This window comes from Armigeres subalbatus, chromosome 3 (assembly GCF_024139115.2).
Source record: "Armigeres subalbatus isolate Guangzhou_Male chromosome 3, GZ_Asu_2, whole genome shotgun sequence".
Lineage (NCBI taxonomy): Eukaryota > Metazoa > Arthropoda > Insecta > Diptera > Culicidae > Armigeres > Armigeres subalbatus.
In genome coordinates this window covers 413,323,351-413,467,529 of record NC_085141.1, presented here as the reverse complement: position 1 = coordinate 413,467,529, position 144,179 = coordinate 413,323,351, and the positions used below count along the sequence as shown (strand labels likewise).

The 144,179-nt window shown below is 40.8% G+C and overlaps 1 protein-coding gene across 1 annotated transcript; it reads right to left on the bottom strand.

The window, feature by feature from the left end:
- Positions 1-139,756: 139,756 nt before the first annotated feature.
- Positions 139,757-141,100, bottom strand: LOC134223083 (uncharacterized). The gene has a single exon (XM_062702218.1). The coding sequence runs from the start codon at positions 141,098-141,100 to the stop codon at positions 139,757-139,759; it is 1,344 nt and encodes a 447-aa protein (XP_062558202.1).
- Positions 141,101-144,179: the final 3,079 nt, after the last annotated feature.

Sequence of the window (144,179 nt, the reverse complement as noted above, 5' to 3'; positions counted from 1 at the left end):
TTTTGTGTTTCCCTTCGCTGTCGCTGGCGTGGGTTTTCTTCCTTCGGTTGGGTCAGATTGGGTTGACTCCATCCGTTCGCTTATCTTGCTTTGATTGTGCGACTCTTTTTGTACCATTGCCAGCATCAGATCGTCACCGTTAAGTACGGCACGGTGTTGAGCTAATAGAAGTAGCAAAGATTCCTGGTTTTGCTTTGCAGAATGAAGCTGTAGTTCCGAAGCCATACGTCTTAGGAATTAAGTGGGTAGAGTGCCCTCACAGAGGTGAAGTCGATAGAACAAGAGCGAAAGAAAAAGTTTTCTCCCCTGATCAGGAACTTCTGGTATGAAACTGAGTCTTGCAATTAAAGAAAATTAAATTTATTTGTAGTTTTATAGGTTATTTCGATTGTGGTGTGTTTCGTCGAAAGAGCAGTTCCTTCCTCATAGTGAGAAAATGATTTATTTCGTTTGGTTCGTATAAGATTTATTTGTTCTCGTAGAACTGAGCAAATGATCATTTTTTTTTCTATATTAACGATGGAACGTTATCGTTTCTTAGAATATTATCAATACTATAAGATAGAGTTGAACTAATTATGTATGCTGCAAAACACACATTTCACACAAATAAGGAATAAATCAATAAATAAATCATGTTCGAAGAATTCGATACGATTGTCATGTGGAAAACTATTTAGAGTGGAAGATTAAGTAAATTACAATTTCTATTTATTATTATCTATAATCAAGCGAAAAAAAGCCAATCAAATAAAACTTAATAGGCCTGCGAAACGCTAGATTTTTGTTTGCTTTATTTTCAAACAAAACATTTGAGTAACTATACTTCACAATAGGGAACCATATTGAAATTACGTAACAAAAGAATGTGATCTCATCATAAGGCAATGACGTACACTTTCGTATCACAAAAACACTCATCTCAGTGCAAGAAGCAAAACACATTTCGCCAATTCGTCGTACAATGAGATTCATCTCGCTCATTTCCGGTTCCTTGTTTCGCATTCCGGCGGAGCAGAAAGAATATCACCGCAAGCGGAAAGATTTAATATTATCTGACAGCCCTAGTTTTTATTGCCGGGGAGTGCGAACAAATCAACAACACTGCCAGCCGGAAAAGCCACAAAGTGAAAATCCAACTCGAAGCAGTCGTCAGTCACGCGGCGCACAGAAGTAAAAACCTTTTTCCCAAGGAAAACTGCCGCTCGCTTCAACGAACAAAGCACAATGGATGTCCATTTGAAACTGAGATAGAATTTTATATCTTTCGCTCAAACGCGCATTTTCTTTTGTTTGTGGCGGCGATGACGATGCTGATGAAATGAGCGTCGTTCCGTGGGTGGCATCGCACAGTGCTGCTGCAGGCTCGCGGAAATCAGAAGACTAATTTCCGCTGTTTTTATGCTGGAATGAACTCGTGCGATTATTACAATGGAGGAAATAGTACAATAGATGGTGAGTTGCACCACGGAAACGTATAGCAGGTTTTAATCGTCATCAAATGGTCCTTTCTCTAACTTTTTCGAATGTGAAGAATCTACATCAGACATTATTAAACCAAGCGTGATTCTACTCATAATTTTAGGTATAATGAGTTCTAACGTGTTAATTATAACTCTTTTTGCATCGAAAATTCACATTTTTAGTTAAACTAGATAAAGAAATATATGTACTGAAGTAAAAAAGTGATAAAATGAAGCTGCCAGCCGAAAAATTACTTTCATGACATGGAGAACCTGCATACTTGAATATCTCCATAGTTATGTGGAGAACTGGGCTGAAAAATGGTGGGTTGACATCATGGAACGAGCGTCCAATGTTGCAGTGGTCCCCACAAGTTTCTATCGAACGCTTCCAAGATTCCACCGATGACAAAAGACCGTCAGTTAAGGGTTTCGTACTGGTAGTGCAGCCGGGGTACTATTGTCCTTCGGACATTAGCTACAGTGACAGGGTACGTCTTGGGAATCTGTCCACCTGGAGGTGCGGCTCGAATAGCGTCTGCCTGGTAGCCAGCGGCTGATTAACGGAACGCTGTATCGCATCAGCTATTCCTAAGGTGACAACTTCCCCAGCGCGGTATAGGTAACGCAACCCTAGGAAGGTAGTATACTGAAGCCTTCCAAATACTACGAAAAAACGAAGAAATAACAAGTATAGAACTTTATTTTTGGCAACCGACTCAGCAACGAAATAAGGACTATGCTTGGAAACTTGGTACCAAGAATGCCTGGACCTTAAATGAACCTTGACGAGTGAGCTTTATGGATCGTGAACAGCAGAAAGTTGGAGTGTTCGTGATCGCTAGAATTTCGGTAGCCGAGATCCAGAGAATGTAAATTCAGATCTGTGAAAGCCACGACTAACACTGCATTCAAATATAACATCTATGACGCGCTGCCTGGATTTGCAATCTCCGTGTGATGTGATTCTCTTTTTTCTCTGTTGGGTATTTTAATCACTGCGACCATTTGTTGGATCTATTGTGATTATATGCCTCATTTCATATAGCTTTGTCAAGTTGACACATCATTGCTATGTAGAGCAATTGCATCACCTTGACTACCAGCTAAAGGGTCTTGTTTCCGGACTATAAAAAATCCTGGATCCGGGATTAAATTTTCGTTATCCTGGATATCCCGGGATCCCGGGATAAAAGTAAAAATACTTGCAAATTTCAATTTCATATATTTATTACATTTTTAAGAATGGTAAAATAAGTATCAGGTCAATTTACTAACGATTCGCCACTTGTCTACTCGCTTGCAATACGGTTTAATAAATGTTGAAGCGTTGATGCTTGAATCCGACAATAAAGAATTCTTATTAGTTATTTTAGAATTAGAATCAGAGAACACCCGCTCGCTCAACCGGGGATTGGTAGATTTTCTAACAATTTTGTATAAGAACCTACCAAAACCTGTATGAGAACTGGGCATATGCAAAACCGCTGGATTCTTTTACAAATATTATATGAACCTTACAATTTCGCAAGCTTTTCTTACAATTTTTGTTTGTGATCTTATATTGTATAAGAATCTAACAATGTTGCATATGCCCAGTTCTTATACAGGTTTTGGTAGGTCCTTATACAGAAGTTCTTAATTGATTCGACTAAGATGCCGACGTTTGAGGTTTTGGATTGTAGTCTTTTGGGATCAAAACGGGGTTTTATGTTTTCATTCAACGTTTCGGACACATGTATTGCCCCTTTTTCAAGAAGACTGTGGACAATGAATGTGTTTATGTTGTGTTTATGTTTTTATGCTTAGTGTACTTACTAACTATGATCCGTTTTATTGTCACATTAGCCCTCAGCATAGGACCTATTTGTCACCACAATTCGTTTGCCCTGTCTTGTGTGAGGTAGGGCGGAAAATTTGAATTGACCCGGCTCGCAGAAACTTTTTGGTGCACTTTTCTGTTTGGCGCCACTTTTACTCTGGTTGTGTCGGATTGTGTTGTGATGGCTGTCCTATCTGTTGATCGGCTCTACTACATCTATTGTTTTTCAATGTATGTAGTATGCCGGCGTACGTACTGCTCAAATTGTCTGTGTCTGTACGTTTATTGACTGTGTGTTGTGTGTTTACAATGTGACAAGTTTCGAGAATGTGTAAATTTTGTTTCTTAAAACTAGAGTCTAATATTTGTGTGCGGTCGAATGCAAAGACGTGTTGGTTGACGATGGAGTGATCGAGTAGCGCTGTTCGTTCCCGAAGCATAGCTATCTCTTGGTCTTCCGCAGTTTTGCCTTGATCCCACAAGCTTTGCAGTCTGTTGGAACAGGAGCGGTGGCTGGAAATCCTCGTTTTCAGTTTTTTTCAGTTTTCAGTCATACCTACGTAGCACGCTGGGCAACTTTCGCATGGGATCCTGTAAATCACATTCGACCGGTCGCCTTGGTCTACTACATCTTTTACCGCAGCATCTTTCCGACGGTTTTTGCATTCTTTGTGCTGATGGTGACGTTCGGACAGTCTTTTTTCAAACTTTTTTGAATTTTGTTTGATATCTGTCCGACGTGTACCGTGCAGGACCAAAATCCATACAGAACCGAAATCCGTCCACCTCTTGAGATATTAATAAATTAAAGGCGGTTAAAGGTAAATAATGTATGTAGAAATAATTTATCTTGGCCTGTTCAGATACTTGATAGTAAGCTTTTAGGGCATATAAATGGAAAGAAGGCTTTGAAATTAAAACAACAAAAATCGAAAACAAATCGCCACCCACCAAACGCGGAGTTTTTGCCGCCATTTTGTTTTCGGGTAGAGCATTATTGCACCAAAAGTAACTGTGTTTCATTACTAATTACGAATCATTACATATGATAAGTGGAATACAAATCGAAGGGATCGCTTCTCAAGGTGCGTATCGAACTATTTACAGTGGTAGTTTAGTCACTTCAGTTTAAATATTTTGTTAAAAACTCAAAGGTTCAGCCCAATCGGGTTGTACGCAAAGGTGACGTTGAACTACGTAGCTGTATGTAATGTACAGGTTTTTGACTATTCTGTGCGATGAGACCAAAGCAAGCGTTTTTCAAGCCCCGCCTGAATCTGCTCTCGATGTTTATCCTATGCTCCTAAGATTGAGTGAGCATTGTGGGATCGGTCATTTGCTTTGCTGCCGTATCAAAGTGACGGCGAATTACTTACTCAAACGTGTGCTTCCGTTGACGGTTACGATAGAGATGCTGGTGAGCGTGTTTCGCGCCTCGCCTACTTCGTTGTCAACCATCGTCATATGAGAGTGTCCTTTATGGGCGCTCGTCTCGAATGAAGCCAACACGTGGTGGGATGCTATAAGCGATATGTATCATATCTATTTAAGGTGAATGCATACCAAACAAGCATAACCAACATTTGAAAACGAGGATGAAAATAAAATTTTCAACAATCGAGGATGAACAACACTCTCAAGCGTTCACATATCCAAATTACCAATTGATAAAACTCGCTAGAGAGTAAGAATCATTCGATAATTGTATCTCGATTCGAAGCATTGGTTGGTCACAATGCCAAACGTCCGATTGAACTTCATTGTTGACATTAAATTGGTATTAGGTTTACATTATTTTAAATGATAATCGATTACACAATTTGGAAAGCACAAGCCTGGCTGATAGTGTACAGCTACAACCATTACCGACGCAAACTGCTACAGAGACTTACCACCCCTCGCTAAGTCAGTCTAAACCCCTGGTGGCTCATTACAGAAAAACCCATTGCGAAAGATGGGCTGTCAACGGCGTTATTGATAATAATAATTATTCCTTTACGTGAATTGCGTCGGACTTAGCGTTTACTCCGGCAGACACATACGAATCAGCAAAAACGAGCCAAAGAAAGTTTACCAGCACGCATTCACTGCAACAGCGAAGAAGATTCCGAGTCCCACTACTGACATCAACAGACGTAAGCAAGAAGCTACCGTCAAACGCCCCTAAACTTTCCAAGGAAAACGCACGTTTAAGTTAGCATAAACGAACTGCACCAGCTAAAAGCCATGCAATGGCGGACATAAAAAAAAACTTTTAATGAATAACTAAAGAAATGCTAATAAATTACTAAGTTGAAAAGCAGGCCTAGTTCTAGTTGGAATGTAGTACTATGGAAGAAGAAGCTTGCGATGCACTTACGAGATTGACTGATTCACCGAAACCAAGTGCTAAACTGTTAGCAAGTTTTTAATAGTAAATATTATTATACATAGATATTGTAACACACTAGAGTCGGTTTTTACGCGGAAGATATGGGCCGCGTAAATTAAAACAACGTAAAAAACGCGTAAATCCCGTAAGTATGTCTAAAGGAACCGCGGAAATCCAGAAACTCGCGTGAAAAAAAATCGCATAAAAAACGATTCCTGTAAAAATTATCGCGTAACAAACGACTTCAGTGTACATCAGGTATGAAGCGTTGACTCTTCCTTGATCGAATGGTCCAAGAAAATTGAAAATCCATCGAGAAACGGCTGAGATATTAACGATCGAAGTCTATCATATTTTCGTGACGATTTTCAATTTTTTGCAATCGTAAAGTGTACCCCAATTTAGAAAACACAGACGTAGTCCTACGTCAAGAATAGCTGTACGGATTTTGATCCTTTGATTCGAAATTCGCCACGGTGGGCGGATTTCGAGTCAGGAGTAGTTGATTTTATTCATTATTTTATTAGGTTTTTCGTAATATGTAATGAATAAATATGAAACACTTCAAAGGTAGAAGCCTTCATGATCCTGTGTCAATGACGAACGTTTCATTTACATTCAATTCCTATTTTCTAATGACTTTTTCATATACTACCCAAGCAACACCTCTTGTTTCTCAGTGAGTAACAACAACTGTAGTGTGACTTACTAAAGGTCTGACTTATGCATAACGCGTCGTATTTGGAACCTCCGCAAGAGGTGAAGCCTATTTGTAACATCTTGCGGCTACAATAAAAATAAAAACACAAAAACCAACCGGGAATCGAACCATGGACCTTGAGATTTGCGACCTTCTACTATAACCATCACACCAACAATTCTGTTTGGAGATTCCGCTACAAGTGCACTACATAAACAACAAAGTCATTTGTAACTTCATTGTACCTTATACGGAACATGCAGCCCAAGCAGCACGCGCAACATCTTTCAAATAGGTGTTTGTTCCTAATAAATTGCATTGAAGACACTGGCAATACATCGAGTCACATTAAAGCCACTTCCCAGTTTCAGAAAACCATAATGTTTCATTTCCGTTTAAGTGGCGTCGCAATATTCTACCCATCTGACTTCTTGGGTGGTTTAAAATTCGATGTGTTTCATATCAGAAACAAAACAGATAAGTTGCAGAATTAATAACACTTCGGTTCATTGCTGTTACGGCAATGTTTCTGATATGTTGCAAAACACTTTGAGCTCAGCTGAGCAGTATTTTATTTTTGACAGTCGCCTGCATGTTCCGTATAAGGTGCAATGAAGTTACAAATGACTTTGTTGTTTATGTAGTGCACTTGTAGCAGAATCTCCAAGTAGAATTGTTGGTGTGATGGTTATAATAGAAGGTTGCAAATCTCAAGGTCCATGGTTCGATTCCCGGATGGTTTTTGTGTTTTTATTTTCATTGTAGCCGCAAGATGTTGCAAATAAGCTCCACCTCTTGCGCTTTTTGTGTCACAAAGGAGTTCCAAATACGACGCGTTGTGCATAAGTCAGACCTTTAGTAAGTCACACCACAGTTGTTGTTACTCACTGAGAAACAAGAGGTGTTGCTTGGGAAAATACTGCTCAGCTGAGCTCAAAGTGTTTTGCAACATATCAGAAACATTGTCGTAACAGCAATAAACCGAAGTGTTATTAATTCTGCAACTTATCTGTTTTGTTTCTCATATGAAACATATCGAATTTTAAACCACCCAAGAAGTCAGGTGGGTAGAATATTGCGACGCCACTATAACGGAAATGAATCATTGTGTTTTTCTAAAACTGGGAAGTGGCTTTAATGTGACTCGATGTTTTGCCAGTGTCTTCAATGCAATTTATTAGGTACAAACACCTATTTGAAAGATGTTGCACGTGCTGCTTGGGTAATGTGCTTAAGTGTACGGATTTCGATGCCCCACGGTACCATCGACCGATACACTATGTGTCTTCGTTTGACCTGACGTCATCATTGGTGGTGACTTGTCGTTCTCTCGATCGATCAATCAGGCGGTTTATTATACGTGTGGGGTAATCGTTCAGCTTAAGTTGGGAGAATATTATGTTTTTGGTGTTCTTGTGTCTAGGTTGATGGAGAAATCCATCACTCGATGAATGAAGTTTGTGGCGACGTTTACTTTGAGCCTTAACTGTGTTCCGAGTGGTAGTTAATGAAACGACCGGAGGCTATTGGTTTCATGTACCACTCGGGTTTAACTGTCTGGTCGTTTTGACGTACCAGCAGCAAGTCTAAAAACGGGATTCGACCATCTTTCTCCACCTCCACGGTGAACTGTATTTTCGGGTGATATTGGTTGAAAATTTCAATTACCTCATCAATTTTCTTTTGGGGTACCGACAGTATCAAGTCATCCACATACTTCTTCAGTACTGGTATTGGAAAGCTGATTCGTTTTGTGACGGTATCCATTAATGTTTCCATTACCAGATCCGCGATTATGGGTGACAGCGGATTACCCATCGCTGTCCCAAACACTTGTTGGAAGAATTGTCCTTTAAACTGGAAGTAACTGCAGTGTATACAGAATTCAGTGATCTCAAGGAACAAATCCAAGTTGGTGTCGGTGTTTTGTTTTATGTTGACCCAGTTGTTGATGACGTCACGAAGAACTAAATCTTTTGGGATGCAGGTGAATAGTGACACTATATCTAGGGAGATGAGAACATATCCGGGGAAGCTGTATGTTGTTTATATATTGGCAGAACGAGAACGAACTCGTTACGTTGTATCTGCCAGCAATGGACTTCTGGATTATTTTCCCCACGAACTGTGACAGTGTGTACTACGGTGACGTCATGCACGGTACCACTGGGCGCAGCGGTAGTCCTCTTTATGTGCCTTCGGCGTACCATATATACGGAGGAAACACAACAATAATAACCTCTCTGCTCTCTCTCTGCCTCTCTCTCTCTCTCTCTCTCTCTCTCTCTCTCTCTCTCTCTCTCTCTGCCTCTCTCTCTCTCTCTTTTCTCTCTCTCTCCCACACACACACACACACACACACACACACACACACTCATCATTAAGTTTCAAACTATTCCCATACGCGATGCCCGTCCGTGCCAATTTCTAGCGATAAACTATGGAACCGCATTCCACGTCGAATGCCATTTGCGCATGTCCACTAAAATTGTACTCATATCTACATGTACATACTTGTACATAGACACACACCTTCAGGCATCCTCAGTTCGTCGAGTTGAGTTCGGCACACTATGGGTATTCGTACCTTCTATCTAAAGTTCTTTTGACACATTCATAGCCTCTCGGTTCAACTTTGTTTTAAAATGGTGAAAATGTTCTGATCACGGAATTTTTTCAATTTTGTCCAGGGCTCGTTATGGTAGCAGTGAATTCCAATATGTTCCTTCTTTGTTATCATTGTGATTTAATTGGTGATTGCACTAACATACATAAGAAAACGCCTGATTAATCCACCTTTCCGTTTTAGTGCCTTTCACATGTTTTACATATGAAAAAATGTATACTCTGTGTAATAAAATAAAAAATAATAAAAAATAATCTATATATGTAAAACTCAATGTTTGTATGTTTGTATGTATGTTTGCATGTATGTTCCAGCATAACTTCTGATCCCATTGACCGATTTCAACCAAATTTGGAACACTCATTCTTTATCTTAAGGAGACGACGATAGGGAGGTTATGGATGTTGTTTGGAAAAGGGGGAGGGTGTGGTGGGAGGTGTATTGCTTAGTTATTGGTCAACTCAGTGTACCTTTTGAACCCCATTGGCCGATTTCAACCAAATATGGAACACTCATTCTTTATCTTAAAGAGACGACGATAGGGGAGTTAGGGATGCTGTTTGGAAAAGGGGGAGAGTGTGGAGGGAGGGGTATTGCTTAGGGCCATCCAGAAACCACGTGGTCATATTTTGAAGATTTTCAACCCCCCTCCCCCCATGAGGCTTATCGTGGTCATTTGGCAGACCCCCCCCCAGTGACCACATGGTTTTTTCAATTACAAAATATTAAAAAAACCTTATGTAACTAAAACATATGGTTAATCCTATCAATTTAGAAGATGGACAATTTCAATTGATTCAAAATTAAACTAAACCCAGCATGGATATTATAAATTTTCATGAAGTCGAAAATTTTGATTATGTTATCATGTTGTAATGTGTATCAGGTATTAGGATATCTAGAACTCGCACACCTTCAATGCTTCAGAGGGATACAAAAAATGTGGGCTCATGAATATCTTATAAAAATTTCGAGAAAAATTTATAATGGTTTAGAAATTTTCCAAAATATCCATACATATACTTTTTAATTTCTTCGAAATTTTTTATTAGTGTTTTTTTTTAATAACTAGAAAGTTCATTACTGAATATCCCTATAGATTCCATAGAGTATTCGGGACCTTCCATAGCTCTGGAGCTACTGGAAATTCTTAAGATATTAACCTCAGCGAAGCATCTGAACTGAACTTATACAATGAAAGGTTTATCAGAGAATCACAAAGTTAATATGTAATATTAGAGATGCAAATGAAACCTCCTACTGTTGTTTCTTTTGAGTAGCATTCCTGTAGAAATTTCAGTATTGTTTTCAGAATCATCAATATTAGAAATAAATAATTATAAATTTTTTTTTTATTGTTCATTGCTAATATTGATTTATTCATGAAAATTTTGTATTTTTCCGTTGAACATTTTGATTTCTTTATGGAAAATTCTTGTTTTATAATTGCAATTTTTGCTATTACAAGTGCTAATTTATTATTGTTGTGTGTATTATTGTTCTTTATTGGCAATTTCCTATTTTATTATGGAAAATTTCTATACTAAAGAGATTTTAAATCCAGATCTGGCTCATCTCTCAAAATTTCTAATTCTTCATTGAAATTTTATTTTGATATCGACTCGTGGAAGCAAATGATGCCATACTAAAAATATTTTCTCGGTCACTCTGATGGTTCTTTGGAATAATTCTCCAAGGAACTTCTATTCCATATCTCGAATATGCTTCAGTCAATGGTCCTTTCATAAGCGACTCATAGAGAAATGGATGTATTATAGACCAATTATTATTTTGGAGTTCGGATCATTCGATTCATCCAATTAACCAACTTATGAATGATGTATGATATAATATCCCAGTAGGTCCATTGGGTTAATATGACTTCAATTATTATTTACACAAGCTACTACAGACTTTTTAGTTTATACAAAGCGTCCTGGAACTACTTGATCATTCAAGTCCGTGAACCCAGTGCTTCTAAGGCCCTACAAAACAGTTTGCGAACATACCTCATAGTCATTGCGCAACTTGCTGTTGACTCAAGATAATTTTGGGTACCTTGTCTCTTGAATCTCATGTTAATGGAAATTAGGGTCATATGCTTATTTCATCGGATTGGGTATATACCGATGATGAGAACATTGCAAATGTCTTGATTGATCTGGTAGATTCGTGGGTTGAACTTGAGAGCATTTTGAAGTACCTTGAGCATCTCGTGTTCCTGAATATTAATCACTGGCTTAACCTTCAGGATGACCCATCTTATCTGACAACCCATCTGTTTAGAATGATTCAAACATTTAAACTTTATTTACACGCTCTTAGAATCGAAATCTTCCCAAGGTTTTGGATATCTGAGTTTTCATGGTCAGTCAAATTTGAGCTCCCATATTTTTTCTGTAAAGCCAATATCTAGATGAACAATTTTACTGAAGAAAATGGTGGCCTAGCTTTCTTTTGTGATTTTATAGACAATCTAAAACGCTGGGCATATATGACCCTTCATTCCTTAAAGGGTTGAGATTTGTTTGAGAGGTTGAGAATTTTGATTTGGTTGGTTGAGGGTTGAGAATTCAATTTCAATCGTTATTATAACACTATTTTTTAGCCTAGATTATTTTAGGAATTGGAGAGTTTTTTTCTGGAACACTGCCACTTTTTTTCATATCGCAGGAATCTCCTTAGTTCTAAGACCCTTTTATGAATTTTAAAGCATTTTATTTAGAATTTCATGTTGATTTTTTAAATGCAAGCTTCTCTATGTCATAACCTTTTTCATGCGCACTACTTGAATTTTGTGCATTTAGAACATTTAGGTGCATTATTAATTTTTTCGATCAATTATGATAATTATTCAATATCATAAAAATTAGGCTTCTTAAGCCTAAATTATTGTCTACATTTATTGCTTGGATTAATTTTAAACTCCAAGATCTTCTTAATTTTTAAGAATAATTATTCTGGAGTTGCAAGGGAAACCCTTCGGAATATTGATAAGAAATTTTTCGGAGTCTCCCCGGAAAATCTTTAGAATTTCAACGACATTTTTTCCGAAATTCTGTGGAAGAGTTCCGAAAAATGGTCGGTAGAAATTTTTAAGAACTAGAAGAATCCGTAGAATGATCCGAAATGCATATTTACGATGAAAATTCCAATAAACATCAAATTCCGAAGAATTTCAAGTATAAAAAATCCAGCTTACTTTTTTACAAAATCTCTAAAGATTTTTTCCAAAATCCTGGGCAACTTTAATGAATCTTCAAAGGAAATTCTCCTAAATTTCCAATGGAATTTTTTTTTCGTTTCCCAAAAGAAATTTTTAGAAATTTTCAGCAGTTTTTTTTTAGTTTCCAAAAGAAATTATTCGGAATATGCCAAAATATTTCCGATGGCAATTCCTAAGATTTTCCAGTAGAAAATCGAAAAAAGTTCATCTGAATCACAAATAATGAATTTACCGAGGAAATTCCGATGTTTTTACAAGTGGAAATAACGAAAAAATTGTACTTTTGTAGTACTTGTGAAGGTTGTATTTTTGAAGCATTTCCAGTAGGAATTCCTTAAAAAGTTAAATCAAAATTTTAAAGATTTTCTGATGTTAAAATTCTTTAAACTTTCTAAATCATGTGCATCTTTGCATGGTAAAGATTTAAAGCAATGTTTAGCTGAACCTACAAAGAAATCAAAATGACATCCCGAAGAAGAATGAATTCCCGATGAAATTTTGAAATGATTTCTGGTTCAAATTAAAAAAACATGACCCTTGAGAATTCTAAAGATTTATTGTTTGAAAATCCAAAGAATTTTGTGAAGGTAATCCATAAACTCTTCCGTGGAAATTCTAAATAATGCCTCGAATAAAAAAATACTTGGAAAATTAAAAAAAATGTGATAGAACTCACAAAGAGCGTAAAATGTATTCCGAAAATTTTCATTTCAAAATTCCATAATTGAAAAAAAATCAACGGAAATATCAAAGTGTTTTATGTGACATTGGCTCCACATTCGAACTGGAAGTTGGTCTGCTTTTCAACTTAGTATATTCTATAAGCATTTCCTCCGTTATAAATTGAAAGCTTTTATATGCCAGCGATGGGTACACTATACCTAGGGCGTCGAGAATGTTTCCCAACCGAAAATATCCTAGACAGGAACGAGAATCGAACTCGTCATCTCCAGATTGGCAATCCTACGCCTTTGCTCGCAAGGCTAACTGGAGACTGAACATTTTGAAGTGCACTCCATAAAATGTTCGAAAATCTTTTTTTTTGGAAATGAAGAAGAATTTCTGGTGAAGATTCGGAAGAACTTGTCGAAGACATTCATTAGAATGTTTTTCCACCGAAAATTATATGTATTTCCCACAGGACTGTTTTGAAAATTAAAAAGACAGAATTTACATGGAGTTTTTTTCGGAGTTTTAAGGAAAATTTTTCGGAATTAACACTGGAGATATTTTGTTTTTTGTTTAATTGCTAATTTGTAGCAAAATTTTTCAGAGAGAATTGATCAAAAAAAAAATCTGAATGCCAGTACTTTATCAGGATTAATGTCAAAGTTTTTACAGGAAATTTCTTTACTTGATTTTTCCTGAATATCCACAAAAAAGTTCTTTTGAATTTTTCTTCTTAAGATTTTTTGAATTATTGTAAAAACATTTTTCAAAATTGTAGCTGCAGTCCGCTGATGAAAAAGTGTCGGCGGCGTGATGCCAAAAACCATCTGCGGCGGATTTTTTTAAAAATATTTTTCCATTTTTCCTATCCAATTTTTTTTTTTGTGGAAATTGAGACTGAATCGCAACCTGTTTTTTCGTTTATTTATGTATGGATATAGGATCTTAGGCTAAGATGGTCAAATAATGCAAATATGCATCGGCGTTGCGACCGACGCTGCGTTATCGATTTTTCTCGATGTGCAACTACGTCTTTTTAACGCTGAGTTGAAAAGACGCTACGTGGGCATCGGCCCTTAGATGCGCTTTGCGTTTAATATTTAATCATTAAATTTTATTGATTTGTATTCTTTACAACGCTATGGTTATTCACCAAAAGTTTTTCGTGAAAAAAAAACCACGTGGTTCGAGAGCAACACCCCCCCTCCCCCCATGTGGCTTATCGTGGTCATTTGCCACCCCCCCCCCATATATGACCACGTGGTTTCTGGACGGCCCCTTAGTTATTGGTCAACTCAGTGTATCTTTTGAACCCCTTGGCCGATTTCAACCAAATTTGGAGCACACATTCTTTATCTTAAGGAGGGGGCGATAGGGGTGTAGATCATGCTCTTTGGAAAAGGGGGAGGGTGTGGGGGGAAGGGTACTGCTTAGTTATCGATCAACTCAGTGTAAATTCTGTACCCCTTGGCCGATTTCAACTAATTTTTGAACACAAATTCTTTATCCTACAGAGGAGACGGTAGGGGGGTTAAGCATGCTCTTTGGAAAAGGGGGAGGGTGTGGGGGAAGGTGTATTGCTTATTTATCGATCAAGTCAGTGTAAATTCTGATCCCCTTGGCCGATTTCAACCGAATTTGGAACACAAATTCTTTATTTTTAGGAGACGACGATAGGAGGTTAGGGATGCTCTTTACAAAAGAGGGAGGGTATGAGGGGAGGGTTATTGTTTAGCAATCGATCAACTCAATGTAAATCTTGAGCCTCATGACCGATTTGAACCAAATTTGTATCAAATATTGTCTGTCCTAAGGAAGCGATTTTAGTTGATATGAGTAAGTCATTTTAAAAAGGGGAGGGTGTGGGAGAGGGGTATTGTTTAGTTATCGATGAATTCAGCATGACTTCTGAACCCATTTATCGATGTCCACCAAATTTGGAACTCATATCATCTGTCTAAGGAAGAATATATCAGACTGGGTAGAAGTGTCATAGCTGAATGAGAAGGATTGTATATTTATTGAACGAACAGTTTAGCATACCTTTTTATCGCATGGGTCAATTCAAACCAAACAGGTTAACACGTAATCTCTACCCAAAAGAAACTATTATATAGAGACTGGAAGGAACTTTTGGAATGGGAGGGGGGGGTTATTGGAGTTTGGGTATTGTTTAGAAAACGACTTAATTTGAAATCCCTCTTATTTAGTACATCTAAGGTTCTTTGACATTGTACAATGCTCCGAAAACAAATTGCCCGAATTCCTTAAAAATATCAAATAACATAACATTTTCCCGGTAATAACATTTTCCCAAAAATGACTCTAACGAAAATGATATTTCCCAAAAATGATACTTCCCGATACCCTTCCCTGAAAATGACATATCCCTGAATGTAGCAGGATATTAACATAACACTATTTGGTTTAAGTTCATTCGACATGAAGGACATTTGGGATAATTAAGAACAGCATTAGAAAAATCTTGCTTAGGAAGCAAGCATTTGCTGGGTATAAAACAACCACAATTATTACCCTTCGTCGGACTAATGGTATGCCCAGTGAAAGGCAATGATTAATGTATTTCCTTCTGAATGGTGGATGTGTTGCTTCTTTAAAAGTAGGCATTTGCCCGGAATAAGGCAATGGTGGGTGTTCCCCTATGTAAGTTCCATTTTTTTATCAAAAGTTCATCTTTGGGGCGAACATATAGATTTACGAACACCGCCCTCCACTAACTATTATGAGAATTCCTTGGGGCCTATTCTGTTAATCCAACGAAAAAAATTGTGGAAAATTTTGTAATTGTTTTGTCTATTGTCTATTTTTTGAAAAATTGTATTTTTTCCGTGGAACATTTTGATTTCAATAGGGAAAAATCTTCTTTTATAATTCCAATTTTTGTCTTCAAAAGTTCCAAATTATTTTTGTTTGTAGTTAATTCTCAATAGTTTATAAACAAATTGCATTAATTGTGAAAATTTTATATTTATTTACTGCGTATACCATGATTTCTTATTGGCAAATTTTCTAATTTTTTCATGGAAAACTTTTATTTCTTCATGTAAATTTTATTTTGCTGCCTTCGAAGAACTCCTCATAGAGTTGTGAGCTAAATCCCGTCGTAGTAGGTAGTGCTTGGTTGTCAAATCTAGTTTATACGCTAACACAGCTACTGACTCTAACTAAGTTGTATGTAACTTGTATTTTAGAGTTTCTAGTTTCATTGAGTAGTATTAGCAGTATTGGTTTATTGAGAATCGGCAATCAAAAATACCCTTCAATTTTTTTAAATTTGTCTTACGAAAATCTGTTTACGTCCATGAGAATTTTCATTCGTCCATTCCAATATTCTATGAATTGTTGTCAAATAAATCTGTTGGTATTGGTTTGCTATTCCAAAAAGTACACCTAATTAGTTTTTTATGCGGTATGTATGTTAAATTTATTTAATATTGACCTGTTCTGAACATATTGTGTGTACATTGTGGAACATAGAATAGAATATGTGTAAGGATAATTTCGTTCAAATCAAAAGTGGCGTTTTTTCGCAAATCGACTTTTCATTTTTTAAACTGATTTTTTCCAGCTTGTGGCTAAATTTGGATTGTTTCCAATATTTTCACTAGAATGTTTGACTGATTTCGCGATAGTAACCCATACAACACTTTTTTGTAGGAACCATCGTTTGTCGATTATATTCATTTGAAAAAATCAGTAAAAAAAAGTTTGGCCCTTTTCACAAGATAGTCTAGATCAAATTTGAAAATTTTTAACTATTGAATTGTCAATTGAAATAAGACGTCATTCCAATCAAACGACAACAAAATCAATCAACAACGGTGCTCATTGCGCTTTTGACAGCTGACCGACCAGATGCTCTTTATGGCTCTCAGCTCCTGGTTGTGGGTGTCTGGGTGTCACGCTTACCTAGGAGCACATGTACCCTATTAGACTTACGCAAAATGATCTTTAGTTACGCGTGTAGATCGAGAGGCCTTACTCCAGAGATTTCTTGGATGACCAATAATATATGCTGTCTACCACGAGGTCTACCATATCTTTTCTCTGTACCAAAAGAAGCATGTACCATACTTAAAACAGGACTGCAAATCTTTGTTCCTGACTGTGGAACTTAAGCCATTTCTTGGATAACTGGACGACCTATCTGTGACCTTATGCAGAATAACTATCATGTCGGTCAATTTCGAAAATCAAATTTGAAAGTTTATTTTCGGTTCTAGTAAACAAAAATTTCCTAGTGCAATCTCATTTCGACCGCATAAAAATGGTTTTGATTGTACTGCCATTCAGTTAAGTGCCTCAGTCTGTCAAACAACTAACACATAAGCTTAACATGTACGTTGATAGTGCTGCCAATTAATTTCAAATTTTTGGAATAGTGGAAAATTTTAGTATGAATGGCGAGTTCATACACATATATATATTTGGAAGACTTTACTTTTATTACGCTAGCGGAAAATAATTTAAAAATTCCACTTTTATTGATTGCATGATGTATTATCAGATGTATTACCTAAAATTATTTCAGTTGAAACCGTCAGTTTGGCAACGCGTTTTTCGACTATAAACAAAGCGACGAAGAAAATAAATTCCTAACGCTACAAAGTTGTAAAAACAGATCAAATTACGTTGATTTGGTAATGATGTGGCGCGTCTTCTACAGCAGTGAACGAACTAGATTTTCCTTCGTCGCACGAATAACGTAGGAAATTGTGCAAAGGTCTCAGTCTCTAAGATAAATTTAACTGTGTTTTAAGTAAGTAACACCGGAATGAATTATGGCAAATTATGCTTGAACATGGTTTTCCGGCGAATCTGATACGACTGATTCGTATAACGTTGGACGAATCGAAATCAAGTGTAAGGGTTGCGGATGAAATATCGACGTCATTTGTTACCTTAGATGGATTAAAGCAGGGTGATGCACTCTCAAATCTACTGTTCAATATAGCGCTCGAGGGAGCGATTAGGAGAGCTGGTGTGCAAAGAAGCGGTATCATTATCACAAAATCGCATATGCTCCTGGGATCTGCGGACGATATCGATATTATCGGAATTGATCGCCGTGCCGTGGAAGAGGCTTTTGTGCCTGAGGGAGACAGCGAGGATTGGACTCACGATCAATACCAGCAAAACGAAGTACATGGTCGCTGGCAATCAACGTGGGTTCATTAGTGGTGGTGGTAGCGAAATGGTGCTGGATGGTGAAAAATTTGAAGTGGTAGAAGAATTTGTGTATCTTGGAACATTAGTGACATGCGATAATGATGTTACCCGCGAGGTGAAAAGGCGTATTGCAGCTGCAAATAGGGCTTATTACGGACTTCGTAACCAGCTTAAGTCCCGTAGTCTGCAAACGAAAACAAAACTCGCGCTGTATACTACTCTGATTTTTCCAGTGGCTTTATACGGCCATGAGACATGGACGTTAAAGGAGGCTGATCGGAGAGCTCTCGGAGTGTTTGAGCGTAAGGTGCTGCGGACAATACTCGGCGGTAAACAGGAGAACGGTATCTGGCGGCGTCGCATGAATCACGAATTGTATCAGGTGTATAAAGGGCTGGATATTATTATGCTCATACAGCACAGCAGACTACGGTGGGCTGGTGACGTTGTTCGTATGCCGGAAGAACGTCAAACGAAGATAATATTTAGTAGAGAACCCGGAAGAGGCCGCAGGCTTCGTGGAAGGCCGCGTACACGATGGCTTTTTGCAGTTGAAGAGGACCTGAGGGCGCTCAATGTTTAGGGCGACTGAAAGTGATTGGCCCAGGAGCGAGTCCAGTGGAGAATGATACTCCATTCGGCGTAGGTTCATCGAAGAGCTGCAGCCCATCAAGTCAGTGGCGTAGCCAGGGGGGTGGTTTTGGGCATAAAACCCCCCCCCAAAGACAAAATTTTTAGAAGAAATTTTTTTTTTCGAAAAAAAATATGTTCAGAAACCCCCCCCCCCCTCCCCAGACCAATTTTCTGGCTACGCCACTGCATCAAGTATAAAGTAAGTAACACCGGAATGTAATTTAAATGAATGCAGATCGTAGTGTACACTTTTTCTGAACGGTGAACGATGGATGGTTCTCCCAACAGCTGATGCAACTCGTGGTTCATTCGCCTCCTCCACGTACCGTCCGCCATCTGCACCCCACCATAGATGGTACGCAGCACTTTCCTTTCGAAAAGTCCAAGTGCGCGTTGGTCCTCCACGAGCATCGTCCAGATCTCGTGTCCGTAGAGGACTACCGGTCCAATGAGCGTTTTGTAGATTGTCAATTTGGTACGGCGGCGAACTCTATTCGATCAGAGCGTCTTGCGGAGTCCAAAGTATGTACGATTTCCAGCCACTATGCGTCTATTTCTCTGCTGGTATCATTTTCGGCAGTCACCAGTGAGCCCAAGTACACGCATACTTTTCTTACATTATATGTATAAGCCCTAACATTTGTATTAGAATCTACCCATTTTGCGTATGCCCAGTTCTTATATAGAATTATGAAAAAACCTAACATCCATTGACTGAGTTTAGAATTTTCAATCGATAAGAGTTATTTGTTTTATTCGCTTATGGTTATTTTAGTTGGCATTAAATATTGCGCCACGCCTGTTGAGTCTCATATGAACGTATACCTTGAACTCTACGATAAAATTCATCAAAAAAGCTCCAAATGTTGGGATGCTGATGATGCATTCCGACTGGCTTTTCACAGCTATGAGAAAAATTGCCCACAGTGGTAAAAATGTGCTAACAAATTTGCTCAGCGGTGGAGGCTGCTTCTCTGAATGTGTTTTGATCGCATTCGTATAAGGTTGCGATAATTAAAATATTATGTTCATAGCTTGTTGCATTTGTAAGTGATTTAAAATTAGCGTGGTTTGTTCAGGGGAGCACCACCTCGTTTTAATACGGGGGTCTGTTTCAATTATGAGCCATTTTTATCTCTCTTCCACCATCGTATATTATTATCAAATGAGAGTGAATTTTGCAGATCCTAGGTAAATACACCACTGAAAATAAATGATCTATTAAGTGTCAAATGATCTGTTTATACATGTTATACATTAATGTACTAAACTGCAATTCCAACAAGTTCTAGTAAGCTGCACTTTTGACCCATCGTATCCCAAAAATTAGAAATTGAAATCCAAACACGTTTCCATAAATCACTTTACTTCGTTTTCCTTATGTTCCTGCTGTCCATGTTTTGCCGCTTCCGAAATTTGAATGCTCCATAAATTCAAGCGATATAAATTCATTTGCAACAACCGAAAACATGGCAATGAATGTTCACTACAAGGCTTTTTCCCCCCAGAGGCTGCCCCCTCATCCAGCCATACTCCACTCTCCGAAAGAATTATGATACCATCCATAAATTACGGGTTCTCATTTCAACGCGCTTGTGGCCTATCGCTCTACACACACTCCCGGAGTCCCAGCGAAGCGTAGCGAATCCTTCAACCCCTTTCTTTCGCGTTTGTCTGCGCGCTGCATATAAATAGACAAGAGTCTCGCCGGGGCCGTCTTTTTATGAAGTTTTATGAGGCTCATCTGCGCGTATATTACGGTGGAAGACAGTTCTTCTGTAATCGACCTCACCTTCACGCTGAAAATTTCGACACAAACAGGCAGCAAACGGTTGCGTTGCTCTGGCGGCACATATCCACCCGGCCATACATAGACAGCCTGGTGGGGCGATCCTGGCGTAGCTTCCAGGAGCGAGAATGGAAACCTCGACAGACAGGCTGCTTGTGTACAAGGTGGGTACAAGGTTAACGTCTAAGGGCATGATTATTAATAGTTATGAAGGTGCACGCAGGCACACGCCCCCTTGTCGTCATCCATGAACCGCTGCGGGCCGTGGTGGGGGGAATAAAGCATAAAGGAACAAATTGTGGTTGTTCGTAAATTTTTGGGCGCAAACTGCCCGAGTGTGACTTGATTATTTTATGACTTTTCTTCAAGTGGTTGAACAGCGTTCTTAAATAAATAGCTGGCAGGATTGCTTTGGGGATTGTAAACATTTATGGAATACCTAAGACGCTCGCGAATGGAAAGGTTTATTGATGCAATAAGTCGGGAACATCGAAAAATTAATTGGTTATCTACTTTTCTTACAAACAGTCGACTGTTCTACACGAACGCAAACAACAAATCAAAACAGGTCAATCATTTAGTTCAGGTCGGATATTCGAAGTAGATTCGAAACATGTTTCCAAAACCGGCCAGGTGCCTAACTATGGCAGGCTTCAGTCAAGTAACAAATCCAAATATTGCATTGTCTAATGAATGTCATGGATGATGAAGCTTTTCTGTGTCAGAACGAATCACTATATGATTAACAAGGTTAAGAGCGCCAACCCCAAGTATGGATTCTCCAAATTACTAAATTATGTGTTAAATTCCTTCATTCTTTGTGATGCCTGCATCCGAATTGTGGAACCGCACTACCAGTCCAGCCCCTTTTTGGGTTTGTTTTTCTCGATCGCTCCGCCATCCTTACTCTTTTGCTAATGAGGCAATATATTCCAACCATAAGAATACCCTCCTAATTCCGGCGGTTGCTAGTCGGGTCCTTCTCAGTGTTTTCGTCGCATCCTCCCGAACTTCGATTTTCTTCCAATTAACAAGGCTGTGGCCTTCCTATGGTCACACAAGAAACCCTGCGGCAGACTACTTTCACATGGGCTGTACATAATAGGCTGATTCTTATTTGTTTGTTTTTAAATTCAGTACTTCAAAACATTAACTTTTTGCAAGAACTATAAGAAGTCTCACATTGTGCTTTGGTAAATTGAACTGATATATTTTTCTTCAAAATAGAAATTTTGGTTTTAAATGTATACGAAAATAGGTAATATCCCAAGTAACAATTTCCCTGCTTCTTGGATTTATTTAATTCTTATAGCGGATTTATCATAGCATTCGCCACAGCCTGTTGCTCAGGTTTATTGTCAATCTTATTGCTATCAATAAATCTCTTATAAGTATGCTGAAAAAGCTTCAAACGTCAAACGCCTATTAATCTTATGAGCAGCTCTACGGTAGTGATAAAGAGCGTGATAAACCATATTTTCAAAGCTCGATAAAAGCTACAATTTTTGGTCGTAATGTGGTTAAATGGATTACCCCAATAAGGATATTTGCATTGCAAAGAGCTTATGACGGTATTTAATAAGAGCAACATTTTCCTGATAGAAATTTGAGATGGCCACGTTGGAAATGGAGAAGTATTTTAAGTCACAGCAATTTATCCCTGAAATTCATGATTGAACAATGTTTCCACCGCGTAAAACCCTTTTTTGGAATTTACATGCATAACAAATATATTAGGGTGAAAAATCAATTGATTCAATTGAGATCTACGATATTGTTGTTATAATTATTTAAAATTAAATGTCCAGAACTACATTATTTTGAGGGCGCGTGGTGTTCAATCTTATTTTTCCACTAGCTTTCACCATGAAATTTAATGCGCACCTGATTTTGATAGAAGTGAATTAAAAAACAATCCTGAAAGAAAATTATTTTATAGTCATCCTCATCATGATCGTCATCAACAATTTATTTTGATATCTTTTTCCAGCAAAGTTTTGTTTCCCTTTTTATAAGCAACATTTTTGACAGCGGCCGCAGCCAAATTCCCTTTTTTGCGAGTGGATAAAAAAGGATTTCTAAATACTCTTATAATAGGTTTATAGTGGTTATCTAGAGAGGGCCACTTGGACATATCTTACTCTTATAGTGGTCATCATAAGGTTGTCATGTAATAGCGGGTTTTATTGTTCGATCTTATTATTTTATCTTGAAAACCATTCCTAGAGCGGAATAAAACTTGAAATGTTACTTGGGATATAACCTGTAATAGAATATTTGTGTTACAAACTTCAATAGTTGCAATCATATTTTACTAAGATTCATATGAGTATGTCACATGAATTCAATTGTAGTGTTTAATAGCTACATTTATAGATTCTTCGTGTCATATTTAATAGCTACATTAATAGATTCATTGCAATCATATTAATATTTTCTTCCAATTAATTCTGAGTCAGTCTGCTACAGAACTTACCGAAGAATAACCGAAATTAATGAGTGCTTTTCGGGCAGAATGAGGCGGTGCCAAAACGAAAATTAAAAAGCCACAAATGTGACTGAAACATACCAACCCAGAAGCAGTGAAATATCCATGCGGAAACTATCATCTCCAGAGGAACAATTGCAGATGGTTCGTTTTTCATGCATTTTTTTTGCATACATCATTCCGAATAATTGACAAACGACCGACGACGCCAATGGATGGATGGCACACGTGTTGGATTGACACTTTCGTTCTCTCTGGAGGCCAATCGCTGGCTATTAGAGGGCGGAGTGCAAAGTGTGCTAAATGGAGGCCGATCAATTCACGCCGCTAAGGGCTAAGGGCTGTTTCGCAAATGACGCCTCGACCATGGCAGGATAGAAAGGAGACGTAGTAATTAAAGTAGATTAGCTGTCAGGTTCCATTGTGTTTGAACGTACTGGCTGGTACGCGTCAAAATGTGATATCGAAACAAACCGAAAGCTGGGGGTAATTAAAAATGGGAAACTTTCCATAATACGTAGGTCTAGGTACGCAACATCAGCTGCTCGTTGACGCAAGAGACGGAAAAATCCGGATCAATTCCCTGCACAACAACAGACCGGCAAAAGTTTGATTGACATGTGGACTAACAAGGATCATCGAATGGTGCGAGAAATCATTAAAGCGGTTGTGGTTAGGCAACTTTTTTTTTCTCCCTGGAAAATGCGGTTAATTTTGACGCATATTTCAAGCCGTCAACAAACTTAATCGGTTAAAATAAAATTGTGGCAGTAAATACCGTTTTGCTCCATGATTGACAGGTTTGTTGAAACAGGTCCTGGTGGCTGACAAACAATGGTACTGAAATCATGGGTCAAATTGATCATCTTCAGATAATTTTGTTATGGATAAGCCGTTTTTTTACATTTATCGGTTTATAAGCAATATTCAGATTCATTATAATCAATTAGAATAGCCGAAACTTTACAGACACGTACTTGACAAGTCAAGTCAGGTGCAAGACTGGAATTGAAAGGGTACTAACTAACTAGCTCGTCTTATGTTTAACGTCAAGATTTTGTACACAAAATCCCTAAACTGATTTTCTTGATATGGCATGAGGGATTGAATTCAAATCAGAATGAAAAAGTCTATCACCCATCCTCTCTGAATACATATACGAAATGTCACGGTATGCGTGAGAGACTTTTTTTCGCAACCTGTCATGATGAAGCACTGATACGGAGGCCTATACCCCATGATAAATTTCTTTTAAAAGGCTTCAAACGCGGGGAACACTAATTCTGATGATGAATGTAAACTTGTACTACACAGCTGTGCGGTTTCTAACACAAAATGAGCGAAAACAAAGCGAAAATCATCACTTCTCTGTGGGGGCTGCCTATCCGATTCTGTTTTTCCCACTTGCATACAAGTTTGATATTTTTTTATCATGGCCTGTTATGATTCGGAACACTTTTTGCCTTTCTTTTATCGTTGTTTGTTATCTATCGAGAGCGATTTCTGCAAACCCTGTATGGCATCTACTTAACGAGAGGCCACTGATGCCCCCATAAATGTCAAGGAGTTTCATGGTTGGATGTTGTACTTGCCCAAATCGAGTCAAGTACGACTACACTACACTGAAGACGACATTATAGTTGAGGTCGAAATAGTATATGTGAAAATTATCATAATTATAAACTCGTCTTATGACAGATAAAGATATCCAACAATAAGAGCCTACAATTTAAAAAAAAATAACTACTTCCATTTTCTAGCCCACGTTGATTGCGAGCGACCATGTACATACTTCGTTTTGCTGGTATTGATCGTGAGTCCAATCCTCGCTGTCTCCCTCTTAAAAGGCACGGCACGGCGATCAATCCCGATAATATCGATATCGTCCGCAAATCCCAGGAGCATATGCGATTTTGTGATAATGGTACCGCTTCTTTGCACACCAGTTCTCCTAATCGCTCCCTCGAGCGCTTTATTGAACAGTAGATTCGAGAGTGCACCACCCTGATTTAATCGATCTAAGGTAACAAATGACGTCGATATTTCATCCGCAACCCTTACACTTGATTTCGATCCGTCCAACGTTATACGAATCATCCGTATCAGTTTCGCCGGAAAACCATGTTCAAGCATAATTTGCCATAATTCATTCCGTTTCACTGAATCGTACGCCGCCTTGAAATCAATAAACAGATGATGCGTCTGCAAGTTGTACTCCCGGAATTTATCAAATATATGTCGCAGGGTAAACATTTGATCCGTCGTTGATCGGCCCTCACGAAAACCTGCTTGGTAGTCGCCGACGAAGGACTCTTCTCAAGCGGTCTCAATCTGTTGAAAGATTACGGGACATAATTTTGTACGCCTAATTAAGGAGGGTTATTCCTCGGTAATTGGCGCACTCCAGTCTGCGCCCTTTCTTAAAGAGAGGGCAAATGAGGCCGTCCAAGCAGCTAGCCATCACAGTACTCATTATGGTTATAATAAGCCGCTAGACTCCTACATTCGATCATTCAAAATTTGTTTCGGTTATTTATAATTTTAAAACTTTATTTATAATTTCCAAAACTGTTTCTGAAAGCCGGACGAACAGAATTGTTTATTTATCAGATAATGCCAAACAGTTTATGTAAGGTTCTTTTAAAGGACTGTATTAAAATTTGGCATCCGCTGGTAGCGTGTACTTCAATAAATTTCATATGATTTCCAATAGTAAATCCAAACACTGCACTAAGGTCCAGGATACAGATTTACGCGGAAAAATGAATTTTACTCCAAAACTATATTTTTTAGAAAAAACTGTTGTTCAACAAAATTGTTCGAAATAGTAAGGCCATCATTATGGTTCTACCAAAAAATAGGGTGGCCCATCATATAAAAAAAATTAGACATTATTTTTATTTCTCAGAATATTGATATGTTATGTTCTACAAAGTTGTAGCGCAGCTTATTCCAATCAATTTTGCTAAAAAAAATTTTCTGTAGCTCTTAAGTTGGCTGATTTAGAGCAATTTTACCTAATTGGATTAGGGTGTACCTCAAAAACAGTATTTTTGATCTACTTTTTTTGTTTTAGATTTTTCGAAAAAGTCGTCTTCAGGTGACTTTTAGAGCTAAAAAAAAATGCAACTTTTGATGGCTAAATATGCTCAATATCTTTTCCAATCAAAAGTTATAATCGTTTTCTGTCAAAATTACATTTTTTCCATAAGTTGATATCTCCGGTTAGGGCAGACCAAAAAATATATTCATACGGCATCTGAAAGAGAAATTCATATTCTTTATTATTTCAAAAAATAGGATTTGTTATTTTTTTTATCTCAAGTTTCACCAATTTTACTAAAATCATGTTTTTCAAATAAATTGATATAACTCGACAAAAGAAGAAGATACAGACAATATTCTTATAGCAAAACACGCGTTGTGAAAAGCCCCAAAAGTATTCAGAAGGTGGTATCCGCGAAAAATTAAAAAAATAAATGAGCAGATCATAAATATTATTTTTTGAGGGACACCCTAATCGTGGTAAGTAAAATTACTCTAAACAAGTGAGTTTAAGAGCTACATAAAAAGTTTATATAACAAAGATGATTGGAAAAGCGCGCCTCAATTTTGTAGAACATTTTATGCCAATATTCCGCAAAATAAATAAAAAAAAATTCACATTTTTATAAAATGGCCCACCCTATTTTCGGTAACTCTATAATAAGGGCCAAGTATCCAGAACAACTTTGTAGAGCAAATTTTGTTTCTTAAAAGTATGCTTCAGACCGAAAATGCATCTTTTCTTGTAAATCTTGCAATACAATACTAATGATAAAATTTATAAAAAGTGTTTAAGCTGTAGATTTTTATTTTTCATTTCTCATGAATGTCATATTCTGAAGACTTTTGGGCTTTTCAAAACGCGTGTTTTGCTATAAGAATATCGGCTGTGTCTTCTTCCGTTGTCGAGTTATATTAATTTATTCGAAAAAACATGATTTTAGTAAAATTGATTAAACTTGAGATAAAAAATAACATATCCCTAATTTTTGACATAATAAAGAATATTAATTTCTCTTTCAAATGCCTTGTAAATATATTTTTCAGGCTGCCCTAACCGAAGATATCAACTTTTGAAAAAAACGTTATTTTGACAGAAAACGATTATAACTTTTGATCGACAAGAGATATTGAGCATATTTACCCATCAAAAGTTGCATTTTTGAGCTCTGAAAGTTACTTGAACACGACTTTTTGAGAAATCTAAAACAAAAAGTAGATCAAAAATATTGTTTTTGAGGTACACCTAATCCAATTAGGTAAAATTGCTCTAAATCAGCCAACTTTAGAGCTACAGAAAAAGTTTTAGCAAAATTGATTGGAATAAGCTACGCCACAACTTTGTAGAACATAACATGTCAAGAATTCGAGAAATAAAAAAAAAATTCAATTTTTTTATATGATGAGCCACCCTATTTTTGGTAGAACCATAATGATGGCCTTACAATTTCGAACAATTTTGTAGAACAACAGTTTTTTCTAAAAAATATAGTTTTGGAGTAAAATGCATCTTTCCGCGTAAATCTGTATCCTGGACCATAGTGCACTGTTTTCACCCGCTACTGTTTTCGATTTTTTTTTAATTTTTCCCTGCCGTATCTTCTACGCCGATCATCAGGGTTTGCAGAAGTTGCTCTCAATAGATAACGAACAACGATAAAAGAGAGGCAAAAACTGTTCCGACTCATAACATGATAACAAATGTATCAAAATTGTATACAAGTGCGGAAACCAAAATCGGATTGGAAAAATGGCGATTCTCGCTTTGTTTTCGCTCATTTCGTATTGGTTACTGCACAGCTGTGTAGAACAAGTTGAAACGCATCATCAGAGCTAGTGCACCCGCATTTGGAGCTTTCTAAAAGAAATTTATCATTTATTCAGAATCAGTTCTCTATCATGACATCTTGCGAAAAAGTCTCACGCGGTATACTACATATCGTATATGAGGCATTCCACGGAGGCATGCCAGTCGATCCTGAGCGACCATTTCGAAAATATCTGAAATTTTGCACAGTTTTTCAATTTCATCTAAATCGTCATTTTTCGATATCAAATCTTCATATTGAGTCACGGCTAACTTTTCAAAAGGGTGTATGTGAAAATGGTTCAAAAATATTTAAAAAGCTGCACAGCAAAAACGGAATGTTCGATTGTTATGATTTTTTCAGCAAAGTTAGACAACTAAATGATAGTTCTTAAGAAAATGTGCACAGTGAAAACTAAGTTTATCTATAAGAAACTTAGACACGATCCAGTGTTGTGATCAAAAGTATTGATAATGTCATAATTTTCATTGTACGTGACTGGCGAAAAATTTCTTTTAATAGTTTTGAAACCTGTTGATAATAAGGAACATATCAGAAATGTTATTTTTTAGACAAAAGCTGCACAATCAAAGATTTATATACACGTATACGTCTATAGTTTACTTGCAAAAAATATACCTCTTAGAGAATAGACTTTATGATCGGGAGGAAACAGGTATTTTCAACAACAACAAATGCATGATAGGTACATACCATGACAATGCACACGAAAAAGCAAACAAATTACTACCACTAAGGTTGTTAAAGATCTCATAGTAATTTTTTTTTGTTTAGTCAAGCAAATGACACCAAACTAGTCAGTAAAAACTTAAAAGTGATTTGGTTTATTGGAATATAACGAACAACATGAGTAGCCGCTTTCTCAACTGTTGTAGGCCGTTTGATGGAAAAAAAGTGTTCAAAAGAGTTACGAAATCTCACCGAAAGCACCATAGCGACTGGTTATGCTCAATGTCCACATTGAATACATATTTACGCATTTGCACGTCCTGTCGTCTAAACGTTGACAAAAGAGCAATCTGTATATCATCGGTTGAGCAGAGCGCAGGAAGTTCGAAAACGACAACAACTGAGGAATTGCCAGATGTATCAATGGGTGAGAGCCTTGCCACCGTACCATCACCGAAATCTGTTTCAACAAATTAATCGGAAGATGAGTGTATCCAAAAGGTCAACATCGAACGCTTTAACGAGGGCATAGCTGGGATAAAGTGACTCCGATTAAATGGAGTAAGATGGACTACGTTTGTTACCCGGGAAAACATACCGTGAAATAAATTAAGCTGTACGAAGAAACCTCTTCAAATTAGGACCTGATGATGTGGAAAATACAGACTACGATGAGGTAATTATAAATATGAAGGGAAGGTTCTCGAATGCAGCCACGACAAGGAAAGAAAAATTATTGATTTTGTCGATGCTGCCAAGTTCGTGGTCTATTCAGGATGCCATTGATGAGTTCAAAACCAATAGAAATACAGTAAAAGAGGCAAAACAATTGAAGAATAACTGTCTTTCAACCAAAAATACTAGGTCTAGTACTGCATTAACAGATGAGACAAAAGAAATAGTAGTTCAATATTTTGAAGATGATGAAGTAAGTGGAGCTATGCCTGGTCAAAAAGATTATGTATCAGTAAAAAAAGATGGAAAGCGTCAAGTAATTCAAAAACGATTAATGATGACGACTTTGAAAGAAGCGTACACATGTTTCAAGGAAATTCACGATAATATTAAAGTAGGTTTTTCCTCATTTTTTTTTTTTTTTTTTTTTTTTTTTTATTTGCTAATTATTTAATTCATGCATTCATCTCTTAGACTAGGTGTTCCGTGTTTTCTTAACACTATCATCCTTATTTGCTATGTTACGCTTTTAGTTATTATTAATACATTTTAATTGCCTGTGGCGGTTATGATTTTTCCTCTGGTTTAATTGAACCGTGTAGGAATTACAATGTTTTCAACTTAAATTAAACTTAACTTATTTTATACTAAGGGTACAAGGAGCTAATCGTTGCAATAGAAGATTGCAACGATTTTTATCTAAAATTGGAAATTATTTTGTTGGACATTTGTTGCAATGTCTCAATATTAGAAATTCTATGAAGTTCATTGGTACTATACCACGGAGGCAACTTCAGAATCATTTTCAGAATTTTATTTTGAATCCTCTGAAGTGCCTTCTTTCTGGTATTGCAGCAACTAGTCCATATTGGCACAGCATACAACATGACAGGTCTAAAAAGTTTGTTCTTAAGACAAAGTTTTGATTTTCTGTTTATAAGTGGATATAGACACTTAATATATTTGTTACATTTGGCTTGAAGGCCTTCAATGTGATTTTTAAAAGTTATTTTTGATCTAGCAGAAGTCCTAAATATTTAGCTTCGTTAGACCAATTAATTGGAACCCCATTCATAGTGACAATATGTCTGCTAGAAGGTTTCAAATAAGAAGCTCTCGGCTTATGTGGGAAAATTATAAGCTGAGTTTTGGAAGCATTCGGGAAATTTTCCATTTTTGCAAGTAAGTGGAGAAAATATCCAAACTTTTTGCAATCTACTACAAATGACACGAAGGCTTCGCCCTTTGGCTGAAAGGCCCGTGTCATCTGCAAACAAAGATTTTTGACACCCTGGTGGTAAATCAGGTAAGTCAGAAGTAAAAATGTTATACAATATGGGCCCCAGTATGCTGCCTTGGGAACACTAGTTTACAGGTAATCTATCAGATTTAGTATTCTGATAGTTTACCTGCAGCGAGCGATCTGATAAATAATTTTGGATCAGTTTAATGATGTACAGAGGAAAATTAAAATTCATCAATTTTACAATCAAACCTTCATGCCAAACACTGTCAAATGCTTTCTCTATATCAAGAAGAGCAACTCCAGTCGAATATCCTTCAGATTTGTTGAGCCGAATTATGTTCGTAACTCTTAATAACTGATGAGTGGTTGAATGCCCATGGCGAAAACCAAATTGCTCATCAGCAAAAATAGAATTGTCATTAATATGAACCATCATTCTATTTAAAATAATCTTTTCAAACAGTTTGCTTATTGAAGAAAGCAAACTGATTGGGCGATAACTAGAAGCCTCAGCTGGATTTTTGTCCGGCTTCAAAATTGGAACAACTTTGGCGTTTTTCCATTTATCTGGAAAGTATGCCAATTGAAAACATTTGTTAAATAAAAATAATCAAATAGATAAAGAGCTCTCAGGAAGTTTTTTGATAAGTATGTAGAAAATACCATCATCACCCGGGGCTTTCATATTTTTAAATTTTCTAGTAATAGATCTCACTTCATCCAAATTAGTGCCCAACGAAGGGGCAAAAACATTATCTTGGTTGAGAATGTCTTCGAAGTTCCGTGTAACCTGATCCTCAATTGGACTAATGAGACCTAGACTAAAATGATTGGCACTCTCGACCTGCTGAGCAAGTTTTTGAGCCTTTTTCGCCATTTGTTAATAAACTTTATTTCCCTCTTTCAGCGCTGGAATTGGCTTTTGAGGTTTTTTAAGAATTTTTGTTAATTTCCAAAAGGGTTTCGAACTGGGATCCAACTTCGAGACATTATTCTCAAAGTTGGTATTTCTCAGAATAGCGAAACGTTTTTTAATTTCAGTTTGCAAATCTCGCCAAATAACTTTCAACGCGGGATCGCGAGTTCTTTGGTATTGCCTTCTTCTCACATTTTTAAGACGGATCAGTAGCTGAAGATCGTCGTCAATAATAATGGAGTTGAATTTAACTTCACATTTCGGAATTGCAATGCCTCTGGCTTCGACAATTAAATTTGTCAAAGATACGAGAGCATTATCAATATCACTTTTGGTATCGAGAGGAATATCAACATCAAAATTCCTATCGATATACGTTTGAGAGAATCCCAATCAGCTCTATGATAATTAAAAGTAGAGCTGATTGGGTTATAAATGGCTTCTGGTGAGACCTCCAATGTCACAGGAAGGTGATCAGAGGCGAAGCCAGCATGAGCTACCAATTGGCCACACAGCTGACTTGCACCCGATGAAACTAAATCAATTGCAGAAGGATTTCGACTGGAAGAAAAACAAGTTGGTCCATTGGGATATTGAATAGTATAATATCCCGCAGAACAATCTTCAAATAAAATTTTACCATTGGAATTGCTTTGAGCATTATTCCATGAACGGTGTTTGGCATTGAAGTCACCAATTACGAAGAATTTTGATTTGTTGCGAGTCAGAATTTGAAGATCAGCTTTCAACAAATTCTTTTTCTGCCCATTGCATTGAAAAGGCAAGTAGGCTGCAATGAAGGAAAATTGTCCAAAATTTGTTTCAACAGAAACTCCCAAGGTTTCAAAAACTTTGGTTTCAAACGAAGAAAATAATTTATGTTTGATACGTCTATTAATGACAATGGCGACCCCACCACAGGCGCTGTCAAGACGATCATTTCTGTAGATAAAATAGTTTGGTTTTTCCTCATTTGCAAGCCTTTGGCCAAGGCAATGCAGGCTTCTTTCCAATTCAGGAACACATAATGTGTGTGTGCACAACCCATGAGAATATTAATCTTATTTTACATAGTTTGAAAAGAATCAATTTAACAAAGGATATTAAAATGTTAACTGGTAGTCTTTTGTGTGAAAATACAACATCAAATTGCTATCTACGATCTTGTTCGGATTGTCCAGATTCTTCATCATTGGAAAATACTTTATTCGCTGAGTTTGAAGAAAAATATATTGATCAGTTATCATTTGAGCAATGGGTGACCACGGATAGGTGTGACATAGAAACTATTGTAAAACCTGTAGATGAGTTTGTGTCATATTTTTGCTTGAAATTAGAAAGTTTAATCCCTCACGATTTCATTAAAACAGAACAATCCAGCTTTTTAAAAAATACGAAAAATACATTACAAAATGGTGAATTTTTAGTCATTTGTGATTTTTCTGAAAATTACAGCTTTGTATTGAAAGATGAAGTGCAGTCCCATCACTGGAACGTACAACAAGCTACAATTCATCCATTCGTTATTTATTTTAATGGAAGTGCGCAAATTGAACACTTAAGTTTTATTATAATTTACGAAGATTTAAGACACGATTCAGTATCCGTAAACTAGTTCATTGAAAAAATGATTAACTTTTTACGCGTTGATAAGAATAAAGTAGTCAAAAAGATATATTTCATGTCTGATGGAGCAGCGTCGCAGTACAAAAATCGTAAGAATTTTTCGAGCCTATGTCAATTTAAATCAATGTACGGAATTGATGCAAAATGGCATTTTTTTGCTACGTCACATGGCAAAGGTCCTTGTGATGCTATTGGAGGAACAATAAAGCGCATGGCCACAAGAGCAAATTTAGCCAAAGAACGTGAGCATCCAATTAAAACTGCGAAAGAACTTTTTGATTGGGCGAATCGTAGAAAAGAAAAAGATTTAACCAAATTATCATTTTGTTTTACTACTACTGAAGAGTACGAAATAAAGGCTTCAGAGCTCAGCGAGCAATATAATAATGCAAAAACGATCCAAGGAACCCAAAAATTTCACTGTTTCATTCCATTGTCGGAAAATAAAATTAAAGCAAAACTATACTCAAACTGTGCTGATAATAATTCAAAAGTGTTCGATATTGTAAAAAACTTGATTAAAAAAAATAAAAAATAAGTATGTTTTCATGATACCATAACCGATATTGAAATTCAAACCCAAAACTCTTAGAGTTTCTATAACAACATTGTGTAACTGCCACATTTAATTTAATAATTAGGATAATATGATAGATCGAGTAGAGAGACTCGTCGATCATTCCTGCAAAAAATATTCTGGTGCTGATATTAAATGTCAAATCTAAGATTGTTTTTGTGATCTGTTAATTCATTTTATTTATTTATACTTATAATATTTATACATATAATATACACAATATCGATGAATACATAAATATGGAATATCATAAAACAACTTGTTTAACTCACGCAAGGCGCTTAACAATAAAATCAGCATCAAACTGCGATTCTTGAAAAAAAAAAATAAAATAAACGGAAATTTTTTTTGTTAAAATTGTGAAATGTTTGAAATGTCATAACTTTTTTGTTTATTAGTTTACCATCACCAAATTTGTATGGTAGATAGCTAATATAATGGACCGTTTTCCCTAAAAAAAATACGTTCGTAAAAAGATAGGGTTTTGAGATATTTGAGTTTTTGTGACAAAAATGATATTTTCTAAAGCAAAAAAAAAAATTTTTTTACGGTGTACATTTTTTAAGAATCACCATTTAGTTGTCTAACTTTGCTGAAAAAATCATAACAATCGAACATTCCGTTTTTGCTGTGCAGCTCTTTGAATATTTTTGAACCATTTTCACATACACCCTTTTGAAAAGTTAGTCGTGACTCAATAAAAAGATTTGATATCGAAAAATGACGATTTAGATGAAATTGAAAAACTGTGCAAAGTTTCAAGTCAATAGAAAATCATGAATTAAAAATTTTGTTAAATTTTGATGCAGTTGCTTGGAATCGCTCATATGTATACCAGGGCCGGATTTATGGGGGCGGGGATCTGTGACCCAGGCCCTGGCCCCCACAAATTTTATGTACCAAAACCAACTTTTTTGTACATGTTGGGACCCCTACAAGCTGTCGGCCTTGGGGTCCAGCTAAATCCGACCCTTATGTATACAGAGATGATGAGCGAGAGACTTGTTTATTCTCTTCAGGATTCAATCCTTGCCGATCATACAAAAATCTTCAAAATTGTGAAAACTCTGTCAGACTGTTGGAATCTTCAGAGTTTGGTGAACAGTTTTGCTGACTGGTGTACTAAGAACATGATGAGTTAAGCATCGAAAAATTTAATCACCCTTATTCTTGTTTACGGGCAAACGATACTTTCGAACGAATGGCATTCGTTCGAACCGTTTCTCCGTATGATTTTGCTGTCGTCAACGAGATGCGCTTTAACTTTCGATCGAAAGCGCGTTCGTACTTAACCAAGAAAATCGGTGAAAATAATTGAAGACACTGAAGACGGCCTTACTGTTGAGGTCGAAATACGTATATGTTAAAGTAACAATCAAGAGGTGGAATTAAATGGGAATAGTACTAACTCGTTTTATTACAAGTGATCAAAATTCGGTTAACCGACAGTCACGAGAAATAGAGAGAATAAGATATATAAGAAGACTATATAAGAAGACAAACGTACTTACATTTGAAGATCTTCTGAAACGGCGAATATCAGTCATTGTGGCACAAATAGATTCGAACAAACAGGTTACTTCCTTCCATAGTAATGGAGAAGATGATCGTGGCCAGCATTGGTAGCTTTCATTCTTTATCATTTTGGACGTCCAATTGGGTTGCTATTAATCCTCAAATAATAACCCATAAGCAATTGGGGCAAATAAACATGACAGCTATCAGAACCTATAAAATCTACGAAATACTCCATCACGCCGCACCGTTTTGATTCGAAATCCGAACATCAATCTGAACACTGGCGTTCTAGGTTCTATAGGTTTTCCGTATGGAGGACCAAGATTGCAAACATACTAAAAACTTATGGAAAAAAACTACACACATAACGTGTAACAAATAATGGCCGTTTCAATGCCAATGTTCGGAATATATGTATTTGATACGAATTTTCGCAAATCGCCCCATGCTAAAGGCATAGAAAAAAATCGTGAGAAAATATGGAAAACACAACAAAATCAAAATCCAAATGGAACATACAATGATGAAAATTGTAAATTCCAATCATGAAATAAAATATTCATAATTTATTATCAATTTTGGCCCATTAGAGTCACCTTTATCAAAATCACACCTTCTATTTACCAAACAGCCTTCAAATGCGTAAAGCATCATTCTTGCGTGACACGTCAAGCGGCTCCTTAATTGGTCGAATAATAAATTCAAACCTAATCGAAAACGAGTTCAACCGCCTCGCAGTATGATGTGAAACGGTGCAGTTAAGGGAAAAAAATCTGGACCACTAGCTGTGAATCGAGCATCAATAAAAACCAAACTATCCCAAGCCCTTTGGTGCCCTCCGAACAAGGTTTGATTTTGTAATCTTGTAGCCAACATAATTCGATTAGTTCGATAATTTATGATATTTCTTTTCGATTGACCAGTTTGGAAAAAAAATCAACAAATTTGCATCACAATGCAATCGGGTGTGAATGATTCGAAAGTGACTTAATAATGCATTCGTTGCGGTTCAGCTAGTTATAGAGTCAACGCGTTCTCTAATGGGCTTGTTTGAGTTTCAAAATCATAACGACTCTAATCGAAAGTTAAATATGGCCTGGTGAGGAAGCGCGGCGGTTTGCAATCAATATCCTAAGAGCCTGCCATAGTTTCAATCCCATTAGCACGAAATCACTTTCAGGGAAATTTTCTCCGCTCCGCGTTCGCAACCCTGATCAAATGTGCGCTGCCTCGTGCCGTGGAGCACTTTTCCAAAAACCACAATTTTCCATTAACGTCCGTCAAGTAGCTGACGGTTGGTTCCAGCGTTTCATCGTTTGGGTTGATCCTTATTTCAGCCACGTCCGCTGCCAGTAATAACCTCTTATATCCTTCTAATACACAACAACCGTCCCTTTCGTCTTATAGTTGTATAAAAAGTGGCAGTGGATCAAACTGTGCGATGTGGCAGTGGAACGATTCGGGAAGAGTCATTCGATACAGTTGGAAACTGCTCGGGCGGATCCTTGAACCGTTTATACTTCTGACATGACAGTAGGCAACAGCAGCTGTCAGTACATCAATGGAGGGGCCTAACAAGAACACGCATTCGACATAATTGATGGCACATCAGTGGAAACTATGAGAGCGTATGAAAGTGTGTCTGTTACTAGTTGAAGTGAGGGAATAAAAGTGATTGGGTAAGCAGCCTAACTATTATCTGCATTTTTATAGCTTTGGAAATAACTACTCGATCTATCAAACGTCACGATATTATTTATAGGATTCTTCCTAAATTTGAGACAGTTACAATTACAATCAATTAATGAAACTGTTTGGATGAAACTGTTCTGAATTAGCGCATTTTTTTGCCAAAAAATAATATTTTGAGGGCGCAACAAATTAAATTTGTATAATTTTGAGAATTTCCAAAATCAAATCCTAGGAGTGCTTTGATTTTTTTCTTCTCAATATTTATTTTTGGTCACCCCTCCCCTGGACCTATCGGAGACCAGTAGGACAAAATGTTAATTAAATATTTGTAACGGCCTTATTTGTGTAAAATAAACCTAAAGTTAGAATTTAACAACATTATATTATGCTAGAATGTTCATCATCGATTTTCACTTCTATTAATACGCATTCACCTACATATCCAATTAATCAATATGAATCCAAGCCGAAGCGAAACAAGACGAGATGAATGAGCTCACGTCACATCAAAGGTCGTCTCGGGGTGGCTTCCCAGGATATCGAAATGCAAATTGAAAACCGTAGAACACAGAAAACTTTCGACCGCAGAGAAAGGGCGGCTGGACGACGACGGCAGTGGCGATGATGCTGATGTTGGTGATGACTCTGACCTACCGCACTGATTAGCATATTATGTAAAACGGTGCCGAAAGTTGGCCTTTGTCGAACATGTGTTCCAGCACTACAGTGGGTCAGCCGAAGCGAGAGCCCTGCCCTGGGCTTACTTCCCTTGAATGGCGGTTCGGTTGAAATTTGAGAACCGAGCCGAGTAGGTCCCAATTCGCCAAAAGACCGAAACTTTTGCCGCATGCATTTCCCCGACGTCGGCGACAACGGATCTGACGACGGTACAGGATCCTTCCATGTATAGCTTGGAACGCAACACAGAAACTGCCATCCACTATACTCGTGTCGGCTGCAGGGGAAGCAAATTATAAATATTCAAATTATAAACGGGAACGGCAAGGACGAACAATAGACATGGCCATTCAGTGTTACGGTTACCACACACTACTGCTGCTGCTGCTGCTGCTGACTGGCTGCGGCTGCCTCCAGAGAACTAATTTCGCATCGCCTGTGGCTGATGGGGCATTGTGTAGTTAGTCATCGTAAAAATCAATACCCTGTAACCAACACCGGGGAACGCAGGAGCTCAGTGACAGGACTTCGAGCAAAAGGTGGTTCAATTTAGAGGAAAAAGTCGTTTTTTGGCATCCTGGGGTTCAGTTTATTTCGATTACTGATGTGCACAGACGGGGGATTGTGTAAGACACGACAGCGCGACGTAAACTAAGTAAAACTTCTTAGTGCAATGAGAATCGTAATATCATGTAAATATTAGGTTGTATACATAATAAAATCGCAAATTTTCACCAAAAATTATGTGAAGTTCAAAAAGCTTAACCCTTAAAGGCGCAAGGCGATTTTTTTGGAAATCATCGGAAATATTTTGAAATTATTAACAATCAACGTATTTTCGGTTTGTTGTTTTAGAACAACATTGCGCATTTAAGGGTTAAATCGGTTCTTCTCAAAACCCCCATTTGAAACGGAAAATAATTGAATTAGGACGAAATTTCTTCAAAGCCTATTTCGGACGAAAGAGAGTTGATTTGAGACGAATTTTCTTCAAATTGAAAGTGGAAATTATGGCGTCGGTAGCGGTAGGTCCCATGAGCGTTGTTTGCTGCAAAAAAAAAGATTAGCCGTGCTATCGTCTGAAGCCATTCAGCAGTATAAAGTGAAATTGGTAACAAATTCAAGCATTGAATTCAAATGCGGTAAATCAAACCCTTTTCTTTGTATAGTAATGGTCCTGACAAAAGACCGATTTTTGAAATTGTGCGTCTTTGCAATTACAAACAGCATTCGAGCAAATTACAATCGATTTCACGTGAGTGCTGTTCGTACTGATGATGAGTTTCTGCAGAAACCACCGCCGAGTTTTCACTTTCACTTTGTTGTACATTTGATTATTAATTTTAATTTTAGCACTCGACCGCCATCTGACGATTGCTTGCTATGGAAGCCAACTGGTACATAATCTGTACATAATTGACCGTAAATGATGCGCTGCTGCTACCACGACCGCCATAGAAACCATCGAAGCGAAAATATTCTTCCGCAAACGCCACCGGCTCATCCGCGGTCCGCTTGTCGTGAAATCTTGAACGAAATTGATGCGCGCTCGCAAGACACGGCTTCTTTTATGCACAGAGAAAATTAAACGGTGGTGGGGCAAAAGGTGCGTTCCTTACATCAATAGGATATCCGCGTTGGGTATGCATGAACGGGATTGGTTGGTTCTGATATTTTCACCGGGCGTGCATTAAAATGTAGACAGCAGCGCGTGCGGACGTGCTTTTTGCTCGCATATTTTTTCTTGCTCGTTCGCTGTGTTTACGTTTTCGCTTCGTCGCGTTGGAGTTATTTTCTCCCGGACCCATCATGGGAGATACCGCGGCCAAATCGGTCGCGAATAGACGGACGCTGCTTTCAAGATGCCTGGAAGTCTCGTTTTAAGAGGCCCGGAAGCCAACTTTCAAGAGGCTCGAAAGCCTTTTTTTAAGAGGCCCGGAAGCCAACTTTCAAGAGGCTCGAAAGCCTCATTTTAAGAGGGCAGAAAGCCTTGAAAGGAGGCTTCCGAGCCTCTTGAAAGGAGGCTTCCGAGCCTCTTGAAAGGAGGCTTCCGAGCCTCTTGAAAGGAGGCTTCCGAGCCTCTTGAAAGGAGGCTTCCGAGCCTCTTGAAAGGAGGCTTCGAGCCTCTTGAAGGAGGCCTGAGCCTCTTGAAAGGAGGCTTCTGAGCCTCTTGAAAGGAGGCTTCTGAGCCTCTTGAAAGGAGGAGGCTTCTGAGCCTCTCTTGAAAGGAGGCTTCCTGAGCCTCTTGAAAGGAGGCTTCCTGAGCCTCTTGAAAGGAGGCTTCCTGAGGCCTCTTGAAAGGGAGGCCTGAGCCTCTTGAAAGGAGGCTTCTGAGGCCTCTGAAAGGAGGCTTGAGCTCTTGAAAGGGAGGCTTCTGAGCCTCTTGAAAGGGAGGCTTCTGAGCCTCTGAAAGGTGGCTTCTGAGCCTCTTGAAAGGTGGCCTGAGCCTCTTGAAAGGTGGCTTCTGAGCCTCTTGAAAGGTGGCTTCTGAGCTCTTGAAAGGTGGCCTGAGCCTCTTGAAAGGGAGGCTCTGAGCCTCTTGAAAGGAGGCTTGAGCCTCTTGAAAGGAGGCTTCCTGGAGCCTCTTGAAAGGAGGCCTGAGCCTCTTGAAAGGAGGCTTCCAGGCCTCTTGAAAGGAGGCCTGAGCCTCTTGAAAGGAGGCTCTGAGCCTCTTGAAAGGAGGCTTCTGAGCTCTCTTGAAAGGAGGCTTCTGAGCCTCTTGAAAGGAGGCTTCTGAGGCCTCTTGAAAGGAGGCTGGAGTTTCTTGAAAGGAGGCTTTGAGCTCTTGAAAGGAGGCTTCTGAGCCTCTTGAAAGGAGGCCTGAGCTCTTGAAAGGAGGCTTCTGAGCCTCTTGAAAGGGAGGCTTCTGAGCCTCTTGAAAGGAGGCTTGAGCCTCTTTGAAAGGAGGCTTCCTGAGCTCTTGAAAGGAGGCTCTTGAGCCTCTTGAAAGGAGGCTTGAGAGCCTTCTTGAAAGGAGGCTGAGGCCCAGAGCCTCTTGGAAAGGAGGCTTCTGAGCCTCTTGAAAGGAGGCTCTGAGCCTCTTGAAAGGAGGCTTCTGAGCCTCTTGAAAGGAGGCTTCCTGAGCCTCTTGAAAGGAGGCCTGGAGCCTCTTGAAAGGAGACTTCTGAGCCTCTTGAAAGGAGGCTCTGAGCCTCTTGAAAGGAGGCTTCTGAGCCTCTTGAAAGGAGGCTTCTGAGCCTTCTTGAAAGGAGGCTTCTGAGCTCTTGAAAGGAGGCCTGAGCCTCTTGAAAGGAGGCTCTGAGCCTCTGAAAGGAGGCTTCTGAGCCTCTTGAAAGGAGGCTTCCGAGCCTCTTGAAAGGAGGCCTGAGCCTCTTGAAAGGAGGCTTCCTGAGCCTCTGAAAGGAGGCTTCCTGAGCCTCTTGAAAGGAGGCTTCTGAGCCTCTTGAAAGGAGGCTTCCTGAGCCTCTTGAAAGGAGGCTTCTGAGCCTCTTGAAAGGAGGCTCTGGAGCCTCTTGAAAGGAGGCCTGAGGCTTCCTGGCCTCTTGAAAGGAGGCTTCCGGGCCTCTTGGAAAGGAGGCTTCTGGGCCTCTTGAAAGGAGGCCTGAGTCTCTTGAAAGGAGGCCTGAGCCTCTTGAAAGGAGGCTTCTGAGCCTTGAAAGGGAGGCTTCTGAGCTCTTGAAAGGAGGCTTGGAGCCTCTTGAAAGGAGGCTTCCTGAGCCTCTTGAAAGGAGGCTTCTGAGCCTCTTGAAAGGAGGCTTCTGAGCCTCTTTGAAAGGAGGCTTCTGAGCCTCTTGAAAGGAGGCTTTGAGGCCTCTTGAAAGGAGGCCTGAGCCTCTTGAAAGGGAGGCTTCCGAGCTGAGCCTCTTGAAAGGAGGAGGCTTCCGAGCCTCTTGAAAGGAGGCCTGAGCCTCTTGAAAGGAGGCTTCTGAGCCTTCTTGAAAGGAGGCTTTGAGCCTCTTGAAAGGAGGCTTCTGAGCTCTTGAAAGGAGGCCTCTGAGGCCTCTTGAAAGGAGGCCTGAGCCTCTTGAAAGGGAGGCTTCCTGAGCCTCTTGAAAGGAGGCTTTGAGCCTCTTGAAAGGAGGCTTCCGAGCTCTTGAAAGGAGGCTTCTGAGCCTCTTGAAAGGGAGGCCTGAGCCTCTTGAAAGGAGGCTCTGAGCCTCTTGAAAGGAGGCTTCCTGAGGCCTCTTGAAAGGAGGCTTCCTGAGCCTCTGAAAGGAGGCCTGAGGCCTCTTGAAAGGTGGCTTCTGAGCCTCTTGAAAGGTGGCTACCTGAGCCTCTTGAAAGGTGGCTGGAGCCTCTGAAAGGTGGCTTGAGCCTCTTGAAAGGTGGCTGAGCCTCTTGAAAGGTGGCTTCCTGAGCCTCTTGAAAGGTGGCTTCGAGCCTCTTGAAAGGAGGCTTCTGAGCCTCTTGAAAGGAGGCTTCTGAGCCTCTGAAAGGAGGCTTCCTGAGCCTCTTGAAAGGGAGGCTTCTGAGCCTCTTGAAAGGGAGCCTGAGCCTCTTGAAAGGAGGCTTCCTGAGCCTCTTGAAAGGAGGCTCTGGAGCCTCTTGAAAGGAGGCCTGAGCCTTCTTGGAAAGGAGGCTCTGAGCCTCTTGAAAGGAGGCTCTGAGCCTCTTGGAAAGGAGGCTTGAGCCTCTTGAAAGGAGGCTCTGAGCTCTTGAAAGGAGGCTTCTGAGCTCTCTGAAAGGAGGCTTCCGAGCCTCTTGAAAGGAGGCTCTGAGCTCTTTGAAAGGAGGCTTCCTGAGCCTTTCTTGAAAGGAGGCTTCTGAGCCTCTTGAAAGGAGGCTTCCAGGCCTCTTGAAAGGGAGGCTCTGAGCCTCTTGAAAGGAGGCTCTGAGCTTCTTGAAAGGAGGCTCTGAGCTCTTGAAAGGAGGCCTGAGCCTCTTGAAAGGAGGCGCTGAGCCTTCTGAAAGGAGGCTCTGAGCCTCTTGAAAGGAGGCCTGAGCTCTTGAAAGGAGGCCTGAGGCCTCTTGAAAGGAGGCTTCTGAGCTCTCTTGAAAGGAGGCTCTGAGCTCTTGAAAGGAGGCTTCTGAGCTCTTGAAAGGAGGCTTGAGCCTCTTGAAAGGAGGCCTGAGCCTCTTGAAAGGAGGCTCTGAACCCTCTTGAAAGGAGGCTCTGAGCCTCTTGAAAGGAGGCCTGAGGCCTCTTGAAAGGAGGCTTCTGAGCCTCTTGAAAGGAGGCCTGAGCCTCTTGAAAGGAGGCTTCTGAGCCTCTTTGAAAGGAGGCTTTGAGCTTCTCTTGAAAGGAGGCTTCTGAGCCTCTTGAAAGGAGGCTTCTGAGCTCTTGAAAGGAGGCTCTGAGCCTCTTGAAAGGGAGGCTTCTGAGCCTCTTGAAAGGAGGCTCTGAGCTCTTGAAAGGAGGCTCTGAGCCTCTTGAAAGGAGGCCTGAGCCTCTTGAAAGGAGGCTTGGAGCCTCTTGAAAGGAGGCTTCCTGAGGCCTCTTGAAAGGAGGCTTCCTGAGCCTCTTGAAAGGAGGCCTGAGCCTCTTGAAAGGAGGCTTCTGAGCCTCTTGGAAAGGAGGCTTCTGAGCCTCTTGAAAGGAGGCCTGAGCTCTCTTGAAGGAGGCTTGAGCTCTTCTGAAAGGAGGCCTGAGCCTCTTGAAAGGGAGGCTCTGAGCCTCTTGAAAGAAGGCTTCCTGAGCCTCTTGAAAGGAGGCTCTGAGCCTCTTGAAAGGAGGCTTCTGAGCCTCTTGAAAGGAGGCCTGAGCCTCTTGAAAGGAGGCTCTGAGCCTCTTGAAAGGAGGCTCTGAGCCTCTTGAAAGGAGGCCTGAGGCTCTGGGGCCCTCTTGAAAGGAGGCTTCCGGGCCTCTTGAAGGAGGCCTGGGCCTCTTGAAAGGGAGGCTCTGGGCCTCTTGAAAGGAGGCCTGAGCCTCTTGAAAGGGAGGCTTCCGAGCCTCTTGAAAGGAGGCTTCTGAGCCTCTTGAAAGGAGGCTTCTGAGCCTCTTGAAAGGAGGCCTGAGCCTCTTGAAAGGAGGCTCTGAGCCTCTTGAAAGGAGGCTCTGAGCTCTTGAAAGGAGGCTTCTGAGCCTCTTGAAAGGAGGCCTGAGCCTCTTGAAAGGAGGCTTCTGAGCCTCTTGAAAGGAGGCTTCTGGAGCTCTCTTGAAAGGAGGCTCTGAGCCTCTTGAAAGGAGGCTTCTGAGCCTCTTGAAAGGGAGGCTCTGAGCCTCTTGAAAGGAGGCTTGAGCCTCTTGAAAGGAGGCTTCTGAGCCTCTTGAAAGGAGGCTCTGAGCTCTCTTGAAAGGAGGCCTGAGCCTCTTGAAAGGAGGCCTGAGCCTCTTGAAAGGAGGCTTCTGAGCCTCTTGAAAGGAGGCCTGAGCCTCTTGAAAGGGAGGCTTCCTGAGCCTCTTGAAAGGAGGCTTCCTGAGCCTCTTGAAAGGAGGCCTGAGCCTCTTGAAAGGAGGCCTGAGCCCTCTTGAAAGGAGGCTTCTGAGCCTCTTGAAAGGAGGCCTGGCCTCTTGAAAGGAGGCCTGGCCTCTTGAAAGGAGGCCTGGGCCTCTTGAAAGGAGGCTCTGGCCTCCTGAAAGGAGGCTTCTGGGCCTCTTGAAAGGAGGCCTGGGCCTCTTGAAAGGAGGCTCTGGCCTCTTGAAAGGAGGCTTCTGGCCTCTTGAAAGGAGGCTTCCTGGCCTCTGAAAGGAGGCTCTGGCCTCTTGAAAGGAGGCTTCTGGCCTCTTGAAAGGAGGCTTCCTGGGCCTCTTGAAAGGAGGCTTCTGGCCTCTTGAAAGGAGGCTTCCTGGGCCTCTTGAAAGGAGGCCTGGGCCTCTTGAAAGGAGGCCTGGCCTCTTGAAAGGAGGCTCTGGCCTCTTGAAAGGAGGCTTCCGGGCCTCTTGAAAGGAGGCCTGGCCTCTTGAAAGGAGGCCTGGCCTCTTGAAAGGAGGCTTCAGGCCTCTTGAAAGGAGGCTCCGGGCCTCTTGAGGCCTCTTGAAAGGAGGCTTCCGGGCCTCTTGAAAGGAGGCTTCCTGGCCTCTTGAAAGGAGGCTTCCGAGCCTCTTGAAAGGAGGCTCTGAGCCTCTTGAAAGGAGGCTCTGGCCTCTTGAAAGGAGGCTTGAGCCTCTTGAAAGGAGGCTCTGAGCCTCTTGAAAGGAGGCTTCTGAGCCTTCTTGAAAGGGAGGCTTCTGAGCTCTCTTGAAAGGAGGCTTCTGAGCTCTCTTGAAAGGGAGGCTCTGAGCTCTTGAAAGGGAGGCTCTGAGCTCTTGAAAGGAGGCTTCCTGAGCCTCTTGAAAGGAGGCCTGAGCCTCTTGAAAGGAGGCTTGAGCTCTTGAAAGGAGGCTCTGAGCCTTTCTTGAAAGGAGGCTTGAGCTCTTGAAAGGAGGCTTCTGAGCCTCTTGGAAAGGAGGCTTCTGAGCTCTCTTGAAAGGAGGCTTCTGAGCTCTTGAAAGGAGGCTTCTGAGCTCTCTTGAAAGGAGGCTCTGAGCCTCTTGAAAGGAGGCTCTGGAGCTCTCTGAAAGGAGGCTCTGAGCCTCTTGAAAGGGAGGCTCTGAGCCTCTTGAAAGGGAGGCTTGAGCCTTCTTGAAAGGAGGCTTCCTGAGCCTTCTTGAAAGGAGGCTTCTGAGCTCCTTGAAAGGAGGCTCTGAGCCCTCTTGAAAGGAGGCTTCTGAGCCTCTTGAAAGGAGGCCTGGAGCCTCTTGAAAGGAGGCTTCTGAGCTTCCTCTTGAAAGGAGGCTTCTGAGCCTCCTTGAAAGGAGGCTTCTGAGCTCTTTGGAAAGGAGGCTTCTGAGCCTCTTGAAAGGAGGCTTCCTGAGCTCTTTGAAAGGAGGCTTCTGAGCCTCTTGAAAGGAGGCTTCCTGAGCCTCTTGAAAGGAGGCTCTGAGCCTCTTTGAAAGGAGGCTCTGAGCCTCTTTGAAAGGAGGCTTCTGAGCCTCTTGAAAGGAGGCTTGAGCCTCTGAAAGGAGGGCTTCTGAGCCTTGAAAGGAGGCTTCTGAGCCTCTTGAAAGGAGGCTCTGGAGCCTCTTGAAAGGAGGCCTGAGCCTCTTGAAAGGAGGCCTGAGCCTCTTGAAAGGAGGCCTGGAGCCTCTTGAAAGGAGGCTCTGAGCCTCTTGAAAGGAGGCCTGAGCCCTCTTGAAAGGAGGCCTGGCCTCTTGAAAGGAGGCTTCCGGGCCTCTTGAAAGGAGGCTTCTGGGCCTCTTGAAAGGAGGCTTCTGGCCTCTTGAAAGGAGGCTTCCTGAGCCTCTTGAAAGGAGGCCTGAGCCTCTTGAAAGGAGGCTTCTGAGCCTCTTGAAAGGAGGCCTGAGCCTCTTGAAAGGAGGCTTCTGAGCCTCTTGAAAGGAGGCTTCTGAGCCTCTGAAAGGAGGCTTCTGAGCCTCTTGAAAGGAGGCTTCCTGAGCCTCTTGAAAGGAGGCCTGAGCTCTTGAAAGGAGGCTCTGGAGCCTCTTGAAAGGAGGCTTCTGAGCCTCTTGAAAGGAGGCTTCTGAGCCTCTTGAAAGGAGGCTTCTGAGCCTCTTGAAAGGAGGCTTCCTGAGCCTCTTGAAAGGAGGCTTCTGAGCCTCTTGAAAGGGAGGCTCTGAGCTCTTGAAAGGAGGCTCTGAGCCTCTTGAAAGGAGGCTCTGAGCCTCTTGAAAGGAGGCTCTGAGCTCTCTTGAAAGGAGGCTTCTGAGCTCTCTTGAAAGGAGGCTTCTGAGCCTCTTGAAAGGGAGGCCTGAGCCTCTTGAAAGGGAGGCTTCTGAGCTCTCTTGAAAGGAGGCTTCTGAGCCTCTTGAAAGGAGGCTCTGAGCCTCTTGAAAGGAGGCTCTGAGCCTCTTGAAAGGAGGCTACTGAGCCTCTTGAAAGGAGGCTTCTGAGCCTCTTGAAAGGTGGCTTCTGAGCCTCTTGAAAGGTGGCTCTGAGCCTCTTGAAAGGTGGCCTGAGCCTCTTGAAAGGTGGCTTCCTGAGCTCTCTTGAAAGGAGGCTTCTGAGCCCTCTTGAAAGGAGGCCTGAGCTCTTGAAAGGAGGCTTCTGAGCCTCTTGAAAGGAGGCTTGAGCCTCTTGAAAGGAGGCTTCCTGAGCCTCTTGAAAGGAGGCCTGAGCTCTTGAAAGGAGGCTTCCTGAGCCTCTTGAAAGGAGGCTCTGGAGCCTCTTGAAAGGGAGGCTTCTGAGCCTCTTGAAAGGAGGCTCTGAGCCTCTTGAAAGGAGGCTCTGAGCCTTGAAAGGAGGCTCTGAGCTCTTGAAAGGAGGCTCTGAGCCTCTTGAAAGGAGGCTTCCTGAGCCTCTTGAAAGGAGGCTTCTGGAGCTCTTGAAAGGAGGCTTCTGAGCCTCTTGAAAGGAGGCTTGAGCCTTTTGAAAGGAGGCTCTGAGCCTCTTGAAAGGAGGCCTGAGCCTCTTGAAAGGAGGCTTCCTGAGCCTCTTGAAAGGGAGGCCTGAGCCTCTTGAAAGGAGGCTTCTGAGCCTCTTGAAAGGAGGCTTCTGAGCCTTCTTGAAAGGAGGCTTCTGAGCCTCTGAAAGGAGGCCTGAGCCTCTTGGAAAGGAGGCTTCTGAGCTCTTGAAAGGAGGCTCTGGAGCCTCTTGAAAGGAGGCTTCTGAGCTCTTGAAAGGAGGCTTCCGAGCCTCTTGAAAGGAGGCTTCTGAGCCTCTTGAAAGGAGGCTTCTGAGCCTCTTGAAAGGAGGCTTGGAGCTCTTGAAAGGAGGCTCTGAGCCTCTTGAAAGGAGGCCTGAGCCTCTTGAAAGGGGAGGCTTCCTGAGCCTCTTGAAAGGAGGCTTCCGAGCCTCTTGAAAGGAGGCTTCCTGAGCCTCTTGAAAGGAGGCTCTGAGCCTCTTGAAAGGAGGCTCTGAGCCTCTTGAAAGGGAGGCTCTGAGCCTCTTGAAAGGAGGCCTGGAGCCTCTTGAAAGGAGGCTTCCTGAGCCTCTTGAAAGGGAGGCTCTGAGCCTCTTGGAAAGGAGGCTTCCTGAGCCTCTTGAAAGGAGGCTTCCGAGGCTCGGCCTCTTGAAAGGAGGCTTCCTGGCCTCTTGAAAGGAGGCTTCCTGGGCCTCTTGAAAGGAGGCCTGGGCCTCTTGAAAGGAGGCTTCCTGAGCCTCTTGAAAGGAGGCCTGAGCCTCTTGAAAGGAGGCTTCTGAGCCTCTTGAAAGGAGGCTCTGAGCCTTGAAAGGAGGCTTCCTGAGCCTCTTGGAAAGGAGGCTCTGAGCCTCTTGGAAAGGAGGCTTCTGAGCCTCTTGAAAGGAGGCTCTGAGCCTCTTGGAAAGGAGGCTCTGAGCCTCTTGAAAGGAGGCCTGAGCCTCTTGAAAGGAGGCTCTGAGCCTCTTGAAAGGAGGCTCTGAGCCTCTTGAAAGGAGGCTTCTGAGCCTCTTGAAAGGAGGCTTCCTGAGCCTCTTGAAAGGAGGCCTGAGCCTCTTGAAAGGAGGCTTCCTGAGCCTCTTGAAAGGAGGCTCTGAGCCTCTTGAAAGGAGGCCTGAGCCTCTTGAAAGGAGGCTTCTGAGCCTCTTGAAAGGAGGCTCTGAGGCCTGGCCTCTTGAAAGGAGGCTTCCTGGCCTCTGAAAGGAGGCTTCCTGGGCCTCCTGAAAGGAGGCTTCTGGCCTTGAAAGGAGGCCTGGCCTCTTGAAAGGAGGCTCTGGGCCCTCTTGAAAGGAGGCTTCCGGGCCTCTTGAAAGGAGGCCTGGGCCCTCTTGAAAGGAGGCTTCCGGGCCTCTTGAAAGGAGGCTTCTGGCCTCTTGAAAGGAGGCTTCCGGGCCTCTTGAAAGGAGGCCTGGCCCTTGAAAGGAGGCCTGGGCCTCTTGAAAGGAGGCTCTGGCCTCTTGAAAGGAGGCTTCTGGCCTCTTGAAAGGAGGCTTCTGAGCCTCTTGAAAGGAGGCTTCCTGGGCCTCTTGAAAGGAGGCTTCCGGGCCTCTTGAAAGGAGGCTTCCTGGCCTCTTGAAAGGAGGCTCTGGCCTCTTGAAAGGAGGCCTGGCCTCTTGAAAGGAGGCCTGGCCTCTGAAAGGAGGCCTGGGCCTCTTGAAAGGAGGCCTGGGCCTCTTGAAAGGAGGCCTGGGCCTCTTGAAAGGAGGCCTGGCCTCTTGAAAGGAGGCTTCTGGCCTCTTGAAAGGAGGCCTGGCCTCTTGAAAGGAGGCTCTGGGCCTCTTGAAAGGAGGCTTCCGGCCTCTTGAAAGGAGGCTTCTGGCCTCTTGAAAGGAGGCCTGGCCTCTTGAAAGGAGGCTTCCGGGCCTCTTGAAAGGAGGCTTCCGGGCCTCTTGAAAGGAGGCCTGGCCTCTGAAAGGAGGCTTCCTGGCCCCTTGAAAGGAGGCCTGGCCTCTTGAAAGGAGGCTTCTGGGCCTCTTGAAAGGAGGCTTCCTGGCCTCTTGAAAGGAGGCTTCAGGGCCTCTTGAAAGGAGGCCTGGGCCTCTTGAAAGGAGGCCTGGGCCTCTGAAAGGAGGCCTGGCCTCTTGAAAGGAGGCTTCCGGGCCTCTTGAAAGGAGGCCTGGGCCTCTTGGAAAGGAGGCCTGGCCTCTTGAAAGGAGGCTTCTGGCCTCTTGAAAGGAGGCTCTGGCCTCTTGAAAGGAGGCCTGGCCTCTTGAAAGGAGGCTTCCGGGCCTCTTGAAAGGAGGCTTCTGGCCCTTGAAAGGAGGCCTGGCCTCTTGAAAGGAGGCTCTGGCCTCTTGAAAGGAGGCTTCCTGGCCTCCTGAAAGGAGGCTTCTGGGCCTCTTGAAAGGAGGCCTGGGCCCTCTTGAAAGGAGGCTTCTGGGCCTCTTGAAAGGAGGCTTCTGGCCTCTTGAAAGGAGGCTTCCGGGCCTCTTGAAAGGAGGCTTCAGGCCTCTTGAAAGGAGGCCTGGGCCTCTTGAAAGGAGGCTTCTGGCCTCTTGAAAGGAGGCTTCCGGCCTCTTGAAAGGAGGCTTCTGGCCTCTTGAAAGGAGGCTTCTGGGGCTCTTGAAAGGAGGCTTCTGGGCCTCTTGAAAGGAGGCTTCCGGCCTCCTTGAAAGGAGGCTCTGGGCCTCTTGAAAGGAGGCTTCTGGGCCTCTTGAAAGGAGGCTTCTGGGCCTCTTGAAAGGAGGCTTCTGGGCCCTTGAAAGGAGCCTGGCCTCTTGAAAGGAGGCTTCTGGCCTCTTGAAAGGAGGCCTGGCCTCTTGAAAGGAGGCTTCTGGCCTCTTGAAAGGAGGCTTCCGGGCCTCTTGAAAGGAGGCTCTGGGCCCTTGAAAGGAGGCTTCCGGCCTCTTGAAAGGAGGCTTCTGGCCTCTTGAAAGGAGGCCTGGGCCTCTTGAAAGGAGGCCTGGGCCTCTTGAAAGGAGGCTTCTGGGCCTCTTGAAAGGAGGCCTGGCCTCTTGAAAGGAGGCTTCCGGGCCTCTTGAAAGGAGGCTCTGGGCCTCTTGAAAGGAGGCTTCCGGGCCTCTTGAAAGGAGGCTTCCTGGCCTCTTGAAAGGAGGCTCTGGCCTCTTGAAAGGAGGCTTCCGGGCCTCTTGAAAGGAGGCTTCCGGGCCTCTTGAAAGGAGGCTTCCTGGGCCTCTTGAAAGGAGGCTTCCGGCCTCTTGAAAGGAGACTTCCGGCCTCTTGAAAGGAGGCTTCCGGGCCTCTGAAAGGAGGCCTGGGCCTCTTGAAAGGAGGCTTCCGGGCCTCTGAAAGGAGGCCTGGCCTCTTGAAAGGAGGCTCTGGCCTCTTGAAAGGAGGCTTCGGGCCTCTTGAAAGGAGGCTTCCGGGCCTCTTGAAAGGAGGCTTCCGGGCCTCTTGAAAGGAGGCTTCCGGCCTCTTGAAAGGAGGCTTCTGGGCCTCTTGAAAGGAGGCTCTGGGCCTCTTGAAAGGAGGCTTCCGGCCTCTTGAAAGGAGGCTCTGGCCTCTTGAAAGGAGGCCTGGCCTCTTGAAAGGAGGCTTCCGGGCCTCTTGAAAGGAGGCTTCCGGCCTCTTGAAAGGAGGCTTCTGGGCCTCTTGAAAGGAGGCTTCCGGGCCTCTTTAAAAGGCTTCCAAGGCGTCTTGAAAGGAGGCTTCCGAACCTCTTGAAAGGAGGCTTCCGAGCCTCTTGAAAGGAGGCTTGCAAGATTGTAAATAGTTTGATTCTGCTTCTGTCACTTCTTCCTCTTTTGTTGTTGTCATTATATTGTCGATAAAGTAGTTTCACGGCATTTTTGAATGTAAAATCAACCATGAATATTGTTGTTTTCTGATGTATTTGTTGACAGTAACAGCTGGAAATCATGGTTGAAATAAATATGTTTGAGAGTTGAATCAACAATCGCGTATATCCTGTGGTTGTATCAACAATAAATATTGTTATTCATAAATCAATGCAATTTTTTGAAACCAGGAGACTAAACCGCTTGTCATATGCGGTACATTTGCAGTCTAGCCTACATCGTTTTTGGCACTGATATACCTTAATTCAGTGCTTATTTTAGGCGAAAGGCTCGTGCGTAGTTAGTGCTAATTATCGGTAATTCACTTTTCTCAACAAAAACTTGCAATAAGTGGACTTTAGACCAATTATGCAAGATACCTTACATATCGATCATTCCTAGGGCAAACCTACTAAACGTTGGCCTTTCGAGCATAGGCGTTAGATTGTGGGTCCGGAGATAGCGAGTTCGATCTGGAATGTTTTTAAATGGGTATGGAAAACCTAAAAAAAAAAATAAGAATGAGAAGCTATACGTAGGTTAATCCGGCGTATGTCATCCCACATGCTACTCCATTCATAGGAAATCGTTGACCATCCTTAAATCATTTAGCGACAACATTCATTGGTCGAACCGACAATAAACGCCATCCAGTTGACAATCACAAGAAACATGCCATCTGTCATCGAAAATGCAGGATTCACAGCTAGTGGGCCGTTTTAGAGTTTTGCATATTACGCCAGTCTGTCCGTTTAAGATACCGCCGGAAAAGCGCCCAGACAAAAGCTTATTCAAACATCAAGACATCCAGGAAGACGTAAAAATCGTAGTTTTGACCGTGTTTTGGCCACTGTGCACCATCCCTGCACGATTGGCTCAGTCGTCAGTACCGCCGGTTGGCTGTTGGTCCATCTAACAACTGCCCTACCTACTGGGCCACTGGTTTGCTCGGTGGCTCATTCGTCTGCCCGTCAACAAGGGGAAAGTGTGACGAATTTAATGTATTTACATTTTCCCTGTGCGAAAAGCCGGAAGTAACGAGCATAAAGTTTCACAACTCATATTTCTGTCCAGCACTAGCCAGCGACTAGTGCAATGTATTTGGCAGGTTTTAGAATAGGGAGGAAACGGATTTTTGTGTTTGTTTGAGCTCAGCCGGGACTGTGCTTGATAGGAAGTAGATGATGAAGGTTTGCAAGTGACTATAGTGAGAATAGAGTTGTCCCAGTAGACTTTGTACACACATTTTAATTCTTTCATAACTGTAGGGTCCATTGATTCGAAGCATCTTTTACATGATAAACTAGACGAGATTGGGTAACAGGAAACTATATGTGCTAAAAAAATAAAACATGGACATTTCTTCCAAACAGAGCAGATGAATGATGTCATACAGAAGAAGCCCCTATTATTAACTGTTGCTTCACTGTCCATTAGCCAACGCCGGGCCGCAACGCTCAAAGCGCTCACTTCCACAAATAAATATTTCGGATTAGGTAGCCGGAGTTGGTTTCAGTTGCTTAGGTCTTTTGGCAAACAGCGCCGACGAGCGTGCTGCAATTGTTGCCATCCGAGTGTTTGACCAATCTCTATCTAGCGGAAATTCCGAGCAATTGCAAAAACGGCCGAGGCTCTCGAATTTCGCATGCCGAGGAAGCATAAAGTTCATTGTTGTATATTTTACTTTTGAAATATTAGAACGGGTCGGCTGCTTGGCTGACGGGTGGCTATCAGGACCTGGAGGGCAAATAGAACGTTGACTTTGTTACGGAAGTGAAATGTAATAATCACTTCATTCCCACCAAACATGCGACCATATTTCTCATTCTTAGTCGTCACAGTCATTGGACATCTAAGCTTTCTAGTGAGTATGCAAAACAAAAAGCGAAGGAAATTTGAAAAAGTGCCTTTCGAATTTCAGAAGTTTATTCACTGAACATTGCTCACGCGAATTGAGTACAAGACTTATTCAGATTGGAATGCTTAAGCTTTCCGTTCAATTAGTTTCCATCTAATAATGGTTAGGTGACGAGTGTATTTTTGGAATCTGGATAGCAGGAGTAAGGAGTTAAATGTTATGCTAATATAAGGCACTTAACTTTTTTAAACCAGTAGTTTAATTGCTCAATCGCTCAATGTAGCTATAGGCCGCTGCATGCAACTTTGAAATTGTTTTACAATTGTTTGTTCTGTGAAAGTTTCATACAAGATATCATAAGGTTTTGGAATATCTTTAGCTGTACTCTACGCAGGCGTGGTACTATCGTTTAGTCCGAAATTGTTTGAAATTGTAAATGACTTATATAGGAAGCTAAATTCCAAAATGTGATGTAAGGTGTACTTGTAGCTCTATAATTTTTTACAACTTCTTCAGAAGTACACGATATGGTTTCTATGTAGCACGTAAAACTTCTTTTCTCTGTAGCCTTCGTAGTTCTAACAGATTGTCCTAAAATCGGTTAAGCCCAAAGTACATAGAAGCAGCGTTGTACAGTGTGAACAACTAGACAGCCATCCATTACTCTTCTCAGCACCAAAAGCAACAAAAAGTAAATCAAATTCCACTTGAGACTTTTTTCACCTGATTAAAGATGTGCCAACAGCCGCGCCATATTACAACAAGCTGAACTAATTTTGCCTTCGGCGTAGGCAAAATAAGTAGGTACGCCAACCGCACAAAAAGAGCCTGGACCTTCCGATTTTAATATGCGGCGGCGCGGCGTGCACGCGAAAACCGATCTAGAGGAACAGCGTCGCGTCTCGTCGCCCGCTTGCTAGAGGAAACGAAAAGCAGCGAAGGAAGGTAACGAACGGCCGGCCATATAAATAATGCAAGCAACAAAAGTAATAATTGCGGTGTGGAAAGCTCGTGTCCGGCCCTGTAAAAATAAGTGACCAACAAGACGTGCGGCTCGCTGCTGTTGTTTTGAATGACGCCGGGCGGACGGCAGGAAGGCGAGGCAAAGGCCGGAAAGCAACTGACATCCAGGCAAGGATAAGCTAAGGGGCAGATTTTGATATATGCGTGTCTTATTTTCACTTTTATTTCGGCGCTTGTTCGGTGCCAACGGGACCACAAGACCAAAGTCGGTGAAGGCAACTGAAACTGGGCGATAGTGGGTTAGAGACGAAGGGTCAGTTTGGGCGTTGCTGGTTCTGCAGGGTGATCAAAGGGCGCCCTCGGCTTGGCGGTACGAAATCCTGGCCAAAGGAAGCATGCCAAAAAAAAGGATGCCCTGGTTGAAATGGTCAGAGGAAACAAAGGAAGCGAAAATCATTAGGTGATGAAGAAAATATATTAGATTAGAAGGTTGTTATAAATTTTTGAGAGGATCTTGTGGAGGTGTATAATTTGCACCGTTAGGGTAGAAATAGTCGACGTCGTCTTTGCTACGTTTGTGCTTTTTTTTTGGCTTTGCGGTATAATGGGGTGTTGCTTTTTCGATACTTATTTATTAATGATCCTTTCTTGGCTTCTTAGGAAAATATATCAAGATGGAAGCGTGGAAGCAAAATTGACAAAAAATGCGATAATGATATTGGTTAACACGAGTTTCCATTCAAACTGCCTGAAACACCATATGTTACTAATGATGTATTCATTAGATTTAATTGAATATTTTTTATAGCAGGGGAGATTGGAGAGACTTGATCACATCCAAAAATAAATAATCTAACTCGGTTTTCGCACAAACTTTCTAAGAAATATATAATTTAACTTTACTGAATCAATTTTTTTGGAGAGATGTCAAAAAGTAAAATTGAAAATATTCGTGGGAAGTCATCCCTTTCTTAGAACTTGCTTTGATAAAAATAGAAAGGCGTTCTCTGATAATGAAATACTGCGCCATATTATGTCGAAAATATGGGAAGACGAAGAATTGCCTGCTAGGTGTTTAGACCTCATTTGACCTCTCTCTAAAAAAAGGCACAGACTGGAGTGCGCCAATTACCGAGGAATAATGCTCCTTAATCCGGCGTACAAAATTATGTCTCGTATTCTGTTCAACAGATTGAGACTGCTTGAAGAGTCCTTCGTTGGCGAATACCAAGCAGGTTTTCGTGAGAGCCGATCGACGACGGATCAAATGTTTACCCTGAGACAAATCCTTAATGAATTCCGGGAGTACAACTTGCAGACCCATCATCTGTTTATTGATTTCAAGGCGGGCGGCGAACGATTCAGTGAAACGGAATGAATTATGGCAAATTATGCTAGAACATGGTTTTTCGGCGAAACTGATACGGCTGATTCGTATTACTTTGGACGGATTGAAATCAAGGGTAAGGGTTTCGGATGAAATATCGACATCATTTGTTACCTTAGATGGATTGAAGCAGGGTGATGCACTCTCGAATCTACTGTCCAATATGGGAAGATCTATTAATTACGTAACGCGAAAATTGGGCATTTTCAACCCCCCTCCCCCCTATGTCACAATTTTTGTATGAAACATCTGAATGTTTTGTATGGACCGTCACACTTCGCTCAACCCCCTCCCCCCTCTAAGCGTTACGTAATTTGTGGACGCTCCCTATAGCGCTCGAGAGAGCGATTAGATCAAGAACAAGAGGCTTTTGTGCCTTTTAAGATGGAGACAGCGAGGATTGGACTCACGATCAATACCAGCAAAACGAAGTACATGGTCGCTGGCAATTAACGTGGCTTCATTAGTGGTGGTGGTAGGGAAATGGTGCTGAATGGTTAAAAATTTGAAGCGGTGGAAGAATTTGTGTATTTTGGAACATTAGTGACATGCGATAATGATGTGGAAAGGTGAGGTGAAACGGCCCTTCCCCAGAGAAAAGATATGAGGTTTTCACGTCAATTGCAGCATCAAAAGATAAAAAAAAGTCATTAAGGCTTTAAGCCTGGTGGAAATGCGCCAATAATAAATAAATAATTTGTGTACATTCGCTTTGTGTCATTTTCTTATAAATAATGCACCAACGATGGATGTGGCTACAATGCACTAGCACTCTATAAATGGTAACGAGTTGGGGGATCACGGTAACCGTATCAACTTATTTCGTCTGATATATTTAAATAATTGGTGATAAACTCAACCCTCTTTTTACGGCAGTTTTTTATACGTCACTTCGTTTTACGGCCTCCTTTTTACGGCACGTTACGTAAAAAGAATTTGAAACATTATTGACATCCAAAAGTAAGCCTATAAGAAGGCACTCTTAGAAACCCAAAGAACGAGGTAGATGATTTGTATATTCATCATTTGCCTTCAACAATTGCTCCATGGCAGGTCATCCGAAAATTTCCTGGAGTCTACACGCGTAACCAAGGACCTAAGGTCTACCCGCGTAAACGAAGGATTGTTATCTCTTTTCAAAAATGGTTCATGCCCTACATATATGATCTATTAAACTAAACTCAATATGCCTTAAGCAGCCGTTCCTTTTCAGGTCATCCAAGGATTTTCTAGACTACTCAGCCGCGGTTTCATCCCAATTATGTCCTCCGAGTATTTTTCTTCCACTTGCGACTCAAATCCAGGTATATGAGATGTTGTAAGATTTCCAAATTGTTCTTGAGTTTGAATCAAATGGTCTGCCGAATTAACTGAGGCTTGCGTGATGTCCTGCCCTCCAAGTATTTATTTTTCACTTGGGTCTCAAATCCAGGCATATGAGATGTTGTAAGATCTCCAAATTGTAATGAAGTTTGAATCAAATGGTCTACCGAATCAACTGAGGCTTGCGTGATGTCCCCAGCCACGGTATCAATCAAATTATGTCCTCCGAGTATTTGTCTTCCACTTGCGTCTCAAATCCAGGCATATGCAAGATCTCCACATTGTCCTGGAGTTTGAATCAAATGTTCTGTCGAATCAACCAAGGCTTCCATTATGTCCCATGCCGTGCTATCAGCTGAATTATGTTCTCAGAGTATTTGTCTTTAAATTGCGTTTCAAATCCAGGCATATGAGTTGTTTTAAGATCTCCAAATGTTCCTGGATTTTGAATCAAATGGTCTGCCGAATCAACCAAGGCCTTTATGATGTTCCCAGTACGTGGGACCGGCTTCAATATTCCTGCCACATTAGAACACGTAAGGACTGCAGCAGTTCAGCGTTAGACGAATTCAGGTGTAGATTTAGGAAAAGTGTACGTGTGGTTGTTGTAGACAACGGTTCGGTGATCGCACCGCTGTAGATCCTCGCATTTGCTTGGGGACTGAAAGGAAGATCAGGTAGATTTAACGACTTGACTGGAAAGGGATAGAACTGCAATTATTTGTGCAGATGGGCTTTTAGCAAGTTCTACCTTGCGGGTGGGGCTACCTAGAACGACGGCTTCAGATGCTTGGATCTGGTGACAGTACAGTGATATTGGTTATGGCACGAACGATATCCTTCCCCGGAGCAGTATGTAGAGCTACAGAGCTACAATTCAAAAGGCCTCATCCTTACCAGAAGGCAGCTTTACGATTCACCCGAGCGACCGGTTGGGAGGAGATACGTTGTTTTACTTCAAGATGACTATACTACACGGCCCACTTCAACGATGACTGGGAGATCGCAGCCTTTGGTTGCCCATGACTGCAGTTATTGAATGTACTCCGGGGATCAGCTGGCCTAGATATTCTGGAGCTTCATCAAGACCACGTTATAAGTTTTCGGGCAGTTGTCTAGAATCCCTCGCAAATCGACTACGGGTACCGCTTGTAGATTTACTGCGACGAGAAAATATCTCGGAGTTTTTTTTTTTTTTTAAAGATGTTTAATTTTGATACACATGGTAAGGGTATGCGTTAAGGCACTTTTTCCTGACGATACGAAACGAAATTTGAAATGTCTATATTGATTCGAAACGAAACGAAACGAAATATACATTCACTTTCGAGACTTCGGAACGATACGAAATCAACGTCCATTCAATTCGAGATTTTTCGAGGCGAAACAAAATCTTAATCGCAGCCAAACCAAGTGATTCCTGTCCATGCTCCCTATGATGGTCCGACGCAACGACAACTAGCAGCAAGGCAGTTCCTGGTTTCAGCACGTTGACCTGAAGACTTTCGGCTACATGGAAAAGGTGGAACGTGACGCGACCAGCGTAGTTACCTTCAAATCGGAGGTAAAGCGATCGAACCCTCGCGATCGCCCTAACGGCAAAGTATTTGTTAACTCCCATGCCTATTTGTTAACTCTCAACACCAAGGTCTGGGGAGTCAACTCGTGAACCACAAGACCCGTCTAAACAGTTTTATTGCGCCCACTGTAATAAAAGTGGACACCGATTGAGGGATTGTGCTGCATTCAAACAGTTGCATGTGGACGATCGTTGGCGACGGATTCGGTCGCTGGGTCTGTGTCAGAATTGTTTATTCAATCATGCATGTTGAGCTTGTCGAGGTCGGAATCCTTGCAACATTGAAGACTGCCAGTTTCGTCATCATCCGCTTCTACATTCCACTAGAACAACATCGAAGTCGCTGACAAGTGCAGGAAGGAGAAGGGATGGCTCCCGTGGCGGTGAAAACCAGACTAGGTTGGTGTGTATACGGCTCTCGAGGACGCAACAATTTAGGCTATAGCTTTCACATTTGTGAATGTTCCTGTGATGAAACCCTTCATGGCTTAGTGAGAGACTTCTTCGCAATCGAATCAGTTGGAGCAGAATCGGTGGTTATCCCACGAACAAAAGAGGATAAGTGAGCACTCACGACTATGGAAGCCACTACTCGGTACAAGAATGGACGCTTTGAAACCGGACTTCTGTGGAAAGAGGACTACTTCGAACTACCAAGTAGCTACACAATGGCCCTACGAAGACTCGAACGCCGGATGGATCGGGATCCAAGCTTAAAGAAGAATTAACACAAACAAATCCCGGAGTACGAGGCGAGGGATACGTGCACAAAGCAACCAAGGATGAGTTGGATACGGCCGATCCCAGGATAATCTGGTATTTGCCATTAGGAACGGTGACGAACCCAAAAAGCCAGGAAAAGTACGGATTATTTGGGACGCCGCAGCGAAGGTAGGCGGTGTATCACTGAATACTGCCCTTCTTAAAGGACCCGATCTTCTATCATCTCTTCCGGATATTCTATTTCGCTTCCGTCTGTCTCGCATAGCAGTGAGCTCAGACATCAAAGAAATGTTTCACCAACTCGAAGTGCTGGCTCAAGACAAGCATTCCCAACTTCCTTTGGAGATCTAGTCCGTCTAAGCCACCGATCATCTACCTTATGGAATCGAAATGCCGAATTGCACGCCGAACTTTATCTCGAAGCGGCAAACGAGATTATCCACGACCACTATGTGGACGATTATCTGGCCAGTTTTAGTTCCATAAAAAAAAACCGTGAAAGTCGCAAAGGATGTCGCAAGAACATGATGCTGATGAGACTGGGCGAAGATCAACGTGATGCGGATAAACAACTGAACTTGACAGAAGGTGTGAAAACCGAGAGGCTACTTTGAATGCCCTGGATCCCGTCAACCGACGAGCTAAGCTTTTCCACCCAAATAGGTACAATCACTGATTAGCACCAACACGCGCCCGACGAAGAGGTAGGTATTGCGATGTGTGATGACATTGTTCGATCCATTGGGATTGCTTTCGCCATTTATCATCCACGGTAAGGTACTGATCCAGGACCTATGGCGAGAAGGTAAAGGATGAGATGATCCGATTGGAGACACAGTTTACGTCAAATGGCAGAGATGGATAAGAATGATTGAATTCATCACCGATATACGACTCCCGAGGTGCTTCTTTCACAAGGCTAATAGAGACACTTATGCAAATTGAGAAGTTCATGTGTTCGTCGACGCTAGCGAAGTGGCTGTATTACTGTGCAGTCTATCTACGTACGTCAGACAAGGATGATAACTTGCACTGCTGCCTCATTGCAGCCAAATCGAAGGTTGCTCCGCTGAAACCGTGGTCGATTCCCAGACTTGAGCTACAGGGATGTGTACTAGGCGTACGCTGGACAAAGTTTGTGATGGAAAATCTTGGAATATCTATTTCCAGGAAAGTATTTTTGACAGACTCCCGTACAGCACTAGCGTGGATCAATGCTGATCCTCGAAGTTACATATTTGGAGCATGCGAATAAACGTAAAACTCAATCGATCTCACTATTCTTTTAAATCGAAATGAATGTAAACGGTACTTGCTTGTAAAATTCAATCAAATTTAATAGTATATCGAATGCTAATTCGTTTGAAGGGATAAGCTACAATTTTACTTGTCGTTGAATTTTCAAAATTATTTGCTGTGTACTAAATGGGGTAGTGGTCCATACTTTGACCAGAACAGTAAGTGGTTTCAGGGGCCCGAATTCTTGCGCCTGCCAGAAAGCGTTTGGCCTAAATCTAAACAACCAGTTAGTGCCACTACGGAAGAGATGCGTGCTTCAGTTTTGTACCATTGTTCTCGGGAACCTACAGTCGACTTCGACAGGTTTTCTTCCTGGAATCGATTACAACGAGTCGTCGCATACGTCCTACGGTTCTTACACAACTCGGCCAAGAAGGCGCCGAAGTACTATGGAGCGTTTCAGCAAACCGAGCTACGAAAAGCTGAGACAACCATCTTGAAGTTGGCGCAACACGATGCTTATTCGGATGAGATCGCTGCACTGGTGAATAGACCGCCAAACGTTATTGGACAAGAGAGTATCGGGAAAACTAGTACCAACTATCAAATAATGCCAATATTGGACGACAATGGTCTACTCCGCGAACGCGTGTAGCGACCCTAAACGCCATGCAATAATCAGCATTTTTCTTCTATTTTTAAAGTATGTCATATAAACGAACAAAAGGAAAGATTGGACAGGTTGGAACCTGTCCATTTATGTTTATCAAATAGCAACCGCTGTTGAAAATAAACAACGGATATTTAAGTATAAGCAAAACTTGGCGAATAAGCTGGTCTAGAAATAGTAGCTGACTCAATTATTAAATAATTGTTTATTAAGAGAGTACGAATACTCTCGGTGCAGAATGTCACATGAGAGTAAATGTAGGTAGCATGCAACATTCTGCAACATTATTAAAAATGAGAGAAAAATTGTAAACAATAGCCAGTAGTTATAAATAACGTTTTTGTAAATAAAGAAGAGAGTCAGATTTTGGACTTGGAGTTAGCAAGTCACATCAGAATTGTTCAAGTGTTTTATTTTTCAAATTGTGATGACTGTTTTCCAGAAAACTAACCGCTCGAGCTCGCGCACGCGGTCGCATTGGCGCTGTGAAGAAGGTCTGCTACAATATGCGTCATCCCGTCATCCTACCGAATAAACATAGAGTTACACAAGGATGTTATCGAATTTAGTAATTCGCATTTGATCATTTAGCAGTTTGTCAAATAAAACATTTCAGAAGCTGAATTTCAAAATGTGTTGTATGGTGCACTTCTAATGCGAAGGTTTTTCTACAACTCTGTCTAACAGTTCGCCATTAGAATTCAGCTAATATCGGAGTTATAATGCTAGTTGCAGTAACCTAAACTAAATGATTGGAATTGTGTTACCATTTAGTCTAAGTTACTGAAACTATAGCTATAGCTCTGTTACTAGTAGAATTCAAACAACCAATCATTAGCCAGAGTTGTAGAAAAACCTTCACACTAGAAGTCCACCATACAACACATTTTGAAATTCAGCTTTTGGAATGAGTTATTGATAAACTACAAACTACCACAAACTGATCGAACACAAATTACTAAATGATCGATAACAACCTTGGAGTTACAGAGCTCTTACTACATCGTTACCATCAACAATACAGCCACGGCAATGCAGAAACGGTGGTGAACGAGGTCCGTCAACTTTACTCTATCCCGAGGCTTCGTTCAGCTATCAAGAAAGTGGGTCGTGATTGCTGCTCCTGTAAAATCCGCCGTGCCAAACCAGCGATCCCTCTGATGGCACCGCTCCCGCCGGCCCGATTAGCTCACCATGAACGAGCTTTTACCTATACAGGCGTGGACTATTTTGGGCCGTTATTAGTAAAACTGGGAAGATCTAACGTCAAACGGTGGATAGCGCTGTTCACCTGCCTGACAGTATGCGCGATTCACCTAGAAGTCGCATACACACTGTCTACGGAGTCCTGCATCTCTTGTGTGCGCCGTTTCGTGGGTCGCCGTGGATCACCAGCCGAATTCTTTAGTGATAACGGCACAAATTTCCAAGGAGCCGATCGAGTACTACAGTATCAAATAAGCCAGGGGTTATACAACACTTTTACCAGTGCCAACACAAAGTGGAATTTCATACCTCCGGGAGCGCCACACATGGGCGGAGCATGGGAACGCTTAGTACAATCAGTCAAGAAAGCCATGAACGAAGCATACTCCGAAGGAAAGCTGGACGACGAGGGGCTGCAGACAATGGTCGTGGAGGCTGAAAACATCGTTAACTCTAGGCCTCTGACGTACTGACGCTTGAGGCAGAGGAAACAGAGGCTCTTACCCTGAACCATTTTTTGCTATTGAGCTCTAACGGGGTGAAGTCACGATCACCTGAAGATATATCTATCTAGAACAGCAAACTAGCTCGCCGACAAATCCTGGGAAGGTCTTACGAATAGATCCAGCGTCAACTTCAGACATTCTGGAATCGATGGTTGACGGAATACTTGCCAGTGATACGCCGGCAATCGAAATGGTTTGACGAAACACGGTCGCTCAAAGCAAGGGATCTGGTAATGGTCGCAGAACCAGCTAAACGTAACGGATGGAAGAGAGGACGAATAATTTGCACTATACAAAACCCTGATGGTCAACATCGGCAAGCAGTGGTGAAGATTGGGGGAAAGCTCTGGTGAGACCGGTAGCAAGGCTGGCGCTTCTTGACATGATAGAGAGATGAGAGACTCTGGAGGATTCCGGAGCACACCCGGGGGAGACCGTCAATAGAGAAATCGTCAAGCTGGCCACCTTACCCACAGCGGTCGGTAAAGAGTACGGCGAGGCGTCAAGTCGTCGCCGCAGTACACGCCAATCAACTAAAGCGTCGCAAGGAAAGGAATGACAGCAGGACAACGTCCGATCAACCAGCAAAACGACATTTTCTTTTGGTGTCAACTTCTTAACAGGCCGCGCGTATAAAGGTATACATACTTAAATTTCTATAAATTTCTAGTGTAAAAACTAGTGAAACTAGTGTTAAATGAAAACAGTGAAATTTGTTGTTTATTGGAAATTGTGAAACAGCGCTGGGCGGAAGTTTCGTAGTGTTCACCCGACTGACCGGGACAGTTGAAAGATTCGAGGTAATTAATTAATTAAGGTTAGATTAAACTAGGCTCATTGTACAAATCCGTGATTCCGTAGGGTTCCAATACACACTCCGTCCAGTCCGTCTGTTGGTCCGCGAGATTCCTGAAATAAAGAAAAGTAAGAGAAAATAATCAAAATCATAAAACAGTTTAATAGCTAGATAATACTTAGGCCTTCCACGTAGAGGGTAAAGTCGTTCGACAGGGTGCCACATGGAAAGGTCCACCGTATTGTAAGCTTGAAGAACTTTATTGTATTATGTTGTACTTATCCCAATTAATTAATTACAGTTGAAGCACATTCTGCTATCGAAACGATGAACTCTATCACATCCTTATTTCTCCGACGACAAATATCAAATGTCATCGTTTAAGCATAAGTCACGAAAAGTCAAAATTCAAATCACTATTGTGGTCATCCAGATTGAAAAATCGTTCCGCTAGTTTAGGTTAGTCGCAGCTGTGTTCAATAGCTTCACAGGCTGACATATAGTGAGAACTCGCTCGTTATCAAAACGATTAAGACCATGCCTTGTACGTACTAATCTTAACTGCACATGTGCCTCGCGAGCCTGTATGTTGGTCTGTTTTCAGCTTCGTTTTCTTTAAGCATGTATAAATGTTTTTAATGCAGAGTATATTCCTCTATTTTGTTCTTAAAAATATTCGAAAAAACTATCCTAAGTTAAAACCTTAAATTTTCCACCCAAGTCATACCTACTCAAAACACCAGCTAAAGTAAATCGTACTTCCAACCCGCAATCATTGATTTATGAACCTCAATAAATGTGGTTGTCTATTGAATATAAATGTATCCTGTGCGGGCAATGCTCCCTCGCTCGGTTGCACATAAAATATAGAACTCGATAGCTTGCTGCACCAACGACGGCAGCACAAGGCAGGGTAACCGACCCTCCAGTTTTACAACACCCAAAGCCAGTGAGCCTGAAGCGCTCGGCACCGCACTGGCACTAGTTTTCGTCGGCGACCGACCACCGTGAGCATGACTCCTTCTACGCTTCTTAGTTAGTTCCACTCCAGCCGGGGATGGATCCTTTGGGAAGTTGACAAAAAGTGGTATAAATTGTATTTATTCCCGTACAAGAATCTTGCGCTTCCAGGTCTAGCCTTGAATAATTTATTGGCTTTCGTGCCACATATAACCAGTCGGTGACTGTCGCACTGACTCCTCCTCGGGCAAGCAATCTCAACCTCAAATGATGCCACTCAACGTTTCGCTTCTGGGGAAAATAGTGTAAAAAATGTAAACAGCATAAAAGGACATTACCTCCACCAGCATGGCGATGATCACGATGATGACGGTGGTGGTAATGCTTCTTCTCACAGCATGCATTCCTCGGAATAGGAGTAGTTATGCCTTCCCCAGAATGGCTCTGACAACGAGCTGAATGGAACTAATTTAAATGATAATCGTAAATAGTTGTGATAAATGACAACAGGCGATGCCACCAAACTGCTGCGCTTGTGAGGTTGGAAACATAGATTCTATTTTTTCAGCGACACACGAAAGGACACCAATCGCCGTACCCCTGCTCGAGCACCGACTTCGAAACCCGTAGTTCAACTGCGATGGCGAGATTGCGCCCAGGCATGGGGTGAAAAGGATATTGCTCGAATCGGTAGCTAGCAATAATGCTATTTATGTATCTACGCCTCGAAATTGGAAATATAAGTGGAAGTAGGTGAATGCGCTCTTTGTTCGGTTAATCGAACGATTTGCATTTCAATGGAGGAGAAGCTGCGAGCACATGATAGAAGCTGAGCCCACGAAACAGGGACATTGCGGCTGAATGGATGTGGTTCATTGTTAGGAGTTTAGATTCCTTTTTTCGGTTGGGATTCACCTCCGCCGGGGGAACGACACTGTGACACTGATATCAATTGTTACCAAGAAAGGGTTCAATAGGTTATTGGATGCTAGGCATGACAGCTGGATACGTTCTCACGAGATTGGTAAGATCATCGCTCTTACGTCGTACAGATGGTTGCCGGAGAATAGGATCTCAATTTTATGTACAAAATATTTCTCGGAATATATTTACGGTAACTACTTCAAATGGTATTGGATTAAATTAAATTAAAACTCAACCAGCGTCAGGGTTTTTTTTAATTCTATGTAAGAATCTTACATAATTCATTTGAAAACTTGACATACAAAAATCGGTTAAGGAATATTGCATGAAAAGACTCATGCAAAACTTCCTTTATACGGGTTTTCAACTATTGCTACTTACGCCGAAAACTGAGGGATGTATTAATTGGGACCATTCGAAGAAAAACCACACTCCCGGTCGATGGTGCGGGCTGGCAACTGTTGATTGAATTTCCAGGTAGATGCGGTTTTAGCGAATCAACAACCGACATATTTCGCTACTAATGAGCCCCGTAAACGGGGCCTTAATCAGAGCTCCAGCTAAGCTGCCGATGGTGTTGTGATTCGGCGCAACATGCCACGGACGATGGGACGGCAGGCAGCAATGGCCCGAAACCAATGGACCCCCGCACGTTCGTCAGTCGTGCAGAATTTTAAGCTCGGATAAAATCTCGAAAGGGGGATCTCATGGGGACCTAAATGGGACTACTTTACGTATTGATTAATTATTTCCACCTGTGAGTCATTAATCATCGACAGTGGCTCAGAAAAGTTGGCAAATCGATTTCACGATCAGCCACGGTTGTTGGCAGCATGGAGGGAATTGCGAAACTGAGTAGAGGTAGCCGAAAGGAGGTATGGCTGAAAAATCATACCAATATTTCAACGATGAGATTTGAAGCGATCGCTGATTGGCGTGTGGTTGTATGTTTTGCCAGAATCGCTAAATTGCGAAGCGGTTGCAATGTTCCCAAATAGAACGACGTACTTCGATTGAAACAAGCAAACTTGCTTGGAAAACGTATTGAATTGCACAAAATTACTCGACAAAATCGCATGACTTAAGGGTTTTTCAACGGTATTACGTGAACGGTATGGTTAAATGCAAGAATGGCTTTCAATAAAAGCTCATGCTAGCAAAGCAACTTTAAGATTCTTCAATGTGTACTTCAAAAAGAATTTATATCCATCAATTTCCCAAGAAGTCAGAATAATGGTTAAAAACATGAGTAATTAGTGGAATGAAGCGTTCTGCTGCCGTAAATAATGTAACCAGTAGTAGTCACTTGTAATGCTGAACTGCCATTCTGTTAACAAATCAGCAGTACCAGTGGGTTTTGTCTAAAAAGTGATTAAAAGTGCAACAAACCTTTAAGCCAGAACAATCATCCTTGTTAAATTACACTTCCTTTTGTGTTACTTCCTTCAGATTTAAGAAAGAAATTGATGAAGTTTCGATGTAACTTTGCCAACAAATCTAATTTCAGAAAAATATATAAAGCTTTTTTAGTGGAATGTATTCAACCGTCTAAGACGAATTAAGTACTGTCCATTTAATTCCACCAGTTAATTTTCGTTATCTTTGCAGATACGTATTTCGACCACAACTGTGTGGTCGTCTTCAGTGTCTCGTACTTGACTCGACTTGAAGAAAACAATCGCAAATAGTGTAATTTATACTACGCTGGGTACCTAATCTAATCTTATTTGCCTACTTTATTTACCTATACAGTAAATTACTTTATTGCTTAGGTAGAAACTTGAAGAGCCAAGAGCTGCCATTTCCCTGATCCTTATTCAACAGCGCTGTTTGTACTCTCAGCTACATCGAGTTTCCATGGGGAAGAGACATTTCTTAAAATTTTAATATTTGATGCCGTAATTGGGTGATTTTCCTTATACACATGCTCTGCTACCTTAGAACTAAATTCGTAATGTAATCCCTTATCGTTTTCTCTTGTAGTGTAGTATAAATAGTGTAAGTTGCGATTGTTTTCTTCAAGTCGAGTCAAGTACAGTTGACACACAGTTGTGGTTGAAATACGTATCTGCAAAGATAACGAAAATTAACTGGTGAAATTAAATGGACAGTACTTAATTCGTCTTAGACGGCTAATTTCAGAAATAGTTCGCAGTAAAGGGTGTACCGTTAAACATCCGCACACACGTAAATTCATCTAACTTTTGATCCATTGGGCAAAATTCATTTAAATTTTATTTAGACAGACTTTTACGTGTATTTTTTACCCTCTGTGAGTTGATTTCACCAAGTGGCGACAAATTATGTGACGAAAAAGTTGCATGTTGACAAGACTGTCATGCAGAATATCACAACTCGAGCTGTTCAAGTATGTATGTTCAAGGTTTAGAAGTTCCCAAACCAGAATTCATGTATTTTATTTAGCTTGCATCCAAACCGATAACACTGAATCAGCTATTTGACGCCACAATACACGGTTCCATCCTCGATTGCGCCCCATACTCGCCAAGTCGTTCTGTACCTGTTAAAGCCACGTCGCTCGTTGCGCTCCACGACTTTTTGTACCTGCAGGTTATATACATACACAAATCAACATTTGTAAAACGAAATAAGAAAAGAGATGTTCGAAGCGAGAAGTGAATAGTAAAAGGTGAGAAGTGAGTAAGGAAGTTTGAAGAAAGAGATAAAAGTGAAAAGTCAGATGGGATGGATGAGAAGTGGGACAGATAAGCGGAAAGGGAAAAATGAGTATTGCGAGAAATAAGAAACGAGAGTTGCAAATTGAAAGATATTTGTAAGCTGAATAGTAAGACAGAAAAAAGAAGGAATTATGAAGATAGGAGGAAATAAGAAAAAAATGAATTAGGAAAAAAGAACACAGAAAAAGCCAGGAGAAAGAGAAAGAGAGACGGAATAATGATTACTTTCTCTCTTTCCATTGCTTATTTCTAACTTCTCGCTTCCTGCTCCTTGTATTCCACTTTCGATTATTCACACTTTCCTCCTACTTCCTCACTTATTACTTCCCTTTTATCACTTCTCACTTCCCATTTCTCACTTCTCACTTCTCAATCCTCTTTTTTCATTTCTCATTTCTCATTACTTACCTTTCACTTCACGACGACCCGTTCCACCAAATGGCATTCAACTAAATTGCAGTTAGCCGCATGATTATAATTTAGTTGCCATCATATATTGTAGCAAGGCACCTGCGTGCCTATACTGGTCATATCTGACCAATAATTTGATCCTTGGGATGATAAGAGAATTTCCTTCCATAAGAAAGTTCGTATAAACATCAATAAAATCAAGCCCTTGTTCCCCAGATTAAACCAATAGACAGGGAGAAAAGCCCGCCCTTTATCCACGAGATGCTAACAACAGAAAGTTGTCGATTCCATTTAATACTCAAATAGATTTAATTAATGTATAGTAAATAATGAAATATGGTGTAATTGTAGATAATAGAATTTTCTCACCAAATTTTCTTATGTGAAAATTGCAATTCTGTTGTTATTGTTACGTTAAAGGAATGATCACGCGGACGCTCAATCCAGAATTTAAGATTCCAGAATCCAGATTATTTATTCCCGCGAAGGATGAACAATTGAACAAATTAAGAGAATTGTAATACTTTTGGGTAGAAGTTGCATAGGTCACATCACTTTGCATGGTGAATCCCGATCTATGTTACTAACACAACTAAACACAACTTCCTTTCCGTGGTTATTGTGGAGATGCAGAAGTATTCTCGGTATCTAGTAGCAACGATAAACACACACTAACATTTCCTCCCTTTCCCAACTGACTGTTATTGATCAACATTTGCGAGCTGCTGAAATGTGCACTTCGAGAATACATGGTAAATCCCTACCACTGTTCACTTAGATCGTAGTACAATTTGCACCAGTTCTGATCAGTCACGGAGTACCTAGCAACCATTGATATAAACAGTCAGTCTAAGCTAATTTTGCCCTATACATATTTTGAAATGCACAGAAATTAGAAAATGTTTGATACAACATATTTTTTAAATTTTAGAAACATGAGATAAAAAAACATGGCAAATTTTTAGCCAAGGGGTTTAATTTTAAAACCAACGTGTACTCGGGTTTCATTTATTTATTTATTAACAGACTAAGGCCGGAGTGGCCTGTGCTGCACATAAAAGTCTTCTCCATCCCGCTCGGTCCATGGCTGCACTTCACCAACCACGCAGTCTGCAGATTGTCCACAACTCAGGTTTCATAAAATCATTTAATTTACGTTTACGTTTACCGTAATCGTGATCATTTTTTAAACTGTTTTGTAAATATTTCCCCCGTAAGTGAGATCATAGCTTTTTTCATATTTTTAAAACGACTACTGCTACATGTAGAACGTATAAGGCTGTCGCTCTTGACTATTCGAAAATTTTAAACTTGTTAAACTTGCATTTGGCACGGCAAATGCTGGGTAAAGCGTACCATTGGTACTTCGCGTACCTGAAGGAATAAAATAAACCCCATCTCGCGGTCCTTAGCCTCTTACCCAGCAACTCCTATCCCTACCTTCCCGTGGTGCTGGCCGGGATACGAGCAACCTTAGGGAAGATCGGGTAACCAACCCCGGTGGGAACTACGGCCGTATGCTGAAAGGGAAGAGGGGGTTTGCTCCTCTCCGGAGGTGCAAATCTAATTGAGCGTCTGTTCTCCATGTCAGGATCGGCTCACAACAGCGTCTGTTTTCCATGTTAGGGGCGGCTGATCATCGTTCGAGTGCCAGCGAGGGACTCTAAGTGAAACTGTGCACCATAGTCCACCGGAAATAAGGGGGAATGGTCCTCCGGAAATTTAGCGGGTTTGGTGTCAGGCCCTGCAAGCCAGCCAAAAAAAAAACTCACGCAACGAACAATCAACAAGACAGTACGGACCGGAACCATCGGCGAAGACCACTGCGACGAAAAGGACTAGCGATTGGAAACTCGGTTCGTGGAACTGCAAATCTCTGAACTTCATCGGAAGCACACGCATACTCGCCGATGTGCTCAAGGACCGTGGATTCGGCATCGTAGCGCTGCAGGAGGTTTGTTGGAAGGGATCAATGGTGCGAACGTTTAGAGGTAATCATACCATCTACCAGAGCTGCGGCAACACACACGAGCTGGGAACAGCTTTCATAGTGATGGGCGATATGCAAAGGCGCGAGATCGGGTGGTGGCCGATCAATGAATGAATGTGCAGGTTGAGGATCAAAGGTCGGTTCGTCAACTTCAGCATAACCAACGTTCATAGCCCACACTTCGGAAGCACTGATGATGATAAGGACGTATTCTTCGTGCAGCTGGAACGTGTGTACGACAGCTGCTCAAGCCACGATGTCAAAATCATCATAGGAGATTTGAACGCTCAGGTTTGCCAAGAGGAGGAGTTTAGACCAACTATTGGAAAGTTCAGCGCACACCGGCTGACGAACGAAAACGGCCTACGACTAATTGATTTCGCTGCCTCCAAAAATATGGCCATTTGCAGCACCTACTTCCAACACAGCCTCCCGTATCGGTACACTTGGAGATCACCACTGCTGACAGAATCACAATTCGACCATGTTCTGATTGATGGATGGCAATGTTCGGTACCGACGACCGGCGCGGTACGACCTAGAGCAACTGAAGCAACCCGATTTCGCCACTGCATACGCGCAGCATCTCGAGGCAGCGTTGCCGGAAGAGGACGAGCTCGATAGGGCCCCTCTTGAGGACTGCTGGAATACAGTCAAAGCAGCCATTAACGACGCAGCGGAGAACAACGTCGGGTATATGGGACGAAATCGACGGAACGATTGGTTCGACAGATTCTGGAGGTGAGGGACGCAGCGCGGGCGCGCTGCAGCAAGGCACCCGGAAGAACGTGGAACGTTATAGACGGAAGCCGCCTGGAAGAAGCGGAGTGCGAGGAGATGGAACAGCTGTGCCGTTCTCAAGAAACACGCAAGTTCTATCAGAAGCTCAACGCATCTCACATAGGCTTTGTGACGCGAGCCTTAATGTGCAGGGATAAGGATGGGAGCATCTTGACGGACGAACGTGTGGTGATCGAAAGGTGGAAGCAGCACTACGAGGAACATCTGAATGGCGCTGAGAGTACAGGCAGTGAAAGTCAAGGCAGCGGAGGAGATGACTACGTCAGTTCAGCAGATGATGGAAATCAACCATCCCCCAACTTGAGGGAGGTTAAGGATGCCATCCAACAGCTAAAGACCAATAAAGCAGCTGGTGGATGGTATCGGACCTGAGCTCATCAAGATGGGCCCGGAAAAGCTGGCCACTTGCCTGCACAAACTGATAGTCAGAATCTGGGAAACTGAACAACTACCGGAGGAGTGGAAGGAAGGGGTTATATGCCCCATCTACAAGAAAGGCGACAAGCTGGAGTGTGAGAACTTTCGAGCGATCACCATCCTTAATGCCGCCTACAAAGTGATATCCCAGATCATCTTCCGTCGTCTGTCACCATTAGTGAACGAGTTCGTGGGAAGTTATCAAGCCGGCTTCGTTGACGGCCGCTCGACAACGGACCAGATCTTTACTGTACGGCAAATTCTTCAAAAATGCCGTGAATACCAGGTCCCAACGCACCATCTGTTCGTTGATTTCAAGGCGGCATACGACAGTATAGACCGCGTAAAGCTATAGAAAATTATGGACGAGAACAGCTTTCCTGGGAAGCTTACCAGACTGATCGAAGCAACAGTGCGTGTGGCAGTGAAATAGTGCTGGTATGAAATATGCAAAAAATACGATTGGTTTTTCAATAGACGAAAACAGATATTTTCTTGTAACTAACATCAGGCTTGGAAATTAACTAACGAAAAAAATAGATCTTACAATAATCTTTGTGCAAAAGATTGTGACTATTTTAGTGAAATATTTTTTTATATAATTTTTGGGTGTCGCATCGTCTCTTTTTTCTTACGCATAAACACAATTTTGGAATAAAATTGTTTTCATGTAATATTGAAGCCTTTTATGAAAATTTTGGAATCGTATAATAATTGTTATGTAAGACTATTGGTATACACTTCGAAAAGACACTTTTAATTCACCCTTAAATTCAAACTTAACGCCTATTCGACATAGTTGTTTCCATAAGGGCCAAAGTCGCAAATGTAAACAAATCGAGTTTCTGTCATAGATCGAACTTCCTGAAAATGTACTATATGTAACATATTAAAAATAGTACAAAATGTTGATTTTTGCTGTAAAAACGAAAAATACAGAAGGGCGATATTACATTTCCGTTGGCATTTTTCTTAGTGCGATTGCGCCCCGTTTTCTCCATGGCAGCAAAAGGGCTAAACTGTCTTTAATTTACGCATTATGACACTTCGTTCTTGCATCAAAAACACATGTGAGCAAAAGGGCTAAACGGTACTTTGAAAACACAACGGGGCGATGCAAACAGGCGATAATGACAAATAGGTTGACAGCCGGGCGTGGAATTTGGGCGAAAAGGATGTTGTGAAAAACATTATGGCGCATTTCTGAAGGGCGCAAGTGTACACTGTTATAAAAAAAGGACAACTAGTTCTTTAATCACATTTTCAAATCGAAATAAATCCGAAGTAAATTTTATTTACATGTGGCTTCTATGATTAGATATGGATGTATTTCATGCAAACTATTAGCATTTGAAATACCATCTACTTTTCGAAGTATAATTGAAAACATGTCATGGAACATTCGAACCCATTTTTCTCCATTCGAGCTCATTGTAACATTGGCCCTTATGAAACAACTGTGTCGTATTTTCAACATCACGCATAATAAGACAGATTTTAGTGAAACGTATTCAAAAGTTAATTGATATGCTGGAATTGGAAAGCCATGCATACCATGAGCAAAGGTCCCGCATATTGGTGAAGTGCTACCTTCAAATCGCATTTCCCCGGCCCCTAAGTTCGGGTTCCACATAAAATGGGATAACTAGATGCGCAAGGTGAGCTTACAACTTAATTAGTTGTAGGCTTTTTTTTGTTTTACTTCACCTTAATTATGTGATAATTTGCACTGTACCACAAATAACATTGTTTCTTCCACCATCACTTCACTTTCACTCGCGTGACAATCAGCAATGAAAACCAAACGATTCAATCATGGACACTCCCGCTTGCAGATTCTTTAAAAAGTAATTTTAAATATGCGAAAAAATCCGGCAGGATCGCCAAATGTGGAGTTTATTATTGTGATAGGCAAGGGGGAGTCTTCTGATTCTGATCACTCACTTCGTATGACTGGACACCGGCTTGTCTCGATTGCTTCGATTGCTGTTGACGTGGCTTTCAGTTGACGTCCATGCAAGGCCTACTGCGATAAGACAAAAGCAATTGCATATATGTATTTGCATAGCTCATACCAGCTGACTGGCTATTTCACTGCCACACACAGTGGATGGTGTGCAAAACTGTGTGAAGATTTCGGGCGAACACTCCAGTTCGTTCGAATCGCTCTGGGGACTAAGACAAGGTGATGGACTTTCGTGCCTGTTGTTCAACATTGCGCTAGAAGGTGTCATGCGGAGAGCCGGGTGTAACAGCCAGGACACGATTTTCAACACATCCAGTCAATTTATTTGTTCCATGGATGATATGGATATTGTCAGCCGAACATTTGCAAAGGTGGCAGAACTGTACACCCGCCTGAAACGCGAAGCAACAAAAGTTGGATTGGTGGTGAATGCGTCAAAGACAAAGTACATGTTTGTGGGCGGAACCGAGCGCGACAGGGCCCGCCTGGTAAGCAGTGTTACGATAGACGGGGATACCTTCGAGGTGGTCGGGGAATTCGTCTACCTCAGATCCTTGCTAACGGCTGATAACAATGTTAGTCGTGAAATACGAAGGCGCATCATCTGTGGAAGTCGGACCTACTATGGGCTCCAGAAGAAAAAAGATCGCCACCTGCGGTCAAAAAAGATTCGCCACCGCACCAAATGTGTCATCTACAAGACGTTAATAAGACCGGTTGTCCTCTACGGACATGAAACATGGACAATGCTCGAGGAGGACTTGCAAGCACTCTTAGTATTAGAGAGACGGGTGCTTAGGACCATCTGTGGCGGAGTGCAAGAAGACGGTGTGTGACGGTGAAGAATGAACCACGAGCTTGTCCAGCTCTATGGCGAACCCAGTATCCAGAAAGTAGCTAATGCCGGAAGGGTGCGATGGGCAGGACATGTTGCAGGAATGCCGGACAGCAACCCTTCAAAGATGATGTTCGCTTCCGATGCGGCAGGTATGAGATGGCGTGGACCGCAGCGAGCGAGATGGGCAGACCAGGTGCAAAACGACTTGGCGAGCGTGGGGCGTATTCGAGGATGGAGAGATGCGGCCTCGAACCGTGTATTGTGGCGTCAAATTGTTGATTCAGTGTTATCTGTTTAGATGTAGACTAAATAAATGAATGAAATTGTTATATTCTTATGACTTTCCTGAGAAATCCTGCTTTTTTCCATGAATATCCTCAAGGGTTTTGGCAAACTTCGTCTGGAATTCTTATGCTTTTTCTATAAATGTTCATCGAGAGGTTCTTATTGATTAATTTGGACATTTTTTATATACTTCCTCTGAAAATTCTTTTCAATTTCTGAGGGTTCAACGAAATTTTCTGACTTTCTTATGAATTGCTCATACATTTCATTGAGAAAAAATATTTATTTTCCCCAGAAACTTCTCAAAATGTTTCACAGAAATGTTAATGAATTTACGTCTTATGCATTTCCATGTGAAGTTTTTTCGATTTTTCGGGAAATACTTTTAAATTTCATCAGGAATTTTTTCTAAAAATCATTCGGAGTCGCTTTGGCATCACCACCAGGAACGCTTCGAACTTCCATGAAAACACACTCTTTTGAATTTTTATATCAAATTCTTTGAAAGTTACTCTGAAATTCGTTTTAAAACCCCACGAAATTTTCTTTGAATTTGGATTCGCAATTCATCGGAACAACGAATGCAATCGATATCTCGCTTGAAATCCAATGATAATAAAGCCTGTCCACGTTAAATTTCGGACACTTGGATAATGTTTAATTGATTTTTTGTAATTTCATCAATTTGGACAAGGACTTTATCATCAATGTAGCTTGAGCTTGAGCTTTGAGCTTGATTGACTGCTCGTAGTTGCTACTCCATTATGACCAGATCAGCTGTTCTTGCACAGGGAACCAACAGATGTTTGCTTGGGACTAGCACACATCTTCAATGTACAAGTACTGGTGATCTCATTTGTTAGGTCATACTGGCGCCTGCCACGTCAGAATGCAAGTCAATGTAGGGAAGGGAAGGAAATGATGATGCAATCACTCGCCCACTGCAAGCCGAATATACCTCTGCACTTGCCACGAGTTCATGCGGGATTTGTTGGAATTTCTGGGTTAGGTTGGAGAGGCAGAGGTCCGTCTTGGTTAACGAGCTGCCAATGTGATAGATAGGAGAAGGTAACTGATGGAATTTCTAATTGGATGTAGAAATCGAGCTCTATAAGTTCATTTCCAATTCTAGCAGATTACTGTTAGAATACTCAAATTGAAGGTATAGGAATAGTAATGGAAACGGTATGGAAGTCCATTTCCAGTTCTAGCGATTGCTAGAACTTGAGAAATAAAGAGAAAGATACAAAGTAGGAGAATGGAACGGACCTAGGATTGAACCCACGACCTCCTGCGTATGAGGCAGATGCAGTAGCCATATGACTACCAAGCCCGCCTCAAAACAAGAGAGATCACGCACTGAACTGGTTAATTTTATTACCGGCCGCGCAATGCAGAACACAATAATTCGGCCGACCGCGCGATCGTTCTGCTGTCCGAAACATGAGAGATCACGCACTGAACTGATTAATTTTATTACCGGCCACACAATCACAATTTGGACAAGGACTTTATCATCGATGTAATCGATTTAGACAGGTTTTAGTTTAAATTTTCACAAATAAAACTTTCAAATTTCCACGAAAAATATTAGTTTTGAATAACAAAAGAAAATTTCTTCAAATGACCACTGGTAACTGCGCATTTACACGAGACAATCTTTATGAATAGCTTGAACTATATTTGTTTTCTCATGTTTCGTAACAGGCTCTACTCGAAAGGAATTATGTTTTGGTTTTTCTTATAAATGCCATGCAAATTGAATTCATCCTTTTTACTACTCAATTTTGCTTTGCTTAATCTAACCATACCAAAAAGTTATTCTACCTCCCCATAAATGAATAATATTGATTGGCAACACACCTCGCGAAATAGTGGCTCATCAGTGCTCATTGAGTTTAGTTACCATGTGGAGTTTATTATTGTGATAGGCAAGCGGGAGTCTCCTGATTCTGATCACTCACTTCGTATGACTGAACAACGGCTTGTCTCGATTGCTTCGATTGCTGTTGGCGTGGCTTTCAGTTGACGTCCATGCAAGGCCTACTGCGATAAGTTAAAAGCAATCGTATATTGTATTTGCATAGTTCATACCAGCACTATTTCACTGCCACACACAGTGGATGGTGTGCAAAACTGTGTGAAGATCTCGGGCGAACACTCCAGTTCTTTCGAATCGCTCTGGGGACTAAGACAAGGTGATGGACTTTCGTGCCTGTTGTTCAACATTGCGCTAGAAGGTGTCATGCGGAGAACCGGGTGTAACAGCCAGGACACGATTTTCAACACATCCAGTCAATTTATTTGTTCCGTGGATGATATGGATATTGTCAGCCGAACATTTGCAAAGGTGGCAGAACTGTACACCCGCCTGAAACGCGGAGCAACAAAAGTTGGATTGATGGTGAATGCGTCAAAGACAAAGTACATGTTTGTGGGCGGAACCGAGCGCGACAGGGCCCGCCTGGGAAGCAGTGTTACGATAGACGGGGATACCTTCGAGGTGGTCGGACATGTTGCAGGAATGCCGGACAGCAACCCTTCAAAGATGATGTTCGCTTCCGATGCGGCAGGTAGGAGACGGCGTGGACCGCAGCGAGCGAGATGGGCAGACCAGGTGCAAAACGACTTGGTGAGTGTGGGGCGTATTTGAGGATAGAGAGATGCGGCCTCGAACCGTGTATTGTGGCGTCAAATTGTTGATTCAGTGTTATCTGTTTAGATGTAGACTAGATAAATGAATGAAATTGTTATATTCTTATGACTTTCCTGAGAAATCCTGCTTTTTTCCATGAATATCCTCAAGGGTTTTGGCAAACTTCGTCTGGAATTCTTATGCTTTTTCTATAAATGTTCATCGAGAGGTTCTTATTGATTAATTAGGACATTTTTTATATACTTCCTCTGAAAATTCTTTTCAATTTCTGAGGGTTCAACGAAATTTTCTGACTTTCTTTCTGACATTTCATCGAGAAAAAATATGTACTTTCCCCAGAAACTTCTCAAAATGTTTCACAAAAATTTCATTCAGATTCTCACGGAAATGTTAATGAATTTACGTCTTATGCATTTCCATGTGAAGTTTTTTTTCGATTTTTTCGGGAAATACTTTTAAATTTCATCGGGAATTTTTTCTAAAAATCATTCGGAGTCGCTTTGGCATCACCACCAGGAACGCTTCCGAACTTCCATGAAAAGTTCTTTTCAATTACACACTCTTTTGAATTTTTATATCAAATTCTTTGAAAATTACTCTGAAATTCGTTTTAACACCCCACGAAATTTTCTTTGAATTTGGATTCGCAATTCATCGGAACAACGAATGCATTCGATATCTCGCTTGAAATCCAATGACAATAAAGCCTGTCCACGTTAAATTTCGGACACTTGGATAATGTTTAATTGATTTTTTGTAATTTCATCAATTTGGACAAGGACTTTATCATCAATGTAGCTTGAGCTTGAGCTTTGAGCTTGACTGACTGCTCGTAGTTGCTACTCCATTATGACCAGATCAGCTGTTCTTGCACAGGGAACCAACAGATGTTTGCTTGGGACTAGCTCACATCTTCAATGTACAAGTACTGGTGATCTCATTTGTTAGGTCATACTGGCGCCTGCCACGTCAGAATGCAAGTCAATGTAGGGAAGGGGAGGAAATGATGATGCAATCACTCGCCCACTGCAAGCCGAATATACCTCTGCACTTGCCACGAGTTCATGCGGAATTTGTTGGAATTTCTGGGTTAGGTTGGAGAGGCAGAGGTCCGTCTTGGTTAACGAGCTGCCAATGTGATAGATAGGAGAAGGTAACTGATGGAATTTCTAATTGGATGTAGAAAACGAGCTCTATAAGTTCATTTCCAATTCTAGCACATTACTGTTAGAATACTCAAATTGAAGGTATAGGAATAGTAATGGAAACGGTATGGAAGTCCATTTCCAGTTCTAGCGATTGCTAGAACTTGAGAAATAAAGAGAAAGATACAAAGTAGGAGAATGGAACGAACCTAGGATTGAACCCACGACCTCCTGCGTATGAGGCAGATGCAGTAGCCATATGACTACCAAGCCCGCCTCAAAACAAGAGAGATCACGCACTGAACTGGTTAATTTTATTACCGGCCGCGCAATACAGAACACAATAATTCGGCCGACCGCGCGATCGTTCTGCTGTCCGAAACATGAGAGATCACGCACTGAACTGATTAATTTTATTACCGGCCACACAATCACAATTTGGACAAGGACTTTATCATCGATGTAATCGATTTAGACAGGTTTTAGTTTAAATTTTCACAAATAAAACTTTCAAATTTCCACGAAAAATATTAGTTTTGAATAACAAAAGAAAATTTCTTCAAATGACCACTGGTAACTGCGCATTTACACGAGACAATCTTTATGAATAGCTTGAACTATATTTGTTTTCTCATGTTTCGTAACAGGCTCTACTCGAAAGGAATTATGTTTTGGTTTTTCTTATAAATGCCATGCAAATTGAATTCATTCTTTTCACTACTCAATTTTGCTTTGCTTTATCTAACCATACCAAAAAAGTTATTCTACCTCCCCATAAATGAATAATATTGATTGGCAACACACCTCGCGAAATAGTGGCTCATCAGTGCTCATTGAGTTTAGTTACCATTTTGGTAACTTCTTGGCTTCTTGGTAGGCTAGATGGCGTCGAACGGTATTTGGAGCCGCCCGTGTCGCTCGATAGTTCAGGACCACAGAAACGCATTAAGAACACTCACCCCATCCATCCAGCTATCGATCCGACCGCATCCACATACGGGGGCTCTCAAAAATTCGACGCACGCGGCAAGGAACCCATTTTTCTTCAGATTCCCGTGTTGATGACGACAGTAGTGGTTGTGCCGACGTATGAAACGTGATGGAAGTTCCCCCCGTCGAATGGAGATTTGGTTCTGCTTTTTCGGCAATTCACGCGGGTTATAAATGTTTGGACGTAAAACGATTGACAGGTGAGTTTGCGGTCATTTTTTTCCTCGCCACACCATAGCTGACTCTGAGGCTGAAAGGAAGAAGGGATGTAGACAAATGGAAAACGATGATGATGATCAGTTCGGACCGTTCCGATAGATTGCGTTTCGTACGCAGCCAAACTTTGTTTCAGACCATTTTTCAAAAGGTGTTAATTGGGCTTCCAATTGAAGATGATCAATGTGGATAAATATTTTCGTTCGGTTGAACGGCAGTGCGCCGGGCAAACCGGGCGGGTATTCGACAATAGACGTTCGGTTCTTTCACCGCGATCATTTATTAGCTACGGTTCGTTAAACCGTGAGGCAGTGTGTTATTTCATTTGTGGGGATTGGAAGCTCCTGAGTTCGTTCGAGAGATTAACACTAATAGTGCGTACATGAGGAGTCCCGCTAGGTGAATTTATCAAATTTTTGACCGAGTTCTACATTTAGCCCGGAGTGGACAGATTATCACTTCGGTTCGATCTTTCGCTTTCTTAGCCGATGAAATATCGTTGTTTCATTTAGATCCTTTTAATAATTCATTGGTCGAGTGTCGAAAACAAGGGGTTCGTTTCCTATCAGCTCCCAGCCATCGAGGTGCGGCGATGAGCTTCTTGTTTTCTCCCGTGTTAATGAAAAAGGTGATAGTTATCTGCATGTCTAGCACCAACCGACCGCTCGCTCGACCCTCATATCGTAAAAGGACAACAACAAGCAGAATTTGGTTCGTTTGTCGGATGGGAGTGTAACTAATGATGTTCACATTCTCCGATGTGAAATTAAATGCTTGAATCATATGCAACTTGGTTTTATGATTGCGCACATTTGTCCCCTATGGTACTAAACGAAGCTGTCGAATTTGAACCATTCCATCGAATCGGAAGGAACTTAGGGTAGGGATCCCTCCTTCGAGCGCAAATCAAAATCACCACCCGTCGCTGCTCTGTCGTAAGGGAAGAAGGTGTCACTGATTGGAACAATATTATTATAACTTTAATTATACTGTCACCCAGTCAGAACCGGTCGGCCGGTGGAATATGAAAGCACTCCTCAGCTAGTTCCTTGCACTCGACCGGGGTGTGAGTCAACATGAGAAAACATTTTACATTTTAGTACCTACGGGAAAACGGGGCGCCCGCAGCTTGACGCGCAGCGCCCAACATGAAATTTGATATTTTATCTCACCAGCAAAATCTGTTTCATTATGGTGACAAAAATGTTCGATCGTTAGAAATGTGATGTTGATATGATGCGGCGTTTAAATAAACATATTTTTCTTTGTCCTGGGGTCCACCAAGCCGATACAATTCATTTTTATCAAGGCTCTATTTTTCTTTTCTTAAGAATGCGGGTATCGTTAATCAGCAGGAGATTAGTTGTGAGGTATTTTATATTGATGTTGGAACTTTGGCTAAATAGGATTGTGACTGAACGTTGTGCGGTACAATATGAAAATAGCAAGCGTGAACTAAATAAAATCTTTGTTGTGAGTATCGTCACGCTTGAAATTTGAGACAAATGGTTAACCAATAAATGTTTGCAGGAATACTGTTTTTTTGCCTTTCTCGTATACAAAGTATACGTAAAGGCTATATGATCGCTCCAAAAACAAACTTTTTACAGAAGGCCCGAAGACCCATAGTGTTATGGAACGTACACACGGTCAAGCAGTTTGACCTACATTGACTCCACCTCTCTTTTATTCAAACATCCATCAAGTTTTACCAACAGCGGCACGAACAATGAATTTATTCGACCAACAATATCACACACGAACGACCGAAGTGCCAACTTGAGCATCAACCATCAAAAAATATATGGGGGTTTGTGCAACTTCACTACAAATGGGGTAGTGAGCTAATTCCCGTCGTAGTAGGTAGTGCTTGGTTTTCAAATCTAATTTATACGCCAGCCCAACTACTTATTCTAACTAAGTTGTATGCAACACGTATTTTAGAGTTCCTAGTTTTCATTGTGTACTATAAGCGCATTGAACAAATCATAGTTTATTGAGAATCGGCAATCAAAAATACCCTTCAAATTTTCAAATTTGTCTTAAGAAAATCTGATTACGTCCATGAGAATTTTCATTCGTCCAGTCTAAAATTCGATGGATTGCTGTCAAATAAATCTGTTGGTATTGGTGTGCGATTTCTACAAGTACACCAAATTAGTTTTTATGCGGTATCATACCGTGTTAAATAAAAATAACATAAATTCAATTAATATTGGCCTGTTCTGAATATGATATGTGTACATTGTGAAACATTGAATAGAATATGTGTACGGAGGATGTTCGCGGCTATCCAAGAAATACCTGAAGTGGAGGTCTTCAGATCTACACGCGTAACCAATGATCTACAGGCCTATTTTGTTAATGTAATGTACCCATTGTGGTACATGTAACAGAATCTGCGTATCGAAGACGTTCGCGGTTATCCAAGAAATACCTGAAGTGGAGGTCTTCAGATCTACACGCGTATCCAATGATCTACAGGCCTGTTTTGTAAATGTAATTTACCCATTGTGGTACATATAACAGAATCTGCGTATGAAAGATCTTCACGGTTATCCAAGAAATTCCTGAAGTGAAGGCCTTCAGGTCTACACGCGTAACCAATGATCTACAGGCCTGTTTTGTAAATGTAATATATCCATTGTGGTACATATGATAAAATCTGCGTATGGAAGATCTTCACGGTTATCCAAGAAATCCCTGAAGTGAAGGCCTTCAGGTCTACTCGCGTAACCAATGAGCTACAGGCCTGTTTTGTAAATGTAATGTACCCATAGTAGTACATTTAACAGCATCTGCGTATGGAAGACGTTCGCGGTTAACCAAGAAATACCGGCAGTGAAGGCCTTCAGATCTACACGCGTAACCAATGATCTACAGGCCTATTTTGTTAATGTAATGTACCCATTATGGTACATATAACAGAATCTGCGTATCGAAGGCGTTCGCGGTTATCCAAGAAATACCTGAAGTGGAGGTCTTCAGATCTACACGCGTATCCAATGATCTACAGGCCTGTTTTGTAAATGTAATACACCCATTGTGGTACATATAACAGAATCTGCGTATGGACGATCTTCACGATTATCCAAGAAATTCCTGAAGTGAAGGCCTTCAGGTCTACACGCGTAACCAATGATCTACAGGCCTGTTTTGTAAATGTAATATATCCATTGTGGTACATATGATAGAATCTGCGTATGGAAGATCTTCACGGTTATCCAAGAAATCCCTGAAGTGAAGGCCTTCAGGTCTACACGCGTAACCGATGATCTACAGGCCTGTTTTGTAAATGTAGTTTACCCATTGTGGTACATATAACAGAATCTGCGTATCGAAGACGTTCGCGGTTATCCAAGAAATACCTGAAGTGGAGGTCTTCAGATCTACACGCGTAACCAATGATCTACAGGCCTGCTTTGTAAATGTAATGTACCTATTGTAGTACATATAACAAAATCTGCGTATGGAAGACGTTCGCGGTTATCCAAGAAATACCGGAAGTGAAGGCCTTCAGATCTACACGCGTAACCAATGATCTACAGGCCTGTTTTGTAAATGCAATATACCCATTGTGGTACATATAATAAAATCTGCGTATGGAAGATCTTCACGGTTATCCAAGAAATTCCTGAAGTGAAGGCCTTCAGGTCTACACGCGTAACCAATGATCTACAGGCTTGTTTTTTAAATGTTATGTACCCATTGTAGTACATATAACAGAATCTGCGTATGGAAGACGTTCGCGGTTATCCAAGAAATACCTGAAGTGGAGGCCTTCAGATCTACATGCATAACCAATGATCTACAAGATGGTTTTGTAAATGTAAGGTCCCTTTAATATCGACTCATGGAGGTTTCACAGTAACAGAATCTGCGCATGAAAGCCGTTCGCGGATATCCAAGAAATACCTGAAGTGGATCATTTCAGATCGACACGCGTAAATAACGATATAAAGGCCTGTTTTGAATATATAATGTACTCATTATTTTTGCCTTTCGCATACAACAAAGTTGTACCGAAGGGCTATCATTGGATAAACCGGGTCCCTTATCCTCCTTGCCTCGATCCCCCCGGGACCACGGGATGCTGCGACTACTTCGGGGAGGGGGGGCTGTGCTCATGCACTTCTTCTAAAATTCCGGCCCCTAGCTTAGGCTAGTTCGCCGACTGGCTTGCTGAGATCCACTTCTACGTTGTCTCGATCCCTCGGCGGTCGTGCCGCAAATTTCCTCACTCGAATCCTCCTGACTTCCCCCGGCGTCGAGGGTGGTCCACCAGTTCCGGTGAAGGAAACTTCCGCACTGATGGTGCCCCGACTACCGGCGGCTATCGCAGGGGACGCTTTCGCGCATTGCGCCGTCTTCGTCTTCGGGTTGCAGAGGTGGTCTGACAGTTCCGGTGGTGTATGTGTGTGTATGTGTGCACAAAAGCTAAGAAAAACATTAGAAAACTTTTCTTATAGCAATCCTTAGCCGATTTTCTCGCAACAAGTTTTATTCGATAGAAGGCAAAGCCTAGTTGATCGCGTTAGAAAGTTATTACGAAAATGGTACATTAATCCGAGCCATATAAGCGACATATAAGGTTGGTGTCTTGACTAAATGCGAGAAAGGCAGTACAGTCAAACCTCCATGAGTCGATATTGAAGGGAGCATCGACTCATGGAAAAAGCGAGATGTGGAATAGGAAATCTTTGGAAAGCTCTTTGGAGGGACCATCACAGTAACCCAGAAAATATTTTTTGATATGGAATAAATTGCTTCCATGAGTCGATATCGAGTCATAGAACATCGACTCAGGGAAGTTTGACTGTATCACTATTCGGTGAACTAAGTTGGGTTTTTTTTCTTTGAGGTCGTTCAACAATGATGTCGCAGGTTTTAGGAGGGGAGGGGTTTGTAAGATTTTGTGACACTGCATATACAAGGTATACAAAAAAGCGTGACAGAGGAGGGAGGAGGGGTCTAGAAATCTAAAAAAATAGTGGACGTCATATTTGAATCATCCCTTTATTTGTGTGTTTTTTAAGTTTAACATCAAGTTCAACACAAATGTATTCAATATGAAGAGAGCATAAACCATATTTAAAATCGGAACATTGATCTTCAGCTACGCGTGAAGATCAAATTGCTTACTCCAGGGATTTCTTGAATGACCAAGAACATATGCTGTGAGGGCATTCTGTTATTCGTACTACAGAGAGCATGTACCTTATTTGAAACCGGAAAATTGATCATCAGCTACGCGTGTAGATCGGAAGGCCTTACTCCAGGGATTTCTTGGATGACCAAGAACATAAGCAGTGAACGCATTCTGTTCTTTGTGCTACAGAGAGCATGTACCATATAACCGGAAAATTGATCTTCAGTTACACGTGTAGATCAAAGGCCTTACTCCAGGGATTTCTTGGATGACCAAGAACATATGCAGTGAACGCATTCTGTTCTTTGTACTACAGAGAGCATGTACCATATAACCGGAAAATTGATCTTCAGTTACACGTGTAGATCGAAAGGCCTTACTCCAGGAATTTCTTGGATGACCAAGAACATATGCAGTGAACGCATTCTGTTCTTTGTACTACAGAGAGCATGTACCATATTTGAAACCGGAAAATTGATCTTCAGTTACGCGTGTAGATGGGAAGGCCTTACTCCAGGGATTTCTTGGATGAACAAGAACATATACAGTGAACGCATTCTGTTCTTTGTACTACAGAGAGCATGTACCATATTTGAAACCGGAAAAGTGATCTTCAGTTACGCGTGTAGATCAAAAGGCCTTACTCCAGGGATTTCTTGGATGACCAAGAACATATGCAGTGAACGCATTCTGTTCTTTGTACTACAGAGAGCATGTACCATATTTGAAACCGGAAAATTGATCTTCAGTTACACGTGTAGATCGAAAGGCCTTACTCAGGGACTTCTTGGATGACCAAGAACATATGCAGTGAACGCATTCTGTTCTTTGTACTACAGAGAGCATGTACCATATTTGAAACCGGAAAATTGATCTTCAGTTACACGTGTAGATCGAAAGGCCTTACTCCAGGGATTTCTTGGATGACCAAGAACATATGCAGTGAACGCATTCTGTTCTCTGTACTACAGAGAGCATGTACCATATTTGAAACCGGAAAATTGATCTTCAGTTACGCGTGTAGATCGGAAGGCCTTACTCCAGGGATTTCTTGGATGACCAAGAACATATGCAGTGAACGCATTCTGTTCTCTGTACTACAGAGAGCATGTACCATATTTGAAACCGGAAAATTGATCTTCAGTTACGCGTGTAGAACGAAAGGCCTTACTTCAGGGATTTCTTGGATGACCAAGAACATATGCAGTGAACGCAGTCTGTTCTTTGTACTACAGAGAGCATGTACCATATTTGAAACCGGAAAATTGATCTTCAGTTACACGTGTAGATCGGAAGGCCTTACTCCAGGGATTTCTTGGATGACCAAGAACATATGCAATGAACGCATTCTGTTCTTTGTACTACAGAGAGCATGTACCATATTTGAAACCGGAAAATTGATCTTCAATTACGCTTGTAGATCGAAAGGCCTTACTTCAGGGATTTCTTGGATGACCAAGAACATATGCAGTGAACGCATTCTGTTCTTTGTACTACAGAGAGCATGTACCATATTTGAAACCGGAAAATTGATCTTCAGTTACGCGTGTAGAACGGAAGGCCTTACTTCAGGGATTTTTTTGATGACCAAGAACATATGCAATGAACGCATTCTGTTCTTTGTACTACAGAGAACATGTACCATATTTGAAACCGGAAAATTGATCTTCAGTTACGCGTGTAGATCGGAAGGCCTGTACCCAGGGATTTCTTGGATGACCAAGAGCATATGCAGTGAACGCATTCTGTTCTTTGTACTACAGAGAGCATGTACCATATTTGAAACCGGAAAATTGATCTTCAGTTACGCGTGTAGATCGAAAGGCCTTACTTCAGGGATTTCTTGGATGACCAAGAACATATGCAGTGAACGCATTCTGTTCTTTGTACTACAGAGAGCATGTACCATATTTGAAACCGGAAAATTGATCTTCAGTTACGCGTGTAGAACGAAAGGCCTTACTTCAGGGATTTCTTGGATGACCAAGAACATATGCAGTGAACACATTCTGTTCTTTGTACTACAGAGAGCATGTACCATATTTGAAACCGGAAAATTGATCTTCAGTTACGCGTGTAGATCGAAAGGCCTTACTTCAGGGATTTCTTGGATGACCAAGAACATATGCAGTGAACGCATTCTGTTCTTTGTACTACAGAGAGCATGTACCATATTTGAAACCGGAAAATTGATCTTCAGTTACGCGTGTAGAACGAAAGGCCTTACTTCAGGGATTTCTTGGATGACCAAGAACATATGCAGTGAACGCATTCTGTTCTTTGTACTACAGAGAGCATGTACCATATTTGAAACCGGAAAATTGATCTTCAGTTACGCGTGTAGAACGAAAGGCCTTACTTCAGGGATTTCTTGGATGACCAAGAACATATGCAGTGAACGCATTCTGTTCTTTGTACTACAGAGAGCATGTACCATATTTGAAACCGGAAAATTGATCTTCAGTTACGCGTGAAGATCGAAAGGCCTTACTTCAGGGATTTCTTGGATGACCAAGAACATATGCAATGAACGCATTATGTTCTTTGTACTACAGAGAGCATGTACCATATTTGAAACCGGAAAATTGATCTTCAATTACGCGTGTAGATCGAAAGGCCTTACTCCAGGGATTTCTTGGATGACCAAGAACATATGCAGTGAACGCATTCTGTTCTTTGTACTACAGAGAGCATGTACCATATTTGAAACCGGAAAATTGATCTTCAATTACGTTTGTAGATCGAAAGGCCTTACTCCAGGGATTTCTTGGATGACCAAGAACATATGCAGTGAACACATTCTGTTCTTTGTACTACAGAGAGCATGTACCATATTTGAAACCGGAAAATTGATCTTCAGTTACGCGTGAAGATCGAAAGGCCTTATCCAGGGATTTCTTGGATGACCAAGAACATATGCAGTGAACACATTCTGTTCTTTGTACTACAGAGAGCATGTACCATATTTGAAACCGGAAAATTGATCTTCAGTTACGCGTGAAGATCGAAAGGCCTTACTTCAGGGATTTCTTGGATGACCAAGAACATATGCAGTGAACGCATTCTGTTCTTTTGTACTACAGAGAGCATGTACCATATTTGAAACCGGAAAATTGATCTTCAATTACGTTTGTAGATCGAAAGGCCTTACTCCAGGGATTTCTTGGATGACCAAGAACATATGCAGTGAACACATTCTGTTCTTTGTACTACAGAGAGCATGTACCATATTTGAAACCGGAAAATTGATCTTCAGTTACGCGTGTAGAACGAAAGGCCTTACTTCAGGGATTTCTTGGATGACCAAGAACATATGCAGTGAACGCATTCTGTTCTTTGTACTACAGAGAGCATGTACCATATTTGAAACCGGAAAATTGATCTTCAGTTACGCGTGTAGATCGAAAGGCCTTACTTCAGGGATTTCTTGGATGACCAAGAACATATGCAGTGAACGCATTCTGTTCTTTGTACTACAGAGAGCATGTACCATATTTGAAACCGGAAAATTGATCTTCAGTTACGCGTGTAGAACGAAAGGCCTTACTTCAGGGATTTCTTGGATGACCAAGAACATATGCAATGAACGCATTATGTTCTTTGTACTACAGAGAGCATGTACCATATTTGAAACCGGAAAATTGATCTTCAATTACGCTTGTAGATCGAAAGGCCTTACTCCAGGGATTTCTTGGATGACCAAGAACATATGCAGTGAACGCATTCTGTTCTTTGTACTACAGAGAGCATGTACCATATTTGAAACCGGAAAATTGATCTTCAATTACGCTTGTAGATCGAAAGGCCTTACTCCAGGGATTTCTTGGATGACCAAGAACATATGCAGTGAACACATTCTGTTCTTTGTACTACAGAGAGCATGTACCATATTTGAAACCGGAAAATTGATCTTCAGTTACGCGTGTAGAACGAAAGGCCTTACTTCAGGGATTTCTTGGATGACCAAGAACATATGCAGTGAACGCATTCTGTTCTTTGTACTACAGAGAGCATGTACCATATTTGAAACCGGAAAATTGATCTTCAGTTACGCGTGTAGATCGAAAGGCCTTACCCCAGGGATTTCTTGGATGACCAAGAGCATATGCAGTGAACGCATTCTGTTCTTTGTACTACAGAGAGCATGTACCATATTTGAAACCGGAAAATTGATCTTCAGTTACGCGTGTAGATCGAAAGGCCTTACTTCAGGGATTTCTTGGATGACCAAGAACATATGCAGTGAACGCATTCTGTTCTTTGTACTACAGAGAGCATGTACCATATTTGAAACCGGAAAATTGATCTTCAGTTACACGTGTAGAACGAAAGGCCTTACCTCAGGGATTTCTTGGATGATCAAGAACATATGCATTGAACACATTCTGTTCTTTGTACTACAGAGAGCATGTACCATATTTGAAACCGGAAAATTGATCTTCAGTTACGCGTGTAGATCGAAAGGCCTTACTTCAGGGATTTCTTGGATGACCAAGAACATATGCAGTGAACGCATTCTGTTCTTTGTACTACAGAGAGCATGTACCATATTTGAAACCGGAAAATTGATCTTCAGTTACGCGTGTAGAACGAAAGGCCTTACTTCAGGGATTTCTTGGATGACCAAGAACATATGCAGTGAACGCATTCTGTTCTTTGTACTACAGAGAGCATGTACCATATTTGAAACCGGAAAATTGATCTTCAGTTACGCGTGTAGAACGAAAGGCCTTACTTCAGGGATTTCTTGGATGACCAAGAACATATGCAGTGAACGCATTCTGTTCTTTGTACTACAGAGAGCATGTACCATATTTGAAACCGGAAAATTGATCTTCAGTTACGCGTGTAGATCGAAAGGCCTTACTCCAGGGATTTCTTGGATGACCAAGAACATATGCAGTGAACGCATTCTGTTCTTTGTACTACAGAGAACATGTACCATATTTGAAACCGGAAAATTGATCTTCAGTTACGCGTGTAGATCGAAAGGCCTTACCCCAGGGATTTCTTGGATGACCAAGAGCATATGCAGTGAACGCATTCTGTTCTTTGTACTACAGAGAGCATGTACCATATTTGAAACCGGAAAATTGATCTTCAGTTACGCGTGTAGATCGAAAGGCCTTACTTCAGGGATTTCTTGGATGACCAAGAACATATGCAGTGAACGCATTCTGTTCTTTGTACTACAGAGAGCATGTACCATATTTGAAACCGGAAAATTGATCATCTACGTATTCTTTCTCTGTACCACAAGGAGCATGTACCATACTTATAACAGGACTGCAAATCTTTGTTCCTGAGCTCAAGCCATTTCTTGGATAACTGGACGACTTATCTGTGACTTTATGCAGAATAACTATCATTTCGGTCAATTTTGAAAGTCAAACTTAAAAGTTTATTTCGGTTCCAGTTAACAAAATTTCCTATTGCAATCCCATTTCGACCGCATAAAATGGTTTCGATTGTGCTGCCATTCAGTTAAATGCCTCAGTCTGTCAAACAACTAACACACATGCTTAACATGTACGTGGGTAGTGCTGCCAACTGATTTCTGTTATGAAATTATTTCTCCTGTTTCAAACTTTTGGAATAGTGGAAAATTTTAGTGTGAATGCCGAGTGTGTATGAAAAATATTTATTTGGAAGACTTTTCTTTTATTACACTAGCGGAAAATAATTGAAAAACCCACTTTTATTGACTGCATGATGTATTATCAGATGTGTAACATAAGATTATTTCAGTTCAAACTGCCAGTTTGGCAACGCGTTTTCGACTATAAACAAGGCGACGAAGAAAATAAATTTCAAACGCTCTAAAGTTTGAAAAAACAGATCATTTGAACGCCTTCCGGTAGTTATTTTCAATTATTTTCACTTGAGCAATAAACATTGCTTTTATTTAGTGCGCAGTGAGAAATTTATGTGAAAAGTGCGGTGAAAAGCAGTGAATTAAGTTGATTTTCGTGACGGTGTTGCGCGTCTTCTACAGCAGTGAACGAACTGGATTTTCCTTCGTCGCACGGGTAACGTAGGAAATTGTGAAAAAGTCACTGCCGCAAAGTTAAATTTATCTGTATTTCAAGTAAGTAACACCGAAATGTAAATGAATGCAGATCGTAGTGTACACTTTTTCTATCTCGCCAGATGGTTAGTTCATTATTTTAGTTTACGATTCGCGAGTATTTAGTGATTTAGAATTTGATATGACGAATGCTAGCGCCATGGACGAATTAGCGCATAACCCTGCTCGAACATGTTCGGCGAACCTTGACTCCACCAAAATCCAAACCAAAATCAAGCCGTTTTAATTTTTTCCAACCGAGCCGCCAACTGTCAAATGGTTGTTCGAGCAACTTCACACACGTTCAAACAAAGCAGCAACCGAAGCGTTTTCTTGGGGGCGGAGTCAATGTTCGTCAAACTGCTTGACTGGTGTGTACGTTGCATTATATACCAATCGACTCAGCTCGACGAATTGAGGTGATGTCTGTATGTGTGTGTGTGTGCAAAACGACGCAAAAATGTCACTATTTTTTCAGGCTGTTATCCTCAACCGATTTGCTCGCAACAAGTTACATTCGACGCAGAATCATGTCCCATTATTTCCTATTAAAAATTGGCCAGATCGGACAATGGGCTCAGAAGACATGGTAAAATATTTTTTTTTAATTGCACGATAAAGGCACCATCGCCGCTTGGTGGATAATTCAGGGTTTCAAAGTAAATTCTGGTTAAGGCCCCGTTTTTTTTAGTTTATCAAATACGTTTTATAAATGGTATTATATCCGTGCCATCATTGTACACAATTTTTCGTGTAGCACAAAATGAAACTAATTGAAAATCTTTCACCTAGGTGGAATTTTTAATTTGATATTTAAGAAAGTATTCAGTTGCACCTTACTTTAGAAGGTTGGAATTAACACAAATAAAATCGATTGCGTCCATTCAGATTATAATGAGATGATAAATTAAATAGAGAACAAATTTACTTTCTTTCCCATGTTTTGTATGGGTGACTAATGAGGGATCATGTGTCCCCATATTGAGTTAACAACTTTAAATCTAAATATTCTAGAGTTGTGAAGGAATGTTAAAATATTTATTAGCTTTCCATAAGACTCGAGTTTGTACTATTCCATTTAATTCCACAACTTTATTGTACCTTTGACAGATATGTATTTCGACCTCAACAGTAAAGCCGTCTTCAGTGTCTCATACACGACTCGACTTATTTGTATTTATTAGTACAAACAGATCATTTTGTATATGTATGTATACTAAGAAGAAATTGTAGCATTTAGTCACTGTTATGAAAATTTACTACAAAATCATCATTTGTCTAAAATATTTAATCAAGAATATATGATAGAACAAAACTACTTTAGTCAAGGGGAAAGTAACTCTAAACTTTGCGATAATATTACTCATCGTCTCGCGATAGTATTTCGTGATAGTTCTAGTATCCAAGATTTTCGTCAAACAACGAGACGGTTGCTAGTTCGGTTGTTATGCTGTTTGTCAGTTAGTTGATAAAACACAGTGCTCCCCGTATTGGAAACACCTGATTCCTTCAAGAAAATTGACCAATTAATTGTATGTGCAATTTCTCATACGTTGCTGAAATATCTAATCTCATCAATTTGATGTGATACTCATGACCATCATTTTTGCGGCACATACCTTGTATTTGAACAAGGCTTGGATTTAATGACATTAGGAATGCTTCTTAGAAATTACCCACCAACAGATCTGTTACCGAATCGTAGAGACAGGAATGAAAAAAATGGCGCCGGAGAGAATTAATAGTACTGAAGCTAGCAAGTATTTATTTTTGTGATTATATGGAACTGGTAAGTGTTTTCTAATATTATTTCATTGTATTTAATATGAATCTTAAAGTATTCGACTTGGTATTCGATTAGTTTCAGAAAATAGTTGCCGTATTGAAATATGCCAAATGAAAATGGTCTGAAGACGACAATATCAATGTATTTACCACTGCCGCTGAAATAAAAATATTCAGATCATCCGGCGGATCGCATACTTCTGTTCCGGCCAAAGTTCCAGTAGTGTTGCGTTGGAAGACCTGTAGCAAAAAGTTAATCGTCTCCTAAGTGACGGAGGTGAGAAGTGAAATATTTCGCATTTTATTCCTAATTTTCAACTTAAAAACTATGAATATAAGGGCGTGTCTGCATTTCACAAAATATGCTGACTACAATAATTTAAATTATGAGTCGCTCCACTTTTTCCGACAGCTCCTGCGGAATTTCACAATGTAATGTAAATTGAATCATAACCGCATATTACTATTTTCTTTTCTGCGAATTAAATATAAACTGTTATATAAATATATTTAATTATCTTACTGTCGTGTTATTATTGGCAAATTAAACAAAAAAATAGGACAATAAGAAATAAAACCAGCGATTAAAATCATTGAATAAATAAATATATTTCATTGGTTAATACTTTCAAAAGTATGTGCCATCTTTATGGATTTCATGTAATGCACAAATTCATTTGGTGAAAATAAAATGAGGAGGAGATTCATTGACTTCCCACATACATTTCATTGGGCAAACCCCATTGCAAAATTCCATGTGGGTTGGCACATACATCTAATGATCGGTTTTTCTTGAGTGTACCTTCTACAGATTCTAGAAAACTTTCAAATCGCATTTTATATTTCTAATGCCATCAAACCGAAACGAAGGCCTCAAGTTTGCTTAAAAAGTAATAGTAATAAAAATAGTTGTTCGGTGACTTTTTAAGAATATTAGGAGACTTAAATCATGTGTTGCCTAAAACTGGGTGGACTGTATCGACTAGGTGGCGTTGTGCTTCATGCTTTCCCAACCCAGCTGTTCCCAGCTGTTTGATCAATTTACCGTGATACGACATAGTTTTTCGCTAGTATTCGTTAGTATTTCTGGATACTGTTGAATGTTTAGAGTTAGTTGCCCTTGACTTTAGTTCTTGGTTTCTCGGTTCTCGGGGGATCAAGTCTCCCAAGGGATCAAATTTCCTTACCTTTCCCTATTGCTAAATTTATTCTTTTTCTTCGATTATTTTTACTGGGGTATGAAAAAACCGCTTTAAAATAGTAAAACAAAATGCATATTGAAAACTTTTAATTTTTTTATTGCAAAAAATTTGAGAATTTGAGAAATCAATAGAAAATTATATTTTCTATTGGAATTTTTAATTGGCACAATGGAGTAGACGAAACCAAGTAAAATAAGAAGAAACAAACAACGGAAGGAACTTCCAGAGAAATTCGTGGAAGAATTCTTGAAGGAATTTTCTAGGGAATTCCCGGAGGAATTTCGGAAGAACTTTACTCCTTGAGAAATATCCGGAGAAAATTGGGTAGGAAATGTTGGAGGAATTTCCAAAGGAATTCTTTCATGAATTTCCGAAGCAGATAAAGGAGGAATCTCCGGAAGAACTCCTGGAGGAATATTAGGAAGGAATTCCTGGAGAATTTTGCGGAAGAATTCCTGGAGGAATATAACAGGAAGTCGTAATTCCCAAGTCGTAATGTCACAGGAGTAATGTTTAAAGGAATTGCCGGATGAATGTCCAGACGAATTTTTGATGGAATTCCTGATAGATCTTCCTGAAGAACTCTCGGGAGGTTTCTTAAGGGAACTCCCGAGGAACTTTATTGTGGAATTTCACGACCATATCCTAGAAAGATCCCAAGAGGAATACACCCAGGTTTTTTTTTTTACACGGGTGGCTTTTAGTCGATTGAGACCTTTAGCGTTAATGAAACTATGAGTTAACCCCATGAAAAAAAATCACAAAAAATCAAAGAAAATTCAGGTGGTATTTAAAAAGCTGTGAAAGATCAGGTTAACTGGGAAATGCAAGAATATCAACCCAAAACTATTGGGTGTACCAAGAAGAATTCTTTAATAATCACGAAAAGGTTCTTAAAGGTTAAACTGTTGGAGAAATTGTAGGGAAAACAGCTGGAGCAATTACGGGTTGAAATCATGGATAAATACCCGGTGGAATTTCCGGAGGAATTCCTGGAGGAATTTTCAAAGGAATTCCTGAAGAATTTTTAAAGACAGGAGCACCGTGAGTACATGAATCGGTATCTGCTGGTATAAGATAGTCGAGAGATAGTATCTACGCCTCCCATCAAGTGTTCTTCGCTCAATATGTGTTGTATTATGTACAACGGTGTGAGTCAGCTTGTCGACGACAAAATCAGTGAGAATACCAAAAAATACGACATTTTACGGTGGGCTGGTTAGATTGGGGTAGTGTGAATAGGGACATGGAAAACGTGAATAAAAAGAACAGAAAAGATTCAATAGAAATTGTTTGCAATGAGCGGTGATACGAGTGGTGGTTCATTATTTCATTGAAAGTGCCCACTATTCGTACAGAGCCCATAATACGCATATAAACCTTAACGACATTCTCGTTTGGTTTTGTTTATCCTGTTAGTATTAATAAAAAGGTTTTAGCTCTATAAAGTAATAAAAAAAATATTTTCGAGGTTGTTGCCAAAATCGGGAAGAAAACGTGGCCAAAATCGGGATGGTACTCAAATTTCCTTCCTTACGGCTCTTACAAACGATTTATAATGAATAATGCACCAAACTTTCATAGGCTGGAAAAGCATCCACCTGAGAGCTCATATTGGGGAGATTAGCTGAACAGTACCTAAGTGCATTTTGCTCGAGAAATTTGATGGCTTGAATAAGAGTTTGTGCAAAATTATCGTTGTTTATGACTATTTGTCGTTATAACTAATAGCCAGCAAGCCGTTTGGTGACATAATTTTGGTTAGAGCTCTAATATATGAAGATTTACAACGAGAAATGTGCTCAACCACAGTATGATAAGCTAAGGTTTGAACCAAATACCAATTGAGCGCAATTGCTACTATGTGACCAGTTGGTGAAAGCATATCGTCCTGCATACATTGGGATGATTAAATCATTAAATCATTAATTTTGACCAGTGAAATATATACTCAGCGAAATAAAACTAGCACCACCATATTTTGTGGTAATATTTTCTTGAATTACGAGCAGATGATGACAATTTCAGTTCAGAATGTAAGTGAACTCTGATTAGCAACTTTTCAGTATATTACATTATTAATATTAAAGGCGGACCTGACTTGAGTTTTCATCAATATTTGGTAGTATTTTAGCAAAAACTAACTTGAAATTAATGATAAAGTACTTTGTGACGACAGTAGGAGTCATTCTCTAGAATTACTTCAAAAATTTGTTGTTTGATGGACAGAATCATTTTTCCAAGAGCGTTCAGCTCGAAATGGTCTCAGAATTCACGAAAACAAATTTTATTACATATTTATGTTGACAAATCGTTTACCTTTCGTATAAAAGTAACGAGCATTTAAAACGTTGACCAGAGTAGCTCACGGTTTGGTACACGGTCAATCGCCCATCATGATCTCGTCCATTACGACGAAGAACAGTAGCGGAGATAGAATACATCCTTGCCTCGCTCCAGCGACTACCCGGATGGGGTCATACAAAGCTCTATTAAGCAGCGTACACACACTCAAACATGTTGGTCCAACATTGAGTCCGCCTTCAAGAAAATGCTTCGGTTGCTGCTTTGTTTGACCGTGCGTGAAGTTGTTCAAATAACCATTTGACAGCTGGTGGCTCGGTTGGAAAAATTCAAAGCGGGTTGATTTTGGTTTGAGCTGTCGGGGGCGGAGTCAAGGCTCGCCGAAAATGTTTGAGCGTTCTTGGTGAAGTCGCACAAACCCCCATATATTTTTTGATGATTGGTGTTCAAGTTAGCGCTTCGGTCGTTCGTGTGTGATATTGTTGGTCGAATAAATTGAGTGTTCGAGCTACTGTTTGGTAGAACATGGTAGATGCTTGACTAAACGAGAGGTGCAGTCAATGTTGGTCAAACTGTTTGACCGTGTATACGCTGCATTATGCAGGCAAAGCAGCAACCAGAGCATTCTCTTGGGGACGGAGTCAATGTTGTACCAACGTGTTATGGAACGTACACACGGTCAAGCAGTTTGACCAACATTGACTCCACCCCACGAAAACCCTTCAGTTGCTGCTTTGTTTGAACGTGTGTGAAGTTGTTCGAACAACCATTTGACAGTTGGCGGCTCGGTTGGAAATAATTAAAACGGTTTGACTTTGGGTTTGAGCTGTCGGGGGCGGAGTCAAGGTTCGCCGAACACGTTTGAGCATTTGTAGTGAAGTTGCACAAACCCGCATATATGTTTTGATGGTTGATGCTCAAGTTGGCGCTTTAGTCGTTCGTGTGTGTCAGTGGCGCCGGGAGTGGGTGGGACAGGTAGGACATGTCCTACGCACGAAAAATCATGGGTAGGACAACCTGAGCATTGTCCTACCCATGATTCTAAAGAGATAACAAACAATAAATGAAACAATCTGCACTATGTGCTACATTAATAGCTGCTTCACATTTTTAGGATAATTTTCTAAATACTGGCTTTCAAACGTACGGTTTGTCTTCATTGTCATTGACATCATTTATTCCAAAGCAATTCGAAATAGTTTATTCTCTTGATCTTCCCTGAGAAAATTTTAGATTAAGGGCAATTAAACGTTACTTATTACAGTTTATGTATATCTTGCCAATCATCTGTCATGACTCATGAAGAACATGTTAGCGACTTTTTTAAAATCTCATGGCTCATTGAGTTGGCCTGGTGTGCTTAGGAAATTGTTTTAAACTACCATGAAGAGGTTTTTTTCGAGTTTCCAGCAAAACATTTTTTAAATTCCTATAAAACAAATTCAGAATTCTCGCGAAAATTTGTTCAGCATTTCCATGGATTTTTTTTCAAAATATTCTCTGGGAAATCTTCGGAATTTCCTCGGGAGATTCTTTGAAATTTCGTCGAAAAATTGTCCGAAATTTATTTCGAAATTTCTTTAGGAAACTTTTCGGAATTCCCTCGGGAATCGCTTCCGAATTCTCCGGAGAAACTTCCCAAAAATTTCCTTTGGAAACGCTTCCGGATTCCCAAGGAAGAATCCCTCCGGTAAAAATCATCGGGAAACTCTTCAAAATTTCCTCAAGAAATACTTTGTGAGTTTCTTCACACTGTTTTCGGGAAACTCCACACAATTTGCTAAAAGAACTCTATGAAATGTGCTCGACTCGTCGGAATGTTCTATAAAAACTTTATCGGGAAACCTTTCGATTTTTTTTGGAAAACTTTTCGAAATTTTCTTGGGAACTCTACCAAATTCCAAGAAGAAATTAATAATTATTTGCGAGTAATGAATGAATAATTATTTGCGAGCTTCTTAGGGGAAAATGTTACACGGTTTAAACGACTGTTGTGTTCTGTCTTCTAAAAGGACGACAACAGTCGTTTAAATCGTGAGAAATTTGTTCCATGGAAAACCATAGGAACATTATTCGGGAAGCTCTTAGAATTTATTTTAAAATTAAGAATTTACTTGGGAAACACTTCGAAATTTTTACGGGAAAATCTACGGAATCGCTTTGCGAAACCATTCCTTTCCTCGGAAAATACCTTTGAATTTCCCCGGGAAAATCCATGTAATTGATTTGAGACACTTTTCAAAGTTTCCTCGGGAAATTTGTCGGAAATCCCACGGAAAATTGTTTGAAAATTCTTCAGGAAACTCTTCGGATCAGATAACTATTCAGTTTTCTTTGAAAAACTTTTCGGAATTTCCTCGAGAAACGATTCCGAATTTCCAAAGGAAATTTTTATTTTCTCCTTTAAAAAAAACTCTACGAAGAGAAGAGAAAACTCCTCGGGAAACTCGTAGAGATTTTTTCAAGAAACTCTTTGTAATTTCCTTGCCAAACTTTTCGGAAGTTTCCCTGAAAAGCGTTCAGAACTTCCTCAAGAAACTCTTTAGAATTTATTTGGGAAACTTTTCGGAAATACCTCGAAAGAAATCCCGCAGGAAAATCTACGTAATTAATTTGGAAAACTTTTCAAAATTTTCTAGAGAAACGCTTTGAAACTTTCTCGTAAATTCTACGGAATTTTTTCGGTTAACTCTGATCATTATATGATAATGGAGGATATTTGACTGAACACAGATAAATTCGATCAGCATTCAGAGCTTTGTTTGAAACGTACTCTATTAATGCCTCGTTTCAAAATTGGCGTTTTCTTAAATGTTCGTTGGGGCAAATTTTGTCCTACCCACGTCTTGGAACCCGACCGCGCCTCTGGTGATATTGTTGGTCGAATAAATTGATTGTTCGTGCCGCTGTTGTTAAAACTTGATGGATGTTTGAATAAACGAGAGGTGGAGTCAATGTTGGTCAAACTGCTTGACTGGTGTGTACGTAGCATTACAGGTTAAATTTTTTGTTTTGAATTGAGAAGTGCAAAAATCTAGATTGCTTTTAAAATGGGTCGTTTTTGCGAACGCGAGGCTCTCTTTGTTCACGCTCTACACACCCGTTTCAATCGCTCAGAGACTGAGTGATTTGCAACGGGCGTGTATTTCGCTAATTGATGAAGATGGGCAAGCTTTGCACTTTTTGCAACATTTTTACTTTAGCACGCTAGACAAAGCTATTGTCTTTACAGCACAGAAAACTAAGGATTTATACTTTTTGGAAGCCGTAGGTTTATGATTGATAATTTTTAAAAAGTCTCCCATTTTTTCGCACAATACTCAGTATTTTCCAACTATTTATTTCACTCCTAATTGGTCCAATTATAGAAAATAAAACGTAGATTCCGAACATTCGCTCTCCGTTGCTACAGTGAGTCCAAAAAGTATTCGTCTAGCTGTATGTTTTCTAGAAAATGTCAAAGATAGGATCTAGTAAGCTCAAAAAAATAAAACTATCGATTACATTGGGTAGTAAATTAATCAATTCATCTTTATTGTTAAAAATCAAACAGAAAAATAAAACAATAACAAAAACAAAGGTAACAAAACATAACAATTCATTAAATACGGGCTCAAAAAGTATTCGTCTAGTCAGGTTTGGCGCGCTCTTAAAACGCAAACAGGAGTTGTAGAATGGAATTCAATATTTTGTTGGATTCCCCTGTGTATCTATGACGGGCTGTAGTTCTTGTGGCATGGAACTGACCAAATTAACCGTAACGGGGGACGGAATATTCTTCCATTCTTCTTTCAACACTAATTTCAATTCGTTGTTGTTGGAAATATGACTTTCACGAATTTCACGAAAAGTTTGTCGTCCAGAACCTTCCAATGGAGTTAAATTGGATTCATATCTGGGCTCTGAGGAGGCGTTTTGAGTTGATTGGGGTTTTATAGAGTAGCTACAGCTTAGTACTTTGGGCTGTGTGCTTGAGGTAATTATCACCCCGTAAGATGTATGTTCCCTGTAAGCCTAATTTCTCAGCACTGGCGTTCAAATTTTCTTTCAAAATGCGGATGAACATTTTGTGATACATAATTCCTTCAATAATGTGAAATTTTCCCACACCGGTTGCGCTCAAGCACCTCAGAGACCATGACGGAGCCCCCACCATGCTTTACTGCTCAAAAGAGATTCTGTGGCTGTATCTCAATATTCCTTTTCAGCCATACCATACATCGGCCATTTGGTCCAAACATGCTGTACTTGCTTTCGACAGATAGCATGACTTTATTCCGAAAGTCATCCTTCTTCCAGCGATATTTTTAGTGGAAATCGAGCTGTTTTTGATAATTTGATGGCTCACTTGAATTTTCTTCCCTGATACTCGCCCATTATACCCATACTTTTCACAGGTATTTCTGTTCGTATTGGTTCATTTCTGAGCACTTCTTCTCTCAACTCACTTGCCTATATGCCTCGTTTTAAAGGATTTCTTTTTTTTTTTCGCACAATAAATCGCTCATCGTTATCAGTTTACCATCGCTGACGACCGCTCTGTTATTTGTTTTGATAGATTTAAGTGGCGCTGATACGATCAATCACCAATTAATTTTTGCTACCCTTGGTCTACTCACATTTCTTGCAAAGTCATAAGTCAACTTGCACTAATTCTGCAGGCGTAGAATAAGTTTTTTTATTGGGACTCATCTTCTTCTATTTCTCGCGCCAAGTTCAAACAAAACAAAAACATTATTTGATCTGTCATTGAATGTTGACAAAAATGTTGCTACATATCACCAGAGTGTGCTAGTGTAACTACATGCGAATAAAACTATTATATTCGTGTTTCACTCGATTATTTTCTGAATAGACGAATACTTTTGAGCGAGCGAAATTGACGAAATTTAGATATTCTCTACTTACCAGAAAAGTAATTGAAATTTCTATTTGTTTTTGAATAATAATCATGTGTTGATGAGTTTTCTATCAAATTTAGAAGAAAGTTTTTGGTTTCACTTCTATCACACCTAAGTTTTACATTTTACTAAAGAATATGCAGCTAGACGAATACTTTTTGGACCCACTGTACACCACTGAGCCGCAGTAAATCTTTCCACATTTACAAAACGGTATTTTCATATAAACACCTACCTCAAAATCGTCACAGTTCTCGATACAATCATTGCTTCAATCTGTTAATCACCACATAATAATTCTAAACTCACACACTTTAATCTTTTCTATTTGTTCATTTCACGAGAACTAATATAAACTTATTAGAATACATTTAAAAATGTATCCTCAAACCGAACTAAAATTCACCTCGACCTAAGAACTTCTAGCAGCACCGTGCTGCCAGAAGGTGATTATAGAATGAAGCCCGTGGTAATTTTAAAATTAACCACATTTACTGCCCATGATCGCGTATTTGTAACATTTGCATTTTGGTTGATTTTGTAAATAGTTTATCAATCCTCCCCACACACTGAGCCATTTCCAGCTTACCACAGATAAGCTAGATAGTAAAGCCTATTTTACTGATGTGGGATTAGATGCGATCAACCGCTCAAAGTGAACGATTTGAAATTGGACTAAAAATCCTACGCTATCATTATTCCTTCAACGTGATTATTATGTGGTTGTTGTGTTAGAGGATAAATGGTCGCGGTTCTGCAAAACCGCACCAAGCGGCATTTCGAGTGACTTGTAATATATTTTTCGTAATGGAAATAATACGTACCCATATTTCCCTTACCATCATTTTCCCTTTTAGGAGTCACTACACTATGTTATGGATTCTCTCCATTCTCTCATTCTTTACGTTTAGCTTTGAACGATGATGAGTAGCATCGAAATATGCTTTAGCTGTACGTTGTACGTATTGCATACCCGTAGGAGCAACATAGGCATTTCACACGCTTATTTGTTACATCACAGAAATAGGTAAATGTTGTTTTATTTTTAGCACGATAGAGTCACAACTACTCAAAACTGATTACGATTCCAATCGTTTTGCTTAGAAGTTGGACAATCAGATAATAAGTGCAATACAATGAAATATGGATTTTTTGAAACGTGGATTTCACCCGCCCGTGGATTTCACAAAGTTTGTCTACCAAAAGCGCTACATATTATTGATTTGAACAAAACATGATTTGCATTTAAATGGATATTTCAATCTTATACGCATAATTCTTTCCATAGAATTTCAAATTCGTTTTTGATCTTAGTCGACTTTAGAGTCAACATTAATTCCCAATTTGCATTGAACTGTTATTTTATTAAAATATTAGCATCTCCTCTTAACTTATATTATCCATTTTTGGCTTATCCTGCTTTTACTTTTGTAAGTTGAATCGACTCAAGTCAGAAAAATATATTAAGCTCTTTTAGTGGAATGTATTAAACCGTCTAAGACGAATTAAGTACTGTCCATTTAATTCCACTAGTTAATTTTCGTAATCTTTGCAGATACGTATTACGACCACACAGTTGTGGTCGAAATACGTATCTGCAAAGATAACGAAAATTAACTAGTGGAATTAAATGGACAGTACTTAATTCGTCTTAGACGGTTCGACTCAAGTGTTAACTGAGTACCACTGTGAATATATGTATCAGTTTAGCATAAATATCCGGCGATTGTCGTGACCCGCTGTATTTATTTTAATTAGGGTAAAAGACCCAATGGTGAATGTACTGCGTCTACTTTGTAACATCGAAAAGCTCTCACATTTATTTAAACGGAGAGAAATACGGAAATATGCTTTGGTGCATTGTGAGCTTTGTGTACGCTTACAGCGGCTTACTGATCTGAAGGAAAGCGCTTTGGTTTCCTACATTCCACCAAAAACTCTTCAGATTTGTTAAATTGATTTGAAAATCTTAAAAAATCTAAATCTTTGATCCTAAATCAACTAAGCCCTACGGTTCCATGAGAGGTATACTCAACGCTAAAGCAAACTTTTTGATGCTCGTCAGACTCTCGTCGACTCATAATTCGCCCATCCTGTACTACCGAATATTACATCGATGCTGATAATCTGAACGTTGATTCGCGACTATTTCAGCAAGAGCACATTTAGCCTCGTTAATGAATCTGAAAAGATTTGGCCTCTAGCGTTGGGGTGTTGGCGTTGTCTAAATATTCAATTCATTTGCAATCAAAAATTTGTTCTACTAACTATGTCCACCTCACTTAAATGAAGAAATGCAAATCATTTTTTTCGAAACCTTGAGCAAACAGTTTTATCTTCAGGAGGTATCAGCCTCGAGAAAAAAAATCTTTTTTTTTCATATGAATGTTTTTGTACACTATAATGCTTGTTTATCTAAAGTATGCTAGGTTTGGTTCATTTTAAGTTCATGGCCAATACGCGATACCAAAAGCGATCGTTAATATTTTCAACAGGATAACAGCTTCACCGGAACTGGCAGTGGGAAGGTAGCGAAAGTTTTCCTTTGCGTTCCATTAACTTTGAATAAACGATTTCCCTTTGAGCCTTCGGTTCTGCTGTTGGTAGGGCGGGTATGCGGCGCAGAGATAGATGAATACCAAGCGTCGTCATTCCCCTCCAGGCTACGGATGCAAAGACAAACAATAGTTTTTATTTTATTTTTACCATTTTTTGCGCTTTTATGTGAGAGTAGCCAGGGGGTGTTGCGCATAGCACACAGTGGGAGCCTTCCTATAACTTTACTAAGAAACTACTAAAATCAATTAAAAATCATGAATCGAGCACATAATTTAAATTAAATTAGAGCCTAAAAAACTGTCAACTCGTTGCCAAATAGGTTGAAGACATTAACAGTAATCACAAATTGAGAACGCAAGTTTAAACTCGATATCATAATCAAGTTTGTGAATGATGTGCTAGACTGAACCTTCTTTATTTTGATCGTTCATCCATTGAAGAAAAACATCATGTATGAGATTTATAATAATTTTATGAGTCAATTTGAGCCCCAGTAGTAAGTTAATGGCAGATTTGCTATCCACAAATTTTAACCAAACGCACTCCCCATCCATAGTGCACTGTGTGGACAATGGTGAGGTGGAAAACTTTCTCCCCGGTTTTCGCTTGATAGTGGATCGCGTCGAATAGCCGTAGGGTGACTTTTTCACTCGCTCAACCTGTCTGTCGCAGATGTTTCCATCATAAAACGCTTGCTTACAGTTGCCTCGCTTTTGCACACATTTACTCCGCACAGGCAGCGTGAGAGGTGTAAAATGATGGCTTTTGTGCATTGTGTCATCCTCTTCCACGCGCGCCGCTCAACTGTATACTGTGGGAAGCTTTTTGTGTTTCCTCGGTGGGGGTGGATGGTGGTTGAGAAAAAACGGGAGGCAATTTTTCAGCGAAGGATTTTCAATGACAAAGTGTGAAGTGCAATTTTTGCACCACCTCGATGCTATTGTTGTTGCGCTGGGTTCCCTCTCAATATTTGTACCTTCAAAAGCAGACGATGATGATGGTTCTCGTCCGTCAATGGCACTGACTGGCACTGATGGTCTACGGTTGTGAATTCCTACCACCTTCATTGTGAGTCAAACCGTGAATGCCCGTTCAGAAGCATTCTCGCACTTCTGTTTTGTATTTTCCGCTGCAGTGAAAAAGGAGGCATTTACTGCCACTAAAAAGTGGTTTACATTATTTATATCAGCCTATTATAGTACAGTAATTTTTTTTTTTACGCAATTTTCAACAATGAATATTAAATTTAATTTTTGGAAAACACATTACACCAATGGATGAATATACATTGTTTCGGATATAGTTAGTTGCTCACAACTTTAATTAACAATTTTGTGTATATGAAAGATAGTGAAAGATCCCTCACAGCTCAACGAAGCATCCTTCGAAGCAAAATAAGTTTAAATAACCTGGTAAGGACATTACTGAGTTCACAGTTTTATCAACAATCCAGAAATCGTAAAACGAAGTGACATATACAGTAGTACTTAACACGTTAACCAATTGACCAAATTCAATGTGAAACATGCTTAAATATGCTCTTCATTCCCACATTGATTTTATCAATTTGTACATTGCCGGATCCTCAATTTCTTGACCGAAATGCGTTTTCCTCGCATGTCGCATTGAAGGTGCACAAGTGTTCAGTCTTCGTGAACTGATATCTCACAGTCCTGTCAGCTTTTATCCGGGGAGATTCTAAAACCGGACGCCCGTTAAAGATTGATGAGCTGTGCTTTAACTTTTGCGCAAAATTACATTAGTTCGACAAACAAATCACGTACAACGGAGATTCCTTTTCGGATCGTAATACGATGCAATGCATTATCCCCCCAACCAAATAGAGACAGACGAGGCGCTGTTGCGTTAGATGTTGCCCTCCGGGATGAAGAAAAGAGATTCACCAGCGCCGGGGTCGGAGTTAAATCAATTAGTGATGCTATTCAATCTTGGCAAACATGATTTCCTAGGGATGGGTGGGGGGAGCTGGAAAAGTTTTCTTTGCCAAACAGATTCGGTGGGTGCAAATCTGGAGGAGTTGATGGGCTCTTTTCACTCAAACGAAAATGGAATGGATTAGGCTTTCTGAGAAGATGTATAATTAGGACTGTGTAGATCGTGATCTTTTTGCCAAAGAGAACGTAAGGTTATTATAATTAACCATCGTACACAAATTACGTAACGTTTAAATTTAATTATCTCTCCTGTATTTTTTATCTTCTCATATGCAGATATTTTAATAAACTAATTTAGTTTATTTAGCAAATTAACTTTTCCTAAGAACACCCAGGAATGAGTTTGAGTTCTCTTCCAAACCTCAAATGAGCACTCCGTATACCATATTTGAAACAAATTAACTGATCTTTGGTTACGCGTTTAGACCCAAAGACCTGTACTCTAGGGTTTTCTTGGATGAACTAAAACATATTCTGTGAACGCATTATATTGTATGCATCGCTGGAGCAGGTTGAATACAAAGAAAACTTTTGGTAGACTCTACCAGCTACCACAACATTCATCTTTGCCAAAATACTATGCACCAACATACATAGATCTCACATGGAACAATATACTCGATATTACTGCTCACTAGCGCCTCCTTTTGGAAGAAGTGGTCATTGGTCACCGTTCTGTAGTCCTAGACATCCTGAACAAGTTTGTCGAATACAATTTTGGTGTAGGTACGAAAGATCTCAAGCTATAGCAATATTTCACAAATGCAAGAATATTACACGCAGACTAGCGCGCCTTTCTTATTATTTTATCCGTCACAAGACAGTTCCCACCAGACGACCTTTGCTAAAGACAGCATCTATACAAATAACAAATTTGTGCAATGAGAATATTTACATTGTAGAATATTCCATATGTCGGAATATATTTAGTAGTGTAAAATAATGGTTTCATATATTCCACCAACCAGCGGCCAAGTTCTAAACTAATCAATGGCTCATGTCAAAGCACACGAAAATTCCGAAAAAAGGTCATTAGGTCGAAAGGGTCATTTGCCCGAATTAGTCGTTTGGCCGAAAGGGTCGTTTGGCCGAAAAGGTCGTTTGACCGAAAGGATCATTTGGCTGAAAGGGTCATTTGGCTGAAAGGGTCATTTGGCCGAAAAGGTCGTTTGACCGAAAGGGTCATTTGACCGAAAGAGTCATTGGGCCGAAAGGGTCATTTGGCTGAATAGGACATTTGGCCGAATAGGACATTTGCCGAATAGGTCATTTGAAAAGAGATAAATTATTCCTCATTTCTCACTTCTTACTGTAAAAAAGTGAAAAGCGCGAAGTGATTAGCGAAACGTCTTACTACTCGCTTCGCGCTTCTCACTTTTTACAGTGAGAAAAGAAAAATGAAGAGTGAGAAGTGAGACGCTTGCAAGGGTATCGGAATCTACATTACCTCTAATGCCACAATAATGGCCAGGAATCCAGGCGAAGCAGGTATTTGGCTCCATGCCAGTGAAAATTCCTAGGATCCATGGATGTTTCTGTATGTTACACTGGAGGGAGGTGGCGATACTGACTAAACCGTGATGATCGCAATCGACTTGTTAGAGGGGACCGTAGCGGCGACAAAAATGGCAGCGGCATCAGTGGAGAAGATGTTGCACTGACTGGCTAGACTCTCTGATCTATTTAAACCGGTTCCGGAGACTCCAAAATCGACCGCGGCTGAAGACGGATCCGTCACTATATCGGATCTCATTGTTAAGGAGCCGCATTCCTAACAGTTCTAGGACAGATATCCTTAATTCGTCAGTATTTTCTACACTTCTGATCGGATGGCAATGGTGCGACCGATCCTGGAAGGAGGCATTAGCCAGCTTCTCCCTCCGTGCCTGTGACCCGCCTTACTGGGGGGAGACCGGTGTCGGCAACATTTCTTAGGATCCGGTCAACTTAGTCGAAGAGGGAGATCCTGAATTCCTGAAGCGGCAGCCGCAAAAGAGGCGGCTTTGTAACAGATGGCCATCAGAGCCCGATGTCGGAAGGGAAGAATGCCGGCGCCAACGCCCCCAGCTTCAGCGGGGATGTACGGAGGCAGCCGCCCAGCACCCCCCCTCCCCCCGGAAGATAACCTAATGTAGTTGTTGAAGACTGGCGAGAGAGTGTAGACGAGATAACTGTAAGCAGGACACGTTAGCTCGAGACCATAAAGCAAGCGACTGTCAATAATAGCTTGTCCAACTTTTAGTATGTTGGTACTATGGTTGATACGGTGTTTCTTCGCAAAGGTTTTCAAAAGACTGATGAGAGACTTGCAAGCTACTTTCACCGCGGCAGAAACGTGAGTATCCGGTCAATGTCGACTGCAAGCACTCGGTCAGTCTTTCGGTTACGGATGGCTTCCATGTCGATATTTGTGGAAAGTCCTGTTAACTGGTGCTGGCCACTGCAGCTGTACACTGGCGTTCATTACAAAACCTACGGATAAAGCCCAGCGATAAATGGTACTTACTGTCACCTGAGTTTTGATAATTCTTGGTTCTTCCAGCTGTCTTGCTGACCACGACCAAGAGATTGTCTTCGGCATATACGATTACGTACCGCATACGTAGGTAGAACGCTGAAAACCCCGTTCATAGCGATGAGGAAGAGCGTTACCGCTAGGACCGACCCTTTTTGTGCCAGAATACATATTTTTGGACGAGGATTCAGAATATATAAAAATCTCATTTTGACCAAAAATGTTACATATGCAGTTTCTCAAACAAAGAGTTCATTTATATGGTGATCGGCATACTTCCGTGCAGCCATACATCGACAATCAGTAGGTGCTCATCGATATCGAGGATATCGAAGGTTATATCCCGTAATACCCCGATGGCTTCCAATCTTGCTGGTTTAACGATACTTGCCTCATGGGGTCCCATGACGGTGTCGAACACACGGTTGATCTCCTGGAGGTGATGATCCAGGGTAAGCTGTGGTGCAGGATCCACTGACCCAGAGCTTGATGCGTCAAAAGCTGACAATGAAGAGGAACTGAAGCCACTGGGCGTAACATTGTGCGGCCCGGGAGCCCAGGACGCTGAAACAGTTGGGACTTACCGGATGGGAGTCCCCACCCAAGTAACATTTTATGTTTTATAACGCTCTTGAAGACCAAAATTTACGCTACAAGAGTGTTAATAAAACCAGCATAAAACCAAAATGTTACTAGGGCGGGTTGCTCGGATGTTGTAACTCGTGAAGCTTGGTGTACCTGGATAAATCGTAATTTGCGTTTGTTCTTGATCTTGCGGTTTGGATCCCAAGTCGTCCGTCGGGGGATAATATCGCGACCCAAGAACGCCAACAGGAAATCGCTTGCTTTCCAAGGAGTCCACTGGAGAAACAGCGACTCGTGACTTTGCGCTTGACAAGCATTACGGATAAATAATGCGTCCCTCTTCCGTCTATCTGATGGTGCCGGAGGTTGTTCCCAGCTCCGGTGTGGGAAAGTCGACCGCAATGGGGGGGGGTGGTATCTGTCGTCATCAGCCTTTACCAGACGCCGGGGTTGGTCCAAAGGTTCCGGTTGCGGTATATCTTCCGGTCCATGGGTGCCTCGACTACCGACTGCCTCAAGTTTTTGAATTCTCTCATCTTTCTCAGCGAGGGCAGCAAGCTTTTCTTACAATACTGATTTGTGAGCTTACATTTTAACGTAAACTACGTCTTATAGGGGAAGACATGGATACAGGGTGTAAAATGGAAATTTCTAAATTCGAGACCGTCACGATAGATAGATTTTTGAGATTTTCTTATCAATCGATTCGAAAACTATTCAGAAATATTGAAAATGTTATTTTCTCCAAACCCGGTAAAAAAAATTAGAAATAATCAATTCTGTTCATGTATCCCCCACACGGGCATCAGATTGATGCAAGATACGGGCCTTTTGGCCCATCGCTTCGTTTTCCCTGGGCATAAAAAAACGTGTTTCGCGTGCATGCGTCATTTTCATTCTGGATTTTACGGAGAGCGGACCAAGGCATCCAGAAGCGGTAACGGCTGTCACAGAAAATGTTTCGCTACGGTAATGTTCGCGTTAGCAGCAGCGCGTCATTCACGTCTGCATCGGCGGATTTGGCAATCGATGGCGTCTGTAGCGGCGAACCATCGCATCGGATGGCGACCGAGCGATCGAGTGGTTGGTGAGGTTAGTGAGGCACATAATTTAAAATAAATCAGTTCTTTTCAGAACCATCATTATATTTGGAAAGAAGGTAGAGTTGACAAGATGTTTGCAAACAGCAACTGCCAGTAACTTGCAAATTCTCCAGTGATTTTTTTCGCGTTATTCTGTGTTCGTTTTGTTGCTGTCAGTGATTTAAATGCGTATTGTTGAGAATACTTACAAGTGGAAATAGATTCTAAACGCTAATCATGGCATCCGTGTCGGTCCGAGCAGCGACCATCGATGAGTGGTTGCTGCAGTGATTGGAAATGCAATCCGAGATAAATTTTATTCAAAGCGCAAAACGTAATCGTCGGGTGTTGTGTATTTGCTATGAAGAATGCCTCCAAAAATGTATTCCTAAAAGAAGGTTGATCAAAGATTATTTTCTTCAAAGTACAAAACATAATTGCTTGCAGACGGCAGAATGTTGACATCGATAGAAGCATCTCAACTATGTGGCGAAAAAAGACGCTTTAATGAATTTGTACGGTGACTGTCGAAAAGGCGATGGGGTCAGTATAGGTGGCAGTCTGCAGCTGAGTGCTGCAGGAATTTGTTTTCGGACGACAAGTCGAGTCAAGTACGAGACACTGAAGACGACCACACAGTTGTGGTCGAAATACGTATCTGCAAAGATATCGAAAATTAATTGGTGGAATTAAATGGAGAGTACTTAATTCGTCTTAGACGGTTGAAGAAGAAGAAGAAGATAAACAAAAAATAATTTACTTATGATATAAGTGTATGGCACCCAGATAGAAGAACTACTCAGGAATCACTTGCTGTAACCAAATGCTTTTTTGAACATCACTAAAAATCTCCTACTACTAAAATGAATAAAATTGGATGTAATGTGAATGGATGGAATATCCGATGTTTCGAAAACGAAAATTATTCTTGCTTCGGCTTCTTGTTTCAATAGAAATATTTTGAATGTATTCAGCATCATTCGTTTCAAGTAATCTCCAAGGAAATTTCGATGAATGCAAAGCGTAGATACCGCATTGGTCATTCCGCAACAACACTTTTCCCAGCCAAGTGTTGTGTGCCGCACCCAGCATTGCCACCCACTCACACACCACTTTGTCGTATCGTCATAAATTATCCTAATCGACCATTTCCATTACCAACTGAGCTCTGAGTACTGTTAGTGTGAGCGTCAGACGCCCGTCCGTTTGCTCCTTTTTGCGCCATCCGGTGAGAAATAAACTTCATTTCCATGGAATAATTAATGTTTACATTATTTTAATTGCGTTTTTATGTGTGGTCCGGCGTTGCTGACTGCCTGGTCCAGGCGCTATTTCCCCCGAGTCCTTGGGAAAAGCTTTAACGCCTCACTATTCTTTTACTTTTAGCACCACCGCTTGGTGCTTTCTGTGTGCCCAGGTTCATTACCACACAGTACGGTACTGCCGGCCCGCGGCGTCGGTATTTCCTAATTTATCATTTAAATGTAGCGCTCATGACTTCGTTGACAGTGTTTGCGTTGCCTTTTGGCCACGATGGCACGATTTTCTGACTGTTTTTTTTTTTCCTCCACATTGCTGGGTGGTCTGGGTTTCAATTTTCCGAATGAGTGCGATAAGTGAAAGGATGGCTGACTGGCTTGTGATTACATCATTGCTGCTGATCCTGCCGCGAAAGGTCATCACTATCACAAGCAGGGATGCCAGGCGAGGCAATAAGACGTCATTGTTGCAAAACCACACATTCAATCATGTATGTGCATATTAAAATTATACAAATATATTCACTAATTTTGTCCAAGGTAGGTAGAATGTCCGATCATAAATCTGGAAAATGTATCTTGTCAGCAGTAACTCAGACTCTAGATCTATAACCAACAATATTATGTCCATGGTGCGTGAAATAGATATATGCAGTTTTAGTCTGTCTGTTGTGAAGTAACAACTCCCAAAACATTTTTTTGAGCTAATGAACTTGAAAAATAGCTCGAAGTTTTGGAAATTTGTGTAATTTCAAATTTTTACTATGCGAGTACAGAATAAGGTGAGTTACAACACCAAAGAAACATATTATATTTTTGTGCCTATGTTATGTTTTCAATGTTTAAACTTCTTCCGATATTTTTTTTACATTTAGTAAGCATTTAAAAAAATATCCTGGCACCCCGCAACCCTGTCAGTCTAATTAGCGATGCGCGCTTCAACTGTCGGCTTACTGGGAACTAGCCGTCCAGACTATTTCTCTATTTGCATAGCAAAGCGCAAATGCCGAGTGCCGAGAATCGATAAGACTCGTAATTGAGTGGCATTATCATATCAGCACAAACAGCACCGATATGGCTCAATGGCACCGCTGCTGCAGCGCTACCTGCCATGGGAAATATTCAAATTGGACGAGAAATTTTCTCCCAATTGGGGGTGCATTGCGACGATCGTTTCCCAGTCGCAGCAGCACCGTAGGTATGCACGCTGTAATGATATGTTTTGGGGCGGCCAATTTTCCGAAATAATAATTCCATCACGGCGCGCCAAATTGAGGCAAACGTCCATTCGACATGCATATAAATAACCAACAAATAAAATATACGTCCGAATTGAAAGTGGGCAGTTATTTATTGGTCTGGGAATGGTAGTCGCAGAGGTCGAGTGCCGCGAACCGCCATCACCAGGGCAGGTAAGTATTATTTCCTCGGAACGGGTGTGGGCCCGTTCCGGAATCAGAATCGCACGCACACGGGAAGTGATCAATTTTCACGTATTTTCCACTCGAATGTTCATTTGCGTAGGAACCCAAGCAAAGTAGTACGTCGAAATTGGAGATTTATTTCATCATTCAAGGCTTTAGTTACAAATGTTTAAAATTATTGATTGTTTACGAATAAAACTCGTAAATTTGTGACAGTGACAATTCCTTATTTTCAATAATGCGCCTTTTCAAACACTAACAGCAGCTAAACGAAATTTTCCACTAAGGTGGCGCCTTCATCGATTTGGCTGTTTCTGACAAGATTCTTTACACTGTTCGAACGAATCATGTACTTTTACACCAAATATCATGCACATAATTGGAGCATGATAAACGATATAAATTTTATGTGTTGTTTTAAATTTACATGTTCTATTGTATGCTATATAAATAAAAAATGGTTAACACGAGAATCGAACTCAGGTCCGCAGAGTGATAGCCCGTTCGGATACCACTCTACCGTCTTCACTTCTTGAATCCAATGTTGCCCAAAGAGTTATGGCGATTCAAATGTATAGTATCGAAACCGTCGTGATCGGGTTCTGGCTAGGTAATGTAAATTTACATGCTCTGAGTAAGCGCATGCGCATCGTCAAGGGGAAATATCCGACTGGATGAAGTGCAAGAATTTGAAGTTTTTCTATCTATTTAATTAAACGCCTGATGAATTACACCGATGAAATGCAGCATCATGGATGCTGCTTCGTAGTCGTAATGGAAAATCTTCACTTAAGTAGATAAGGCAGCTGCCTTGATGGAATTATTTGTTTTGTTTACATTCTACCGATATCGTCGCAAGTGCGGCCATCTTTTGTTTCGGTTCACATAATATCATGTAAACTTAATGGTTTATAAATGAATTGTCGGGGTGAATAATGCATTGTTTTCAACGGAGTGCAGAAATACTGGTAAGGTGATGTATTTATACGGTTTAATTCATGCTCTGTTTATGTGCATGATTTTCAATTCCTTATTACATTGAGAAAGCGTTTACATGAGCTGCATTTACATTAGTTTTATTGCATGGAGGAAGATGATGCAATAAGTTTATTTTCGAATGGATGGCATCAGTAGCAGTTGTTGCACACCTACACAAAAGAAGGTAGATCCGAGAGTTTTCTTCAAAGTGCAAAATTAAATATTGGGCGACGACAGATAGATGTCCTTCGGTAGCAGAATCACAGGCGCGTGTCGGAGGTAAATGATGCATGAATAAACTTGAATGGATGGAATCACTAACAGCAACCAAGCTACCACGTCAACTGCCGATGCCACCGAAACAGTCCATTGGTGGAACTAACCATATTCTTTCCTGAATATGCTGATTTGTAATTAAAACCACAATTTGTAATAAATTTCCAGCATCGTCACTGGTGGCGCAGGATCGCAACAGTGCTATTTTGTAGTCAACCCTTTTTTCACATAAAATGCTGGTTTGTTGAGGTTGAGTGATCTTCAGCAACACGCCGTCGACTGTCGTGACGCTTATCCGCCATTCGGCTGGTAATCAAAATTATCAACCGACAGCAATATGGATTGCGTGCTACCGCAAGAACAATTACCAACAGACTGTCGTTCCAGAACTAGACCAAGTATCACATTGCTGAACCAGAACCAGAACTCAAACCAAAATCAAACCGTTTTAATTTTTTCCAACCGAGCCGACAACTGTCAAATGGTTGTTCGAACAACTTCACACACGTTCAAACAAAGCAGCAACCGAAGCGTTTTCGTGGGGCGGAGTCAATGTTCGTCGAACTGCTTGACTGGTGTGTACGTTGCATCATGTAGTTCGCATTTTGGTTCGTATGCAGCACCACCGGTCGGCTGATGTGCCGATCTTTTTCGAAACATGATGAAGTTTCCAACCATCATTTGTATCGGTTGATGACAGTCAACATAATGATTCACTGCTAAACTTGTTTGCCAAATTTTGCTGTTTATTTAACCAACGATTATATCTACTACAACGACCACCACCAATGCGATGGTTTTTCGTTGAAACTATTACCAGCGCCTTCGTGCTGCTGCATCCGCTCCACTATGTGTGAAATCTTGTTCAAACTGAGGATTAGATCCAAACCAGCATGTCGTTTGATTTTGATGTTTGTGCTTGCGATGTATGTACGTGATTGGTTAGTTTATTTATTTCTTAACTTTCTATTTATTATCGATAATAAATAGTTAAAAATCACTATTTTTATATAAGTACAAAGAGGCGTTGACTCATTCTTGATCGAATGGTCCAAAAAAATTGGAAATCAATCGAGAAACGGTTGAGATTTTAAAGTTCGAAGTCTATCATATTTTCGTGACGGTCTCCGATTTTCCCAATCGCAAAACGTACTCCAATATAGAAAAGCCAGTCGTAGTCCTACGTCAAAATATATTTGGAAGGGTAATACGAGCAGCTTAAAGGAGGTTGAAGTCCCCTTATCACCGCGAGAGGTGTAAAAACGCTTCATCAACTGAGATGGAACTTACAGCCGGGAAAATTGTCCTGGGAGGAACAAGATGGCTACTAAATATGCTTGTGTACCTCAACGTATTTGAGGAAACATTAGAGGCTGAAAGGCGGACAATATCATCAGCCAAAGCGTTTCAGTCACTTGAAGGGTTCCGTAGCTGGATCGTGGAACGTCGAACCTCGGAAACCGGTAAATCACATGTTCGACAGAATCCAACACCCCTCTATTTCGCAAACAGTTAGGAAAGTACTACCTACCACCAAAGTTGGGCAAAAATCGGATGTAGTCGATGCGAAGACGGGTGATCTTTTGATCTCAGTGGCGGAGGGTGTAGTGGCACAAGACTGCGGCTGGGAAGCCCATTTGTTACCCTTTTACCTGCCAGGGTTGTTAATCGATAAATTATCATCGTTAATTTAACGCCAACTTTGATAACGATAACAATTGTACGATGATACTTCGTTGACGATAAAGTAAGCATTGAATTAAAGTTATCGTTATCAAGTATTCGTTGATTAATTGATAGTTATCGTGTTAACTGTAACATGTACTACAGTTAAAAGTACAAATATTCACAAGTGCAATATTTATTTTAAGTATTGTAACCTCTTACAACATTAAAAAACGTCTTTCAATTTTGGAATTAGATTGGGATTAAGGAGGTCACCGAATTGACCAAAATATTATTTCAGTCAATCAGTTTACAGAGTCGCAGTTGTCCATAGTAGAGAATCTAAGAGTATTTTTAATGTCTATACTTATGCTTAATAAAAAAAACTTCTATTTTGAAGATCCGGAGCACCCAGTTATATGATAATATTATGACTCACAGTGTAGATCAAACTCCTTAGTCTAACCGAATCTTATTGAATAGGTGACGGGTTAGTCCACCGATCTATTGAGAGTACCCTTACTCGGTACTGATGCTCTATGCCTGGAATGCAGCACAATAGATCGCTGCATCAAATTAATTTCTAGTAATTGGATCTCAATATATTGCCGAAGGGGTTCCGATTTCAACTGAATATTCTTGTTTATACGATATTGACAAAGGAAAGTCATCATGTGTTGTTGAAGCGTACTTATATTTATGTGTCTCTGTCTCAGAGAATTAAGTCCGCCTAGGTAGTGAAAATTTCCGCAATCTTCTTATCGGATCACCTATGCTGCATAGTAAAAAAAATCACTAAACCACCAACAGAACACCTCACTTCTCTTCGTTTCATAGAGTAGCAGGCATGAAGCATTAGTTCTAGAATGTCCCGCTTCAATCAAAATTAACTCTGGTCAACCAGCTGCAAACAATTTGTTCCATTCTCGGCATCTGTCAAAATTCTACACCAACTTTATCCGCGTAATCTAGTAACATTATCGCAAAATTATCGAGTTAACTTACGTTAAATTAACGAACTCCGATAATAATTCAGTTGATTCATCGTTATCACAGCAATCGATAACGTTGATCACAATCAACTTTATCGGCGATAACGATAAATTAACGATTAACAACCCTGCCTGTGACTCCTAAGCCAAATATTTTCGAAACGGCACCGTCCGTGCTTAATGTTCGTAGTTCCTGTATTCCGTGTTCAGCTACTAAGCAATCTACCCATGAATGGTCTTCGTATTACTTTCTATCTTCAGGCGTCACGTGATGGAGTACATTGACTTTAGAGGAATGCCAGTTTTTCGGTCCATGCCAATGGATCCTGGCCATTGGGGAAGATGGACGTCAACCATCGCGCGCAGGATGCGGTCCCCTTCAGTAAGGAGGCATGTAGCAGCCAGAACGCAGACGACTTGGCAGGTGTGAAGAGTAGGAGACCGCAGGCGGTCCGAACATGCAGGGTAATTCGCCAAATGTTGAACGGTCAATTTCTCCGCCTATTGTTGAACGCACTTGCATTTCATATGGGAGTTCAACAATAGGCGACAAAATAAGCCGTTCAACATTTGGCGGTTTCCCGTAACTCGGTGACGGAGCGTTGAGAAGGTTACGGTTAGCAATGCAGGTGAGTTCAAGACCTTACAGAAGCCGGTTGTCTACAATGACTTCTCGAAAGCGAAGACGAATAACCCTGTTGCAGATCCATGCTAAATCCTACCAAGGTGATCCAACGGAGAACGATACTTTCGGCGACGTAAATAAAGACGTAAACGATGAGTGGTAGGAAACGAAAGACTCCATTCATATAGCGACCCTTGAGGTGGGTATACCCCGTTAGACATGAAGACGTTGGGCATAAGTACGATAGGCATAATGGACGTTAGGCATAAAATGACCTAAAGAACATCACATGACATAAAGACGGCAGAATTATGCCAAACGTCCATTATGCCTAACGTCCGTTATGCCTAAAGGCCATTATGCCTATCGTACTTATGCCCAACATCCTTATGCCTAACGTCGCGGTCCTTCTTGGGGTACGCCAGATTCTTCATGAGATAGATTCAGGAGACTGATTTCCGATGACACCTTGAAACGATCGACCTTTGAGAAAAATCTCAGCATATGCCATTATGTTGCTCGTGAATCCCCATTCGTTGATATGTTGCAAAACTAATGGTTTCCGGGTCCGATTGAACGCCTTTGAGATGTGAAGGGGTACCAAATCAGCGTATTTACCCTTCTTGAAGGTATTCTGAGGAATATCACCTAGGCTGAAGAAGAAGGTTCCGGTTATATATCCAGACATGCTGTCGGAAATCAAATCTTAGGTCGGCCTCGAGTTTCTCACGTAGATGACGGTTAACTCTAGACCAACATTTGAAAAGGGCGTAACAGCCAAAATTTAACTACCCTCTCGACAACCTTAGAGACGCAGGAGGTTAGCGAGATAGGGCTGTATTTCGACTTTCAAGGCATCCAGAGAGATGACGCTATATTTCGACCAAGGGGTGACGTGGTTAAGTCACCATTCGTCTGGAAAGATTTGGTCCAACCAGGGTTCCTTCTTTCTTCCTTCTTGTAGGAATTTTTATTTTGTGAAAAGATTCTGAATAACTCCCATCAGCTTCAAAGCCCTATAAGATCAATAATGTTGAAATATCACTCAGTTAAACTGTTGGTCTACGTAGCAACCAATCGGGCTCAAATTCTGCACAGTTGTTTAAGACACAGAAAGTCTTAGAAAACCATAGATTTCAAAAAATTAGCTTGACGCTCTAATACTCTAATACCCATACTATATGAGTCGGTTCTACGAACGGATCTCAATTCGAATCAGTCGCGTCGCTACTGATTCAGAACTGTTTCATCGAACCATGTTGCTCAAACGAAACGAACAGGGAGCTGTGTCTTGCACAAAGCAGATCTTCTGAATGCGACGAGTTATTCCGCTAACGTAGGGAAGTGGGGGTAATACGCCCATAGGGGTTAAAACACGCCACCCCTGAATAAGGTTAAATATCCCCATTGTGATTATTTTAAATAGTCTATACGATGAATCAATGAAAAATATTGCCATTGGATACATATATTTCATGATTTCTCTCTAGTTACACACGAAAAGCTCGAAAAATGATTTTGCGTGTTTTGATGCAATTCTAGCTCGGTGAAATTTAGTCTTTCTATCGCTGTTATTCATTGGTAAATTGAAAATTGAGCCATGAGCCATGCTGCTTACTCGTGTTCTTTATGTTCCACACGAAATCGTCGTCAAAATTGGTCTTATTACGATTTGATGGGCCTTCAAACTTCTGAGGTCGGTGTGGGGCAGTACGCCCATGCTCATTTCTGTATGACCGAAACAGCTGAAACATTCGGTTAATTGCCTTAATGTAGGCAGTTAAAATGAAAATCAGTACGATAAACACATGCGCGTTTTAACCCATCCACTGGCGCATCTCACCCCGCATGGTTTCAAAATCAATATTTTCGGGTGCTTTTTAAAATCAAATTTCTGTGCAATAAAATGTACAATTAGATATCTGTCATCGGTAGTCAGTCGCAGATATGCTGTTCTTTAGTATGCGCTGATGAAAACTGGCTGAAATGGTGGTTTTCATTGATAAAATGGCATTTTCCTTAACGTGGGCGTCCTACCCCAGTTCCCCTACTGCTACAAGTACACTCGATTGTATAACATTTCGCGGAATTCATTTTCGCGGTTGAACATTTCATCGAATACCATTTGGCTGTTTGTACCCTTTCGCGGTACGACATTCGACGGTTTGTACCATTTCGCCGAATGACTTTTGGCGGAATGTACCATTTCGCGAAATGCACCATTTTTTGATAATAATAGTTATGTTCATTCAGCACTTCCACAGTTATTACCTGCGTAGTCTCTAAGCCAAGTTATCAGTTGTTTGCATTCGTATAGCACGACATTAGCACGTTAAAACTTTTATACCTAAAAACTGAAAAAAAAAGTTTTCGATAAATTTCCCCAGACCAGGCCAGAAGTTGAGCCCAGCCTCCTTCAGTATAATCTTGCTTGGTAGCTACGCGGGCAGATGCGGCTAAGGAAGGCCTCCCAGAATACGTAGAAGTAATTTTCAAAATTTCAATAGCCCCTGTGTGGGTGTGACTGTGACTTCATATGCGCCTTGTACACGGTAAAAAAACGAACCTAACCATGCTTTTGCTCATCTATGGATTCTAATATCTAGAGGCGTTACCCTCCCTTCGCCTTATACCGAGAAGAAGCGTTCTTCTAATGAAGGCATTATCAACTCCTTTCGTCTCATACCGGGCAGATGCATCCATTCAAAGAAGGCGTTACTCCTCCCTTCGCCCTATACCGGGTAGACACTTTCGTTTAAAAGGACATTATCAACTCCTTTCACCTGGCAGACTAGAGATGGTCGGGTTTCGGGTTTTGAAAAATTAGTACAATATCGGGTTCAGGTCGGGCACGAGTTTGAGAGATAAAAAAATCGTGTTTGGGTCGGGTACGGGTTTAAGAAATAAAACACTGAACATCATTTTATTCAGTTTTGTTAATTGTGAGATTAGTTCGTTATTTGGACTTAAATTTTTTTCGATAAAGAAAACGAAAATATCTACCGAGCAGATGCGTTAATTCATAGAAGGAACTACCTCCATTCTTTTCTCTATGCCGAGCAAACGTGTCCATTTCAAGAAGGCATTGTTTACTCACTTAACGTTATACCGAAAGCATTTCCTTCTTTCATTATTTAAATCACAATCCAAAAGAATTTAGGCCGGGTTGTATGTAATTAAGCAGGAATCGAAAAATATTTCAATGATAATTATTCGCCAAATGGCATTCCGCGAAATGATTTTCGATGAAAAGGAACACTCCGCGAAATGTCTTTCGGAAAAAAGGTGCATTCCGCGAAATGTGTTTCGAAGAGATGATACATTCCGCGGAATGTTGTATCGTGGAAAAGAATTCTGCGGAGTGTTTTTCGGCGAAATGGTATACAAACGTACACTCTGTTTGTATGGGCGTAGCCAGGATTTCGAGTAGAGAGGGCCAACTTTTTTAGGTCTTCTGAATCGTAGTATTATAAGCGGGCTTGGTAGTAATATGGCTACTGCTTCTGCCTCATACGCAGGAGGTCGTGGGTTCAATCCCAGGTCCGTCCCATTCTCCTACTTTGTATCTATCTCTATATTTCTCATGTTCTAGCAATCGCTAGAACTGGAAATGGAATCCATACCGTTTCCATTACTATACTACTATACCTATACTTTCAACTTGAGTATTCTAACAGTAATCTGCTAGAATTGGAAATGAACTGTAGAGCCCAGGGAACGACACCCAATTTTTTAACTATGGATTTTGACAGGATTGCCTGTTCGTTTTTTTTGAGGATAAATTTATACCAAAGTGTCAAATTACTCCCATACTGATTTGTTTTGCAATAGTATGTGCGCAAATTTTGAATGTTTACGTTTTTACAGGAGAATATGATGCAACACGCCCATACCACTCAATAATGCAACTTGATACAATCATGAGAAAATAGAGAAAAAAAATTAACGAACTATAAAGTAAAACTGTTTTACAATTAATTCCATGCTTTAAACTTAAGAATATTCTACTTATTTGCTCAATTCTTTAGAATGCTGCTTGCGTAAGGCACTGTCTATGCCTTCGTTCGTTTTATATCATTTTACCCTGGAAGTGGTTTTGTGTTGCATTCGCAGTGCACCTGTATTGGTGACTCAGAATAGATGTGACAAAGATGGCGTAGCTTGTCATCCCCGTGGTAGAGCCTGTTTCCTACATCCATTTAGAAATTCCATCAGTTGCTTTCTCCTATCTATCACATTGGCAGCTCGTTAACCAAGACGGACCTCCGCCTCTCCAACCTAACCCAGAAATTCCAACAAATTCCGCATGATCTCGTGGCAAGTGCAGAGGTATATTCGGCTTGCAGTGGCGAGTGATTGCATCATCATTTCCTCCCCTTCCCTACATTGACTTGCATTCTGACGTGGCAGGCGCCAGTATGACCCTAACAAATGAGATCACCAGTACTTGTACATTGAAGATGTGTGCTAGTCCCAAGCAAACATCTGTTGGTTCCCTGTGCAAGAACAGCTGATCTGGTCATAATGGAGTAGCAACTACGAGCAGTCAATCAAGATCAAGCTCAAGCTCTTATAAATCGTAGTTTTATATGTAGTGGTTTTACAAAAACACATGAATATTAGTGCTTGGCACTATTTTCATCTAAGTTCCAAAACAAATTACACAACCAACAGTAAAGATCACATAAGCGCGGTGCGCTGGGCGTTCAAGTCAACATTACGATGTGCATGATTTATTGCACATCAAATATTTTTAAATAAAGTGAGAAAATTATTAACGAACTTAGTATTCAGAAAGAATCGGTTATAAAAATTATTATAAAAATCCTCCATTTTTCCTTAAGTTTTAAAAAACTAGAACCATACATCTGAATTTCTAAACAAATCCCCTCTGAAATAAAATTTATCATAAAATAGGCAGAAAAAAAACAATATGCCAGCTTTCCTCAGGAATTCCTTCTACAATTGCTCCAGGCATTCTATCGGGAATTCTATCATGGATTCTTTAGAAATGCCTTCAGACACTTCTTCGGCAATGTCTTCAGAAATTCCACCATTCCACGAACTCCTTGATAAGTTCTGCAGTGAATTCTTCAGATAATTATTTCGTGCTGTTTCTTATAGAAATTTGTGAAAAACTGCACCGTGGAATTCTTAAGAATATTCTGTGAAATTGCCATTGCGAAAAATTGGAAATGCCATTGCGAAAGTTTGGAATAATTTATTGTGAAATTCGTCCAGGTGTTCCACCGGCATTTCCTCCAAGAATTCTTCCAGGATTTCCTTCGAGAGCAGTTCCTACGGGAGTTCCTCTGAATTTTCTTCCGGGCATTCATCCAGCCTTTCTTTTTGGAATTCATTTAGGCTTCTTCAGAATACGAAAATTATTTTGAGATTTTTAGTGGATTTTTTTTCATAAGACGAGTTTGTACTAGTCAAGTCAAGTACGAGACACTGAAGACAATCTTACTGTTGAGGTCGAAATACGTATCTGTCAAGGATTATTTAGGCTTTCTTCAGAAATTTTGCTGGAAATTCCTCCCGAAGTTCTTCCGATAGTTCTCTGGGAGTTCCTCCGGGAGAATAGTGAAACGTCTCACTACATACTTCGCGCTTCTCACTTTTTACAGCGAGAAGTGAGAAATGAAGAGTGGGAAGTGAGACATCTCACTTCTCTCTCCTCATTTCTCGCTTTTCACCATGAAAAGTGAGAAGTGCAAAGTGGGTAGTGAGACGTCTCACTATTCTCTTCGCACTACTCAATTTTTACAGCGAGAAGTGAGAAATGCGGAGTGAGAAGTGCGACGTCTCACTTCTCACTCCCCATTTCCCACTTCTCACAGTGAAAAGTAAGTAGTGCGAAGTGGGTAGTGATACGTCTCACTACTCATTTCTCGCTTCTCACTTTTTACAGTGAGGAGTGAAACGTCTCCCCGAGCAGGAGAAATTGGCTCAATAATACTTAATTCTGTTATTGATACCATACTCTGTTATGAGCATGCATAGGAGGTAAAATTCCAGAGGAATAATACCAAAAACTTATATGTACATTAATTAATATTACAATATAATAATACATTAAGCCATAGCAAACCCAGTTATTTAATTGAATTTTAATACCAAATGCATAACCAATTATTATTCGTTTGGTATTGAAATACGTAAGCGGCATACCATGTATTCTGCATATAAGATTTTGGTATTATTTTTTGGTATTTTACCTCTTATGCAAGGGTAAATCATACCAAATTCTGTTATCGAGGTCGTCGCTCCTGCTCGGGTCTCTTCTTATTCCTAATTTCTCCCTTTTCAAATGACCTATTCGGCCAAATGACCCTTCCGGCCAAACGACCCTTTCGGTTTGATGACCCTTTCCACCTAATGACCCTTTCGGCCAAATGACCCTTTAGAAAAAATGAGCTTTCGACCAAGCACCCTTTCGGCCAAATGAACCTTTCAACCTAATGACCCTTTCGGCCAAATTAATCTTTCGGCCAAATTACCCTTTCGGCCAAACGACCCTTCCCCGACCAATACAAAGTGCAGCTGTGTATCAAGATGAACCTCTGCCCTCTGTGATATTAGGATAAAGAACTTTCAGCCTGAGAGGTGAGCCAGCCTTGGGCTGCAAGCCTCTTTAATAAAGAAATAAAAAAAAAAGCTTTCAGCCTTTCCAAAAAACAATGTTAGCTATATAAGCTATAGAGGACTATTTCTCGTAATATAAGCGCTTTATTCACATCCAATGTTTGTTTGGTTATGGACTTCGGCAAAATAGCTTTCTGACAACGACTCTTCTCCGTTCAAAAATTCTATTACATACAACGAGTTTTTTGCCTTTTCTCGTACACTAAGTGTACGTAAAGGCTATAATATTGCTTCAAAACAAAATTTTGATAGGAGGCCCGGAGGGCTGATTTTTATATACCGATCGACACAGCTCGACGAACTGAGGTGATGTCTGTATGTGTGTATGTATGTGTGTGTGTATGTGTAAATTTTGTAGACACACTTTTTGAACTTCCCATTGTCCGATTGGCTTGCAACAAGTTGCAGTCGACGCGAATTCAGTCCCATTGTTTGCTATTGAAAATTAGATCAATAGCTCATCGCAATCTGGAGTAATGGCCAAAAAACTGTTTTTGCGTATAAAAAAATAGCAAAATATTCTATGCTGATTACACCTAGATTCGAACTGCTGACCTCCGGGGTGGAAAGCGCTTGCTGTACCACATAACCATCGGATCACACTTGGTATGAGTAAATATAAGTCGTACAGTATTCATCAAATTGGTATATGTTCATTTCTTTTCCAAGCCACAAAGTTCACTCTGCTAGGGTGACGGTACCAATATTGGAAGTATTATTGAATCAATAAAAGAAAATAAGTATTTGATAATTCGAAATTGGTAGTTTTAATGCATTAACTAATAGACAAACTTTCAATTAGCTAGAAATGAAATTGGATTCATTTCGTCTTGATAATTAATCTAAATTTCTTGGAGGTAAAATGAGCTCCACTATACTGCCGTCGCAAGCATAATCGTCCAATATTGATTTTGCTTGGAAGAAAATATAGAACAGTAACGCTTACGGTGGCAATATATAGGTAGGAAAGCCAATTTGTTGGAGAAATTATTGTTTTCAATTTGTATTTATAATGGCATAATTACAACGTGTCGTTTCAAGTAAAGCAAACGTTCAGTAATGCAATGATGAACAATATTATTAAGAACCCATTGTCTCCACTGAGGGCATGATCGCCCTATAAGTGTTTATTTGGGTAACCTTTAACGAAGAGAAATCTGTTCAATAATTAATATTGTTTCTCTTTACTAAGCGTAATCAGGCTCATTTTTTCTATTATTTTGCTATCATGCGCTCGCATACCCTATATACGAGTGAACTTCTCAAGTGGTATCTTTTTTTGGCGTGCAATAAGCGTATGGGAGCGTAGTTGGTTTGCGTGAGGACGCTATGCAAGCACATTTCGGCGGGAGCGAACGGCACTGCATTCGCTTCAGTCGCTTGCCGTCGGATGAATATCGCAGAAGGAAGCATCACCAACACACCGCATTGGCCCTGACGAAAGCGAGTAAACAAAGTGGGGGCCGGATGATGCTTTTTTATTTCACCCGGCAAGGGATATAGGGCGTCAATTTTAAAATGATTGGTAAAACGTTAAAACACATGTTAGCCGAAAGTGATTTGATTTTTCGGGTTCGAAATTTAATTTACTTTTAGATTAGCAACACGAAAGTCTAATTATTTCGATTAAGAACCATGTGTAGATATGTAGCCTAACATATAGGTGAAGATTTCGGCTATCTGTTGGTGGTGTTGGATTGCGTGGGAGTGCTCTCGGCTCTCAGATTTGACAAATCGATGTTTTAATCTTAAACGCAGAGAAGTCGTTTTAAAAATTTTATATTGAGTTATAGAAAATAAAAATTGTTTATAAATATGTTTTTGAAAAAAAAAGTGGACCGAACGAGCGTCGAACATAGACTCTCTGAGTGAGAGCCTAGAACGGTACTCCTCAGCTATCTTTGCTTCTTGGAAGAGTGGTGATCGAAGTAGAACGAGTTATACGCAATTTGCACTGATCATCGGCTGCTTGTGCATTCGTGCGGCAACGCGCGGGTGCTGTGTTTAGGTTCCGTGGCATATTTAAATCATCTGACGTTGAAAAACATTACGATTGAGTTGTGTGCTTTTGTGTCAATTCCGTCAATTCATTTAAATATGTCACCTAATATTCATAATGTTTTGGTGTGCCGGGAAGCAACTTCAGAATCAATTTCAACATTTAATTTGAAACCTCTGTAGGCATTCTTCCTAGCGTTGCAGCAAATAATCCATATTGGCAAAACATGGCTGGCCTAACAATTAATTTGTTAATAAAACAATTTATTTTAGTAAATGGTTTTGATTTTTCTATAAATATTAATTTACTATATTCGTACCTTTTCGCTTGCATACCTTCTGTGTGGTTTTTGATAGTTAATCAATTCATGCTATACATAAGTCCTAAATCTTGGACTTCGCTAGACCAATTAATTGGAACATTCATGGTGACAACATATCTGTTTGAAGATTTCAAATAGCACTCGGATTATGTGGAAGAAGCTGAGTTTCGGAAGGATTCGGAGAAAATTTTTCATTCTTGCAAATCAATGGAAATGTATCCAAACATTTCTACAATCCACGCATATTTTGGATCATGTAGTAATCTAAGTTCGATCATTTAGTTTGTCGATGACTCATTCCGGAGGTTAAATTTCAAAACGTGTTTTATGGTGGACTTCTGGTGCGAATATTTTTCGACAGCTCTGCCCAACAGTTTGTTTTTTTTTTTAATTTACCTAATAACAGAGTTAAAGCACTAGTGTGTAATAACTTATACTAAATGATAACAACATTATTTTTTTATTGGTCATTATTAGTCAGTATAAGTAAACAAAATGGGGACCGGATGATGCTTTTTTATTTCACCCGGCAAGGGATATAGGGCGTCAATTTTAAAATGATTGTTAAAACGTTAAAACACATTTTAGCCGAAAGTGATTTGATTTTTCGGGTTCGAAATTTAATTTTCTTTTAGATTGGCAACATGAAAGTCTAATTATTTCGGGTAAAAGACTTGTGTAGTGTAGATATGTAGTCTAACATATAGGTAAATTCTTCGGCTACCTTTTGGTGGTGTTGGATTGCGGGAGTGCTCTCGCCTGTCAGATTTGACAAATCGATGTTTTAATCTTTTGTTTACAAACGCAGAGAAGTCGTTTTAAAAATTTGGCATTTAGTAAAATAAAAATTGTATAAAACTTATTTGTATTATACCAAAAATTATGTTTAAAAAAGAGGGTCAGGATGAGTGCCGAGTGCTCTCGGCTAGACGCTCTGAGTGAGAGTCTAGAACGATACCACTCAGCTATTTTTGCTTTTTGAATGAGAGGTGATCGAAGTATAACAGATTATACGCAATTTGCACTGATCATCGGCTGCTTGTGCATTCGTGCGGCAACGTACCTGGTGCTGTGTTTAGGTTCCGTGGCATATTTAAATCATCTGACGTTGAAAAACATATACGATTGAGTTTACGTTACGTGTGCTTTTGTGTCAATTCATTCAGATATGTCACCTAAATATTCATAATGTTTTGGTGTGCAGGGAAGCAACTTCAGACTCAATTTCAACATTTGATTCGAATCCACTGTAATGCATTCTTCCTGGCGTTGCAACAAATAATTCATATTGGCACAGTATATGTAAAACATGGCTGGCCTAACAATTAGTTTGTAAATCAAACAATTTATTTTAGTAAATGGTTTTGTTTTTTTATAAATATTAACTTACTAGGGGAACTGTTCCGTTTTCAATCTCACTGTACATATATTCATCTCATAGCGAAACAAAGAAATTCCGCACCAATTTCGTCGCTTCTTTTTGCTAACATGCATGCTCACTGCTGAAAAAAATCACAAAAATAATAAACAAACAAAATACCTTTTCATTGCTTTGTTTTTCGTGAGACCAATATCGGAGCTATGAGATGAAGTCCAGGAGCAGTAACCCTATATTCGTACCTTTTCGCTTGCATACCTTCTGTGTGGTTTTTGATAGTTAATTAATTCATGCTATACATAAGTCCTAAATCTTGTACTTCGCTAGACCAATTAATTGGAACCCCATTCATAGTGACAACATATCTGTTTGAAGATTTCAAATAGCACTCGGATTATGTGGGAGAAGCTGAGTTTCGGAAGGATTCGGAGAAAATTTTTCTTTTTGGCAAGTCAATGGAAAATGTATCCAAACTTTTCTACAATCCAAACATGTTTTGGATCATGTAGTAATCTAAGTTTGATCATTTAGTTTGTCGATGACTCATACCAGAAGTTAAATTTTAAAACGTGTTTTATGGTGAACTTCTGGTGTGAATATTTTTTGACATTTAACCTCTGGAATGAGTTATTGACAAACTACTCAATTATCGAACCTATATTACTAAATGATCGAAAATATCCTTGCTATAATCCATAACAAATTACACTAAGGTAAACAACGATTTTTGATTCCCTGCCACATTATTGGCACAAGTATGCTGATTTAGGTAACACCAGCTCTGTCACGAGTAATTTATCAAATTTTGTACAGGAGTTTACCTGTAGATCTGAGTGATCTGATAAATAAGTTTAGTTCAGTTCAGTATAATATATACAAAAGCAAATTAAAATTAATCAACTTTAATCAAACCTTCGGTTAATCACTTCGAAATTTTCTCCATATGAAGAAACGCAATTTAGTATCGAATTTGATCCGACTTAATAAAATCTGAAGAGAAGATTTTATTAAGTCGGATCAAATTCGTAAATTTTAGTTGAAAAGTGGTTAAATATCAATGACAAAAACGGAACTGCTCATCAGCAAAAAATGAATTCTTATCTATATGATGAAGAATCATACTATTCCAGAAGGTGCCAGAAGCCTAAGCTGGATTCTGACTTCAAAACGGGAAACACTCGAAAATTTGTCATTTGACCAAAATTATGGATATATTACCGAAGTTATGGATCATAATCACGATAAATATTGCGCAAAATTGTATTTTTTATTAAATGTAGTTTTCTATGGATATTTTTTAAAACATTTATAGATCATTTGACATACGCTCATGGGAAAATAGCAGGAATGATATTGTTTTTCTTGATCATGTTTAAAGGTACATACTTGTTTTCCAATTATTTGATTTATTTTTTTTTAACTTAGTTATGCTTAGTTATGGATCTTAAAATTATTCTTCATGGATAAGCCTGAACTATTTTATGGATTTAAGGTAGCGTTTTATGGAACATTCAGATGTTATTTATGGATTGTTGTTGTGCATTTAACGGTACAAAGTAAGGGCTGCCATAAACAAATGTGAAAAATAAGCCCTATTTAGTGTTATATTAGACTTGTATAATATGTTTGTCAACCCTTTTGAACGAGCGAGAAAGGCATCATCACCGCTAGGTGGATTAATCAGGGTTTTTGTTTTGATTTCAAAGGGAAATCCTTCGAAATTTACACTCGAAGTTTTTGTTAGACAAATTTTAAACGACGGTGCGTACATGTTCATTATAGAATTAGAGGCGAAAGTCTAGATTAGTTCCATTAGGATACGGCAGGCATGAATAAAGTTATTTAGAAGTGAATTTGAAAGCGAGCGGAGGGCAATATTTATGATGATACAAATCTCACGATCTTCCTTCTGCCAAACTCCCGAATGAAGAGGGAGGTAGATATATCAGGGTGGAAGCCTCCGATAGTTCGTTTTTGGAGTGAAGTGTACAATTTGGTACAATTTTGTTGCACAAGAAAAGCAAAAAAAGAATTTTGGCCATAATTTCTAAGGTGATAGTCTAATGTGGCCAATTTTCAATAGAAAATAATGGAACTGGATCCCACGTCCAATGCAATTTGTTGTTAGTAAATCGATAAACAAATAGTATTTTGGACATAATTTCGAAACTTATGCTCTGATCTGGCCAATAATTTTTGTTTTTTTGCTGTCTGTTGGGACAGAAATCAGGATTCCCTGTCGTAATTGTTGCAAGTAAATCGGCTGAGGGTAAGTGTATTAAAAGTGAGCTTAACTTTTTGCATTTTTGGTGCGCACACACGCACACACACATACACACACACTCACACATCATCTCAGTTCGTCAAGCTGAGTTGATTGGTGTATTACACTATGGGTTTCCGGGCCTTCTGTAAAAAGTTTGGCTTTGGAGCGAACATATAGCCTTTACGTATACTTTGTATACGAGAAAGACAAAAACGCATCTTTATATCAGCTGCCACAACTTCTCGTTCCGCAGGATCAACGGCACGCTAGCTTCTTCATGCATTCTCGTTATCAGAATGTATGATCCGCAGCTCCGATTGCCATCCGTAACCACATCACTTTCACCTGTACAAGCTCTTTGATGTTATTAACGACGGCATTGATCTTTTTTTTTTCAAACTACTAATGAAACTTCGATTCAGTTATTTTATGTGAATAACTGATACGTGGCGTTCTTAAATGAAGAAGTCCGAGCCTTGAATTTATTATTCTCAAACTCACATTAATTGGTAGATTCTTTAACTTTCTCAAACTCAAATTTTCCACAATTATTCGCTTCATCTACAAAGAGCTTTCCTTTACAATCGCGATAATTTACCCCATCTGCAACTTTTCTCGCCAAAAATCCGGTTTGTTTAAAGAAAGGGATCGACGTCAGCCATTGACCGCTGGCTGCCACCTCAACTGAGACTAATAAAATGGCGCTAAAATAGTGCTTACCCGCATGCAATTTCTTTTGGCGATTCCCAAATCCAACTCCTAAAGTTAGCAGCTGTTCAGAAGCTGGGAAAAAGCTCGTGAGCACAAAGCCAAAACACAATCAAAAAGTTTATCGCTATCAGTGAGCATGAAAATCTGGAGCCACACCGAAATGCGGACTATGGTAAAAAACGAAAGGAAAACAAGCAGTTGCTTAAAAGGATCGGGTTCTAGACGAATCTCAACCAACCGACTGAGAGTTAACCCTCAGCCGAGGTGGTAGAACGAACGAACAAAAAGATTAATATAAGAAACAGACTTTTTAATTACGATTCGTTTGTTCGCATTTCCTTCTGCACCCATTTCCCGCAAAGGACTTTCACTTTCAGTCACTTTTTTTTTTTCGTGCTGTTGGGATTTTCCTTTGCACATTGGCCATGAAAGAAGCGAAATCACCAGCCCGAATATAATTTTAGCACTCCGCACTATCCCCATTACCTCCGCTGCTGGCTGGAAGGAGGGTAGCAAAAGTTTCGCCCGGCGACCCCGAGTGAAGGCGCGGGTTCCTTTATTCGTAGATTGGATTAAATACTTACGGATCTTCTTTTCCGGTGGTTTCGGGCGGCTGAGTAGCTTTTGCGACTAGCAGTGTGATTTTTGTTGTCGCAATCGAGAAGGCACGGCGAAAAATTCCCGCGTTTGAAGCTTTTGTCTTGAACTATGGCTTTGAAAGCTATCACCCAAAAGCGAAGTTTCCTTCCTACTATAGGTCTGAGTTGCATGACCCAGAGCATACTCCTTATAAGCGTTTTTGTTCTAAATATAGATTGATATCGTTTTTACCTTTCACTCATCCTCATTGGATTTGATTTTCTTGGCAAAGTAAAACAATATGATGCGCCTTTGTGGCATCTCAATACGTTATCAACGTATCGCGACTCGTTGCAGAGTTAAATGTACGTGTTCCAAAAAAGCTAAATGGACCGGAAAAGATGACTGCTCCAGACTAAGCTTCGATCCGCTGTTCATAAATGCTTGTTAGTACTTTTTCAATCCTAGAGAAGATAGCAACCTGTCACCACAAAAATGCAACTTGAAATAGTGGTGATATGTGTAATGAGTTTCAACGTCATTGCAGGTGAAATGTGTAACGAAGAACAACGAGAACCATTTAGCAGGTCAATCCCAGTGAACAAAACCAAAACCGTGGAAGTTGGTTACACTTGCGTTGTCCCGAAAAAAATGAATATCAATGTCAATTATGTGACCAACAAATGCATTGTGAGTATTCATGAGCTATAATTAAATGTTTGTTATAATTGTGCCGATGAGTAATTTGCTTTCTTCGTCTTGTCGTGTAGTTAGTTTCTGGAAGACTCTGCATCTTTTTTTTTATCAAAACCAGGCGAGCGCAATACCATGACATCACATTTTGAATTTAGTAGCGATAGCTCTAGTTATGCCAATAATAAGAAGAAATTCTAGTTATGACGTCAGTGGGGTCTCGTTCTCGCAGTTTTAAGACACCCGACGACGTTATCGTTTGTTGCTGCAGTGTGTAAACGAGACGTTTGTTTGAGAAACTGCGCAAATGACATTCTTGGCATAAATCTCATTCTTGAATTTTGTGAATCTTCATGCAAAATTAAAAAAGACAAAACATTGAATAACTTAACGATTTTTTTTGATCAACACACAATAATTTTATCCCTAAATTCACTATACACCAAAGTATTAATGCTCGAACAGGAGACATACATCATATCTATTAAATGCCAAAAAAATTCGGCATTGCACATCTTGACTCGGAACGAGCTGCCGGGTCAAGATATGCCATGAGAAACTTCAACTACTTGTCGTTCTGCATTTGTTTAAAACTTTTTTCAATTTGTGCCTTTTGTAATACTGTTACAAAACATACTTCAGTGAATTGTGGAATTAGGGTTGTTCGTAATTTTTGAACTCTTCCCTATTGGTAAGAATTTCGTTTTCTCGGAATTCGGAAGATTGGACTTACGTGCTTTCTCAAACAAATGATTCAAATCCCTTCTAATAAGAAGTCGTACGTGAGTAAAAGTAAATGCGATATTCTGGGTCAACTTCTTATTCATTTCTGACACTGCACCCTCGATTGGAGCATGGCAGCATCGCAGCATGCTTTCATTGTGCACATCTAGAGTTGCAAGATTTTTTGCCAGGTTTCTATTTAAAAATGACAATGGTTGGGAAAGACTAGAAATGACTATAAATAAAAAATAATTACATCAGTCCGAGAGTCGAGTCCAGCTACTTTCAGTTTTATATTGTTATGCATCCGCGCGTCTCACCGCTTATCAACGGAGGGCTTCAGCTGGCCAGCATCATTTCTCGAAAGCACCGATAATTTTTTTTTTCTTCACGTTCTAGTCTGGTGCATCTGTTTGTTCGTAGTGAAGCGCTGCAATATCTAAACATTAACCGGGTGATCATGATTTTAGTTCTAATTTGGGTGTTTTTGATTGATGCTGCCTCCTCCCAGCATTGTTTAACAATGGAATTGTAATTATCAGTCACTAAATGAGTAGACAAAAGAATTAAGGGATATGTTTAATAATCACTTTCTTTGTGTACCACAGAAAACCATTCGTGAAGTCGATACCCGTCGATAGTTGGAAATATGTCAGACCTGAATACAACTGCTTCGGAAGGAAGACTTTGCAAGTTAAAGTCGACTACCAAACCAATAATTGTTTTGTGAGTATGATAAAATGTCTCCAAATTCAGTATACTATGCTGCGTGTACCGGGTTGCGGAAGGTTATGTTCTTTGCTCTTATTACAATGGGCCTGAATTCATTCCTCGGTGTAGTTTTTGCGTTTTTAAGACGAAAATTTTTTACACACGCCCACTACTCTCTATGGTTGGAATTAAGACTGTGTTGTGACTTTCATCACATATCTAACAGTTCTTTGCAATCTGTAAAAAACGTCCTTGATAGAGATCACATTTAGTTTAGATTTAGTTTAAATTATAACAAAAGCGAGATCAAAACTTATCTGAGTTGAATGGAGACCTCATTCAACTTGGTGTTAAGTTTGGAGATTTATATAAAATATTGCATGGTAGAACGTTATCATTGTTCGATGCATAGTGAGTTATTCTTGTCGCGGTTTTTTTTCTTCTATGACTCATCAGTTCGAAGTAATCCAAACTGACTAACAAGGAAAGTTCTTTGATAATTAGTAATCAACATTCGACGCCATGTTTGGGTGAAGTAACCCAGTTTATTACTTTAAATTTTGACTAAAATGCAATTCATGCTTATATGAAAGATACATGTTGTAGTTTCTAAATGCAGGTATAATAATAATTATCTTTAGATTTCTGTGCTCTGGAGTTCCTTGACGCCATACATGGGCATAAGTGCTTAATATATTTATCAGAACAGGTATCAGTGGAAGCATGCATCTAATTTAATCTTCTTATCAAATAAATGTGTCTCTACGAGTGATTTTTAGTTAATCTCTCAATAGAACAGAAATTTGATGAAAACCTGGACTCTACCGTTGAATGAATGCCAAGATTTGCACAAAAGTTTCTTATCTTGTGGTATTTATATTTGTCGCATGTAATTAAATTCTTATTTGTGTTATCCCATTCATGACGACTTTTTTTAACGCGGATCTTACTCATAAAATAATCAGTACATTCAAAGTTAATTGCCTATATGCCGGGTATTAAGCCACCCGGAGTGGAAATTAATTACTATGTCTGAAACTTGATTATGCATATGTACAACATGTGATAGATTTAGTTCGGAAAAGGTATTGGAGGGTAACCGCCCTTCGGTGGGGTTTGATCCCACGACCCCAGTTCGCATGACAGGTGCTTTCCCTACTAAGCTACGAAGGACCTCCGTCGTCCACCGCAGCTTAGCGGGTACTGATGAAACCAAATTCCCAGCACCAGGTACCAGCCGATCTCTCGCAATACATTTTCAGAACTAACTCTCTCAAATGTATTTTTGTACACAATGTCAACCAAGTAGGATGAGTATTTAATATTGTCCGGCTCCTACACACTTGCTTCATCAGCAACGGCGCTCAATGAAGTAGGGGTGTGTGAGGTTGTGCCAGTTTGGTCGTCAGATCCCAACACGACCACACAAGCGAAGAGAGATCGCCACTCGAGATCAGTACATTCAAAGTTAATTGCCTATATGCCGGGTATTAAGCCACCCGGAGTGGAAATTAATTACTATGTCTGAAACTTGATTATGCATATGTACAACATGTGATAGATTTAGTTCGGAAAAGGTATTGGAGGGTCTCGAGTGGCGATCTCTCTTCGCTTGTGTGGTCGTGTTGGGATCTGACGACCAAACTGGCACAACCTCACACAACCCTACTTCATTGAGCGCCGTTGCTGATGAAGCAAGTGTGTAGGAGCCGGACAATATTAAATACTCATCCTACTTGGTTGACATTGTGTACAAAAATACATTTGAGAGAGTTAGTTCTGAAAATGTATTGCGAGAGATCGGCTGGTACCTGGTGCTGGGAATTTGGTTTCATCAGTACCCGCTGTTGCGGTGGACGACGGAGGTCCTTCGTAGCTTAGTAGGGAAAGCACCTGTCATGCGAACTGGGGTCGGGATCAAACCTCACCGAAGGGGCGGTTACCCTCCAATACCTTTTCCGAACTAAATCTATCACATGTTGTACATATGCATAATCAAGTTTCAGACACATAAAATAATGTTATTTCACTAGATCCTGCCAAAAGTAGTAGTCTTAGGCTATCCAAATTGTTCTGGAATGCGTATCCTCGAATGTATCAGCAAATATGATGAGGAATAAAATGTCCTTAAAAACTATTTATTATTTATTTATTTATTTTATTAGTGACACTTCACCACGATCGTGGCATTCATGTCAGATTGGGTTTTAATACATTACGTATAATTGTTTGTAGGCTATTTACATTACAATTGTTTGAGTTAAATTTCATTATATAACTTGCATTCTTTGATAAACTTGAGTACTGCTGCTTCCTTTTGTGAATTGAAAGCCAGTGTTTCAATCAGTGATCCATTGATCCCACACTCACTCCGCTGTTGAGTAAATCCTCTACAATCAGTAAAGATATGCTGTATGGTAATTTGGGTGCCGCAATAAGTACAGATGGGTGGTCTAGATTTGCTGAGTAGGTACGAATGGGTGAGACGGGTATGTCCAATCCGAAGTCGTGTAAGGATACGTTGTTGTGATGCGCACGTGCGGTCTAGTTGCTTTACAGGAATACTTTTAATTTGTCTTAAATTTGACTGGTTTTGGCGCCATTCTAGTTCCCAAGTTGACCATACTTTGTTTCGAATAGCCTTCGAGACGTCCTGGGATGGTATTGGTATGTCAAGCTTCTGTTGGTTCCGTGATGCTTTGGCTAAGTTATCAGCTAGAACATTCCCACTGATCCCACAGTGTCCTGGAACCCAGCAGAAAGTAATATCCTTGCCCTCGACGTTTCTCTCCACGGATTGGATCCATGGATGTTTAGATCTTCCTCCCTTTAAGGCGTCAAGACAGCTGGCAGAGTCAGTAAAAATAATTGTTTTTTCTTGACCATGAGCGGTGCTTACTGCCATATGAATAGCGTATGCCTCAGCTGAGAATACACTGCAAATGCTTGGTAGGCGAAAACTTTGTTCCTCAACACCAGCGGCAACCCCGGATCCTGTAAAGTCACTGTCTTTAGAACCGTCGGTGTAGACGTGTGTGTGGTGCTGATATTGCCCTGTGATGAGTTCCGTGAAATGCGGGAGGACGATGTTCTTATTTGTACCAGCTTTAATTCTCCTCTTCAGTCGATTGTCGATACATGGGGGTTTTGCACTCCATGCTCGGTCGGCTGTTCTTAGGGTACAATGTATGTTCGGTAAGTCGAACCCAGTTGTTTCGTGGAGAAACTCTCTTGCTCGTGTTACTACTGGATAATTTACAGCCAAGGGATCTTTTTCTACCAATCGTACAGCTAGTTGTGCTAGTCTTTGTGCTACTACCAAGCGAAAAGGTAGGCAGCCAGATTCAGCCATAATGGAAGTAATTGGGCTGGATACAAAGGCACCGGAAGATGCCCGAACTACTTCGTTATAAGCTGGTCCTAGTATTCGTTCTAAGTCTTCGATGTTTGTGCTCGTTAATCCCAAACCAAAGAATAGTTTCGAGGTTACTAGTGCTGATCCTGCTTTCAACAGTGTTGATCTACTGCTTCTTTTCAATCGGCATCCGAGAATTTGTAGGATGTTGAGTCGTTTACTACAGCTATTTTTGACGGATGAAAGATGTTGTTTCAAGTTGAACTTAGCGTCACATAGGATTCCAAGGATTTTCATTTTGCGTACTTGAGGAATAGGTATGCTATCGATAATAATTGCACGACCTCTTTTACGATGGTTTGACTGGCAGGAGTGTAGAAGTTTAGATTTTGTTGGCGCAATGGAAAACCCTACACTAGCAGTCCAATTTATGACGGCTAGGACTGCTTCCCGTAGGAGTCTTCTAATTGAAGCTGGCTCTGTTCCTTTCGTTATTAGGATAACGTCATCGGCGTAGAGCAAGATTTCGACGCCGGGGGGTATTTTGTTGAAGATGGGCTGCATTGCCACTAGGAAAAGCGTAACTGACAGTATTGATCCCTGTGGCACGCCGTTTTCAGCTTGCCTGAGACTGGATGTTGAACCATTAGCGGAGACTTGAAAGTGTCTATTCTCGAGAAAGCTGGATAACATGTTCATCATACGGCCAGATATTTTCCATTCTTTCAGTGTACGTATAATACCGGGTTTCCATGTAGTATCATATGCTTTGGCAATATCAAGGGACACTATTTCGACGTGCTGGTTATGTTGCAGGGTAATGAATGATTCGAACTGTGCTAGGTGAGAATCGACACCTTCATCAGAGCGGAAAGCGTGTTGGCGTGGATCCAGTCTCTTGTTCTTTTCAAGTTCAGTTATTAGGCGGCGGTTTATCATCCTTTCAAATAATTTACCCAAACAGCTTAGGAGTGATATTGGTCTATACCCATCGGCCTTGCTCCTATCTGCATCTGGTTTAGGTATTGGAATAACTGTGCCTATTTTCCATTGCGCTGGAAAACTCCCGCTGATCCATATTCGATTAAGCAGATCCAGCAACGCCGTTTTAGCGGAAAAATAAAGGTGTTGCAGCATTGGGTAACTTATGTTATCGTTTCCGGTTGAGAAGCCGCTTTTTCTATCAAGCGCCCACAATAGCTCGTCCATAGAGAAGTCAATGTTGTATTGCTTGTATAAGTTTGGACGCTGAGTTGTGGTGGATATGCCGATGTCTGATTTGTGCTGTTTTTGAAACCTGTCGGAGTAGTTTGTATCGGAAGATTTTTTCTGGTATTCATCAGCCAGAGCTTCTGCTATCATTTTCCCATCATTAGTGAAACCAGATGGAAGGTTGAGAGTGATTGTATTACTCGTTCTCTTACCTTGGAGTCTATTGCTTATTCCATACCTGGCTTGCTGGGCTATTATCATTAATACTTTCAGCGAACTCTTCCCAGCATTTCTGTTTTGCTTCCTTGATGGTTTTGCGGCTTATTGATCGGGCTTCTTGAAATAGTCTCAATGCATCAGTTTTGCGGGGATCATCACTTCCGAGTCGCCTGAGGGCGCGAAGCCGCTTGCGCCTTTGTTTTACTGCTGCTTCGACATCGTCATTCCACCATACTACTGCCTTCGTTCCATGCTTGCCGCTGGTTTGTGGGATGCATTCTTCCGCTGCAGAAATGATTCTGGCTTCTTGTAAGCGCTTCGAACCGCTCCCAGTTGGCTTTGTCTTGGATCCATCTTTTTCGGTAGTGTGGCTCGCATGTTGTGCTTGGTGTGTCAATTACGATGGGAAAATGGTCGCTATCTGAACAATCCGGTAGGGTTTTCCATTTGAATTTCGATGCAACGGATGTTGAGCAGATAGAGATGTCTAAGGCCTGGGAATTCCCAGTAACCGGGTCTATTCGAGTGTGGGACCCGTCATTGAGTACAATTAGGTCGTGTTGCACTACAAGTTGCAGTATTTCGTCACCTCTTTTTTTTGCTTCGCATTGTAATGAGCCTATCCTGCTGCCCCAAGAGACATGGTGTGCATTCAGGTCTCCCAATAGGAGTATCGGTTTCGGAAGTTCCTCTATTAAGGCGTCTAGTAGTTTAGCTGCTGAATCGTTAGTTTTGGGTGGTAGGTAGATCGAGGCGATTGTGATCTTCGTCGGAGCTTGAAGTTGTACCGCAATAGCTTGGATGTTGGTTCGTATTGGGATCCTTTGGAATGGTGTTCCGCTCTTGATTGCCATACCTTGTCTACCGTGAGGAGAACAGTGGCTGAAGACAAACTCATACATGTTGCCGAGAAACTTAGCTGGGAGTCGCTTTGGATCCATATTTGTTTCTTGTAGGCAAATCACAATTGGACGGTATTTCATGGCCAGGATTTGTAGCTCATTCTGATGTGTCCGTAGACCGCAAATGTTCCACTGTAGTGCGAAGGCTGGCAGAGTATCTTCGCCGTTCTTGGGTTCTAGGTTGGTAGAAGAGTTTGTGGGAGTTGACTGTGCATTGAATGGTACATAAGAAGGAATACTTGCCATGAAGAATGGCTCAACCACGCCGACTGCCGCCAGAGGTTCATCGGAGAGTTCCGGGACGTCTCTGGTCAGGGTCGACGTGGTAGGCCTCGCACTTGGCGAATCAGATGATTCCATACTGGTCAATGGTACACAGTCAATTGTACGATACGTGTTGTATTTAACAGGGTTTGGAGGAATGTTAGCAGGCTGGGCTGGTAATTTCCTCATGGCTGCGGTCCAGCTGGAAGTTTGATGGTCAGTGGGTCGGGTGATTCGGTGCCGATTTACTTCGGTTGCATAATTTGTTAAGTTCGATGAAGCTGTCGGTGTGATAGCGCTGTTGACGTTGGGCTCGACTGGATTCCAGGAGGGTGGAGAAAGCGCAAAGCACTCGTAAGTGGCTTCATTCCTATCCCCCCAGACATTCACTTCCAGTGGTTGAAGCGGGGAGCTCACTACATGCTCTCCATCTTCTCGTCGATAAAATTCACGGATTTGTCCTAGATTGGTAGAAGATCTTGTGGGATTTGACTGTGCATTGTATGGTATATTTGAGGATACTTGCCATGAAGAATGGCTCGACCACGCCGACTGCCGCCAGAGGTTCATCGGAGAGATCCGGGACATCTCTGATCAGGGTCGACGTGGTAGGCCTCGCGCTTGGCGAATCAGATAATTCCGCACTGGAGAGTGGTGCCCAGTTATTTGTACGATATATGTTGTATCCACCAGGGTGTGGAAGAGTGTTAGCAACTTGGGCTGGAAATTTCCTCATGGCTGCGGTCAAGCTGGAAGTTTGATGGTCAGTGGGTTGGGAGATTTTATCACGGATCGTTTCGGTTGCATAATATCTTGAGTTCGAGGAAGCTGTCGGTGCGGTAACGCTTTTGATTTTCAACTCTGCTGGATTCCATGAGAATGAGGGAAATGCAAGTGGTTGGAGGGGGGAAGTTGCTACAAGTTCTTCCTCCACTCGTCGATAAAATCCACGGAATTGTCCTAGATTGGTAGAAGAGCTTGTCGGAGTTGACTGTGCATTGAATGGTATATATGAGGGGATACTTGCCATGAAGAATGGCTCAACCACGCCGACTGCCGCCAGAGGTTCATCGGAGAGATCCGGGACGTCTCTGGTCAGGGTCGACGTGGTAGGCCTCGCACTTGGCGAATCAGGTGATTTCGTACTGGACGATGGTGTACAGTTAATTTTTCGAAAGAAGTCGTATGCAGCAGAGTTAGAAAGTGTATGAGCAGGCAGGGCTGGTAACTTCCACATGCTTGCGGCCAATTCAGAGATCTGACGGTCTACGGGTTGGGTGATGATATTCCGGATCGTGTCACTTGCCAGAATCGTCGAAACCGCTTGTCGTGAAAGTTGATGTTTGTTTGTTTGGTTGCGTTCATGGTGTTAAGGCGTTGTTCTAAGTCATGATCCAAGTGGTTGTTGCTGGGGTTAGGTTGTATACTGGGTGTGGATGATGGTTCTTTCATATTCGTGTACATATTCGTGGCTACGTTAGATAGTGAGTTGTTGAGATTATAGGGTTGGTTTTGAGCCATTAGTTGTCCGAAATTCCAGTGTTGCTTTTCGTACCGGACTGTTGCAAATTACGTTTTCCACGATTCTTGGCTGCATCGGTTGGGGAGATTTCAAATATACGTTTATTGCTACGGCTTCTGGTGCGAATGTTGTTGATCGATCCAATATCACGATTGTCTCTTTTTTTTGCGGGTGGCGAGACAAAACTGTTGTCCTTCCTTGAGTGGCGTTGATCTGTAGTCTGCGGTGTTGCGGGTAAGTCGGGTTGTGTAGAGGATAAGTAGCGTTGATCTGAAAACGGTTGAGCATCTATCGGAGTTAACGGCTGAGTGAGTAAGGTTGTTTTGTAGCCAGACTTGAAAGAATCGAGTTCTTTCGCTAGGATGGCTATTTTATTTTGAAGAGATGCGATCAAATGGTCCTTTGTCACTATTTCTTGTTTCAGTTGTTCTTGAACTACGCGGGCGATATTTTCTCTCCTATTTTCCTCTAGGTACCGGCGTCTTGCTTCGGCGAAAGAGATACATTGATTAACTTTCATGTGGACAATCTTGTCCTCCTCCTTGAATTTTGCGCAATCACGCGATGTAACGGAGTGTTCGCTTTTACAATGGAAGCAATATGGTGTGTTTTCGCATTGCTCTCCATCGACTAGGTGGGATGGTTGAGAGCATCGCATGCAGATGCCGGATTGCTGACAGGATTTGCGTAGATGGCCATACATACCACAGTTGAAGCACATCATAGGAGATGGATAATATGGTCGTACCTTGATTCGCGATAAACCGAAGTACACATAGTCTGGGAGAACAGTTCCGTGGAAGGATAAAACTAAAAGCGGGGTGTTCTGCAGTTTACCATTAGTTCGCTTTTTAATACGACGCACTGCATGCACGTCTTGGTCTGCTAGGTTTTCCGCGATAATGTTTTCGTTAGTGCAGATGGAATCCGGTTCGTAAACAATACCCTGGACGGTGTTCAGCGTCGGATGTTGAAAAATTTCAATTGGCGTGCCGTCGGTAAGTTCCGTCAGCGTAATGAGTTTGTCGATAACTTTTCTGGAGTTTGAGCGGAGAAGGTATCGAGACCCACGCCCTTCTCGAGAGGCTTTCACATTTCTTGCTTGTTTTACACCGATTGCTAATTCAACAGTTTTTCCGATGATAAAAGGTTCAGGAAGGCGAGGTTCTCTGTATGAACCGTTTGGTTCCATGTGATCGTCGTCAACCTTACAACGCAAAACTAGGACAACGGTTTGTCCTATTTCGTCGTCGGTTCGCATCCATCCTGGTGTTCTGGTGGAACTGGGCGTACTACAATAGTCATCCGGGCCGCTTCCCGATGGGGTGGGTTTACCGGCCATAAGACCGGGCGTCAGGAGCACTTTTTCGGATCCACTTTACTTCTTCGTGAAACCACAACAAAAAAGTGGGATTGAGTTTCGGTTTGTTTTTGGAATCGATTCGCACTCGGGACGCGGCGATAGATATAGCAAATGACCGCAACGCGTGTGTTGGTGACTTCAGTATTGTTACTCTTACTGCACCGTCGTGAGAAAAATGTCACTTAATATGCACTGCTACTGGGGTTATTTACTTGGATTTCACCAAAACTGCACAATCCCGTGCGGGGCACTGATTCGGACTATCGCGTGAGCACTTTTTTGGGAATAATGGGAGGTGTGATAAACGAAATAAGCTGATTAATTTTTCCAGCACTTCGCGCGTGTTGATATACAACGTAACCCGATTGCTTGAAAAAAAGTTAAAAACTATGTTCAAGTGAATGTATTTTGTTCGGACTGATTTCTTTAGTAGCGGAACCGTGGTTTCAGGGCAACTTTAATCACAATATATTTTGACATTGGGAAAGGCTTATTAGTTTTAACGAGATAAAAGTTACTTATAAATCTTCAGTTTTCTACTTCACACAGTTTCCTCTCTTAGATAGAAGTTTTAGTTCGATTTATGACTGTTAACACTACAAGTACCGAGCCAAGATTTGCAACGTAAAGTACCAAGCTCGCAAAAACGTGGAACGGCAACTTTGAGCACCCAGATCTCTGCCGTTTTTCAACCAAATCTCTTGATATTTTTCACAGAACAATCTGTGGGATTTTAAAAATCGGCTACTGAAGACAGATTACATTTTCAAGTAACGGGAACTGAGAACCAGCCGGATAGTTCCGTTCCACGCTTTTTGCAGTATGTTTATGGCCATCCAGCATGTTGCATGCAAGTCGTACCACACTGCTTGTATGCAAAATTATATGGAGCTGGAGAAACGTTTGGATGAATCATAGTTCAGCCATGAAAATCTAAGGATTATTTTGCATTCGAAGAATATGCGGAAACTAAAATTCCGAAACATTCAATCCAGAATCCTTCCATAACAAAGCCCAAAGCCTTTCTAAAAGTATGACGATTTTAGATGTTCAATGCAAAGATTGTTACGAAGGAAAGCGGCGCGCGATTTTAGCCACTGTGCGGCGGCGGTTTGAATATTGCCAATATCCGCGTGATATACGTTATGGATCCTTCTATATTATGCAGAAAAAAAAACAATTTTTGAATGAGTACAATATGATACCAAACAACCGACAAAAAATCTTTTACTATAATTGAAATTGTACAAAGTAAGTACACAATTAGTTTATCATGCTATTCAACTTCTTCTGTAAACTTCTTCTGTAAACATGGAAAAGCCAAATTCAAAAAGCCTCTACAAGAATTCTCGGAAATCCGTAATTTTATAAAATTAACGAAATTTTAGAAAATCTTCTGAGTAAATTCTAAGGGCCGAGGGGTTCCTTCTAGAATTTTAGCGAGTTTATTGTTTGTTCTGATGATCTGAGGGTGTTGCTTTTGAAATATTGGGGAATTTATTCCATTGAGACAGGATGAGCTTCCAGTGAAGATCCTAAAGAGTTTTCAGTTGAATTTTTGGAAAGATTCCCATTGAAGATGCAGAAGGATTTTCAGTGATGTTCCTGAAACCTAGTAGAATTCTAAAAGGAATTCCTGGAAGATATTGCTGAAGTAATTATCGCAGGAACTCGTTGATGAATACCTGAAGGTATTCCAGGAAAAATATGAGAATACCTGCAGCAATTTCAAAAGAAATTCCAAGAGGATTCCCATGAGAAGTTTCTTCAGAAATTCCAGTAGGAATTTTTGGAGAAAGTCCAAGAATAACTACTATAGCAGTTCCAGGAGGAACTCTCAGGGAACCCTGGGGGAATTCAGAATGAATTCCTGGGGGAATTCAGAATGAATTCCTGGGGGAATTCAGAATGAATTCCTGGGGGAATTCAGAATGAATTCCTGGGGGAATTCAGAATGAATTCCTGGGGGAATTCAGAATGAATTCCTGGGGGAATTCAGAATGAATTCCTGGGGAAATTCAGAATGAATTCCTGGGGAAAATTCAGAATGAATTCCTGGAGGAATTCAGAATGAATTCCTGGGAAAATTCAGAATGAATTCCTGGGGGAATTCAGAATGAATTCCTGGGGGAATTCAGAATGAATTCCTGGGGGAATTCAGAATGAATTCCTGGGGGAATTCAGAATGAATTCCTGGGGGAATTCAGAATGAATTCCTGGGGGAATTCAGAATGAATTCCTGGAGGAATTCAGAATGAATTCCGTGGGAATTCGGAATCAATTCTTGGGGAATTCAGAATTCAGAATGAAATCCTGGGGAATTCAGAATGAATTCCTGGGGAGTTCAGAATGAATTCCTGGGAGTTCAGAATGAATTCTGGGGAATTCAGATTGCATTCCTGGGGAAATCAGATTGCATTCCTGGGGAATTCAGATTGCATTCCTGGGGAATTCAGAATGCATTCCTGGGGAATTCAGAATGCATTCCTGGGGGAATTCAGAATGAATTCCTGGGGGAATTCAGAATGAATTCCTGGGAGAATTCAGAAAGATTTCATGAGGGAATTTAGAATGAATTCCTGGGGGAATTCAGAATGAATTCCTGGGGGAATTCAGAATGAATTACTGGGGGAATTCAGAATGAATCCTGGGGAATTCAGAATGAATTCCTGGGGAATTCAGAATGAATTCTGGGAATTCAGAATGAATTCCTGGGAATTCAGAATGAATTCCTGGGAATTCAGAATGAATTCTGGGAATTCAGAATGAATTCCTGGGAATTCAGAATGAATTCCTGAAATTCAGAATGAATTCCTGGGGAATTCAGAATGAATTCCTGGGGAATTCAGAATGAATTCCTAGGGAATTCAGAATGAATTCCTAGGGAATTAAGAATGAATTCCTAGGGAATTCAGAATGAATTCCTAGGGAATTCAGAATGAATTCCTAGGGAATTCAGAATGAATTCCTAGGGAATTAAGAATGAATTCCTAGGGAATTCAGAATGAATTCCTAGGGAATTCAGAATAAATTCCTAGGGGAATTCAGAATGAATCCC

Excerpts from the sequence above, each read along its gene's own strand:
- LOC134223083 (XM_062702218.1), bottom strand. The coding sequence starts at position 141,100 with ATGGCCGGTAAACCCACCCCATCGGGAAGCGGCCCGGATGACTATTGT.